This window comes from Galleria mellonella, unplaced genomic scaffold (assembly GCF_026898425.1).
Source record: "Galleria mellonella isolate WM207_F2 unplaced genomic scaffold, CSIRO_AGI_GalMel_v1 utg132, whole genome shotgun sequence".
In the NCBI taxonomy this organism is placed as follows: domain Eukaryota; kingdom Metazoa; phylum Arthropoda; class Insecta; order Lepidoptera; family Pyralidae; genus Galleria; species Galleria mellonella.
The window spans coordinates 1,550,729-1,670,184 of record NW_026441989.1 but is presented as its reverse complement, the minus strand read 5'-3'; the positions used below and the strand labels follow the sequence as shown (position 1 = coordinate 1,670,184).

Here is a 119,456-nt window from a genome sequence, read left to right as displayed (position 1 = left end):
GGGGTCTCCACTCAAGAACTTTTCTTCCTAATTGTCGGTTCTTCGAACTATGTGACCAGCCCATTACTACTTCAGCTTACTTATCCTCCGGGCAATGTCGGTCACTTTGGTTCCTCTGCGGTTATCCTCATTTTGGATTCTATCACGCAAAAAACTCTGAACGTAGCCCTCTCCATAGCTCACTGAACAACTTGAAGCTTTAGCATACGACCAACCGTGTAGGACCGTGCTTCGATTTCGTAGGGCATCACTGGCAACACACACTGGTTAAAGAACTCCGCCTTTACACTTTGAGGTATTTTTACTATGTGAGTGTGTATATTATGGAGGTATTCTGAGGTATGCATAAATATATTATTATATATTTATTATTATTTCTCATCACAAACAATTTAGGACTTAATATCTATAACTTGCAAAACATTTTAACAATATTATTTGTGGGAGCTGGTGCCTGTACTAGGTATTAAACCTGTATTACAAGTCACCAGGACCCTTACCTCGAACAGTACAAATTATACAAATGAAAACTTTCACAAAAAAGGTGATGGTGAGTACATAAAAAATTCAGATACAGCGCGTATACAAAATAAATAGCTTTCGATGTGTATAACATTAAAACAAAAACAAATTATATGCTAGGATACACTTCTATCCAGGATACACTTTTTTAAGTCACTTAAAAAATAGAATTTCTTAATTCTCCTGTATTTCTTATTTTGTATCTATGTAACGCGGTATCTTTACAAATTCTGTTGATATTTTACGCATTTCATAGGCCTTACTCCCATATTTATCTCGTATAAATTGTGTCCAATGTTTTTTTCTTATGTTAAAAAAATTGTTAAGTGATACGTTGTCATTATAGTACTTATAGTACATAGTCAAAATCCAAATTATTAGACCATTTATCGACAATCATTATCTTTCTGCCCTTATTCCAATTATTTAGTGTCGGCGTCATATAATTTTATTCTTATTACACGAGGTTTTCGTTTTAATATCGGACCCATTTCTATCATCAACCCTCTTTGGGAACCTTCCAGCAACAATATTAATCTAAATAAAGTCTCAGAAATTAAAATAAAATTCATACTAAATGGCGTTTAATTATATATTTACACAATTTAAGATTTTATTTGGCAAAAAAATAATTACGCCTAAAATTAACCGCGACCCAGACCGGTGTTAAGTATATGGATTGCAGAAAAAAATATCAAATTCGATTCATGATTTACGAACATATTACACAACATATAAAACAAATACAAATTTTTGAAGTCGCTTAAATAGAGCCTAAAAGTTTCATGATTTCACATATTTTATTATATTTTTTTTTATACAACTTAGAATGGCAAACAAGCTAACGGCCCACCTGATGGAAAGTGGTAACCGTCGCCTATATACATGAGCAGTAGCATGGACATAACAGAGTATACTGTTTCGCCCATGATACCCCCCATGCGTTGCCATTCCTGAGGACTCAGGTGTTATTCCTCTGTACCTTGTAAACTCATGCCATATCCCATCCTTCAAATCCAAACACAGCCATGTAAACACAACTGCTTCACGGTAGAAACACGAATGGGACAGAGGTACCCAAGCAATCGACTTTTGTACAGTCTCCCTCTGGTGATATATTATATTGATTAAAGTTAGAAATTGACTCTCTTAAATAACGATATAAATATAGGTATAAGTAAAAAAATCCATTAATATATTATAATTAAATCTTTTTGGCCTTCTTTTGGCGTACTTCGCCGACGTCTGGAAAGAAAAATTCCATGATTTTATCCTTGAAAAGATAAACGATTGGTTTAGGAACTTCCTCATGAAATGGATGTGATCCACCAACATGGATGGGAGCCCATGAATTTTTTAATAATTGTAAAAACAAATGCATCAATTTTACTTGAGGCATCTTCGAAGCATCCGTAAATTTACCTGAAATACAACAAGTAACGCTGCTTATTATCGATTTGAAGGTCTAAACTACAGAAAAAGGTAAAAATAAATTTAAGAAATCTAGACTACCTGGATCTTATATACGTTTAAAATAATTAAATCTAAATCAAATATTTTATTATTAAAACTAAATTTTATGTAAAATAAAAATTAAAAAAATATTTATGTTATTTATTTTATTAGTGTCATAATTTCAGCATTTTAATATCTACAACTAAGCATTATATAAATTCCCTCACTAGACTGGAATAAAAGAAATTCCAAGTCATCTGCATCCATAAACTTTATGCAATATATTTCATAACAGAGAGAGTTTTCATATATCTGCTTGGGGATTTCTGTTCCATTCGTTTTTGTGCTGAACACATCGTTTCGTTTTAACGTGCAGGATAAGGACGTGAAATTATTCAACTATTTAACTAACTTAACTGAACAAATAATTTTACAAAACAAAATTATTTTTACCGCTTCCACTCTGCCTTTTTACTCGTATTGTTGCATTATCAGTGAAATTCAGTCTATCATTATGTATAAGTTGCCACATATTAACAACAAAGTTCCTTATATAGCTGCTATTAGTATTTATTATCTAAACAAAAAAAAAGAACACGATGAGACAGCATTAATTACCTTAAAAAATTAATGTCGTCGACGCTTTGTAAGAATTCCAAATATTTGCGACGGAAAATAAAAGCAAAACAACTTTAAATATCAAGAGCACGATACATTTATGGCAAACAGTGAGAAATAACAACCTAAAAACTACAAACATTTAAAAATAAAACCGAAATAAAAAACTACGACTATCTATAGAAAAAGTAATCTAAACATATTGTTATCAAGTAAGATAAGATTAAAATCAGTATAAAATTATATTTTATTGTTTTTATATTTATCGTTAAAATCATTTTCAAATAGGTGTACAATATATTCATATTTTGTTTATTTTCTTTATTTTATATATTTTATTTTAGAAAGGTATACGGTTATAAGGTTATATAAATTACGAAATAATCTTAGTAAAAACCAAGAATTTAGGGGCGCTAGATGTATACATATACATTAAGCTCGAAATCCTTGACGACGGACTTGCATTTTTATGAAATTAATATGAATGTTGTACTCAAGGTTTTTGCTTAAGAACATAATATATACTTAAAAAATACTAGCGAAAAAATGTAATGTTCTAATCAATTTATATTCTAACCTATATAAATTTAATAATTCAATATTAAAACTCAATAGTTTCATCAAGCATTTTAAACAAACAAAAGTACAGCACCGTCTAGCGTTAATATAGTTTATCAACGATACATAACCTCTAATCGAACTTAAAACCTCAAAAAGACCTACAATAAAAAAAAAACAAACAGACCTCTAACTTGTTTTTATCCACGTCACTAGTAAAAACCCACCGTGCATTATATATAAAACATAACAAAAAAAAACTATTGGTTGATACATAATACATAATATTCAACTTTAATATAATATGAACAGTAGAAAAAGAATATTGTAATAAAAATGTTCTAAAGAAAGAATAATATTTATATCGCTAGAAATTTATAAACATATCATTGTTTGCGCAAATAATTCTCTATCTAGTATATGTTTTGTTTAGAACATTTTCCAAACATCTATTGTAATTTATGATATTCTATAGCAACAATTTACATTTTTTATTGATTCAAGATAAAGCATGAATAAATGAATGAACTTCTCATCGACAATCGGCAAAACTAGCAACTGCTAATTTCTTCGTTATTTGCTATATATATAAAACGTATATATATATATATATATATATATATATATATATATATATATATATATATATATATTAATATATGATTATTATTAGAATGTTTTGCATATTATTATTTCACTGATAACTATTCGCATTGAATTCATGGTTTTCAATGAATCATTCATTCATTCAGGTATCATCTAAGATAAATAAATAAATTTAACAAAGCTATCATCATATCAGCCGTTAACTGCCTATGCCCAATAGGCCTCACTAATAGGGGCTGCCAGTAGTTGCTATACTTGGCAGACGGATTGGCAACCGCTGTTGGACATTTGGTGATGTTTTAAGAGGGACACTAGTGCCCATCCCTTGATCATTACATTACATAATCGCCTACTACAACACCCACAGGAAAGAAAGAAGTAGCCCATTCTATGCCGCGACCATACGGCAACGCACAATGCTTTTATTTATTGATATAATTAAATAAATTTGCTAAAAATCTCTCTCATTTATCATACCTTGTGTGCTTTGAAACTAAGTTCGAGTACATTTTTTGAAAAAAAAACGTAGCTAAATTTGGTATCAGCTAATGAATACTTATTTTAAAAACTCAAAATGTCTACCGATTATTCCCCAGGTATTGGTGAAATCTCCGAAACTTTTTAAACATTTCATTTTATTAATCAATTGACACGAAGTTCAAGTTTAACAGAAGTCGTAAAACTTAATTATGATATCCATAGTCGCATTCAATAAGTAAGTATGGTATTTATTAATACGAATTATATTTATTTAAAGGTTAAAAAATACCATTGACTTTTATGAGTTAACTGTGGTCACTCACGACGTTGCACCAGATCGCAATTGTTAATTTGAAGCTGACATTTACCACTGCCTACATCCATTCGCCCTCACAAGTCACATCACATGATCCAATTGACATTTCTACCGATCATGATATTTGTAACACTATATGAGATACACATCGTGAAATACAACTTTTAAATACCTTTGATAAAAGAATTAACGAAATAATAATTAGATAGATAGATACTCTTTATTGTTTCCTGCAAAAGATTACAATAGTAAACTTATTATAAATATAGACAATTACAAGAAATAATAACAAAAATAAAACAAAACTAAAATAATTAACAAAAAATAACAACTATTTTTTTTTAATGGATGATAATGGAATAGTCACCCCGCCTACGCTAATGCAATACGCTGAAAGGACACCAGTGAAGGATGATAGGTGAAAATGAAAAGGCAAGTTTGTTAATCCATCGTGATGAATAAATACACCTAGAATTCTACAAGATGGTTTCCAGTAGGACCACGTGGAAGTCGACCTGATAGGGTATATTGCTTTCAATGGGACTGGTACGCATTACTAACAATCACTTCTCTCCCCAAATAACAGCTATTGCTACCTTACTAATCTTTACCTTTTATTAATACTGGCTTGTTAAAATTTTTTTTAAACAGTGACATTTATCAAACCGTCAATAAATATCAAACTGTTTCATAAATATCTGAGTTTATTTAAACTCTCAACAATTATTAAATTAAAAATAAAACTCCTCAATTGTTACTATGAAGAAAATATTTCCAACGTTATTGATATTAAAAACATTTTGTAATGAATAAGAAATGTCAGGTAAGCGTGCGAGGTAACTTGAGTTTTTAATAGGTGCACACACAATTCTTTTTACAAATTAACTCTTTATTGCACAACTTTAAGAATAATTACTACTCCTCTACCCAAAAGTTAGTCTGGAAGAGATAGCTTTAGCGAGAAGATCGCCTTTTGTACTATGTATAGTAGAATAGAGAAGGAAAAACTAAATATAGTATTAGTATACAACGCGATGACATTTTAACAAATCATTGATATAATCCAAGTCATTTAGTATACGAGTACTTGCCTTACGGAATTATATAGATATATATAATATGTCTAAAACACTTAGCATTGCAAATAATTATAATATTAATAAAATATAAAATAATCATTTATTAAATAAAAAATTAACTTTTATAAAAATACTCTCAGCCTGGAGAAATGTGCAATTAGCAATTATTTAAATGTAACCGTCGCCTATATACATGAATATACATACAATATACATGAATATCACTATGTATGCATATATATATGCACTATCATCATAAAATATACAGATACAGATTTATTATTCAAAATTTACAAAATTACAAATTTAGTCCAATATACTATGGACACCCATGGTATATTTTGTAATATTTATGTCTACCGATCAGCTAATTTTACATACATATATTCTATAGACTCCAACAAGAAGTGAATCTCCTTCAATTCGACTACATTTTAGGTGCATATTACTTATACTGTTTATATGTTCATTTCATGCTAATTTTGTTAAGATTATTGATCGATAGTTTTTCGCTTGGACATAAAAAAAGATGAATCAAGTCACGATTTCTTTAAACTTTAAAACGTAGTAAAAATAATATTTCATATGATAAAAATAATATTAATTATATTAAGCTTTTAAAAAAAGTGGTACCTGAGTAAGTACCATTCTTTTAACTTTATCATTAACAAAATAAATGGGAATTAAAAATCAGCAACGCACTCGTATCATCTTTCTGATATCACGGAAAGACTACTGCACTAAATTGGATGCGATTTTGACAATTGTGTATTTCTAACCGGGTAAAAAAAGCAGGCTTTATGTTCAACTATATATTTTTATGTATGGCTACTATTTTTCTTCTTTAATTCCGAAACAATTTTTTTTTATTGTTATTCCAAAAACTCTTAAGATGGTCCCATTGTCACCAAAATACCCCTTAAATTTTATAGGCATGTGTAAAGTTTACAAGTGTTTATTGTTTAGCCTTTTCGTTAGGTTAGGTTAGCCAATTCCCATCAGCTAGACGAACATCTCGTTTGCTACCAATAAAATCTTTAATTTTCAGTTATAAATACATTTTGATTTCATATTTTTCACCCATAATAAAATATACTAAAGATCTATTTATTTAGCGCTTTATAACGCCTATTTTATATAAATTATTAATAGATACTGAACAGGCATAAAGTACAGGAGACAGTCTTATTGCTAAGCAATCTCTTTCATATATTTGGATAGAGGGAACTTATTACTATACGTGTATCAATATATGCTGTGTTTGCCTATAAAAAATTGTTACACTTAGTTCTAAGCTTCATAATTGTATATATATTTACATTATTTGTGGAAACAATTGTTGGTAAACCTAAATAAATAAATAAATAAAATAAATAGAGGGAATGACTGAGAGAAAGAGTAAGCAGCACTGGACACTGAATCAGATGAAGAGTTTATCTTTGTCAGACTAAGAAATTTATCATATCCCGAATTCAAGTCAATTCGAATTCCGTAAATATATTGTGTAACTCAGCGAACGGTTATATCACGACACTTCAAATGTACATTTTACAAAGTCATGGTAACAATTAACGCTGCATATGATAAATTCAAAAAATACAGTGTAAAGTATATAATTGATTGATGTTTTAAAACTAAATCCATATTGAGATTAAGTAGGTATACCATAATTTATACTAGAAGTTTTTCACTTTTTCGTGTTAAAAATTAATTAATCATTCATTGACTACTAATATAATTAAACCAAATAATATGCATGTTAGTCATCATCATGCGACAAACCTTGACTGTATGATGTCTACAAAATATCAAACTGGTTTCCTATTAATTTATTGATAAACTTTTACTTAAACTTGAAGTGTTAATCTGTTCGTAAAATTCATTAATACATAAAGATTATTTCGCTATTTGTTTTATTCGGAAGTGACAACTCTAATCTTTGCATATAAATTGATTTTAATAGTATATCCCACTTTCGCTAGAATAACTTATACTTTTGATTATTATGCATATTTGTAACTAATAAAAATCTTTCTATTTCATTTTAGCAACCGACTCCTCGGCGCAAACACAAGAAATAAGTAAACCGAAAAGAAAATGTAAGTAGAATTTGCTTACAATTAAATACTTATGAAGCTAACAATATTAGATCGGTGCAATCAGTTTCACGAAGCTATCCAATCAATATACTTATATTTATTACTAAAATTTACAAAGCTCCTCCAGAAAGGATTTTATTTATTTACCAACATCATTTTTAAACAAAAAAGTATGAAAACCACAAAGCATAACGTAGCATCACCATTATTTTTAGAATGACCTCTTATTTACAATCTTTTTCACAACTGTCTGTAGTCCTAGTCTCCCAGCGTAGAATTTTTATCAATGAGTATTCGGGAGACGTTTTCCCGACGCGGCGCGGCGCCCGCCCCGCTCGCCGTCGATTTTCCTTTCAGTGCGACGCGGGACTCAGTCGGGTTACGGACGCCGCGGGCGTTGTGTCGCGACTTGATCGCACTCAACAGTACTCACTGTTTACTCCAAATACAGCCATTCAATCAAGAAGGGGCAACACACCGCACTCACACACGTACGTCCAATGTGATCATTTTGTGTGACCATAAACTTCCACTATTTTCAAACAAACATCCATCACACATCTTGTGGTTTATGTCAATGCGAACACGTTGTTATGTTTTGGCCTACATTCTCGAATACTAATTTCCTTATTTCTAATCTTATTTCAAAGTCATATCCACAATATTATTTTCAAAATCACGAACACTGTTTTTTACATAACAGGGTCTTCATTTTACATAGCTCCTATAATTATATTAATGATATTTACTAGTTTATTTGTGTACAAAACATTACATGTTTATGCTTTTTATATGTATATTTTTATATGTATATATGCGACAAATTAGTATATTAATTTATACTCCTAGCAACAAAAAAATAGAAAATAAATCTCTAATGACTGCCAACATTTACAAAAATACGTTTTGTTATGTTTTTAGCTGCTAACTTGTAATGCATTATTCGATTTTGTTCGATCGTCCACTCTTTAGGCGATGTTGTTGTTTTTATCAATATTTGTATTGCTACACTGTTCAATGAATTTTGCCACTCACTGGAGACATACATTCCAATACACATTTGCCGTCCTTTAAAATGAATAACCATATTAACTCATTTTGCCACTTTGTGCATATATCCAGCCTCTGTTTCTGTCTTACAAACAATGAAGTCTGCTTAATAATAGCTTACCATATAACAACAGAATATATTGTTATCAATACTAGTTGACACATTATGTATGTCTGTATTATTTCTTAACTTAAATTACTACTACATAACGTAATTACTTATAATGCCATAAAATTTGGATGTGATGTTTTTCGCAAATAACTAAAATATTCCTCTACAATTACAGTTTTAAAAATAGAAAGGTCTTAAATATATATATATATATATATATATATATATATATATATATATATATATATATATATATATATATATATATATATATATAATTTCTTTTACTTTAAAATAAATATTAAAATTAGCGTTTACTATTAAAAAAAAAGAGCAGATGAAATAAGAGAAAATGTTCAAGTTGTAGATTTATTACGTTAATAATCAATAATATCTCCTACATGATATATTTAAATATATCTACAAGTATGTAAAAGTATTTTTACTAGGTCTTTTAACAACAACAAATAAGTAAACGATTTATGTTTTTATTACGCATATTGATCTCTAATTATACTTCGAAATTAACTACGATTCCCAACTTATACGTATAGTTAGTTTTAGTCGAACTAAATTAAAAAGTAACCAATTTTTATGCGAATAAAAAGCGAAATTAGTAACGAGTCATTCAAGAAATTTACCGAATTTCGATTTATACTACTAATAAATATCAGCAGACTGTCTTATGGTCAAGAAAATTCATATTTACATTTTTAGTAAGTTCTATTGGAACAGTGACTTGCTTCGTAAATGGTATAGATACTGTATTCGATGGATGATAATTGAATGGTAACCTCGCGTGCACCATCATTATACGCTGGCAGACACCAATGAGGAATAATAGGTTTTTTTTTTTTTTACAACACAGGGGGCAAACGAGCATGCGGCTCACCTGATGGTAAGTGACTACCGCCGCCCTTTATCTTAACGCCGGTTAAGATAAAGTCAAATCCGTTAGCCCATCGTGACGAATTCACAAGGAATAAACTACAATGTTTTACATGGGGAAGCAGAGGTCAACCTATAGTAACTAACGGAATATATTGCTAGCAATCCCATCACCTCATATAGGTACTGTTGCACTTTTTACACTCATGATTATACTGTATGATTTGAACATCTTAAATTGTAAATGTGCAGCGTGTCGCATGGCGGACGAAACGACAGCAGACTGTCTGTTCGAACGACTCCGCGTGCACCAGCAGCGCGCACCAGACTCCACGGAGGTGGCGCGTGCCATCACATCACGTATCAACTCGCGTCTCACATCACACGGTCAGTACCACTATACCTTCACTATTTCTAGATGAAAGAGTAACATACGAGGATGGGTCTCACCTGGTGGTAAATGATTACCGTAGCTCATACCTTAGGTTATATAGATAGAGCGTCTCCATAGAAATGCTTCGAGAAAAACGGATCAACTTTTTCATGCAGTTTTGCGTGATAAATAGTTATAAATGATACCTTTATAACTTCTATATTTATTTTGTCTTATAATTTCTGCATCTTTTAATGCGTAAACACTCACTCTATTTATTAAATAACACGTCAAAGTACATTTTATGCGTAAGTATATAGAACACTGTTAAAAAAACGAGTCAGAAAAATTTACAATTAGCTGACAAAAGTTTAATCTGTTTTTAAGATTCGATGCTCTATCTATACAATCTAAGATAGATACTGAAAACACCAGATGGGTCGTATATAAGTTGTCGACCTTTTAAAAAGGTACACATATTACGAGTATAAAGAATACCTTACATGAATCTGTACTTCTACATAATAGCATAATCTGTCCTACCAACGGTATGATATTTGTGCACTATTTTAACGCTTTACTCAGCTGCATTATGATGCGATCGAGGAAGCTACGCACATAATGTGAGGAATACTTACAGAAGATCGCTTACATGTAGCTTGGACTCTATATGTAGTTAAATCTGTCATCTCATTGCTAAGTATCTAATTGAAGACAAAATTCAAATCTTACGCGATCATAAACATGATTTCATTTTGATTGCATCTTTTTTTATCTTTTTTATTAGAACCGAACCAATTTAATCGAATGAAGGACTCTCTATTAGTAGTACTCGTCTCCGGAAAGTTAGAAATTTACAATGACAAAATCTTTTAATAGCCGGATTAGAACTCACGACCTTCTTATTAATTGTCTGAACAAAGTCCGTATTTTAAACCGGCAGTCATATATGAAAAATAAATATAATTACACCTACGGGTTATTATTGAGGAATCAAAGTTCATCACTAATATATACAATGGTATGCCCTACTTCACAAAGTTTCATTTACTTTAGGGGGACAATTACAATGAACCCAATAACAATAGGTGATACCCTACTCTTTCCGCTGGTTCCACACAATAAACTTCCTATGAATGCCTCCACTTGCACGTCTGTTTGTCATATATATTATTTGGTATATCATCATATATGTAGATAGGATAAATTAAAATAATTTTCAATTGAAATAAGATTTTTTTTATATATACACTTTTTATATACCACTGAGGAGACAAATAAGCATACGGCCCATGTAATGGTAAGCAGTTAAACGTATCTTGCGTTTGATATTTATTACATTATATTATGTCATTAATATTTTAGATTTGAACTAAAGATTTGAATGTTTCTAATAAATTTCTGAACCGAACGAAAACTTTAATTCTTATTCTAATTAAATGGCTAAACTTACAATAGCGGTACAACTATTAATAAAATAAATAGAAAAATAAATACACAATCAAACAAAATACAAACAAATACACATAATATAAATATTTTACTGAACTAGGTGTTAACTTGCGGAAATGCATATCACTGGCTAATTTATTTATTTATTTAAATTTGGCTAATTGATTAGAATTATTTTGTTTAATGCTGCTACCATTAGTATGTGTATGACTGCCAACACTGGAAATTTAACCACCACTAAAATGCGAAGTTTTCGCAGTTTAGTTTTCAAATGGTTTACACTAAGCTCCGAGCAGCGATCTAATAAATTGCCTGAAGATGCCTCGTTTAGAGGTAAAACACAAGTTGCGGAGCATGCGTGAACAAAATGGTAGTCAGGAATTGATGACTAATATAGAAGGTTATAGAACTTCTGATAGTAATAGTGGTGATCAATCTTCGAGTGTTGGCAGTCACACACATACTAATGGCAGCGGAATTAAACAAAATAATTGTAGTCAAATGGCCAACATTAATATAAAATAACCTCGTCATATTATTCTTAATGTGAAATATTTACGTGTGAATTCTCATATAAAAAAAATAATCTTTACAATGACTTTAATAATTAAATACAAATTCAATTCACAATAGAACTTCAACATCGTCTAATGAGCGCAATGTCTAGTTGTTTATTTAGACTATCTTAGCAGTTGCTAAACCTAAAGTTAACAAGATTATTATTTACAATGTTCTATTATTCCATTAACTTACGTACAATTCACATCCCATCGCACAATATAGTATAATGGTATTACATATTATAGTAATAATAAAAAATATTTCATATACACAAATTACATTAAGTTAAAAGATTTTTAATTTAATTTCTGTGACAGTTGTTGAAACTTCTGGAAAGTTTAAGTGACTAGCGTATGAGTGAACGTTCAAGTCCCTAGAGAAGTTAAGTTTTCATTACAAACTGTCGAAATAAAAGCGAACGCAATCGTACCGTAAATGTTTGTAGGAACAACTCACTTGGCAATCTGGAGCCTAAACTAAACCGTATTCTATATCTTTGACACCACATCTCTTATAGATACTTATTAACTTGGACAATTACATTATTATTATTGTAATCTTAAATTATTAATAGCATAAATTACTAATATCATAAATATGAGAGTGAATTTGTTTGTTACTTTATAGTTCCTTAACGGCTTAATCTCTCACTATGACATTTAGTTTACACGTACCACATGGGATAGAGAAGAATATAAGCTACTTTTTACTCTTGTCAAAAAACATATCACGGTCACGCAGACGAAGTCGCAGGTAAAAGCTAGTATTGTAAAAATTTTAAAACATGTAGAATTTATAATGAAATACTTGAATATATCTACGGTTGTCTCTAATTGAAAGATATCATCACGTAAATCGGTGAGTGTAGAAAAATCTAAATTTGCGAATAAAGTTACTAGATAGTAGATATACGTACTGAATATTTTTACAATAAAAAATACAATAGCCATAATTAAATTATATTTATACTAAATGCTTATATTTAATCAAAACATGGTCAAAAGTATTCATTAAACCGGTTTATAACTGGCATAGACTATATTAACTACAGGAGCGCCAACTCTGTGGGTGTTCGGGGGCTCCAGCAACTACGAGATGTAAATAGTGCAGAGCACCCATGACGCTAGACATCATAATATAATTATTGTTTGCTTGGGCATCTCTGTCCCATTCGTGTTTCTACCGTGAAGCAATTATATCTGCATGGCTGTATTTCGGTTAAAAGGGTGGGATATAACAGTGAATTCATAGGGTACAGAGGAATAACACCTAAATCCTTAGGAATGGTAACGCATGGGAGATATCATGGGTGAAACAGTATACTCTGTTATGTCCATAGTACTGCTCATGTCTATAGGCGACGGTAACCATTTTCCTTCAGGTGGGCCGTCAGCTTGTTTGCCATTCTAAGTTGCATAAAAAAATAAAAGAAATACAAATAATCCTCATCATGTCATATGTTGTTTAAATCGCACTTGCTTATCCAAGAAGCAGTGAGCCATCAAAAGAGCATAAGCACCCACAAGGTTTTCTTGAAGCCAGCGCCCCTCATTACCTAATATTACTTAGCGTACAATTAAATTCAATCTTGACCTTTTTGAACTCTGTAAAAAAAAAACTCGTGTTTATGTCATGAGATAAAAGCAAAACTACGTGTGTTCTGTCCCTTTGTGGACTAATTTGATTATTTACTCGAGCACGCGTGCTAAAACTGTTTCACACATTCCAGTATTCGTATTAAGCTTTATCTTTTTGTCAGTTATTTTTTAATCATGATTTTGCGCAATGTTAATCTAATTATAATTAACTTTTCATTCTCTATACTTATATCTGTTTTTCCGTCTATTTTATGTCTGTTTGTCCATATTTCATAAACAATTTATGCTATAACACTCACCTACGAATATTTTATTTATTGAAACCTGACATTAAACTCAAGTGCATCTAAATTCGCTGCAGAATTTTAAAAAAATCTATGCAACTTGACCAACTTCGATGTAATCTACTGTAATCTCAACAACGTGCAATATCTCTGTGTGAAATGCTAATTTTAGTATATTGTTATTCTAAATGTAAGTATGTAAAAAGATTTACGTTTGGTATTATTTGGATTAACCGAATTGCATTACTACGCGCTCTGATTCTATAATATTCACTTGCATCAATTGTCACTACAGTTACTACAACAAACAAAAATATACATAAATCTACCTATAGATACATTCTTGTAACGGCAATTGTAGTCTGTTCTTACATATTAAAATATATGTCGATGTTACGTCGATTTTTTTTTAAATCTAGAACACATTCACTCGAAAATTCTAATAATACAGTTTAGATATGTCGCAGAATTGTATTGTAACATTGTTTCCTATAACGTCTCTTTCTTTTGAACAAGGAGATTTTGTTTTACAAAAAAAAAAATTATATCGTGACAAAAGTAACAGCCACTTTAAACTACTGAACCAAACTTTAAAAAAAACTATGGAACCTATCTAAAATTATATTATTGTTTGTAAAAAAAAAGAATTTTCTAAATTCTGTTTCTGTTTATAAATGACGAAGTTCAAAGATAAAAACATAAAAAATACAACCAATTGACAATATTGAAGTCGGTTTAATATATAAAAATATTTATGAAAACATTTACGATGTTGTGATAACAGTTAGAAACAACACGCTTAGTTCTATCTACTTTTAAATTAAGTAAAAAAATTTATTATGTTATACAAAATATCAGGTAAACAAACCTACTCAAATACGTTACTTTTTTAAATACCACATAACATAACATTATGCACATAAAACACCCAGAACAATACAAATGCTCTCATTTATGTATATAAATGTGTTTATTATGCAGAAATCGAACACGCAACCATCAATAGGTAAACCACCAATGTTATCGTTTTCAAAATATATTTTTAGGAAATTTCTAAAAGAATGACTTTCTTGATTCACCCATATTTTTTTTATATATAAAGCAATATCTTTTTTTTATGCAACCTAGAATGGTAAACAAACTGATGGCCCACTTGATGGAAAGTGGTAACCGCCGCCTATAGACATGAGCAGTACCATGGACATAACAGAATATACTGTTTCGCCCATGACACCGCCAAGCGTTGCCAATCTTTACCAATCTTCAATAATTCTTTTTTTATTCATTAGTTGATAATGTACCCGTATTAGTTCCATATTTTATTAAAATAGCATTCAATAATTATTGCCCGCAGCAAAATTTTTATTATCTAAGTTGTTTACCCGAATGATGTTGCCGAAATTCCATTTTTTTTTCCTATTAAAAATTACGAACATAAAATATTAGCAAATTCAATCTATCTGTTTTCAAGTGAAGACACCTTCACGTAAGTGAAGACATCATCATCGACGTATCTTTTCATATCTCCGCCTACAAATAAGAAACAGGAAAATACAAAATATTTAAACATATTTTTCAAAGCTGTAAAACACTAGTTTAGCCAGTTATAAACATAAATACATCCACGTATGTTTTTTTTTTTATACAACTTAGAATGGAAAACAAGCTGACGGTCCACCTGATGGAAAGTGGTAACCGTCGCCTATAAACATGAGCAGACCATGGACAACAGAGTATACTATCTCGCCCATGATACCCCCCATGCGTTGCCATTCATGAGGATTGAGATGTTATTCCTCTGTACCCAGTAAATTCACGCCATATCCCACCCTTCAAACCGAAACACAGCCATGCAAACACAACTGCTCCACGGTGGGACAGAGGTACCCAAGCAATCGACTTTTGTACAAAGTCCCCCTCTGTGTGTGTGTCTATATATACACCTACCATAAAACTAGGAACAATGAACCACCGTTAAAATTTACAGATATAAACCATCATTCTATCGTAACTGAGAACTTGATATAGGTAAAATATTTGAAAAATATTCCATTAGTTTTATATATAGTAATAAATTATGTAAATTGCTGTCAAAATGTTTTATATGTATAGTCTCGAACGTTATTAATTTACTCAATAGAATACCATTATCATTTAAATTTGTCACCCATTATAGTCTACGTAATTAGGTTGTAAGTAACAAAAACGCCTGAGGAAAACAAAACCGCCGGGTGTTAATAGTTCAGTGACCTTTAATTTATTATGATACTGGCTTCGCCTGCGACGCCGTCTGCGCCTCCCGGATAATGTAACTCATGTTCTTCTTCATCCCAAAGAACACATACAGAATTTCATGAAGATTGTTCAACTATTATGTAAATGTATTGAGTAGGGGATTTATAATGAAAATTAAGAGTTTTATACATTAAAACAAAACGGACCAAATCCACTCATCCACTTTCTCGTGACACTTGACACAAACATATCATAACAGATATCAAATCTAAATTTTGTTTCTAATTTTTACAAAAAAAAGAACTTAATATAAAGACATTTCTACTCTTACAATTTTATTAGATAGTACCCACTCTTATCTACATATATATATATATATATATATATATATATATATATATATATATATATATATATATATAAGCTTTTTGTAAATACGAGTTATTATTTTAAAATTTTAAGTATATATTAGAGTAGTAATCTACCCCAGTCGTGGACGAATACAAATTATATATACAAGTGTTCCATATAAATATATATGTTGGCCACAGCAGAATATCAGTGTTTTGCTCTTTTAAGGGCAAAGCAATAAACTGAGCTGTGACCATTTTGTGTTACACACCATTTTGGCACACGCATGAAGGAATGGTAACAAAGGATTAGATTATATATTTTGTTTTGCATTTTTTTTTTGTGCTTTTTTTTATTTTATTTTTTTTATTCTTTTGTCTCTTTTGCTGTGTATTACGTGTATGTTTTTTTTTTTATTGTAATTTATATGCTGTAAGTAATGTAAATAAATTATCTATCTATCTATAAATATATCAAACTACCTTTGTGTCCGCTACTTCGTACTCGTGGATTTTTAGAAATAGGAAAACCAATGAAATAGATCTATATGAATAGATTCTAGATGGTGTAAGACCAGCAGCAAGTGCACCAGTTTCTTTGTTTGACCGTCAAAAACACATGATGCTAGAACAAACAAACAGACAGACAGACAAAATTTTAAAAAATTATCATTTTGCTATCTATTGGTCTTATTAAGACCCCTCATATTATTTTTTCGCAATTATCACCTATGTCATTGTCTAGTGACTGTTTTATTACATTAATGAAATTGTTTATATTCAAAATCATATTTTTTAAAACCCTATTAATGAATACTAACAGGAGTTTTAAGAAATAGGTTATGATAATTAATCCACACTAATATTATAAAGAGGAAAGACTTGTATTTCTGTGTGTATGTATGTTTGTAATGAATAAACTCAAAAACTACTTTACCGATTAAAAAAAGTTCTTTCACCGTTAGAAAGCTATATTCACCCCGAGTAACATAGGTTATATTTGTTGCTAGAAAAGATTAGGGACCCTTACCAAAACTTTAGTAACGTAACTCAAGGTGTAAAAAATGCTATAAAATATCTTTAGTCGCGTGCGCTGCGGAAACTATTAGTGATAGAACAAAAGTATGTTCTACAATATTGAAGAAAATATCAATAACTACAAAAAGCTTCGCGATACTATATGTCCAACTATTATCATTATGTCACAATAATCACTTTTTATAATGTTGTAAAAATATCCACCCATGCGAAGCCGGAACGGGACGCTAGTATACTATATTTTGAACAAAAAATAAAACTTATTTCCATTTTTACAAAACTAAAGAGATCCTCAATTCACCGGCATTCGGTATTTCTTACGTACGGTACGTTACGTTAAACTAAATCTTCTCTAATTATAAACTGATTTTAATGAATCTTTTTGCAAACTTTATCAAAATCATTGATGATAATGTGCGTACATTATCAACTGTGTGTGTTAGTTCCATATTAATTTCACTACAATTGAAGCCATATTTGTAAAAAAAAAGTATGTAGTTCAATCCATAAATTAACTGGACCTAGTACTAAATCTATATTTTTAACCCCATTTAGAGTATGATGATTAATCGTTGCGCTACCCAAATTACCTATTTGTTACTTATGTCGAATATGTAGATATATTTGTAATAAAATCAAATCATACCCACTTTTATGCAACTAAAAATGTCAAACAAGTATATTTACATTGCACGCATAAATTTACATAAATTTCCTATAAACATTAAACACTAAATTAAATATATTGAGTAATGAAACACATTCTTTTTACAAATTTAATATCATCGAAAATTAGATTAAAGCTATCAGATGTTCGACCTTCAGAACGCGTGCGTATACGAGTACATATTCTCGTATATGTAATTAATAGCACCGCTTTATTTTATGTAGATTTTCAAATATCAATAAATTAAAGAAAAGCTAATTTTACTATGCCACTGTTGTTATAAATCACATTAATTATATTTGATGGTACCTACATACATACATTGCTACATGCTTCTGTAGTAGTAGACGTAATATATTGAATTAATAAAATCACAAAAATAGATCTAAAATAAAGTAATAGAAATAATTCATTATTACTTAAATCCATCATTTTTGATGGTTCTGGATTTATTAAAATGCCTATTTCTTTATAATTTTTATTTTGACCATTTATTTTAATTTTGATAAAGATGGTTGTTGTCCGCCATGTTTATTTTATTTTGTATTCAATGTTTATGAAATTAAATAGGTTAAAAAGTTTTGTCTTTCCCGTGCCAAGCCAAGAACTATGTGTATGCCTTAATCCATAGCAATTGGTTGAGTCGTTAAAATAAACGGTAAAGTAACCTATGTAAAGTAAGATATATTATATATATGGGTGAATTCATTACATTAATTCAATATATAATATATACCAAAGGGGAACTTTGTACAAAAGTCGTTTGCTTGAACACTTCTGTCCCATTCATGTTTCTACCGTGAAGCAGTTGTGTTTGCATGGCTGTATTTCGGTTTGAAGGGTGGGATATGGCAGTGAATTTACAGGATACAGAAGTATTCCTCTGTACCTTATGTACCACTATACACCTGAGTCCTCAGGAATGGCAACACATATCATGGGTGAAACAGTATACTCTGTTATGTTTATGGTGCTGCTCATGTCTATAGAGGACGGTTACCACTTTCCATGAGGAGGGCCGTCAGCTTGTTTACCATTCTAAGTTACATAAAAAAATATCTATTGTGACATTCTAAATAATAGTGACATGCATTAATAGATAATACTCAGATTAGATATCTCCAAATTAAATTACTCTATATCTAATACATTTATTATTACAGCTAATGTCAATGTCACAGCGTCAGTTAATAAATCTCCAAGGTATTGCATCTAGAGTTGGCTACAGTAAATCATGATCAAAAACAATAAATAGGGTTTTCTACTGTCCTCCTTAACATCATTTTATATTACCTTTCCTATACAAAGTTTTAAATATTGATATTCAGCGAAACAGTTGAAAACATGAAATAAACTGCTTATTATTAGGCATAAAGCGACTGACTGACGTGATTCGATACATATTTCATAGTCGCCGTTTTAGAAAGCAATATTATCACAGAATTGATCACGGTGCAACTGGCTAGCGTCGTCGACGCATGCATAATTTGCAACTTTATTGATTTCCTGATCTACATTACAAGGTTAGAACGTTTATCGTGATTCTCGAAATTACTGATATGCATATCTCTGTTAGTGCATAATTAATAAAAACAGTTTTTTTTTAATGCAAAATGTTGCAATAATCAATGGATTTTTGCCAAACAGACGGCGCACTTGATGCATAACGGTAATCATTACCTATAGACACGATAATTACAAAATACATTGTGATATTCGTGGTGGTACTATTGTGCTGCCATTCCTATATATAGTAGCTAAGGATATTATGCCTCAGTGCCCTGCAAATTCATTAGCATATACCATTTTTTAAACCAAAACACAGCCATCCAAACACAGCTTTGCGGCAGAAACAGAAGTGGAACAGAAATACTCGAGCAACTACTTTTATACAATACCTCCCTCTGGAAAGAGAGAGTTTGTTAGGAATGGAATTTGGCAGCCCCATTGCTAGCAATATACCCTATTAGGTCGACCTCCACGTGGTTCCCCCTGGAAACCATCGTGAACAATTATTAATGAATTCGTCACAATGGGCTAACTGACCTGCTTTATCCTCACCTATCATCCTTCACTGGTGCCCCGCCAGTGTATACCGATAGCGCGGGTGGGGTTAACATTCCATTAACACCAATTAAAAAAAAACCTAGGGTATATTGCTAATAATGTGACTCATAGTCCGCATTACTAACACTCCCTCCCCTTCCCCCTCCCAGTAAGGTCTTATTGGTGAGACTAATCTTTTCATGACAACAAATTGTTATACAAGTAGATATAATAATAATAATAATTAAGGAAATATGATATCATGGTCATTATTATTATGTTAACGTAGTTATGAATAGTTTTTTTTTTTAATTCAACTTTTGAAATGTATTCCATAATTTGAATACATAAACATAACATACTATACGGACGATCATTAAAACCGCTCTCTGGCACCGCGCCCAACGTTTACTTTTGACGGCATCTCTCACTACATAAGTATACGGTGAACACAGAAAGTGATAATGGACTATTTTCTTTTTTGTAAACTGGTACGAATTCGCTACATTATGTAATTCGTTTTGTTGAGAAACGCCAGTTTTATTTTTTGTTTTGGACTATTTTATCATCAATCTATCGCTTGTTTTACTGGTTGTTATCTGTAAATCAATTAAGATAAACGGTATATGTTTAAATTTATTCAAAATATTTCCTTGTCGTGAACTTAAATATATAGAATTGTGCATGAGTGTATTAGGTACTAGAATAAATAGTAACGCTGTGCTATTACTATGTGGGAATAAAGCTCTATAATTTCATCTTATATACTTTTTACTTACTAGGTTTTTTTTTTTACTGGATGATAATGGAATGGTAATTCCGCCTGCGCTAACGATATACGCTAGCGGCGCACCAGTAAGGGATAATAGATGAGAATGAAAAGGTAGGTCAGTTAGCCAATCGTGATGAATACACTGGGAATTCAGCACGATAGTTTCCAGGGAGGACCATGGGGAAGTCGACCTGGTTGGGTATATTACTAGCAATGGCACCTTTAGTTTTTATTACTAATATATATGTATCTTGTATTCTCTATTTATTGTATTTTGTTTCCGCCAATTCACAATTACTTACAATCGACTTCAAAAAGTAGGATCTTAATTCCGTTGTACTTTGTTTAAATTTGTTACCTCATTACTAAATAAAATAAAGTTCTTTTTTTTATCTGGAAGAAGCAGATAAGTCCCATAGATTTTAATTGAAGATAGTCAATTTTGTTGTCAATAATTACAACAAATTTAAAATGATTGCGACTTAGCAACAGCTTAAGTACTATTTTTATTCATCGAATTAAACGTTTAATTGGCATGCTGTCGTTTCAGCCGCAGTAAAAATAAAATTGCGGATTATGTCTGACGGTATCTGATCTATATCGTTATTTATTGCCCCGTATCTTTCTGCAACTTTTAACAGAATTAAACTTTCGCCAACTTTTTTGCGTGACGAGGCAAACTTAATGCTAGCGTAAGGAATAACCCTCCAGAAGTTGTTTCTAGTTAGTTCAACATAGATACTGTTAACTTCATCAATCTCTATCAGCATACTACAGTAAGTACAGGCTGTTGCAAAATTGATGGTAACATTTTTTTATGCAATTTAGTATAATATAGTTGTTCAATACAATTACGTGATTATACGTAAGTATGTAAAATTGGCATTATATAAACTATGTACAACGTGACAGAAATTTAAATACACAGACAATTTTTTTTAGTTTTAAAACAAATAAAAGGGAACACATTACCTACATACCTATACGGGCCGAATAAATACGAGTACATTTTATTTAAATGAATTTAATTACCTGGGATTTAACTTTTTTAAACAATTTCTAACAATTATTATTATATCTTATATTTGTAAATGATATTAAGTGTATTTATATACGAATATTGTTTTTTATTTTTATTTAATCGCCTAAAATAAAAAAGAATTGAAGTACATACCTTAGTGCGTGTATCATGCGAAGGTGAGCGCCGGACGCTAGATGTTGTATTGATTACTAATTTAGGCGAGCAGTAGGGGTGTTGGTACAATGATCCTTAAACTTTGAAAGCTTCTGCAGTCTACATTGTGCCACGTTTAGACTTATGACTATCTTATTACTTTCTAATAATAAAATACAATACATTTTTATGTACAATTAGCTGCAGTGTAGTGTACAAACAGTAGTACCTTCCAGACTAATTACGAGTACAAAACAGGTAATTTCGATGAAAAAGATGAAAAACTTTTTAGTCGATTACGGGATATTGTATACATTGCGTAAAAACCATCAATGTAAATTGTAATTTGTCGGCTTCTAATTTTTATAGTTGTTGTGGGGTCGTATAAATAAAAAATCGGACTGTCTTTATATTAATTTGTATTTAAAATATATACAGTAGGTACTCGGAGAGACGTGCACTTGCAATACTGTTGTTTCACAGAAGGGCCAATGTTACCATGTGTAAAAAATATTTTATACATTTTATAAATTATTATTTATGTTACCAACATACATAGATGCATATAATACGAGTATATACATAACTTATCATTTTAACGCAAAGCTTCTTGTTTAGTATCTACCTACTTAAAGTACATGAGACATAGTTTCGTTGCCTTTTTTTCTAAATGTAATCCAATATTCTCCCTTTATTTAAATTCTCTAACATATAATACATACGAGCATGTGGGCCACATCCTGAATTAAAACATGGGATATATTAATCAGACATGAGAGATATAATTCAGACAAGTCGCAAGTAACAAATCATAAATTTTATTCTACAACGTCACTAAGTATTTTTAAAACTTATCATCATTTATTAACGATATGTATAAAAAGTAATTTTTCTGAATTTACTTACTTTTTTATCGAAACAATTGTCGGAAACGCCAAACATAGTAAGTTCATAAAATTTCCCCTTATACATATAAACAGACAGCGTGACATTAATGCTACTACCAACTGAAATAAAACAAAACGATAAATCATCGAGGTGTCATTACTGCAGCTATATCGCGTGTCTGGGGAACATGCCACGCGGTTGGTGCAACGGGCCGTCGGCCAAAGCGCCGCCGTGCCCTCCCCAAGTGTTACCATTAATTTATTCTTGTTATTGGAAGTTTATTATTCTATCTATACAGGGTGAAATTGAAATGGTTAGCGTATAGCAAAATATAGAACATATTAGGACAGAAATTTGTTAATAAAAATTATAACTTTCAAGAAAAGAACATATTCCTTTTTAAAAGGCCCCCAGTCTAAGCTACAATGCTGTGGTATTGTGGGTGCTCATAGGCGGCGGCAGTCACTTACCATCAAGTGAGCTGTTCCCCCAGAGAGCGAATGTTGTAAGGTTATAAAAAAATTCGAAAAACGATAAAAAATTTCGAGTCTCCCACACTATAAGTTAATATGGGAGACTCGAAATTTTTCAACATGTGAACTTTTTCGATTCTATACGCTAATATAACACTAATGTGTATTATAGTATCAAGGGATTTCTGTTTCACCCTGTATATACTATATCAACGCCATCAGTACCAGCAGTACCAGGCCACAATTACCGATCTATTGTTACTTCCTGATTTCATTTACATACAAAACGTAGTTTCCACGCACCGCTGTGTATTTTGGTGTCTACAAACAAACCTAGAATTTATTCAATTAATATGGTTTTAGTTTAGTTTTACCAACTTCATTCATGGTTAATTTGGTCGATAACAAAGAATTAGTGCATGTCGTAAACAAGCGGTAATCTATTTTAGATGTGTTTATTATGATACAAAATAAGATTTTCCATGACATTGATCAGTAGCAGGCGTGGTATATGTATTTATTTTTTCTTCATGCATTTTCGACGGTCCCTTTTTTTTCCTCAATCCTTTCCTCCATACCGTAAGTGACGGAAACCACCAACAAATGTATTTCCAAAGAGGGTTGACGTCAGACAGGCGGACGATCGTAAAACTATAAGCCAAATCTTTTTGTAATATGGATAAAAACATATTACGCCGACCCCAAATAATAATTAGGATAAGGGTAGGAAGATGATGATGATTGGTTATTTGTTTTTCTATGTTTTTTACCCGATTACTACAACAGAAATGTTTCGAGTGTATATACATATTATGCACAGATCTTCGAGGCAAATAGCCTTATAGATTTTAATTAATGTCGCTCGATCGTCTTAAACTTTATACTTCAGATCTTTTCCATTAATTGAACGCGCTATACCAGGAAATGATAAAAAATCGATATTTTATTACCAATACATACGTATATTAGTCTCGCTTTTAAGATAAACGATGTAATTGAATCAATGTGAGAATAAATACTTATACTGTATATACCTATTAAGATCATTTTACTAGTTTCGCTACGATTAGTAAATATGTATATATATTCTTTATCGCAATACTATATGTTTTATACAGTAAAAATAACAGAAGTAATGTAAGTGAAGGTGAACTACTGTAGATAACATATTAAAACTAAAAGTTTCTAAAAATGTTTATATCTTTATAATACATATCTGAATATTATTCAAGTCTTGGATTAACATATCGGTTATCTAAAAACGGACAATTAATGAATCAATTGTATCAACGCATTTCAATATTAAATCAATTTTATAGGATTCAGAAACCGCTATATTTTTGACGACGCATTTCTAAAGAGACATCTATAAATTTATTATCTAAGAATAAAACTTTAATGAAGCAGCACATTGGCACATAACTCATGTTTTATTTTAAATGACTAATTAAAACGTAATCAATTCTCTAACTTATAAACACTAAAATAACATGCGGCTATTGTTGAGTGGAAGCCAAGCTCAATATTTACTTGTAGTAGCCATATATACCTAGTGAAGTACCTATTTTTAATTTTATTTACAAAAGTGCACAACTGCATCGAATAAATTAACCTTCAACTACTTAAAATGTACATTTTGCGTCTCGGCAAAATTTTTTTCGAAATTAATCATTTAAATATAAGACAAATAAAAAATATTATGATACAATTTAATTTCGATAAAAGCTATCTATCTACCAATTTTGTATATTAAATATATTTTAAAAAATTACAAACATTTGCTTCGCTTTCTTTCCATTGTGCGAAACCCAAATAAAGGGGGGGGGGGGGGGAAAGGAAGTGTTAGTGATGAAGACTGAGAATCCCATTGCTAGCAATATACCCAACCAGGTCGCCTCCTCGCGGTTCTCTCTGGAAACTATCATGGTTAATTCCTGATGAATTCATCATGATTGGCTAACTGATCTGTTTTCATTCTCATCTATCACCCTTCACTGGTGTTCCGCCAGCGTATCCCGTTAGCGCAGGCGGGGTTACCATACCATTTTCACCCATCAAAAAAACCCCAAATAAAAGTCTATTCCTATACAATGAACATGCCTGAATCTAGATTATTAGATAGTACAATGTTCAAAAAATTCAAAAAATAGTACAATGTTATAATTAATTAAAATTATAACATTGTACTATTTTTTGAATTAATTACATGAAAAAAACCATAATGTAATAAATAATAACTACTATACTATTATAATTCATGATCTAAGGCATCAAGTAACTACAACAGCTGTACTCAAATATGATTTGTATTTGAAAAACAAACACTTCCAAGATATAAAATATAATTTAATTATGTTATCTAAAATTAAAGTATAATTGTTTAAATGACCCATTATTTCCTCTATGATTATTATGCCAATCTTGATTTCGTATTACTTATTTATTTGGCAGCTGGAGACAGGAACATGTTTACAATTTTGTCATTGGCATACATGTGTCTCGGGTGTCATGATGAGTGTTTTGAAATACTCTCGAAGACCACTTGTAGCCATACATCAAGCTGATGAATTGTTATCCTATATATCTTATAACATTGCAAATATATTTATTGACTACCAACTATACAATATATATACTATACAACTATAGCGCAGTGATAGCAACCCGCTTTCGGATTCGTTTCTCAATCGAGTCAATTTAAGAAATCGGCTTTAAAAAAAGGAGAGTACCTACTATTAATTCGATTGTATTTTTTATGTTTATTACCTTAGAACTCCCTCATTTATAAATCTATTTTTTTATACCAAAAGGATAAAGTATCAGATTGCTATGGATTGGATTGGTCAGATAAACATTCAGAATATTATTTTTATACTCTATCTAGTAGTGTGGAGCTAATAATTAGTATGTATAAATATCTACCTATTTAAAACAATGATGCTTCTCCAAATCCCCACAGATTATAATATAAATAACTGAAGTTTTACACTGATTTAGATTAACATGTTTTGAAAATTTGGTATCAGCTGTTTGATGTTGAAACATGTTTTAATTAGTGTTTATTAATGTTATATAATTTGCCATGTTTTGGTAGTTGATATACATTATATTTTTTATTTAGATCTGACATTTTTAACTCGTCTATTTATTTTCATTAGAGTTTGTATTAAACCTTGAAAAACATCTGACGCTGCGGAGTGACCGAAACATGCTTTATAATCTCCCGTCGGTCTGCGCGCCGCCAGCTTGTTGCCATGCTCTCTATATTTTGTTTGTTACCTATATTATTTTCATTATATTCAGTTTTCAGTGTTCCGTCCAGACCTAAATGTATCTATCTGTGTTTATATCCAACCAGTATCTTTTTCTTCAGAATGGTTCTAACTAAAATCTCCACCAAGTAGTTACTAAGGTCTATAATCTTACTTCTTTATACTATATTCAAGTTTTTAACTTAATATAATAAACAACGTATAAATCATTTACTTACTAACCTACCTATTTACATAGTGATATTGCGCATAATATAAACCAATAGTACACTAGGTTTTTTTAGAATATTTTTTGTATAAAACCAAATATTGTGGTAATGATCACTATACTATACTATAGGTAAAAAAAATGCACTTAGTGCATTACTCAGTTAAATGAGGCAATCATGGCGGGTTCTGTTGTTCTTATGATTATGCCTCAATACAAATGACTACATCCAATTTGGTATAGTAGTTTCTGGATAACATCAGAACAAAAATATAGACAGACACAAAATAAAAATAAATTGTTTTGGCTTCTACTGATCTTATTAAGATCCTTCATATATTTTTTTATTAAATATACCCCAGTACAGTCTATTTACAATTTTATTATATTAAGAAAAAATACATTTTTTATATTACATTGTAATTAGCAGGTATTGTACTTAGATTTATTAGATAAATAGAAAAAAAGGATCTTAATGGATAGACAGCAAGGTAATCCTAAAAATGTTCTCTTTGTTGTAAGTACGATATCCTAAAAACCAGAATTAGAACCAAAATAAACACTTGTGCGCTGTATTTACTAGATACTCCTCATTTTAATGGCGAATAAGTCAAATTGGTAACAGTGCTACTGACATGTGTTCGGAGTGCCCTATGGCATATCGCCAACAGCAACTAAATGTATGTACAAAATTTATCTTCACTAATCAATTATGTGACTAGGGGGTCTTCTAATTCCTATTTTTGCGGAACAAATACCGTACTCGTCATTAAATGTTGACACTGTCCTGTGACGTCACTCTAGCGCGTATCCTACTGGCGGAAAGCCAAGATCAACGCGTTCGAGACGGCATGTCATTGCCACTATCTAGTAACCACTAGGCCACTTACTGCACTATACAATATACACACAAACAATAATGTACTTGAAATAATTTATGGCCACTTCCGCGGTATTTGGCGTACTGATAACTTCTGTTATGTGTCTCTACCTGTAATTTCATTCGCATTTATATTGATATTTAATCCACAACCATATTTGTATCTGATTAATAAAATAAAAATTAATTTCTTCTAATATTAAAGAAACAAATTTTTATTTTAATTATTTTTTGTAAAACATACAGCAACTTACCATTGATACCTCAGACTACCCCATTTGGGTTTGCAGTCGTAAACATATTAAAATTTTTTTATACGGAGTTTTTACTGATACAAATTGGATATACCAAGACTACAATGAAAATATATTACAAAAAAATTGTCAATAATATTCTTTATATAAGAGACTGAGCAGCATAATAATGTCCAGCCGAAACTGCTATTTTTTCTACTAGTTTGTATGGATAACAATGAGTTTATATAAGCGAATCTGCGAAAAGGAATTAGTTATATTACAAAATAAATTGTCTTATATATTCGAAATCAGTTTAAAGATTCTTACCGACGACAGAAAAAATGTCAATAATTTAAATTCAGAACGAATTTACTCGTATCAACATCCAGTAGGTATGCATGGTTTTGCGCAATTATACGAGAATGTGAATATATACGAATACATTAATTTCAGTCGATCAGTATAAAGAGTAAAGACCACTAGTCGGCCTCCGTTTGTCGCGCCTACAAAACATCTCGCGGAAGAGTTCAGGCGCGGTCGTTTGTGATCAGTACCGACCACAGAAGAGGGAGGCATGATCAGACAAAGCCCGAAGACACCTAACTACAAGAGCGTTGTGGGCTCAAACAGGGCTTCACGGAAGCCACACATTAATAAAGAGTTATGTCAAAAAAATTCGAGACTCCAGTACTCCACAGTGTCCATTTCAAGTCGTTGCGGATGCAGTCAAAAAGTTGCCCAAAGGCGGCGGTAGATTGAAACCGGCCCTGCCCATAATCAATACACTACTCTCTCAGAAATACTTGTATAGGCCTAACAAATATATTAAATGTCAAATCAATCAATTACACGTGACAAACGATTTAGGTATTATAGATTGGCATCTCTCCATTACAATTGAATGTCGAAAGAATTTAAGATTGATCTGAATATGTTTAGATCGTTAAATGCAGTTTTCAAATGTTTGTATGAAGTCCAAATTCATGGTTGCACAGAATTCGCATACATGTCAGGCCTTCAAAGTAGTATTTCTGGCCTTTAATGACCATCGCATCATGCCAAATACTAACTTTCTTTCCGCTTAATAGTAAAATCATCAATAATAGGTAAAATAGTACAACTTCTTATTCTTATCTTTCTTACTACTATATGAATGACTGGTCTACAGTCTAAGTCAGTGGGTCTATTAAAACTGAAATCTTATAAAGGAATGCCTTATATAACGTGATGAGCACTAAAAAAAAGGTTTTTTGATATTCTGACAGGAACAACAGACAAAAAAATATATTATTGTGTACATATCTATAATTACTCTATAATATCAGAACACTTGGACGGGATTTTATTTACCTACCTAACTTTATATTTTACACTATAAGTTGTTGAACAATTACTAATTATATATTAAACAATATAATTTTTTTTAGATAAACATGTACGACAAAGCACGTTGGATAAATTGTGGAACAAACAATCGGGAGCGATACAAATGCTGCTCTCCATACTTGAAGTAAGACCACAAATTATGCTCGTCCCAATTCATTTGGATATTAAATCACAACTTACGAATGTAAATATTAAACGTTTCAAATAATTTCAGAACACAAGAGACACAGCCACTTCTACCTACATAACATCCATACTGAGAGAAGTTTTGTGTTTAAAGCAAGGAAAGGGGAAAAAAAGCTCAGGTAAGATATGCATTTTACTTATTTAATAAAATCTCTTAAGGGCTTGGAAAACACGATTTATTTATTTATTTGATAAATTATCAATAGAAGTACCGTCATCAAACAAGAAGAAAGAAAATAAAAAGGCAGGCAAAGAAAACAAAGCGCCTCTCGTTAAAAAGGGTATGTGTCAAGTGTGGCGCTTATTTCCTTGGCTGGATTCTCAGATTAACTGGCCACTAAACTACATAAATCTTGTCACTTTTTGATAAGTTGCTTTGCATGTTTATTCCTATAATATTTTGTAAAGTATGTTGGTATATAGTTATTCTGTCAGTATTGGTTGGAATATATATACGAGTTTATCGCACTGTAATATTCGAGATGCCTGGAATACTCACAGCTGCTGTACTAAATAACCTTTTTGCTTATGTGACAGACCAGCCCACTGACATTTAAGACACGCTCACTTAAACATTGCTTGACATTGGATATGTTGACTATTCGACCTTGTAATCTGTAATATTAGAATGACAATATACATGAATATTATTCAATTGTCTTTTCACCGCACTGTTATCTTCGATCAAATTAACATACGCATTTAGACAATGACCGTAATATAGGCACTGACTTCGTGGGCGTTTCGTGCGCTTTGTTTTATAAATTGCCGCCCAAATCTGGCTTCTTTAATCTAATATTATCTCCTTGACCTCGAATATATTTATCAAATTAGGCTAGTCAGACAAATAAGTCGATATCAATAATTTCAGTAAACAACCTCGCGAGACAACAGTGCGCGCAACACTTCATATCCTTAAACGGGTCGCAATCAGTGCTCCGCACTTTGATTGCCACACACGGGAAACGCGATGGCAACGTTGGCACTGAACTGATGCTGCAGGACCTCGTCTGGATCCTCGCCTCACTGGCGCCTAGAGGTATATATCCTAACACTTACTTATCACTCCAATTAATAACCGAATCTAGCAAGAGTGCGCCCAAGATTTCATATCGATAAAAGGAACACGAGTAATTATAAGGAAAAATTATTGATACAGTGCACGACAAACGAGATCGACGCTCGGGAACGGAATTAATATTACAAGATTTTGTTTGGATTTTGGCATCACTCAGTTCTCGAGATTACGACTATTAATCATTACAACTTAATAACAATTTATTATATAAGTACAGATATTTGTTCACAATTTAAACGCTTGAACATGAGTGTTTAATAATTTTCTCTTAATCTAATTTCAGATCCCAAGTTCGCAATGAAAGTTAAAATGCTTGGATGCGTAAGGACAATACATCTAATATTGAAAGGTCACTTTACAGACAATAAATTAATTTTCCCCCTATTAGTAATAATGAAACAGTTAGCCAAAAATGGTAAGCCAGTGTTTTGTTTTATTGCTATACTGATAGATAGTAATAAAAAAGTATTAAATCAAAATATTGAAAATGTTGTAGTTGTCACAACTTCCATTTTGATCCGAGATGGAGTGATCGCCACATATGAACGGGTGCTGGTGAGCCTAGGGTTCATTCCAACAGCCAGACTCCGCTTGTGTTTGGACGCTATAGACTACTTCAGCAAAAATAGTTAAGTGGAAACAATATACTTATTTATCGAGTTGATTCGATACATTTCGATGTTCAATGTTTATTCATGTAATGTAATGTTTGTTCATTAATGTAATTAATGATCTATTTCAGCGAATACAATAAAATTTTGACAATGTTCACTATAGATTGAAGTAGGTATCACAAAATAATATCTGCCAAAGTTTTACACAACATCACAATATTGTTAAGAGGTCAATTCACATACAAACGATTTTGCATAATACTAAATTATCATTTAAAAAACTTGCAAATAACGCACAAAAAGTTAATCATGCAATACTTGAAAATTTGAAATTTAGTGTTAAAAAAGTATTTGAAAATATTAAAAGTTAAACAAAAAATTTGGTATCGATTTCATAATACCACAATATTTGTGATTAATTTAAGCCCAGCTAACTTACCTGTCAACTTTTAGTTCACTACAGAATAATTAATTATAAAATGATAATTCGGTATGCAATATGTAAAACCGTATGTTTCTTTGATAGATATCGCTAGTACTGACAAGTGCCCTGTTAAGCGTAGTGGAACATCACATTCCAAGTTATTGTTTCTAATTTATATGTTTGCATGTGGACCGGGCTCTGTGTATGTCACACAATCACACGTACGTAACTCACACAGAAGTGTGCTGCATGCAGATCGTGAAGACAGGCCTAAGTAGCGTGCTCCTCCGAGTGTTCGACCGGTGGGACCGCTACGAGGGCCGCATGAGACTCAAGATATGCGCTCACATATTGCAGACCCTTCAGCACTTATGCAATATAAGTATGTATTTTTCAATGGCTTCACTCCTAAAAATGATGATATAAAAAAATACAACTGCAGTCCCGTTTAGAGAGAATGAGAGAGAAAAAAAGCCAGAAATAGAAAGGCCACTTTGTTACCATAACAGTAAACAAAATTCTAAATCATATTATAATAATATTATAAAAGGTCAACATTTGCCAAGTAAACCATCTGAGTGTTAACCGGAGAGTTGATTAGAAATGTAAATTGATACACTAAGTTTGGATGTCAGCCAGATTCGCAGACAATTATGAGTATAAATATTAGACTAGTAGACCTGTAGATCACGTTATTGTAATACATATAAAAATATCGAAGTTATGCCAATGTTTAATTTTCTGTTATGTCTCTAAATCATTTTAAATTGTAAATAATCACGTTATTATTTTTAATGCTGAAAGCATATATTAGTATGGTTTAATTAAATTCTTATAGGAAGCAAATCTTTATTAATAAATATTTATTCAATTAATGCAATTGTAGAGCTTTAACAACATATATGACAATATATTCTTATTGCTAATTACAATTTTTCAGAGGCTGGACGTCGAGCGTTGTGCACAAAGAAACATGTGCAGACACTGCATCGATTTTGTTCACAATGTCCAGACGAGCCAGAATTTGACGGACTGTTAGCTCGCGTATGCTCAGTAATCACGTTGTGTCTTAAACATCAAGCCTTACCTGTTCCTGCCTCTAGTCCAGCTTCTTTCAATCTTAGTCCAATTTTAAAAGGTAACGTATGGTTAAATTATTTTATTTTGTAACGTATTACTTCAAAAAGATTAGTTAATAATTACTAAGGATATCTACCATTCTATTTTTCTCACTTCCCTAAACTTCTTTAATTAATGATGTATATATTTAGATATTTTATTCTAATTTGAATAAGTTATAAAATTTCAAGATAATGTAACAATTTGAAGATAATCATCTTAATTATATAGTAACTGTATTACAAGGCTTTAATCATGTAAATTAAAGTAATAAGTAAGTATTCCATATGGAGGTAGTCCATTCGGCTATATAACCATAATTGGGAACAAACCATCTTGACATTAAATTTGTTGTGTTGTTTGTATAATTATAAAAAAATAATGTATCAAATTACAGGAACAAACACGTCGTGGCCTTGTCATGAAGATGAAGAAGACGCTGCAAATTCTGATTCGAAAACTTTTAACTCGGATCTCGACGATGATGAACCTGACACTGACGTAGAGGCTGATGAATTTCCAGACATAGATTTTGATGAAGAAGTTAAGACAGATGCAAACGATGAAGACAAAGTTCACACTAAAAGCGGTGATAGTTTACAGAATGCACTGTGGATCAATCCTAATGAGAGAGATTTAGAAGACTTAAAAAAGTATATAAAATACTGTTAACAATAAAACTAATCTAATATAGTGTTATTGCTGACTTCCAGCGTCTTACTTATATACTATATTAATGTACCACGGGAATACTCAAACTTAACAAATTGTAATATACAAATACATTATCTACTGCTGGCGAGCTAACTGATTACCGCAGTCACCAGTTACTTAGATAACTTATTACCCTTAGATCATATAGATAGAGCATCGAGTGTCAAAAACGGGTCAACTTTTGTCAGCTAATTAGTTGACTCGTTTGTTCTACATATATACTTGCTCACAAAATGTATCTTGAAGTATCTATATTCAATAATTTTCTAAATAAATTTTTACCCATTTAAAAGATGCAAAAATTATAAAACAAAATAAATATAGAAGTTATAAAGGAAACACTGACTATTTATCACGCAAAATTGTATGAAAAAGTTGACCCGCTTTTCTCGAAGCATTTGTATGGAGACACTCTATCTATATAATCTTAGTTATTACCATATAAAATACATAATTGTTCTCATTGATTTTTTAATATATTAACTACACTTTACTATATTATTTCACGATTAATTTTGTTACAGATATTTTATATATTTTAAAGAATTTGGATCGTACAATAAACAAATAAGACTTGTTAAAAGTCGTTCCAATTCTAGAGGATCAATATTAGAAGATTTTTTGACATCGCAAGCGGGAAGTAATAAAAACGTGCCTTCACTAAATCTTTCATTAACCGCTGTATTAGGCAACACCGATTACGATAGTATTATGGGATCATCACAAGCGACTTCTTTTCTCCAAGGTTTTCATAGAATTCATGAAAGCGCTTGTAAGTTGACATAACATTGCCATATTAAAAATTATGTTTACCATAACCATATAAGTAATGTTTTTTATTTATTACAGCTACCACATCATATTCATCTCTAAAGATTCACAAAGATATTTCCAAATATAGTTCGTTTGCAGTAGTATATAGTACAATATCATCAAGAGTTAGAAGTGTAATACCCTTTGTAAAAGTAGCATATCCGGATATGATGGGCGGTCAAAGTTACAATCAACCTGAACCTCTTAACAAAATGGAACGTTCAGCTTGCAGGTAATATAGTCATAGTAATGTTTTACGTTTCGTTACTAAAGCATTATATAGCCACACCTATCTACTTCATTGTAAATGATTAATTATCTTTAATGAACAGCCTATCTATGGATGTGTGCCATACATAGCCCGCCGTGTGGTCCCGGCATAAAATAGGCTATCCCTTCCTCACCCGTGAGTGTTATAAGAGGCGACTATGAGAAGGCGAGGGATGGGCTGCAGCGTCCCTATTAAAACATCTCCAAAGCCTAACTGCGGTTGCTAATCCGCCTACCAAGCGTAGTAACTACTGGCAAAACTCCCTATGAGAGAGGTTTATGCTCATCAGTAGACAGTTAAAGACTAAAATGATGATGTCTATGGATACTTGTAACTTATGTATTAGTTCTATATAAATTTTTTCTATTTAATAACTGATATTTCTGCGAAGCGTCATTTTCAATTTTTATATATCCCCCCAGAGACATCAACTTTTGAACATGATAGAATGATTTCAATATACCTTAAAAATATTATTTTTAACTATTGTTAGATACTTGTTAAGGTTTTTTTATAAATTTTCAGAATTAAACTACTTTCCTGTGTTGATCGTGCTATCAATCCTGAAGCTTATATGAATGAAGTAGTTTATGATCTAGATCAACTTTGTAGCAGTAATGTAATCAATACTAATGCGGACACTACGTCCCAAAAAAGGTAAAATATTATGTTATCGTAAAGTCAAATCTGTTACGAGATTGTCAAATAAAACCGAGTTCAAGTTGCTTTTGTCATGTAACTTATATCCAGTACAATGGAAATCTAAATAGCTCTTTAAATACCTTATGTATAGTTATGTTCTTATGTATATAGACAAAAGTCTATATTTTTACCATGTATTTTAACAAAAACAATAATATTAAATTTTATAATCAAACTAAATCTATTCACATATTTCTGTGCTTCGCTACATGTTATAAAAATCGTACACATTAAATGATGATTGACTCATTCTTTCAAACCTACGTATACTATTACATAGCTACAGATATATATAAAGAACCAGATGGTAAATATGGTAAAGAAATAACTGCAACTATATAATAAAATAGTACGAAACCTAAAACGAATGGGAGGTCGGAGACTTCTGTAGTACGTAGCATCTTGTATTTTATAAATAACACTGTCTAAAGAGACAGTATTTAATTTCACTGTGATGAATTAAGCTCATTTGCCTATTAAAATTATTAACTTCAATTTCAGTTCAGACAGTTTGTTTTTAACCAATAATGATGAACAAGAAATTACAAAAGTCAACTGTTTTTCATCGCGACTTAGCTTCGAATCCAGATTTGAATCTGGTAATCTGAGAAAAGCTATTCAGGTAATTGTATATCATGGTAGTATAATTGCAACAAAAATATATTAATAAATCTCAACACCATATTTATTATCTAATATAGCTTTATTGTTACCTTAGATTCTAACTTTCTGCCATCTATCGAGTCTCTCTTTCTCTCTCCAACACCAACTTTGTGCATCGGATATTATAAAATATACATAATATAAATAATTATTAATACCTCTATTGTAATGAAGCTATATGTAGCATTTCAATTAATTATCCAAGTATAGCTTTTAAGTAAATCCGTAATATAAACTAGAGCGAATAATTTCAGATAGGTCCAAGAGAGTATGAACTGATTCTCATGCCGGATGTCAACTCTAATAAAAGACATCAGTGGTTCTACTTCGAGGTACGGAACATGCAGAGTGGTCGGCCCTACACCTTCAATATTGTCAACTGTGAAAAGTCCGACAGCCAATTTAATTTTGGCATGAAGCCAGTCATGTATTCCGTGAAGGAAGCTGTAATGGGCAAACCAGGTAAATTCGAAACTGTCACAAAAGATCACATAATCTCACAAAAGATGACCTACAAAATAATTAGACAGTCTATAAACATCTACTATGAAGAGATTTTTATAGGTATCAAGGAAAAGAGTTCCACGCAGGTTAGGCTATAAATCATAGTTCGCTATATTTTTAATTGTAGGCGCTAACTGGAGTTATTATTTAAATCTAGATCCTTTTAAAAATATAACTACAAACTTAAGTTTATCAAAACTTCATTGTATTGATAATATATTTTACTAATAGCTCACTTGCCATTTTAAGTGTACAAAAATGGTTTCAGGATGGGTAAGAGCCGGTTCGGATATTTGCTACTACCGAAACAGCTACCATTATGCGAACCAGAAAAATCACAACAAATGTTACCTAACCGTTACCTTTAATATTGAGTTCCCGCACAGCAATGACGTGTGCTATCTCGCCTACCACTACCCATTCACTTACTCTATGATGATGGTAAGTTGAACTTGATATAATTTTTTAAAATTAGATTTTAATTATTATTTTTTGTTATCCACTACTGAGCATAAGACTTAGCTACAAGAAATGGACTTGAGCGACCTACATTCTGCACCCATTAACTCCTTGCAACAAATTTTAAGTCGTCGTTTCATCTTGTGGCGAATCACATTGTACTGAGTTTGTCTTTTAAAACCTATTTAATGTAATTATTTTTATTTATAATTACTAATTATTTTTGTTGAAAATTAGTATCTGAACTACATATAAACTTTACTCAACAAATAGCATGAAATGATTTATAAATAAACAGACTTACAAAAGATTACTGTAATCCCATTTATATTAGATGAGCTAATTATTTATAATTAATTATTGCAGACCCGAATTTGGCAGTGGAGCTTACAAATGCCTTCTGGAGCGTACCTTCGCGCGGAGCCACTTTGCTACTCACTGAACAACAACGAAGTTCTATTACTCACTATAACAGCTGAAGATACATCAACAAATCCTATTGTGGTTTGTATTCCTTTTATTCTCTACTACCCTGTATAGAACTTAATATATAACTCCTTGTTTCCTAGTATGGCTTTATCTAAGATTTATATTATTTTACCAGATTTATATTTATATTACCAGATATATATTCTTGTATAAAAAAAATTTAAAATAGACCGTTACATCTCATTCACATATATATTGTACATAAGGTTTGTATGTACAAAATTTCATGGCTTTAAATTAACAGATTTACGCTGTGTGTTGTGAATCAGCTAGTGTTACTAAGGAACTTTTATCTCGTATAGTTACAACAATACGATTTCTAACAGGACAGAGAGATAATATTCTTGACGGCTCGCGTTCACCCGGGCGAGAGCAACGCGTCCTGGGTAATGGACGGCACCCTGGAGTATCTGCTAGGCGCCTCAACGGCCGCCGCAGCGCTGCGAGCCAAGTACGTCTTCAAGATTGTACCGATGCTCAACGTCGAAGGAGTCATCAATGGTTGGTAAGTAATTTAGTATCCATTTCAGACTAGTAACAATGAAGTGTATAACTGTATACGCGGAGTGTGTTTAATCAAATATTTGACACAAATTCTATTTTTTTTTTTTATTATTTGAAAGCTATTATCATATATTTGGTTATATGAAACCTCAATTTTATATTTATACACTTGTGAATAATCAAAAATTTACTAGGAGATTTAGTGTTATACGAACATTACAAAAATAAATAGTAAATAAACAATTTGTGCCGTTATAGTTGATACGAAATGAAAGACATTTTTCTTAAAAAGTTTAAACTTTATTAACTTCGCTACATCACTATTCTTTAAATTCTTGAGTTTCAACTTAATATACTTAACTAGGTACGTCACGTTTATAAACACTATCTTATACCACTATACGAATGATATGTCCTGAAATATTAATATCCGCATAATTTTCTTAAATTAAATTAATACATTTTACGGTTTAATAAAAACACCAGAGATCTGACACGCTTACTTAATTGCCTTATCGACGTTTAGGTACCTATATATTTCGTGGAATACTCGTTTTGTGATATTCAATACTTCCGAAGACGGAGGCGAGTCGCGTCGGGCGAGTCACCAGCACCTTCATTTGTCATTGCCCTAGAAACCTTCGAAATCACCATAATTGATCATAAATTACTCGATGCAACTCATGATTTTAGAAATCTCAAGAGAATAATAAATCAATTAACCAAGACATAAAATGCACCCATTACACGCTAGCTCCAATCGTTAAAGCACCTTAAGACTCGCTTTGTATGCTTCTAGATAATAATAATTCTAGATAATGAAAATAATACTTTTGGTAGATTCAGTTCTAATTATTATGAAATGTATACCCTAATGAGAGCGCTAAGTCGGACGCTAGTAGGCGGGGGGTGCCAGCATGCCGCTGGCGTGGACGGAGTGCTCTGTGGCGTCCGGCTCGGCGGTCGACGGGATATCATCGGCGGGCGCGTCGTGAACCTCTTGGCCCAAATACGCTGCCGGGTCGTCACCAACCATGCCCTCGTCCTCCGCGTAGGGTCCCTGAGTTGGCTCTTCTTTTTCTTCCTGCTCATGGTCATGCGCATGGGCATCGGCTGCTCGTGAATAATGGGAGTCGATTTGCGGTGGGGATTTGAGCAACGCACTTGTCTTGAGATGCGGGGACTGAAGGCCGTCAAGAGAGGAAGGCCGCAGCTTGCCGATGAGGTCGTTCAGGGTGAAGTGGGTTGGCAAGTGCTCGGAGCGCGGTGGCGGCGGAGACGATGATGTGAGCGGGTGCGCGGTAGTCGTGGTCGTCAGCGAAAGAGGCTTCCTGCTGACCAAAATAGGAGGGTCATCGACGAACTTTTATAATCAATCCAATATCGAGCTCAATTAACAAAAATAAAATTCTTTCAGAATAGTAGTTTTGTTAACATGACATTAGACGAGCACGACACTATGGACGTAGATGACACTCCAACATAACAAAACTGGTGCTTCGTACAATAATTATATTTTAATGAGTGATTAAACATAAACTAAGACCGGAAACAAACTAATACGGTTAGTGAAAAACAGATACTTATTTTGGAATCATAGTAAATGATATGAAACAAAATCGAAACAAGAGATACCAAGCAAAGCCCCCTTCACCCACCCACCAAATAATTTTTGTAAATTTTGAATCATTAAGTTCTTAAAAGGAGTAGTGTGAAATTCCGAACGTTTTCTTGCTGGGTGTAGGGCTCTTGTTTGGTGGTTGGGTTAGCGCAGAGGCCTTATCCCGCAGGTCCGCGCGCTTATACATTTAAGAACCAAGGCACACACTTGGACTAGATGTTAGCACAGTCTATATCTATCTACATGATAGTATGTCAATCTAAGTACTAAAATTAAGATATGGTAGATTACATTAGAACGATGTGCCCAAGAGCCTGTGTATGAAGGGAGAGCGCGCGGCTAGTCGGGGAGCGGGCCTCCGGAGACGGCTGGCATCTCACCTGGCATATTACCCCTGCGCCGAGGATACGGGTATAGAGCCATAATTGTAGTAGTAGCAACGGGTCTGCTCGCAGATGAAGTCCTTGATCTCGCCGCAGTGCTGTGGCTCCCAGTGGAAAGTGGGCGCTTTGAGGGCGACGCATCCGTTTGTCATCACGTGCTCCGTTCTGGAATACCGACTAGTTTTTATGCAACACATATCTTTATACGTGATTAATAATTAAGATCCACATATGTGTTTAATTACTTACATATAATGTGGATGCTTTATTTACCTCAGTAATTTTTAATGAAAAAATTTGAAAAGAAGATCTCATTATTATTCTAATATAAATTAAAAGAAGTTCGGACTAAATAACTAGTTGACTATTTATTGATCGAATATTGAAATCAACTAGCAACATGAAATCTAGTGTAAGTTTCATAAATGATATAAGCAAGTAATAAGAAAGTATTTTACATATAAAAATTAAGTTTTTTGTAAGAGATTTTTTTATGCGAAATGTGATAATTTCTAATTATTTTTTGCAATTGAAAAGATATGACAACCCTCCCAAGGTATATAAACATAAACTAGAAAACGAAAATATTTTATGAATCTTGAATAGAACAAGTGACCGCGAGGTTTATACGAAAAATTAAAAAAAAAATAACCTTAGGGAAAATTGTTCAATTTGATAAACACTAATGCTGGTTACGAGTATATAAATTAATATATTATTCATAATTAAATGACACATACCCATGCCTAGCAGTGCGTTGAGGGGCCGTGCTGCCCTGCGGTACATCCAAGGGGTCGATACTGTCGTCGGAGCGCTGACTGGGCATATCCATAGTCAACCTTCTCATGTAGTTGAAGGTCGCGTTGAAGGGCAATCCCGTACTCATCCACAGATACATGTCTGTGCCGAGGTTATTGCCTGACGTCCAGAAGTCGTATTTGTTATACCCTGAAAATAATATATTATATATCGTCAAATAGTGCTTATAGTGTATTTTTTATAAATGGATATTAGATGCGGATTGTCATTTTTCTAATGAATATAATAGTGATTGCATAACAGTAATAATTTTTCTTGTCTCTCTGTTTGCATGTTAACGCATTCTGTTAAAACGTCGGTAATATTTTTTTTAAATTAATGATAATACTGATTATTTCAGTTACTTTAATTCATAGTATACTTTGTGTTCTTAAACCCTACATGAAATTTCATCATAATCGAAAAAGTGAATCATCACCTGTGGGAATTTTTGAAAATTAAACTTAATGTAGCTTTGATGTTAGGCTGATTCAAACTCTTTTGAATAGTGCACGTTTTTTAATCGGGGCATAGTCAGTATAGGTAGGTACTGCTAATTTACGGCCTTAAAATATATTCAGATTATTATTTAAATGAAATAAAAACTAAGTATTTAACAATCAAAACTCCTCTCACCTGCATTAGTTAGATATGTCGTTATTGAATCTGCTTTTTCTTTTGTCTCAAATGATGCTAATTGTAGGCCTAATGATCTGAAATAATAGATAAAAGCAATTTAAACTTCAGAAAAATGACTTTTTTTAACATAATATTTATAGATAACAAAGAGAAATTAAATGAAGTCGCTGCTTCATTTCATTTCTTTGTTTTAAAATTTACATAAAACAGAAGCAAGAACTTACATAAGGATAGTGAGACTATATGATTGATAAAATAATAAATCAATTAACGAAATGTAAATCTTTTAATTATTTTTTTAATTTAATTATTATTTATAGTTGGACATTTCGTGTGCAACTATTAATCATTTACTAGTATATATAAAAAATATATAATGTAGGACAGCTCTACGCTTACTTTATATCTACGTAGCTACAAAGTATATAAGTACATATGTCTGTAATATCCAATAAAAATAAAATACGAAGTCTATTCAAGGGCAGGATATGTCTCTGTACAAGTGAGGACTACAATATCCGTGGGCGAAATGCGAACATTAGATACTGTACGTTATTTATGCGACTTGAGTGAACCATTTCGCCTTTATAACATTACAATATTCACCTCCTATAGTTTGGTGTCGCTGACAGTAAAATTGAAAATACTTGCATTACTTATACGCGATATGAAACGTCTCGATCCTTTGACAGTAGGCAGTTACAGACCTGTCCTACCGGATCTTTATACGTGATTTAACTACCCGGCTAATCGTATTCAGCTATTAGCTACCATAGATACTCGTACCATACAGCAGAGCCAGTTCATCGGGAGGCAATTTTATTCGCTAAAGATAGGCCACGTTGCAGCCAGACTGCATTCCTCATGCGGGTTCAGAAAACTCTTGGGAGATTAAAAACCTCTACGTTAATCGCGTAGCTATTATATTTTGTAATAACAATAACAATTTAAAGTTATTACAGGTATTTCCTTAATAATAATGGCGCCATTAACTTTTATGAATAAAGACTTTAACTTGATGATTTTTAAACAAATAAATATTTTAATAACTTAAATACACTTGACTTTAACGAGAATATATTCTTAATAAAGTGTGATTATCTAGTTAATATCTTTATTTACCAAAAGTCATACACATAATAATTATACTGTCACTGCAAAGGTGAAGATTTGCGTAAATGTGATCCAGAGGTTAATTTTTGTTCAGGCCAATTATAAAAACTACATTTTTATAATTACATATATTCTGATTTATGTCCTTAATTGTTAATGGTTTGGTATTTCGTTACACAATGTAATTTAGTAATCAACCAATGAGTAATTGTGTAAAACTTAAGTATATATATATATATATATATATATATATATATATATATATATATATATATATATTAAAAATAAAAAAGCCTGTACATTCGACAAGAAACCTTAAATTGACAATTAATATTATTCTATTTATCAGTCCGTCTGTTTTCTATCGAATTACGTAAGAATTAATATTTAGATTATATTAGAACGGATAATTACTACTTTTTACATTAGTGCGTTTTACACATAGGTTAAGAAGAGTACCTTTACCTTATAAGTTGGTACCTAGGTTAAGTAAGTCCTGAGATACAACTTGACATATCTATTTTATGTGGCATCACACTGTTCTAATTTATTGACTATGTAAAATTATTGTAAAATCGTGAGAAATGATGTATAGTTGTAGAATAGAAACACAATATCAGCTTTATGCTTTTTTATTGAACATTTTCTAAAAAACTAAGTTTAACACCCTATTTAAATTCCAGAGACGATGTTAGTAATAAAAACCACTATGGCTTGTTATACAGAAAAGGTGTAATTAGCTTATGCAGGTACTTATAAAAAATAAAGAATCCTCTCGAGAGAAACTAATAAGACGTTGGTTTAGTTTAGTAGAATAGAAAAATAAAAGTAGCTATGGTTTTTTTTTTATATTAGTTGCAGTAGTTATTAGATTTGATATTATAATTTTTTTTTTTTACTAAATTCTTGTCTATTAATTTGCATCTCATTTATAAATAGTGATAATCAAATGAATACTTTAGTAAGATCTTGATGGTACTTTACTCTTAAGCGATTCATCGCTTTATCTGATTCACATTACGTATTTTTACACAGATGAAATCTCTTTAAAACTCTTTTAAGTTCCATGTAAGTGTGTTGGTACAGTCGATTCATTTCCTTTAAAATCCCCATCAGAATGCGAAACACGTGACGGGTTCGTCTGTTGCGATGAATTAAAACATCATAAATTACAGGCCGCGTGAATACATCATGAAATTCTGCAAAACATTCGCTTAAAGCCCATTAAGGCATCACGGGCATACTTTTAACGCCATAAGTGCTACAGCTCAATACTTTTTGTTAATGTCATCAGCATTCGCGAGTCACTGTTTTATAAGACTGCCATATAAAATTCAAGTTATCACAAAATACATTAACGTCTGATGGTATCTGCTGCTTCCGGTGATTTATTTTTAATCACAAACTGAATCATTAAAAACATTTTTTGCGATCGGAATCTGTCGTCACATCGATACCGTTAGGTTTTTTCGTGATCATCATTAACGCTGCGACACGAACGAAAACAGTAACCACCTTAATATAGTGACCAAGTAACGGAAATGCAGTGTATTGTATGCGATGAATAATCGTTTTTGACAGTGAGTTAATTTTATTGGTTAACTAGCTGTGGCAGCGCGATTTTATCCGTATAATAACTAATTGACTTTAGCATAATTCATAAAAAGATAATGATTATAGCTTGAACTATCTAGAATTTTTTTCGTAAACATTTACAAAATCCTCTATAATATAAATTACGCGAATTATACAATGGATTGCCAAAATATTGGTGCAATCCCCGTCAAAACTATGACAATTAAAATCAGGTTTGTAGGTACTATTCACCTATAGCCTATTTACCATGTTAGGATTAAAATCTCGATTTTAAAATTTGGTTGAAATCAGTTCAGCCATTTTCTCGTTGTCACGTTCTTAAGAAACAATTATTTTGGTATCAAAAAGACAATAAAAATAACTGATTTGAATTCCAATGCTTATTTATGCTCTCCCAAGCTAATCATAATCTTTATTATTAGCTTAGGAGAGCATGTTATTTACTAATTTATTACATAATTATATATAGCGAGTATTAAAATGACTATATAGATGAAATATTCATATTTAACAATTCTCATATCTTGTCATTATTATAATTTTTTGTCGGATATCAAAAATATCGCATTACGTATCAACACACTCATTACGTCCCATCTCGCCACGCCTGTCATATGAAATGACAAATTCGCCTTTTCTTTCACAGATTTCCTTATGATATGTCCTTAATTAGCAGAAGAGGGAGTGTATAATTCAATTCAAGTTTGTTTATTAATATTTTCTACCTACAGCCTGAATTTTACACGCACTGTTTTGTGAATAGCCCAATAAAAAAGAACAAAGCACAAGCAATAGCAAAAGTTTTGCGTTTGCGGACTAATTTTAATAAAAACTAAAACTGCTTCATTAAATTTTTGAAGCAATATTTTATTGAAAAATATTCATTTTACTTTACAGAATCTGATCTTTATAAATAACACTATCGACTCTACAGCTCTACCGTTTGATTTTCGGCTAAGAAAATTACTTTTTAAACATTTATATTTTCCGCTTTATCTTATGATTTCAAAGTCGACCATTGAGAAATTCAGCTACCTAATTTTCTAGCATCACAAATTTTAGGATATACTGATATACGTATTGAAATTAAATTAAGTCATAAACATTCTAATAAACATAGCCAAATTGTCTTAAAAAGGCATATGATTAAGTTATTTATTATTTAATTTACAATAGTATAATTAGGTAAAAATAATTACTTAATATTTTTAAAATATTTATAACTAATAGATCTAGAACTCGATAATAAAAACATAACGTTAAATTCGCATCGTCAACAATTTCAACAGTAAATACTAAATAGGTCGTGACAGCGACGCTACGAAGAAGGACATCGTGACCGAGCAATGAGGCGACTGACCTTTCGTAGCAATTTGAACGTGCACGTGGTTCAATCTAGATTAAACATACTTATTTTTCTTTATATAACTAAAGAAATTAATTAAAAATAAATATATGTTTCTTTTTCTAATTTCCATCTACAAATTTAAATAAACAATATATGAAATAACTCAATATATACCTGAGAAAAGGAATGTTTAATATCAACAACCAAGTCCAATATACGTCGTAGTAATTAAACCTAGTATGGGAATGCAATGGATGGCAATTTCAATACAGCCATAACTCGAGGGCTTCATTGGATTATTCCATGGTCGTAAATAGTTTTCCTTCTTACTTATACAAATCTATATCGGCTAAGTGCTTTGTAATAATATTTAACAGCCATATTGGCTCGCGGAAATAGTTGACCGTTCCATATTGTTCTAGAAATTTCCCAGAACCCTTAACGGTAATGCAAATGTCCCTTGGTATGGTGTTTACTTCCTGGTGGCTAGTTGCAGGGCGTCGGACCTAAGCGAGCTTGTTAACACCGACCCAAGTTTAGTTATGCCAGGATTTGAACAGGACCACGACACGACACGGAAGATAAGAATATTGCGAATCACGACGCTGAGAAAATGCAGAGAAATATATCTTGCGAGAGCTAACAGTCGTGTGCAGTGACTAAGGGCCGTGCTAAAGAAAAAGTTGTCATACCTGCAATATTGATAAGCTAGGAAATAGTTGAGCTCTGGACTGTAGGGATTCATTCTTGAGATGAAATATTGCACTCCGTCCAACTGGATGGTCGTTATTCTTTGAGCTGTAACAAAGAGAAATTTATTAAATAAGGATTCATCATCATATTATAAATTTTACTATTATTTCTATAAACTTGTTGTTAAATAAAAAAAAAGTTATTATTTTAATTATTCTACAGGTAAACAAAGTAGAAGTAATTTCATTAACTTGAGCATTATTCAAAGCAGAATTGCAGGAAAGTCTTATTTCTATTAAACTTTCACATAGAGGAAATTATATGACTAGAGTAACGTTTAAGCCCGATGGCGTACAGTATCTGTCAGGAACGTCCATTTAAGAAGACATATTGCTCAGACGGCCACATTCTTGCTTTTTCTCGTCGTCTCTTGCATAATCAATCAAACGGGCTTCATTTTCATCCCAAGCGTTTTATCGTTTTAAGACGTTTCAGAAATATCAATATACGAGTATATATATGATAAATTGATCACTATCATCTGTTATTTAAATTCTTCTAAATTATCCTAAAACATTATCACCACCACAACAGTTGGACAATTTAAGATACTCAAACCACATACATCAACTTCTATTATATCTCGTTCATAAATTATAATCAAATCGTCTACGCGATCATTGGTGTGATTTAAACATAGAGAACAACTAGCTGACTGTCTGACTGTTTTCTTTTATCGGGATAACTACTATCCTGTTCTGTCTTGTTACAGTTTACTACTGTAATTTTTTGGAGGAAACAGTAGTGAATATCTATTTATCTCTTAAGCAATAGCTAAAGAAGTATTCTTCTTTAGCTATTGCTTAAGTAAGAACTTAACGTGAACAAACATCGTGACTTATCAGGCATATTAGTCGGGTATACGAGGTTTGTCCGGAAAGTACGTTACAATTATTCAGGTAAATCAATTTTATCCCCTTCAAAGTACTCCCCCTGTGACATAATGCACTTGTGCCAACGCCGTTTCCACTGTGAGAAGGCTCCTTGAAAGTCCTCTGGTTGTAGGTTTCTCAGCTGCCCCGTCGTTTTTTTTATCTCATTTATGTCCCCCAAATGCCGCCCCCGAAGTACCAATTTTGTTTTTGGGACAAACAAGACTTCACACGGGGCCAAATCCGGCGAATACGGTCAGTAATGGAATGGACAACAAGAGAGGTATTGTCGTGGTGAAGAATCCATCTCGCGCCAATTCTGGACGAACTCGTGCCACACGAGCTTTGAGGCGTCTGAGCAATCGACGTAGAATTTTCCATCAAAGGGACGAATTCTTGATGGACAATCCCCCGAACATCGAACTCTTTCTCGGCCCTCTCTGAATCTTTTTAGCCACTTGTGGACGGTTGGTTCCTTCACAGCATCATCCCCATAAACTGTTCTGAGATCGGCAAAAATTTCACGTGACATTCTTGCCGATCAGAGATATTACGACGCGCTGCTCTTCAACGGATATATTTCGTTAAGATAGCCAGTTCGCACCGCACGGCGGTCAGACCAGAACTGAAGCATTGTTAGGGACATAAGGAAGGGGTCCTGCGCTTAAAAAACACTTTTATACGAACTTTCCGGACAGACCTCGTATATTATGATAGGTAAGGGCAAAAAATAAATAAGTCAAAGTAGATATAAATATATCTACATCTAAGCTTGTGTAAGAATTCATTTTTTCATGCAAATATAAAATTGAAAATTATTACGTCACTCAGAATTTATTTTCACACAAAGTTTCTTTTAGTGTTCAAGATCAGGTATTATTAAAATTATAATAAAAACCACTATTTTTTTCGTACTTGCAACATTAGAAGACCATAGACGTTGTTCCTTTACCTGTTAGACATCAAATATTCAAAATTTCGTTAACGGATAGCCCTGGCACTACGCGTACATTATATATTTAATTTATTATGAAAATTGAAACACGAATAATTCATTTCACTTCGTCAAGATCTTCCCAGCTTCAAGCGTAACCCAATGGTTACGCTTACTTAAGTACTTTCTCAATAGAAAGTACTTAAACTTCTAGATGGAAAAATATAAACTGAAATTGACAATAACTGATTAAAATATATTCACATTAAATGAAAATGCTCGGATAAATTTTGCAAATCTGTTAATGCGGTTTTAAACATGCAACTTCGCATGTCTTAAAACCGCAGCTTTATTTTTTTAATCGAGATGATATTTTAAAAGTGCGGCATATTACAATAAGATATGTATTACATACAAGTGTTTGCGGTTAGACCTCCGCTCTTGCTTACATGCCTAATTAAATTCAGTATCTACCTCGTTGCGGTTTACCACAAATATTATTACTGACTTATTTGACGAAGAAACGAACATAATTCAATAATAAATGGGTATAATTTTTTTTCTGCACGTATCAACATTTTTTTCATCTTCATTATTATATATTATATTTAATTTGTTCATCAAACGGTCTAGCATAGTGAATAGCTTAATTATGTAAATACAAAAATGTGCGAAATGACAAATGTACATAGATGATAATTTTCTTATCTTATTTATAATATCTTGAAACTTAAGTTTTTTATACATAAGCCGCGGTGCCTATGTATTAAGTAGTGATAAAAAATGATTATGGTATAATCAAGTCATATGTTCTACATACATACATATATATCTGTCACGCCTGTCTCCCATTAGGGTAGGCAGAAACAATGGAACGCCAAATGCTTCGATTCAAACAAACCTCTTTCGCTTCTTCCACATTCATCAATCTTTTCATACATGCTCGCCGGTTACGGGTACTTTTAATTTGGCCCTTCTTCAGCACGTCGCCTATTTGGTCAACATACATCCGTCTAGGGCGGCCCCTACCGACATCTCCATTCATTCTTGCTCCATAAATCTCTTTGGTAATTCTTCTTTCATCCATCCTCTCCAAATGTCCAAACCTACGCAACATTCCTTTTTCGATTTTTGTCACTACATCGTCTTTCAGTCCACACTTCTCTCTAATCACACTGTTTCTTACTCTATCTTTTAATGTAATATTATATATCATATGTTCTGTAATCTTCTATATTCCGTACTGCTATATCTATCTGCTCTCTCCATAATATGCCATAGCCTTACAACTTCTCTTATTTCAGCTTAAGGTCAAACTTTACAGTAATATAAAAATAGGTGTTTTTAAATACGAGTAGATCAAATGTTTGAATAAAAGATATTAACATAGGCGCCTGTCACGTCTATTCCGTTGCAATAAATGTAAATAACCGCTTATTAAAAATAAATGAATTATCAGCTAACAATTCTCAAAGGAAATGAAGATTAACATCCTGTCTTTGGACTCAGGTAGACTTTATAACCACGACGGAGGCGATTAATAAACGTATCTAATTAAATGCATCCTGAGTCGCGGCGGACGCCGGTAGAAATGATTCGCAGAGTAAATGTACAGTGCTGATCTAATTTGCATACTAGTTGTGAACTCATTAATTAGAATTGATAAACGCCACATCAGCAGTACAGCTGTGACTGATTTATTTCCAATTATCCGAACATCTGTAGATAAACCAATGGAATATGTAACTAAATCGCTCTTAGTATCTTCAGTACCGACATCTAATGATAACTGCTAACATTCTTGCTATTTGTGAAAACTTATTACTGGCCCTCGACTACCTACTGTACCGAATATTTCCTCAAACTAGCCATAAATCTTCATATTATTATAAAATAAAATAAACATAGAATAATATTTACTAGCTGATCTGGCAGTGGTCAAAATTCAATCATAATATATATTGTAATAAATGAATTTAGTATGGTTATGTTTGGCATTTAGTAAGACTACCATCTTTTCAACCATTATCCGTCCACTGCTGGATATAAACGTCCCCCATAGTAAGACTATAGACAAATAATATTAAAGACAAACAATATTAATCTATTCTCAATTTGAAACAATAAACAAAAAAGTATATATACGTGTGTGTGTCAAAAATACACGGTAGTGTGTGTAATTTGATTTAATATATTTTTTCTACATAATTTTAAAACAAATATTAGCATTCTGCATGCCTTCTCTATATAAACTACAAATGTGCCAAATTTTATACTCCTCCGTTCGCACAATTTTCAGAGTACAAAACATTTACTTCACGTATTAATATATAGTATATACAGCCTTAGTTCTCTAATAGAACTAAATATAATATCAATAGTACTATATTAATGTTCATTGTAAGTCCTATCGTCATTTGAAATTCATGTAGTATTACGAAGAAGATGAAGCCGAGTTCTGCAACAACTTTTACTATACTATTAAGGAACCAGACCGATTGGAATTCATGCATAATGTATTCTCTTGCATGCACAATGTCGCGCATTATTCCCATAGCTTGCTTTTAACTTTTTTTTTTCATTGTTCCAATTACCATATCCCTAAAATAAATTTTGTCACTGATACTAATACTATCTTTCTCTACTATTTATTGAGTAAAAGTTATTAAATATTATAAATGTAATTATTAAAATTATTTCTTGTGAAACGCTATTAGGAAAGCTTATTATTTTCGGCAACGGACAATAAAAATCAAAAGCTAATCTTCGAAACTGGAAGTCATGTATTAGACGAATTGAAAGTGAACGAATCGAGACATTTATTTGGGGCAATATAAGTCCTAATATTATAAATGTGAAAATTTGTAAGGAGAATGATTGGATGTTGATAACTCTTTTAACAAAAACTACAAAACAGATTTAAATGAAATTTGTTACTTGGATAAGTTATATTCTAACTTAGCACATAGAATACTTTATATATTAATTCACGCGGGTGGAGCCGTAGGATACTGCTAGTCTTTAATAAGTATATAAGTATGGCTGAAGATTATGTTAGTATGTTTACCTAAATTCAAAATAGATACGATATTGATATTCAAGATATGATGACAATTTGAAATGAACTTTTTATTTTCCTTGTATACGAGTATCAACTAAATAGCTCATAAAGCAACGGTTGATTCTCACGACGGCTATAAACGAACTATTGAAGTCCTTCCAATGGAAATATTACATTACGAAGCAATATATTGGCATGAAAGGTGATCGTTAGTCGTTTAGAAAGTGCGGGATGACAGCGAGGCGAGTGTACGCGGGAACAATGAGCGTCGGGGAGGCGGGTCACGTCGCGTGACTCATGTGCGCGCGCCGAATGCTGATGCCGAGCATCCCGCGCCGACGGTATCGACACTCCCGACCCGCGACCAGCCTACCTACAATTACAATCTGTCTGAAATTTCGAGGCCGAACGAAACACACACATGGTGTTAAAGTCACAAAAGAAGTACGTACTGTCAAAATATTAAAATTTTCATCGTAATAGGTTTTATTTAATTTATAATATGAATAGTCAGTAACTCTACTTTTCCATATCGGATTTCTGTATAAACGCGTTTTAGCATACGATTTTGATTTAAACTTGGACATATTCATGATAGTTTCCCAAATACCACGGCCTCTAATAAATATATCACTTTTAAAGAAACGTGATGCCATTTCCCTGCATACATCTTATCATACATAGGTGTATACTTATTGTGGAGATTTCATAGATGTGACATTCAAGTCAATGTCTGGCATAAGAAATCATTCCGCGTGTGTTAATAAATTAATCGTTCTTCTACAACTAATAATAAACTTTGTAATAGAAACAAATACGTAAATTTGTTGCTTAACCGCTGTTGGTCTTGTCTGTATTTTACCCCAATATAAAATAAATATAATATCGCAACTGCCATTGGAATTTTATTAATAATTATATCATACTACAATAAGTGTGTACAGAATTTATACTAAAATATGTTATATGCTCATAAATAAAGCAATTTTTAAAATTGTCTACCATGTTATCGTTTTATAAGTACATATTATATTTTATTGTAAAAACATTAACCAGAATTACATTCTACATTATTCGAGAATGCTCAACCAGTTTCGAAGTCATCTCTAAGATCGCAAAAGAACAAAATGAAGTGACATCATAAAAAAGTGGCAGGAAAAGAATTTGTTTTATTAAACATTAAGACATTGAATTTGAAATGTAAGATAAAATCATGATAAAACTAATAACTTGACTTTCAAGATATCTATAGTCGTTAAAGTGATTAATAAATCAAAATATAATACTTATGTACTTCGGCACTGCGTGGCTAAGTAATAGTGAAGTAATGGTATATTCATCCGGGCGCTGATCCACCGGACGCACCACAATAACGGGCCGCTGTCCAAAATCGTCCGCGAATGTCAAGCACGAACCTCATACTCCTATACTTGGTCGGACCCAATTGCAATGTGCCTTTGCTGTTCAGCTTTTGAACACAATGCATTACTATTAATTATTAAACAAATTTGATTGCATTTTAAATTTCGAAAGTGCAATGACTAATATCTTTTCTAACCTAGTGCTAAAGGATTGTAGATTGATTATATAATTAGCATGTTTATATAGTTTTAAAAATGACAGATTAAGAAGCAGTGTATGTATTAGAAAGTATAAAATCTTGAAATAATATTTAAAATTTATTAATACAAGAGTTTATACTTTAATACCACGTAAAATTATAATGTGATTAGCGAATAAAATTTCGAGATTAAAATAGTATAATAAAATACTTACATCTCCCCGTCAGCAATAAGTCGTTATCATATTAATCCCCCCCCCCCCCGCCCTCCAAATACAGATGTAAAATTTTAAAAATTAAATAAGAAGATAAAGTATTAAACAATCAATAAATAATACTAACTTCAAAACTATATTTCAAAGAACGGCGCTTGTCATAAATTAAATAATAACAACACAGGTAATTTATTATATGTCTAAGTATTAATGCAACATACGTCGTCAAGTTCGGATACATCAGTCAATCAATTGACGATTGTCGGAAGTTATTCAATATTGCCAGCCACATCTTCCCTGCATACAGAGTACGCCTCCAAGTTTATTACAAATGTCTATTGCAACACGCATATTGAATATTATTCATTTATTTACTACGTAATCTAATTTCCATAAAACACGTAATAGAAATAAATTAAAGAATGGACAATAGAAATAATAAAATAATATTTTAAAAGAATGTGACCGAACCTAAAACATAAATATTTAATAATGGGACCGTTTGCCACTTATACTGTCCTCTAGATTTTGTAAGTTGTCAGAAAGATATATTATCATGTGGTAGCACGCATTGGTATGCACCTTCAGCTATAATAGATCTAAAGGTGTAAATTCCTTATATTGTGGCCCCACGGTGGGCGCCAACTTTATCTATGGCTAATCATAATCAGAAAGATATGTTAGAAGCTTTAGTACGTTCACAAAATAATTGTTTTTAGTTGCATTATTATTATATTCCCAATTTCCATTCTAAAGAGTATAGGTAATATTATTTTGATAACGAAATATGTGTGGAATTAATTTTGATATTTTAATGTACATACTAGTACATAAATCCCGACTGACATTTGTTACGTGGTATCGCCTATTATTTATTGCTCTCCCCTTTCAATAACGTTCATTAGCAATTAAAATTAGCGCAATTACCAGCATTACTATGGTACAGATAAGGGCCTATGGTAATAGAGATATTCGATGAAAAACAAGTTAATGCAACCACCTTGTAATTATCACGTAGTTACAAAGTGTAATTATCCCCAGATCAGTACTAAAAACACCTACAATACAGGTTTCCTATATTAAAATAAATACTTACACTGAAATTAATTTGCAGTTCTTTTTATAACAATTACAAACGCTCCAGTGATTTCATCAGTTGAGTAAATATTTCATAATAAACAGATACGAATACATTTGTAAAAAATATCCTAACGACTGTAATTTCATAATAGGGTAGTACTGGGTAAAATTACCTTATATTAGCTTTACATTACTTTAAATTATGAGATTGTTATAATGCAATAAAAAATTTGCGATTATTATTGTTATTAGACAATTTTTATTAAATATTTTTATCTTATATTCGTAATAATTTATTTCATTTAAAGTACCTCTTATATAAATAGTGGTGTACTGAACATTCATTATACTTACTACCTGCTATTTACTAATAGTAATAAAGATTTCAATATATAATAAAATTATATCCATTAATCATATAAAATGCTATCCTCAGAAAGAATTATGGCGCATTAAATATTTAACAACGTTCCTAACAGAAAAGGACAAAATTCTACGAACCTACATTCTGACAACTTCATAGTATCATATTACGCTGAGATCTACTACTTTATATTTTAAAATTTATGAGCAAGTGAATTATGCCCATCTCCAGTCAACCAGTTTTGTAATAAACACATTTGTAGCCACTTGCGCAAACCATTATGCACATGTAATTTATAAAGATGATTTAATACGAAGTGCTTACTATTAAAAATTAGATATTACAAATTGCTGGTATCGTATATACATCACAATCTAGCGCCACCTTCACCAACTTCACTAGAACGCACAAGTGCATATCTGCACTTGTGCGCGCGCGCAATCCTATGCATTACATAACGCAAACCAGTCGGTTGAATAGCGCACCCGCCCGCCCCTGGCCGAGCACGTTTCTCACGTGAACTATACACGGTCGACAAGTCGACATGTTCACAACCACTTTACCCTTTAGTTTTTTTCCCCGACAGTATCGACCTGAGACTTGCAGTCCCGGCTCACATCGATAAAACATCCAAACATTATTTACGTGCCTGTAATTTAATAGTCCAGAAGTCGTTGAACTATTTGTCGGCGATCGGCCCATATCAAAGGGCTCCGGTCGTATTTTAACTTGATCTAATGACACGCAGGAATCCAAAGCCGCAGGATGATCATCAAATTATTCTATGTTAATGTGGCGTAAAAAATGTGCAATTTGTATTTCTGTCGAAACTTGTTGATTACTATGTTCGTGGGAACAACGATCGAATTGTTCGCGGTCGGATAGCTATGGAAAAGCAAAAAAGGGTTCGAAAGATAATGGCGAACGAACGAAGCGCATAAGACGTGGCCCAAGGACGGCGCGCGCGCACTCTGCCCCCCTTCGCCCTGTCCGCCACGGAATGCACCTACCGGACTATTTTTAGTAATCAAACCCGATGCCGACCCGATCTTGATCCTGTTTGGTCAACGAAACAAACAAATGTTCGCAAAATGATAGTTTATAATATTCTTACGAATGAGAACATCCACAAAGATACAAAGAATTACCGACTTACTATCAGTCTATAATTCTATTTTTAGTAAATAAACTAGCTTATCCGATACGATCTTACATCTAGATTCAAAATCAATTTTTCTTTTTTAAAAACTTTTTAGACTATTATGAACATTAAAAAAAATTGTTGTAGTCGTTCTCAAGTTGTGCTCTTACTTACTACATTTGATTTTACATTAGTAGTTTAAATAAATAATGAATCCATATCTAATATCCTCCTAGTATTATTATCAAGAAAATCATATTATATCTACTAATTTATAGAAATTAATACGATTAAAATTCCTTTTTATCTAGTACGCTCGCTGCAACGTCACTATCTTATTAGAAAAAATTACATCATAAATTTTCAAACCTATTATTAGAAGATTTGAATAAGTGCAACCACCCAGATGGAGTGTTTAAGCTTATATCTGTGAACGGTACGTAGTTTAATACGTTGATGTATCTTAATCTTATTAATGCACGTTTAAAAAAGGAATTATTAATTTAGTAGTGAACTTTAAAAAAAAATAACCACACTATGGATTTGTCAAAACTTAGATAAGTACTATAATAGCTATATTATAGATAAACAAGTTATTATAATTCATTACTCTAAGTTTAATATTAACTCAACCAACTGTGGCTTTAACGAAGCAATATAATATGTGATTTAAGAGAACACAACACACCTAAAAACTGTAGTATCAAATTTCAAATACATTCCTTGTGTTATTCCTTACATTTTAGAATTGACCTGCTATAATAGGGAACTTCGAAGAAATATGTAGTTAATAATAATATACAAACGGTTTTTTGGAATTTGTTTTTACTGCATATTTGAAGTTATGTCAAGCTTAAATAAATATTGTATATTTTATTTAGCCCAGACAGTGGGTGTAGCTTTGAGAACTTAAATGCAAGATGTCGTGTCTGAAAAAAGTTTATGCTCGACATTATAATTAAATCGCTTCTTGACAAGTGTCTAGTAATAACCTACAGAATCTCATTCATTCTTATACTAGTAAATTTTCCAATAACCAATTATAGTATTTAATTATATTCTCCATACAGTATAAGTAAATTCAAATACATATTTACGTGTAGTACAATTTTCATAGTTATCGCAATGGGTAAAACGTAGCATGTATTTTTTTATTCTAATAAAAATAAAAACCAAAATAATACAATTTACAAATTTATAATTACGCATACAGCTAAGTTTATAAACACAAAGTCGTGTGTAGCAAACGTAGTTACTGTAATCTAACATAGGTTAATGTTGTGACAACATACCGGAACAATGAGTTTTTGTGTCACCGCCTTCTGTCATCAACAAAAGTTTTCTCTACGTCCCACGCCTTAGAAGAAAAACGAGAACAGATCAGTTAGTAAATTATAATCTATCTTTATCATAGGTTCTCAACGTAGGTGATCACCCTCTTGTGGGCGTTCGAGACTTTTAGGGGGCAGTAGAATACCCAGAGATTATTAGAGGACGAGAGATGAAATCTTACATAATTGAAATGGCACAATGGGGGTGTGAGTAAATATGTACATATAGTGTAAATTCAGATGGTAAGTAGAATTCAAATGAGGGACTATGAAAAAACTATACACTCCATATTTCATTTCCATGTACAATCTTTTTCAAGTTGCCAATTCAGACATGTCAATTAAAAACAAACTATACGTTCATGCATTTAACAATTTTTATCGGAACGATACGAGTATGTCCGAATCTTTAATAAGGCCAAATTTATATTGCTAATCTAGTAATTTAAATCTGTCAACCGTTCCATGTCTCTATTATTGTCAGATGTTAAAATAAAAAAAAAACTATTTATGCAACTAATATCATAAAATTAATCTCATTTTAATTATATTGTAAATATTTGTAAGTACTTGTATTTACCCCGTTTTGTATCTGAACACGTTTTCTCAATCAGATAATTATCTTGCATCTTTTTCTTATCTCTCATCACTTTTATTATTTCACTCCTTATCTTAATATTTCTTAGAAATTCAATGTTATTTATACGTTTTTTAAAACTTTACTTTTTTCGAAGCTCAATTCTAAAAAAAATGTCTTAAATACTGCTCCATATAAGGGACCTCTATATATACAAACATAAAAAAGTAACCTACCATAAAAAAATAATTTATAGTATTAGTGGTTTTTATAATGTATACCACTAATGGCTATATGACTAAGTATGGAATAGTTAAAATTATGAAGCTGTTAAAAATCATAACGTTGCTGTTATTGACATGTACTCAAATTATTGAAATGAGCATGTTATCGTTACTCTCAATAAGAAATAATATTTTTTTTTTCTTATTAAAAATATATACTTTATGAACTTATTCAATTTTCGCAATGCAATAAAAAAACAATTTTATTGTCTGTTTGTACAATAATTATGTTTTATAGACTTAATATCGAGACGATCTGTCTGGAAATATAAGCAAATATTAATTGTAAACTTTATTAAACTGTGTTATATGTGCATCCTGATAATGATTCGATACAATCTCATTTAATTAACTGCTAAGGACGAGATTAGCATAAGATCTTTGCGAATACTGATACCCTGTACCTTAGGATTTAGTATACTTATATATAACCTGTATTTTTAAGAGGTATTTCTATAATAATGCTGTAAATATAATTTATATTTTTTGTTTGAAAATTATATTTTCTATACAACCAATGTTTATGAAATTTTCCATATAGGTACCTAATACATATTTGATATAGAAGACAAAGCTACTTTTTGCCTATATATGTATTAAGCAGTAGGTTACAACGAGTTCTCCTTAAATACCCATACAACAATAATAAAAAACAACGTTTTCGCGCAATTGTTTTGATTTAAATTAAAATATGAAATTATTTTTAATAGCCAATGCAACTGAATTGAAGTTTATTTTGCATATATGAGATATAAAAAAGAAATCTCTAACTAAATTCCCAGAATTTCACCGTTATTATTGTAATTCACATAATTTTGACGGAAGCCTATCTAGGTATCTCGCTTATGACTCTGATATGACTAGCGGTAACTGTAAAACTTGAACGCTACGAAGTATGTTGCTCACGAATAGGTAATTATAGTATCCTATGGGAGCTACCATGGCGCGGAGGCTACCCGAAGAGCGATGAACCGCGCACCTGTTGCTCCCCACACCCCTCACTTTTTTTATAGCGACCGACTTCCGTTCTATAGTTTTTGCAGAGCTGTCGATAACCTGTCCGATAACCACGGACACGGCTCATTAACACAATCATGGCTGTGATGTTGATTGGTATAAATCGTTTTCTCACAGACTCGAAGCGAAGATGTTCGAAGTAATCCGCGCCAACCCAATAAATACAACCTCCGCCGGTGTCATTGACATTGCAAATAAAATATTTAACAAGAACGAAGGTGATCATGCAACAACGATAACCATGTATTAATAGCTATTTTTTATTACATTTTATACGTATAATGATGGCCTTTTCATCTTTACAAGTGAGAACACTTATATGTATTTACACATAACAATAACATAAAAATTGTCGTCGAATAAAAATTTCTACTTTATTTTTTTATTTAATTAAAATGTAAAACTTTAATTACGAGTATATATGTATATATAATAACGATTATTCTTATTTAAAATATCAATAATATAAATACATTATGCACATACTCTCTTTCCACGCTTTTTATTTAGTTAACTTAATAATTTTTAAAAATCGAATTTAGAATTTTAAATAAGTATTAAAAATAATTATAGATACTTAATATGTAAAATTTCGTTTTGAACCTACAAGACACAGTATATTGTATATCTGAGTACCTTTGTCATTCGAGTTGCACTTGAGTCAACAAAACTGCACCTAAAGTGACCTCCCGTGTTTCGCTTTATGCTGCAGCTTTCTTTCGTATCACGAGCTTTGTTGATATTACGTATTACTTGTAAGGAATTATAGAAACTTTATAGCGTAAAACTTTCATTGCGTGTAGCTTAACGATCGTGTTACAACCATTATTGTACTTTGTAGTTAACATCTTTGTAAAAGACAAATATAATTTCAAGCTCTAAACAATCTACCCGTTTATATATATACTAACTGTATCCCACGAGTTTGCCCGCGTTTATCAATAAATATATAAAATAACCTACCCGTAGACCAAATATCATTTAATTCCATTATGTAAAAAATAAGCAAAGAGTAACAAACTATTTTATCATCTATCCTTACTAATTTTCCCGTTCATAATATAATATATATTATACATATAAATTACTGATCATGGATTTTTATTATATTTTAATATTATATTATGCTACTACATATCGTAGTTCTTCTCCTTTTTTTGTTTGTATTGTCTTCTATTAAAAAAATATTGAACTACTCAAACTAAATCTTGTCACCTGGAATTATACATCTATACTAATAAAATTTGTTTGTCCTGACTGAATATCAATGCATAGCCAAAACTACTAAATCTAGTAAACTAAAATTTGGAACACAGATTTATTTTATAATGTAGCCATCATCTATAAAAGATTTTTTGAAAATTTCAATTAAAAGAGGAAAAACGATACTACGCATGCAAAGCCGGGGGCAACAACTAGTTCAATATATATCCACGTTCAAAAATGTTGTTTAAGTTATTTAAAAGGGCCTATGGCCAACCATTGTACTCTAATGAAAGCTGAACAATGAAGGTCGAAGACCCGTAGGTCGCAACAGCCACCTTACTGCTACCAAGTTATTTGCGGTTGACATAATCCTTCCCGGTAAGCAATAAGAGCTATTACTAAAACCAAACTCATCAGATACCGTACAATGTTATTTCATAATTGCTGCACAGAATTGTCTCTGTCTATTTTTCTTTTTACTTCTCCTATTATAAACCGCTTGGATGAGCTTTACAAAATATTTTGTACTACAGAGTGCCTTCTTCTTTTTCAGTCGACTCAAAATTATTTCTTATAAAAATATTTCTTTTTTTTTTTGTTTGTTACGTCATAACTTCGTCAGTTGTAAACCGATTTGGAAAACTCTTTTTTATCTAAAATAATATGCTTACTGATTGGTCTCATAGAAATTTTATGAAAATCGTATCAGTTGTTTAGTTTTAAAATTGAAATAACTGGTTTGGCCACAGTTGAAGTCGGTTTTTTGTAGTACACAATTTAATTATACCCGATTGCCAAAAAAAGGGAGTTATATATTTCAGGTGCAAATAAGTATGTATGTATCACCGCTACAGCGGTGTTACAACTACAAGTTACAACTTAAATGGCTATTTTTTTTTATAAATTGGGAGTTATTCGATTCTTTTTGATTATAAAATGCTGTTGGCAATTGCGATATAAAATAAGTATAAAGGTCATAAAATGTAAATGTAAAAACTTATTTTGCAGTCGGTCTCTTGACTTTCTCACGACTAATTATACTTGTTCAATTAAATTTTTAATGTTTACGTTTCTTATTGACTATGTTTTATAATATATGGAGTATCTATAAATATACGTATAAATATACCTAAATTAACGTACAGTCGTACTATAAATATTTCATGTATTCTATTTAGTTTCTTCTATAATATCATTATCTCATAATATCTTTTCTAAATTGTTATTCTTCTATATAGAAAAATTTCAATTGAGAAATAATAAGTCGGTACTTACATTTCTAAGTTTCATACAGTTTATGAAACTTATAAATTAAAAAGATCAAATTATTATTACTATATAGAATTAAAGAAAAAATAATAACAATAAGGCATCACTTCTCATTAAAATTTACTGTATTTATTACTTTTATAAAAGGTGCAATAAATTGTAAATAAATAAACCTAACGGTAGAGATTATATAAAAATGTTCTAAGATATTAAATAAACCCCGGTAAATTTAAACCACCTGTATTATTGAATCTGTGAACCACTATGAAATTGTAAAGTTGATCCTATATTCTAGTGGATGAAAGATGACATAAAGGTCACTAATAAGTGTAAGATAATTTGATATAAAAATTATTATTAATTTTTACCTTTTTTTGTACTCAATTATATTGTAATTTATTGAAATAAAACATAATATCAAAGCCGCCAGGCCAGCGTGTCAGTAGTAAGCCGATGTAGTCTACTAATGGGGATAATAGTACCCACCAGAGACTATTAATAAAAATTATTAAATCAACAACGCACTACAACTTCAATAAATATGACAGTTTAAATATTACGTCATTCCTATGCTACATCTAATTAGACGTAGCACTAATTATATGCATGTATACAATTTTTGAGAAAAGTAGAACAAATAAAAAATTTTAAATGTTATTTATTTCATGTAGATACACTTCATTATTCTCTTAAACGTTTTAGAATGACATATTTAGCAATTTATTGATGCTCTCTATGATAGAGACTTATGATAAGTTGGGATTAAATGGATTTGAATAGTAATGGTGTCGCTTACCTGCCGAGGGCCCAAGGGCAGCTGCGAACAGCAAGAGACAAGTGGCCAGAACGATCTGCATATTGCTGGCTTTAGCTGCTTTTTGTGGACAAGTGCCTATTATGTCCACACACAGGACTGCGCTCACGCAACACGGGACACACGGGCACACTGAGCGCGCGCTGCCCGGGACCCCTCCTTATAACACCGACGCGTCCCGCTCGCACCACCGCAGAAGCTAAACATGGGCCACAGTTGTAACCACACCATTTAACGATATATACATTGCTGTCTCTAAACCATAGCACTATCAACGGCAACCAGCTAGCCAGCAATGAAGCAACAGCATTTTGGAAGATCGCTAGTGGCCGTGGTGTGGTGGCGTTAGGCGCGGACGTCCGGCGGCGGGCGGACACTCGGCGCCCGCGCTCCTCGACACGGGAGTTTATCTCGGCAAATCGTACCGCACAATAGTTCGCGCTCAATTTGTTCTTGTTGTGGTCGGCGCGAATACTTCGCTTGTCCAAAGGATTGTCGTAGTTTTTTCTCTTGGCTCTCGATGCGTTGCGGCCCGCTTGTAGAGCGATGTGTCTTTTGTTATCTTCCATTCAGACATAAATATAAAACAACAACAGATCTCCAATTATTGGATGCTTGCTAATTGAATCTTACAACTTAAGCCACATTAACGGAAAATGCATTTATAAAAATAGATTTAAATAAATATATTGTGAAATTACTATATCTACCTAACACGTATATTATAGATTTGTTCAAACAGATTACAGTCCACCTAATGATTAATGGGGACCTTCCATAGACATCAGAGTATCTTAGTAATTGACATAACACCTAGTAATTTGACATTATCTGTATTATTATATAATTATAATAATATAATTCTTGAATACACTATAAGGTCGCTTTCGAATTCATGAAGATTATTGATCTTTATATGTATACTGACACCATGTTAGTTACTTATTGAAATAAGGGTATCTGACGTTTTACTGAAGATTAAAAAGCCGCCGCTAGCTCCACTACACCATTTGAACATACTACTTTTGAAGCTACGTTAATTGGTGGGACGGTGTATGTGCGGCCACGACTTTGACATGACTACTTTATACTTGCTTATCCCATTACATCCACATATATATCTCTAAACCTTCGCTATAAAAGACATTTAGACATTTTAATACCCCTCATTGAACTCTCAATACAAAATACTGCTCTTATACTGCAACATACAAAAGTAAAAACACTTTTAAAATATAAGGGCTCGCACGTATTTTTATAATCTTCTTGATCTCACACAAGTGATGCCTATCAGCATTGTCTTAACATCAGATGAGTTACGTTCGACGGCGATACAAGTCGATAAAAAGAAATTCACGATTTTATTTCCATAAAAAATCGACGCAAGTAATACTTGATAGCTGCAAAAGGAACAAAAGTATTATAGTTTTGAACGATACAAAGATTTTTTCAACCAAAGATGTAACGATACTTGTGGGAGCATTTAATTGAACGGGTCCATGACTGGTGTTTTGAATACAAACCTTAATAGGCCCTTACATGCCGACAATATTCGATAAAAAGATAGTGGGACCTAATAAGATTTAGTTTTTAATATATAAAGACATAGTTTTAATATTAACATACCAAAAACATCTAGTGTTAGTTTGAAAAATATCAGTACAGATTTAATCAGATAATGATGAATACATCATAATCGTGGTATGGTAATATTGTGATGTCAAATAAATAATCCAAATTTAAAAAGATCCCATGCCAATATGAACAATACCAAAAAGGCTTTGTTAATACCTAAATCTCATTAGGTACGTGCATATAATAAGCGTTTATATAAAATTGCTTATATAAATGGATATGTATCTCAACATTTCATCAATATTTATTAATATTTTTATGACCTATAACTTTCGATTATATTTTTATAACTCTTTGAAGTGAAGAAATCTAACTTGCTAAATATAAAGGAAGTAGATATATAGCTACCTAATCTACAGAATTTTAAATTCTTTCAAGTCAAATGTTTACTCGAAAACGTAATTAACATCAAAAACAGAAGAAGCATTGTGTGTGGATTGGCCGAGTTTAGAAGACTCACTCTATCGTGCCGAGACACGTGAAACAATGCCGCCCTCGGTGGTCGTCGCGTTCTCTGATTACCACGATTACGATAAAAATGCTCCCCGCTATCGTTTTAATACCGCTTTAAAAATAACCGCGTAATAGGCGAGCGCAATAGCCACTAAAAATGAAATAAAAATATAAAAATATTCTGTGGACTGTCTACTAGCTTGATGTCTCTGAATAACATTCGCAATATTGCCCAGTCATTATGCAGAGCACACGCAGAGGACTTTGGCATCTCCATAGAAAATACCATTAAACTCTTCATTACTTGCACCATTTACATATAAAAAGTATTTCTTTCTTTTAGTCACTGCTGTTAAATTAATAGTCAGTGAGTAATCCATCCGAAGCAGGCATGTCATAAAATTTTAGCCTGTTAATTCTTTGAATTTTATTTGTTTTTATTTAGTTTCTTCTGTCAGAGCAAGTGTCAGAGTAAGAATATGGCTGTCTACAACTTAATCTGAAATAATAAGGTTGATATGTAATAGTATGTTATTGTCGATTACATCTTATAAAATGCGCTGAACATTTAAGTTTGTACTTTCTTTCATTTATTTTTTACAAACGTAAATATAAATTCTCTTTATTTTTATAGCTTTACTTAATTGCAATCTATTGAAATTTATTAGTGGTCAACAAATATCTAAGATGACTAAACTGCACTTAACTACATTCTATTTTATCTTGCCACATACCTATACCACAAAAACGGCTACTTCTCAACTTCTGTATCACTAAAGCTACTTTTAAACTTCCTCTTCAAAATTCATTCTTGAACTTATCCATTCTTGTCACACCACACATCCATTCTCTACATTCGCATCTCATTTGTATAATCTTTTTTTCGATACTTTTATGAGACAGTATTCATCACCAAACAATTAGCTTTATTTTTAAATAGATCAAGGAAGTATAATAAAAATAAGTACCGGCAAGAATACGAAGTTCATCATTGCTAGATTTTGGTCTAAAGAATAAACAATCCAAAGGTTTACAATTAGGGGAATAATGTTATAAATATACTTCTCAAAAGTGGTAACGCATGAAGAGAACCGTGTATGTAATCAACATATAGGTAATCTCTTACATTTATATATATAATTAGATGCTACAAGTAGATCTATGGAACTGTCAGATAAGATTCCATTCCAAGTAGATTATTATCGTCGCCTTCCAAGTCTATTTCTATTTCAATAAACACTACAAGTTCGAAGGTTTGTAACAAAAAATTCCGAAACAGGCCAATATTTATATTTCTGAGAATGTGTTTAGAAAGACTGACATAAATTGAGAAATTAGTTTTCATTTATAAATAAGTACTAAAATGTACCTATCATATTAATATAATAAATGCGAAAGTTTGGATGATGGATGTATAGATGGTTTTTTGTTACTCCTTCACGCAAAATTACTGAATGGATTTGAATGAAATATGGTACACGGGTAGTTTATATCCTTAGCTTAGCAAATAGAATACTTTACATACTAATTCACGCGGGCGAAGCTGCGAAACACAAATAGTAATAAATATTTTGTTAATCTCTAACTAGTATGCAAACTACCTAACGCACAATTCTCATCTAAGTAAGTATTTGCTAACATTACAGCGAACAACTTAGCCATCTGATTTACTCAATAGAACAATCACAAATCAGCGATTCATGATTCTCCGCCGTACTGGAGAGGTATTCCCATTATACTCATCGTTTTAATTGACAACACTCGATTGTCAAATAGTATGACAATGGCTGAGATGCGCTTTATATTCTATCTTTAAGTTCAATCCACTTCGGAAAACAACAACAAAAGAAACACGAAGTTGATTGTGAGAATAGGCCTTCACTCTCTGGCATCACGATTTCCGAGCGATCCAAGTTATCGCTTTAGCATTATAACGGACTATATCCGGCAATTCTCATTAATAAATTTCAAAATATTTCTTGGAAATATTATCATTATAAAATTACTTTTATCGATAATCTTAAAACTGATGAGTTAATTACTTGTTAGATGCACAAGATGAGAAACAAAAATTACAAAAAAAAAATATTATTTGTGTACTTTAAAAAAAACATTAATCGACAAATGTCATAATATTAAAATTTTTCATATACCTATACATATAAACCATCCCATAAACTAATAACGCAAATCTTTATGTTTCCTCTATCTTACTTATCCATGAGTTGAATGAACCCAAACGCAATTAACTATACCTTTATTTTCTAAATATACTTTTATTGATGTTCAAAGATTCTGAATAGCATAAAATTGGCATAACAAATTCTTATAAGATATTGTGTTCGAAGAATTAAATGCCTATCAAGTAAGCGCTGTTTTAAAATCAGTTTCGGCAGAATTAACTTTATCTGTTTGACTTTATAAGATCAAAGCTATTTTCCACGCCTTTAAATTATTTTAGAAATACTCCATGCCTTCTTGTGGATCGTCGCATAACGTTTGCAACAGCGCGGCTGAGACCGGTCCAAAGGAGAATTTCGGCGGATGTTTTTTCGGCTCTCGACCGCTATTAAAGACGGCATAACCCATTTGCACGCTCGGCGGTTCCATATTCTGCCTGATCTTTGACGTGTCTCATAATGCAAAGTATATAACTGTAAATGCAGATAGTAGTAGGTATTTTTTTTTTATTACAACTAACCATTCTATATAAATTTTTCTTGTAACAGTTTATTAGGTAGGTATACTAACTTACTGTATCTGGCAGCTTTGCCCGAAGATGCAAATATTCCAATGTGTTGATCTATGTTTCATCTATTTGCCAAATTTCATTTAACATTCTTATTTGCCATTCTAAGTACTTATCATAAAACATACCACAAACATCTTACTGTTTATTATTCTTTAAACCCTAGTTATCTGCTCTCTATAGTCAATAAAACTAAATTAAACAAGAACGTAGTACAGTACTGATGGCTGAAGAACGTTGATTTGCGTAAATAAAGCAAGAGCTTTGAATCTCTCTGAAGGTAATTTAAGAAAGAACTTTTTAATAGATAAAATTATCTATACTAAGTATTCAAAATTGTTCTCCGAGATGGCTGTTATCTAGTTTTTCACAACACCTATTTTGAACAACATCCTATTTTGAAATCGGACAATTGATGTTATTTTGTTGTACACATTAGGTATAAACTGCTAATAACACGCCTCATTTACATAAAGCGATGCAATATGCTTGATAAACACGCATAGTATCTGAAGTGAAAAAAAAATATTAGATATATTAAATTAGTCGATGTAACACAGGAGGCGACTATTAACGTGGTACAGCGCAGACACGCGATGTTATTGATTCGCTTCGCGCTGTCATGGCATAGGTGGTTAAGTATTTAAGCAATTACTCACTAGAGATTGGAGCTGCAACGTTGACTCGAGGGTAGATAGGTTCCCGTTATAATTGGGCTCGTACACGAGGTTCGCTCAGGTGAGGTGTCAGAACGGTGGTGTCGGCCGTGGATCCATTGCCACGGTGGTCCCCTATAATTTACCCCGAGACACGACGGTCCGCAATCACTCCGACAATCCCTCATCACGTATATATTCAGAGAAATCGCAGTAGTTACAGTTCTTACGTAAACCACCATTGTAAATAAGCAGCGGGGTGTTATTGATTGTAATCAATTTACAATATATTTATAATTTTAATAAAAATGTTGAAATGACCATTACAAACCTGAGGTACTATGAGTAATATGCTGCAAATTCACTTCCGTGTTATTCTTAGGAGAACGACCTCTGCAGTGAGTACTCTGAACAACAACTGTGAGGCGTTATTACGGTGTGTCTCTTTAAAATTAATGTAATATTAAGTTCAGTGTCGCCGTTTGCAATAAAGAAAACAAGTCGTTTTAAAGCATGTACTTTATCGATAGCATGTACTTTATCGATATGTAAACATACCTTTACAGTTTTCAATATGTAATTACAAACTTTATAGCTTTATAAATTTATTATAAAAAAAATTAAGACAATTTCATGTTGCATTTGTGTTGAAGTGTTGAAACGATTATAATTATCAACTGGAAGTGTGATTTCCTTCCCATAGGTTCAAGGTTATGAACGTGATTTTGAAATATCGTAAATTCCATCTGAATGGCTGATCTGCGGCGCCGATCACCGCTTTCTCACGACCAACCACCGATTCGTGCTGCTCTATTTCATTCTTTATTTCCATCATGTTAAGAACGACGTCATCCCCTAGCATACAAATTTTATAGAAAAAAATTTTCTTTATGTGTTTTATATAAGTGTTTTGTTTGAACTAGTGTTTAGCAACCAGTTGTGCGGTTCTTTGTTATCTCTATTGATTCTGACAATATTTACACTGACTCGTGCAATGTTTATTTAAAGTGTCCATTGAAGTTAGAGATAGGCTGTGTTTCATTGAATATTTAAACTGCAGCTTTTGGTTATAATTTCTACCTATTTCAATTTTAAAGCCCATATGTTACTAATCTTCAATTACAACATGATCTTAACACATTCGTTGGAAACACATTTTTCTGTCACATTTCTATTTCAACCATACATAATTTAAAAATAAAACAGAAAAAAGTCTGAGAAATCAGAAACGGAACTTTCTCAGCCGAGTGTACATCGGAACGGCGTAGCTAAAGCTCAATTGCACAATTAGTTGCATTTATTGTGTTTCCGGAATCTCTCAAGATTGCGTTGCTATTAAGAAAGCCCAATTCTTTTATCTGCATCCTAAATATCCTACATCCACAAAGAAAAACTGAAATAAATACCAGATATCTATAGTAATATAATAAAGAGCATAGATTTTTGTTTGTTTGTAATAGATAAACTCGAAAACTACTCAACCGATTTTAAAAATTCTTTCACCTACAGAAAGCTACATTAACGGCGAGTAACATAATATATATATATATATATATATATATATATATATATATATATATATTTTTTTTTTTTTTGAAAATTTTATCTCTCCGTGTGAAACCGGGCCGGATTGCTAGGTATCTTAGATTATATAGATAGAGCATCTAGTCTCGAAAACGAGTCCATTTTTGTCAGCTAATGTCAAATTAGCTGACCCGTTTTATTTTAATGTTCTATATACTTACGCACATAATATCTCTTGACGTATCTGTATTTCATTATTTAATAAATAAAATGAACTTTTACGCATTAAAAAAAATACATAAATTATAAAATTAAATAAATATAGAAGTTATAAAGGAAACACTCATTTATCATGCAAAATTCTATGAAAAGGTGACCCGCTTTTCTCCAAACCTACATACATACATACATATCTGTCACGCCTGTCTCCCATTAGGGTAGGCAGAAACAATGGAACGCCAAATGCTTCGATTCAAACAAACCTCTTTCGCTTCTTCCACATTCATCAATCTTGTCATACACGCTCGTCGGTTACGGGTACTTTTAATTTGGCCCTTCTTCAGCACGTCGTCCAAGCCTTTGTATGGAAAAACTCTATCTAAATAATCTAAGTTAGTTATATATAAAATTAAAACAGTTTCACCTTGAGCTAAGATCCAGGTATATAATTAAAATTTAACCCAGAACCTTCTGGGAAGCAATCGAGCCATGACACCCGACGGAAACGCCCTCTAATCTATTCGTGAACTGGCAAAATTGTTTTTAATTGAATTTATTATAAACTTATTGATATAGAAGTACAGGTGATGATTTGTTTGTATTCGCTAGGGTCATGTTATCGCAAATTGGAGCCTATTATGCTCAAAACAGCCACATAACCTGGGACTAGTGGGGGGAAGAGATTGTTAGTAATGGGGTCTAACAGCCCCATTGGTATATTGCTAGCAATATACCCTCTCAAATCGACTTCCACACGGTTCCCCCTGGAAACCATAGTGGATAATTCTTGTGGAATTCGTCACGATGAGCTATTGGGCCTGCTATCATCCTCACCTTATCAGCTATCACTGGTGCCCCGCCACCGTATACCGATAGCGCAGACGGGGTTACCATTTCATTATCATCCATAAAAAAAACCTGAGACTAGTATAGTATTATATTATTTGTGCCTGAGATATCCATAAGAGATGGTAATTTTCTACAGAATTAATCCTAGTTATGAATACACATGATTGAAATGCGGTAAAGACCTTATACATTTGCACATTATTCAACGAATAACATTAGCGTTATATTTTAGACAATTTTTGATATCAGATAGAATAATCGGTATTTATTATTACCGATAAAAAATATTTACACTAACATATTTTGTTCATATTCCAACAATACAATGTACAATAACTTATTAGATTTAAATATGCCATGAATAAAACAATATTAGAATTGTTTGGTAGTGCGTATATTTGGTCATAAAATAAAGTCATAAATTTCACAAGCAATTAATAACAATTAGTGAGATCTTGTTACGACATACCAGACTATTTTATGAAGAAACGACTCATAAACTCTCAGTACCTGCCTATCTAATAAATCAAAAAGACATAAGTACTGTGCTGAAAAAGATCCATGAAAGAAACATTGTATTTTGAAAAAGCAAACGCTTGACCTCGAACATCCTATTCAGATGTCCTTATTATTGTACAGTCGTTTGAGTATTAAAGTTGAGCCGCCACTTTGAAAGGACGAACGAGATTATTTTCACAAAACATAAGCCGCTATAAATAAAATGAGGCGGGCAGAGTCGGCTAATGAATTACGATGCGATCGGCCATCGAGTGTAAGATTCTAGAGGAGACACGCGGCGCTTATGCGATGCATGCGCCCGGTCCTAGCCGCACCGAACCTACTCGTCGTCGCAGTGAGGCGAGCTGCAAGCGACCGCTACGGGCATTGTACGTAACTCGCCTGCGTGCGCTGCAGAACCTAAGCTGACAGTCGCCTTCACGACGCTAACAAAGAACGCCAAGCTCGTGCGAATAGTTCACGCTCCACCTCTTGCATCATTGTAATAGGCGGGTGGCTCGAAGTCAACGACATCCGCCGCCGAGTCATCGTCGTCATTGAACTTGAACCTACCTTCCGAGGAGGCATTCACGCCGTGCCGCAATAGTATGCCGCAATGCACGTTTCAGTTGATACACAATATAAATGTAGCTCGATAAGTAAATATGAAGAGCCAAGCATCGAACCAAGGACGACTGGTCTACCAATCATATAAATAATGCCGCCGGACCCATACTCGCTGCTCGAACGCTACCTGCTCATTTTCTCACATTCTAGAATAAATACTTTATTTGTATTCCTAAAGTTTTTGAATAAACTCTTTAAGTCGAGTTATAGGTACCAAAGTGCTATCTGTATACAGTATTAACTACCGTTCGATCAATTTCGAGGCGTAACCGTCATGGTTTGACACAACTTTTATTTTTATGAACTAAGTGACTCACGAAGGTCGTCGCTCACGCCTAACGAACGATCACCAGCAGATACCTACTTAAATCAGTAAGCAAAGCGGTGCGGAAGTCCGACGAACTTTAGCTTCACTATTTTAGTTTATCGCCAGTACATCGTTGTCGCAAACTCAAAACTACCACACAACCGTATTCATGTAATGAATTTATGAAAAAATGCTATAATCTATTAATACCTTTGGAATTCATATTTTTAAAATTATAATTTAAATCTAGTTAAAATTATCGTTGAAATTATGTAGTAGGAGATGACGAACATTATTCAATCTATTAATATTTTAACGAGCTATGTAGATACTAGCGATCTGCCTATCACTTGAAGTGTTGTAAGAGCTTCCTGTATATTTCCATTCAATATTATAATATGACCAACCCTAATAAGAGAGACACTTACAAAGTTACATTGCATTTTAATCGCAGATTTCTGTTAACTATATAATTTTGACCAAGAACCAGCCAATATCAAATGGTTTAAAAAATACTAATAAAGTTTTATAAAAATTATAATTCTGCACCAGTATGAATCTAACAGGGCTGGTATTTTACAATTTACTGCTCTCGCAGAGCATGACGTGTGATTAAAATTTGGATAAGACGAAACCCGGTTGAAGTGCACTTTCAAGAAAGTATTACAAGGTAGACAGTAGTTGCATTCCTGTCGTGTGGACAGAGGTAGCTACTAAGACGAGGGGCGTGTCATTGAACCGTCTGTAGCAAATTGTAACGCTTCCACCAACATCCCGTATATAAATCAATTAGCTTAACCTGCTACAGTATAAGTATATACCTAATATAGATACATATACATAACAAATATGAGTTACACAGGATATCATACATCCACTTAGTAAATGTCTATATCCAAGTAAATATTTTCGGAGCACTTAAACTGATTATCACAATATATTAACAATAAATAAGTTGCAAGAGAACCTCATTGACCATTCTCTTGTACAATTGCCATTCCGGGCGCATGATTCAGCAATACTATAAATAAAAGCTAGGCACGTGTGTTAATTCCAAAGGACGCTATTTAATAAAGACAGCCACGTCATGTTATTGTCGCGGTGGCACCGGATAAGCGCGACGACCGGCCGATTGTCTCGCGACTATCGTAAATAACTCGCGCTGTGTCCGGTGTCAGACACGAATACAGAGTACTGGCGACATCCAGTAAAACTTGCTGTCAGCATCCAAATTATAAGTCCTATGGCCCACGTTTAAGCTCCAGATATCATTTATAGTTTAAAAATGCATCAATACAAATAACAATCGCTTGGCAGTTATTTTAAACTGTCGAGGACACGTGGTTGGATGTGCTCTCCTAGTCCGGTCACAGGAAGCAGCCCCCGCGTGCTGAATACGTATGAGTACGGCATGTGCCATGCAGTCATGATCCATAGATGACTATTCAGCTAAACCATCATTGATATTACTAACGTGCATGTAACTTCTACTGTCATTTAAAAATTGCCCTGAAACATTTTTCATATTGATATACAATTACATACTAGTATGAAGCCAAGGTTGGAATTGCCTTTCGGCTATGAATACCAGCAGAGGTAAAAACAATGGACATGTGTTATAAATAGGTGGAATAAATATAATAGCAAAGTTTCTTTAATCTATTTTACTGGTTGAACGTTATGCGAGGGGTGCATAGAGGGCGGGTACAGATCGAGCGCAACTCAGCCGAGGTCCGATAGTATCGGTACGCGGCGCAAGCTAAAAATAGATGGCAAGGCGGACCCTTGAACCAGCCGCGGTCGTCACTGCAGGCTTCAAAGGGCTACTACTATTCAAATATTTTTAAAGTGCATATATCAACTTAAACAACATAATTAAAGAACAAATTTATAAATTAAAGTAAATATATTAAATAGTTTAACTACATAATGATAAAACGATTAGGATAAGGTTATACATAATAATTATGAGCATTATTTAACAAAAATCGAAATGATGAGCGATGGCTAAGCGTCATTAGAATTATGAGTTAAACATAACTGCTTCTACAAAAAGAAGTTATGCAGCAGCCCTGCGTATTTGCTCTGATACCGCAACAAACCACCATAAAACACGGCGGACGCAGTTTCTCGCTTGTTCGCTTTCGTTCGCGCACATGCGAAGAACGCTTATTTTTTCTCCTGATTAGAGTAAAAGATGTGCAACCGGTCTGTAAGCGAAGGCCGCGGCCAGGGACGGGCGTATCCCTCGACTACTTCGCCACAGTAGGGGACGCCGACCGACTCCACACCCGCTAATGATGTCTCCGCTGAACCACTCCTAATTGGACGACTGACCACTCCAGGAAAAAATGTGCACCAGGACTTCATGGAATTGCGAATAGGCTGAGCAACACGCAATTTGAATCGTACAAATTATGAAATTCCTCTAAAGTTATTTGCCACATTAAAAAGCCGCCAACGTAAAAAAATAAGCCCTTATCTTCGTAATAATTTGTCGATACACCAACTCGGTTTCTGTTATCAAGATCTGTGAGGTGTGAATTTAAAATGAATCAGTTCTCGGGAAGTCGTTTGTCCAGTATTTCGTTTTTTTTTTCATAATGTTTATTTCAGACGAAAAATATCTGGAATCTTTTCCGGGTTCCTGTGGCTATCAGTACGGTAGCTAATAAAACGTCTTGCATCACGAATAGGCACCTAGAACAGTTACCCGCTCTGAACGATTTCTTTGTCCGTTGCGTATCTTACTGAATGCCATTATGTCAGTACCACGTCCACAATAAGAATTGCCCTTTAATAACGGGAGAGTTCTACTGAATCATCGTTGATTGCAGGCGCTCTTACGTTTACCTAGCTGTAAATAATAACACTATGGTGCTGCACTAAGAGACATTATTCTTTCATATGTAATCAAACTTGCTACAGTGACTCTATTATTAATGTTTGTTAAGGTCGAACTCATAATTTTTACGTTCATTTAAACATTAGACATATACAATACGTAAAACCAAATTGAATAGTACTTATTTAAAATGTCTTGTATCTTATAAACACATAAAAATAAATCGAAGAAATACAAAGAGCTCAACAGAGCCACGTTCAAAAGATCTTCCTTTTATTACGACTATCAATCAAACAAACATAAAGTCGTAATGAATACAAATTTAAATGAAATGAAAATTGGTGATGTGCCGGCAGGGCCACCACATCACAAGCGCCATTTGTTCGAGAAGCGAGACCCCGAGCGTGGAGGCGCGTGCTCTGTCTGCGTCTCACGCGCACGCATCGAGTCGTCAAATTCCTACGTGGCCAGCCATTCATTTCATTTAATAGCTTGTCATATTAAATTGTCCCTGCAAAGCTTTCTGTCCAACCGAGTGCCTTATAAGCACATGAATCGATTAATATTATTATATACACCAATATAGCTGTCAACGTGATCATACCGCGCATCTAATGAAACAACCGTTACTTTGCATTGTATTAAGTTGTAAATAAGCTCGATTCGATGTGGTCTTTGCCATTTACGTTTATGATATTCTAGTATTAGGTGAGCTTATACGCGCACCGTGAACGTGTCATTCCGATGAACACGTCCAGGCTGCTTAGTTGCACAGCTTTAGAAATTTCCTGGCAATCTCGTCCTATAAAATGCCATTTCTTGTTTCAGCCATCGATGCGGCTTGACTAATGAAGATTTAAATCGACGTTGGTGTAAACCCAGTCCCGTTTTGCATCCGTCTATTTATCACACCAAGGTAAAAAGAAACCAAGAAAATTTTAATGAAATATGTAATATAATTGCTAACTATATATACTAACACTAACACATTTGCATGTGCAAATTGTATGTTATAGGGCCTTATAGAATATCTAGTTCGTGTTTGGAAAAAACCACCATTGGTATATTGCGATTATCATGGGCATTCGCGTAAGAAGAATGTATTTTTCTACGGATGCGCGGGCGCAGAAAGTTGGTGCAGCAACGACCGATTAGTGCAAGATGATCCGGTTAAGTACCTCGTAAGTAAAATGCATATAACTGTAGAGGATTGCGTAATAAAAAAGTTGAAATCTAAAATGTTCTAGCGAGATCATGATGCCACTGAATGTGCTTATTTAGTATAAAAATTTGTTCAAAAAACGACATCATTATCTTGATTGAAACTTTTAAATAAGTATGATCTCTGTTACTTTCATATATAGGTACATATCACATCCAGATTTTTTTTTCTTATAGATGTTGCCAGCGTTAATGCACCGCATATCTCCAGCGTTTGCACTTGGTTCATGCTCATTTAGAGTAGAGAGAGAGAGGGAGAGCACCGCCCGAGTCACCGTATGGCGACACCTTGGCGTCACGAGATCTTACACGATGGAGGCCTCTTTCTGCGGATTTGATCGAGGGCCTTTCAAGGTGACAGAAAATAATTTGAACTCATGTTAAAGCTCGTTAAACTGTGAGTCTAAATGCACGGAACCAAGCACATTTCTCACACACAGTCTAACGCGATGATCGATAGCAACATCTTCTATCGAGATTAACTTATTAGGTACTACACTTATATTCCAATTAGAAATGACGGCTTAACTAAAGATTAATGATATGATACCGATAGTATGATACCGATATGTAGGCTAATACATCTAGCGGTGTCGCGGCCATACAAGTTGTTCGATTCATCCGATAAGGCCGCATCCAATCTGCAATCTAGTGGAAAGTCTTCTCTCCACTTGTACCTTTTTTTCTAAAACAACCTCACTGATTCTAACGTTACTAACTAACATTCCTTGAAGCAATGTCGCCGACCGACTATTGCTTATGAACCCGTCCCGTGAGGCTTGCGATTGTTTTCATTAAAAATCGGAATTGCGAAAACAAATTATTTGCCTTAATGATTTAAGTGGACACTTTTTATACGATTTTACGTAACATTATGAGCAAAATTATATTATTTTATATATAGAATAAAAATTTATTTTTTCTTTATAATTTTACAAAACTGTACCTGTATATAAAAATAAGTGTATAGTACTTTTCCCCAAGAAATGTTTAACTGCGTCACGATAAGGTGTAGCAAAGTAAAACACTGCCTTTTGACCACTGTTGTTGTACGCAGGGATTTCACCTGAACACCCAACACCTTCAAAGCGTTGGCAGTGACTTCTGCGAAGCACTAAATGGTCTGAACGATATAGTCACTAATGTTGATATACAACTCACCAAAGATCTCAATGGGTAAGTTTTAAATTCTCATTCGAAAACTAGACAAAATAATATCAGATAAAAGACTAAATATATTCGAGACCGTGGATTATTATACTTTAAAACTGGAACTGCCAGAGTGCCCTTAAGCCAAATTTGTGTGTTCTACAGATTGTGTTCTGAGGAATTATTCGAATGATGCCCAACTTTTTATCATCGTACCGTTCGCCATCGACAAGGAATCCATCCTCACACGCTAGAACCTAAATGGTCGCGTACAGTACGTTTTTAGAGTTATCTCCCATCTCCTGTGGACTGACGAAGTATTCCCTGCATACTATAGTATGGGGTTCTTCAAAAACAGTGTATTAAGGTTTCTTCAGGGTCGGCAACGCGCACGTGACTCACCTAGTGTTGCAGACATCCATAGGCTACATTGACCATTAGACGGGCTGTACGCTTGTTATTTTCATGGTATAAAAATAAAGTAAATAAGATCTTCCTTCTTAAGAAATCCTCTATTCAAATTTTATTATGTGATACTACTGGATTTAGGTATCAAAATACCATACAACTAGCGCTATCTTATAACTTAAATGTGTAGAAATCACGAGATTTCAGGGTCTGCAATATGCACGTAATATGTATCGATGTAACCCACGGAGCAAATTAATAACAACTTATACAAAGAAAGTAAAAAAATCACATCTTTACATTTATTATAAGTAATTATTAAATATTTTTGGTTGACAGAAATATCATTGACATTAATTTGACCAGTGCTGGGATTAGCAGGCAAGTTTTTATTTAAAAAAAAACCATAGGATATGGTAAATTAACACAGTCGTTTACCACAACTTGATAATCTAACTTCACATTTTTACATGCATGCGAAATAAAATATTTTATGTTCACACATAAAACAAAAAGGACCCATTTTGACCGGGTTAGCCCTAGAATCAACAAGTCTAAAAATTCATCATCGACCGACATCAATGACAGGAATATAATTTAGAACTGACAAGCATCGGAGATCTCACAGTCCTGGTTTTTGTAGTCACTAATTAACTTATGTTTTTAGCATAGTTTTGCCTATTGAAACAGAAAAAAAATTAAACAGTTCATTTTAACGATTCTTACTAAACAATTATATTAACATTTATATTTTATAACACTTACCATAAATATATACATATTATTATTTAATTGGTAACTATTTCATAAGCGATTGCGCGAGATTGTTGCTATGTTACAGAATCAGAAGTCATAAACTAAAAAAGCTAATAGTATTCCAAGTTACTAACAGTGATGTCTTATATTCCATTACATACATGAAAATTGTCAAAATTAGTCAAAAGTTAGTTAATTCGGCAACAGGGTAGCATAATGATTGCATCAAGTCATATCACGTAGTATGTTTAATTGAACAATATTTGCAGGGCTTTCCGTTGCAATCTACGATTAGTCATTCGATCAAAAAATTTGATGCGAATTTCCATAGTACACTTATCATAACGTATATATTTTTATATTATGTAAATTTTACTTGCAGTGAAGTAGCAGTGGATAGCGAAGCGGGTTCCGGTTCAGATAGTGTTTTGAAAACAGATTCCGATGAAGACTTCGATTAGATTCTAAAGTATACTGACCCTTAGGCTAAGCGCTCGCTACAATAATATCGTTTGTACATATATATCCACATTTCAGTAACTGAAATATATGTTCCTGATTTAACTCATAGTTCTTGATCGTTTGTCCAAGTTATAAATACTCTTACCTGATAGGACATGCTTAATTTTTAGAAGTATTTTTTTTATTTACTTATAAATTTACATAACATTCAGTGGATTTTAAGTTACATGTAGTTTAAACCCGTGAACCAAATTTGTTTGTGTGATGTACTCGTGTAAAGTATATATAATTAGATATATATATGGTTAAATTTTAAGTCGTTTGTGATCTCACTAATGAATAAATTACGTAATTGATACTGCGTTTTATTGTAACTTAATCTAAATAGGTCTCTTTTTTATTGTTTTACTATGTTGCCCATGCAATAGCAATTTTCCCAAAACCTGTATGTAACCTTGCTTGCTTCATTTGCTTGGGCACCTCTGCCCCATTTGTCTTTCTACCGTGAAGCAGTTGCGTTTGCATGGCTGTGTTTCGGTTTAAAGGGTGGGATATAGCAGTAAATTTACAGGGTACAGAGGAATAACACCTGAGTCCTCAGGAATAACAACACATGGGCGGTATCATGGGCGAAACAGTATACTCCGTTATATCCATAGTACTGCTCATGTCTATAAGCAACGGTTGCCACTTTCCATCAGGTGAGCCATCAACTTGTTTGCCATTTTAAGTTACATAAAAAAACCTACATTTAAAATAAAGGGCTTGGCTCATTAAAAAAGGCCCATATGTACTTACTCTGAAACAAATCACGGACAATTGAGGCCTATAAAATCAAAGACGGCTAAATCCATCTGTCAAATGTTCAAGAAAATACAAACACTTATATTTTGTCAAGAATATAGAACGATATTCTATATTTGAAACCAGATTGAAGAAAATTAGAATATGAGTAATAATTTGAATTTGAATTAATAGAACTCCCTCTATATTTGAGTACAGAGTGAAAATGAAATCGACTTTATGGCATTTAGCTGCCATTGATTTTATAGATGGCGGTGAACCTTAAATCTAATTTAGGTGTTAATAATTTAATACAAATACGTAATATAGGAAAATTTATATATTATCATCTCAAAACTCAATAGTATATTGTCATTATCAACAATGAATCACATTTTACTTAATGTAAGGTTATCATAAATAAAAAATTTGCACTGTCCGCACCAAATAAAGATAATACAAGCCAAGTGACAACAAGGACTAACAAATTGTATTATTACAAAAAAAAAACTAACACATTGAACTTGTTTCTTATATAAATAATAATAAATATCTACTAAATGTGATGCAAACACGTTTATTCTTATAGTTAATATAATTATTACAAATATTCACAACTCCTGGTTGCGCCTGAGTTCGTGAGATTACATATTGTTTATCAGAAAACAAGACTCCACAAAATCGTATAAAACATTAATAAAAAAAAAATTTGTTCTTTTTGTGAAAATTTAAATCTACTATGCGACAATTATAAATTTTCAACTTAGTATTGAGCAAATAAAGTAAATAGTGAATCTTATAATTGTGTTATAATAACAAAACGTATAGGTACTCTGTTGTTCTTACTTGCTATATTTAATAAACAATCTTGGCTTATCTATTTTTAGGTATTAATTGTATAAAAAGATATCACCAAAATCATTGACTAAATATACCATGTTTATCTATTATAATATCGTGTTAAACTTGTCTATATAACAGTATATTAATGTGTAATCTACGAAATGTTACGCTGGTAATAAAGGCAAAATATTATTGAAATAAGGCCCATGTTACAGGTTAACTTTGAAAATATTCGACTCTTTGGGTGAAGATTCTGTGACGCTATTATCTAAAATTAATATTTTAATTTGATAGTTCTGCAAAATTACTATTTTATGGACCATCATTAACTTTAATTATAATATTTATGATTTAAATACACATATTAAAAACTTAGTTCATATTGGTCTTTAGAATAAAGATTTCGCTATGATAATGTGTGGTTTAGAGAATGACGCCAAAAAATCGACTCCAGTACCGGTAGAGCAGTAGTAAACATTTTTAATGCCACTAATAATTCTAGAACATACATTTAGGATATTTAATATTTCCTCTTTCCATAACTGGGCACTATTTTCTGCTAAAAATAAAAGGACATTTTGCGACGTAGTATACCTACTGTAGTCATTTAAGATTAAAATCAATTTGATCTCGAGACCATTTTTGCAACAGACTATTCTTGTCTTCTAATGTCCATTACGACAATGTCGTAGCGTTTGTGTACTTTTTTAATTTTTATAATCAGTTACTTAAATTTGAGCAAAACTTAATTGAACCTGTTTAAATCCCTAAGTTTCAGTGTAGATCAAGATTTTAATTTTATGAACCCCTATCTAGTTTATAGTAAACTAAAAAAGAGTAAGTAAATGAATGAATGAGAAGTTAACAGCGCACACAAGGTAGGTATTGAGTGATTAGTGTTACTAAGTAATGTTGTGCAATATGAAACTTAATTGTCATATTAATTATTCGTTGGTAGCTGGTCCTTCGAGCCAGGATTAACAACAAAACATGTCCACTGCCCACAACATACTGTAATTATATTGCTCGCAAAATGCCAACTAAAAATATTACATATTAATACTTCGTGCATTATATGTAAACCAAGATATACATACGCTTATAGCGTGCAACCTCTCTTAGACAAACACACACTGTAATTAATGTGGTTCCTTTGAATTGGATACATTGTTTATAAAATGGTGCTCATATGCTACAGAAAAAGCGTTATGTAACATACTAACATATAGAATTTACGATTACAATATTACTGCAAAGTGCACTTTAACGAATAAATTGTGACGAAAAAATTTATAAATCGATTTAGAAATGGAACAATAATTTTTCTAACATATTTTATAAATCTGATAATGAAATTCTATAGATACAATTAGCTACAAAAGTATGTAAAGAATTTATAACTTCCATGTTTGACACAATCCGCAATTAAAAAATATTATAAAATGTTGTTTAATGCTCTAACATGTAGAACATATTTTTGTACTCAATTTGACAAAACAAACAGTATGGTCTTGGCATATACAAACATGGTTACTGACGAATTCCGTGGGCTTATTCCAACATACTTCTAAATGCAGATATCTACACTAATAGCACTTATAAAACTGAAATGCTATGAATTATTTCGGTGGCTCTATACAGAGGATAAGTTGGGCAACAGAACCTTTTATTCTTCACTGAATATAAATGGATACTGTAAAACGGCCAGACATATTGCGTCGATATTCCAAATTTTAAAATACAAATCAATCCAGCTATGCGATCTTATTATATATCTTATTCAAATGCAATACTTAGTACACCATAGTTGGCTATAACGCTTCGATTTAGCTCTTCTTGTGTTGTATTGGTACAACACAAGAAGAGCTAAATCGAAGCGTTCACCGAACCGGTAATTATTTATGGTCTTACTGTATTGTTATGTGCATCTTTCGACCAAAAACTATTACTTTCAAAAAATTTATAAATTAAATATTTTAATTTTTCATTGTTGGAAAGTTTTTTTTTTTTCAAAGAATGTCAAGGTATGTTTTAGATCAGCTGCATTTTTATACTTTAACTAATTTTTGTTCGATATTTCGTAAACGTGGATTTCAGAAGTAGGTAAATAATGATGAAATAAATAGGCTACTTCTAGATCAATCAAGATAAATATATCAAGAAAAATCATACACCAGATTTTAAGTTAGACCTTCAGGAATACAACTGTGAAAACCTTATTCAATTTGGTGCAGTAGTTTTTACACGATACCGGAACAAGCATACAGATAGATAAACAGAATTTTATCAATTGTACCAATACAACACAAGAAGAGCTAAATCGAAGCGTTCACCGAACCGGTAATTATTTATGGTCTTACTGTATTGTTATGTGCATCTTTCGACCAAAAACTATTACTTTCAAAAAATTTATAAATTAAATATTTTAATTTTTCATTGTTGGAAAGTTTTTTTTTTTCAAAGAATGTCAAGGTATGTTTTAGATCAGCTGCATTTTTATACTTTAACTAATTTTTGTTCGATATTTCGTAAACGTGGATTTCAGAAGTAGGTAAATAATGATGAAATAAATAGGCTACTTCTAGATCAATCAAGATAAATATATCAAGAAAAATCATACACCAGATTTTAAGTTAGACCTTCAGGAATACAACTGTGAAAACCTTATTCAATTTGGTGCAGTAGTTTTTACACGATACCGGAACAAGCATACAGATAGATAAACAGAATTTTAAAAATTATCATTTTGGTATATCTTGGTCCTATTCGGACCTCTCACATAATTTTTTCTTAAAATATATATTAGTAAAATTAAAAATACTTGCGGCCAAATATCATTAACACTTACGGATACTAAACGAGACAATACAATTTCAATTGTTATTAACCGTCGATTGCCGTTTGAATAATAATGGAAGTATCGGCCACGCGGTGAGGCCTCGGTAAGGCCGGCATTACACAGCCGGAACGTCGACTCGAATCAATACTGAATCGCACACGACGAGAAGATAAATTGACGGAATCGCGAACGCGGGGATCACTCAGTGAGTATCTCCGTGCGGTCCTTCGCGTAGTAGACGAGTAGCCGCGAGCACGTCTCGCGTCAGGGGCGCTGTCATTGCGCGGCGGCCGGGGCGGGGGCGGGGGAGGGGGCGGCGGCGGCGGGGCTGGCCGGGCCGGCGGCCGCGGCGGGCGCGGGCGGTCGCGGCCGCGGCGGCTGCCGGCGCTGCCGCGCGAGGAACGAGTGTCCGGCCGACAGCAACGCGAAGCGTGCCTCCACAGCGTCGCGGTGACAACGCGCGCCGAGCTGGTACCAGGCGGACGCTAGCAGGCGTTGTTCGCTGCCGCCGCGGCCGCTCTCTGAACTACCGCTGCCGCTCCATCTAGAAGATAAATTTAACAAATCAATTAACATATCATTGTAATCTTTAAAACCAGTCATTACAAAGTATGGGGCTGTGCCTAATTTTTTTTTCGGCCTATTAAAATTAAAACAAAGCGTTATCGAGCAATTTATTAATCCAAAATACAACCTGTTTGAATTTATTTAAAGCCCGAAATAATTCAGCACTTTAAAAAATAAACTACTCACTCGTGTCGATTATTATTTGCTGGAGTGATGTCGGCTCGAGATGCGTTGGCGCTGTTACTGCCAGCACCGCGCGAGTAACCTAGTGTGATGTCCGATAACGATTGTTGGCCTGTAACACAATGCAGAAAAAATATTTTATAAAAAAAAAAAGAAACACTAAACCTATTATTTATTTTAATCATCGTGAATAAAATACATTCTTATAACCATTCTAAGAAAATATTTCTAGTATCCTTTACTGTATTTATTTGTCTAATACAAATAAATACAGTAAAGGATACAATGTTTGCCAATGTTTTTACACTAATTAAAACAAAATATGTACCAGTGGTCCTTGGGTCGAGGCTCTTAATGACTTCCTTGGCCTTTTCGACACATTTCTTGTACCTATCCTCATTGGCAAGGAGCTCGGCTTCTCGTGCAGTCAACGTTTCCTGCAATTTGCTGACGCGGCGCCGTTCCTCCGCCAGTGCCGTCTGAAGCTCTTCCACTTGTAAAGCTGCATTGTCAATTTAAACGGTAAGATTATGTTCAGATGACACACAATAATACGACTGACACAATTTTGCTACTACTACTCCACTATATCAATGTCGCCAAGTATAGACACCGTCAAAACCTTATTTGAGAGGCGCAGGCGGGATTACCATTCCATTTTCACCCATAAAAAAAACTTATTTGAGAACACGACATCAATTTTACATACAAATGTGTTTACTGTGCAGGATTCTAGTCTGTGGTACTTGTTTTTCGATTTGTAACTGTATATGTATGGCTGTTATCAATTTTAACGTGGAAAATAGCAGTAAATTTACATTGTTGTGACATAGTCCTTAGAAACAACAATGCGAAAATATGTGTATCACAGTCCGTATCGACAGATAGTCAGAATGTCTTATTATCAAATTTGTGTGAAGAGCATAACGCAAGATATATGCCCCAATACAGGTATGTTGAAGGGCAGACAGTAACGCCATCTAGGGTATCCAGTTAATTTTATATGTTTTTGGGGTATTTTGTATAACTTAAACGTAGAGGTGCCGTTTAGTCTTAAGAATAGCGTGGTAGGGATAGTTGGCGTTATAAATCAATATATGGACATACATTTCCTCTGGCTGTCCTCGATAGCGGAGGCGAGACGAGGGTGTGGTGCCTCAAGCGTGGCTTCAAGCTGCATGATGCGCTGGTTGGCTTCGCGGTTGACGGCGCGCTGCTTCTCCAGTCGCGCTGCGTAATCTTCCAGAAGCGCCTGAAAATAACATTGAACGAAACAAACTTTTTTATTATGTGATAAGCTCTATCATATGTAAATGTGACTGTAGAAAAACGAACAGCGAAATTGATCATGTAATGAATGAAAAATAATAATAGGCCTTTAATGCTGTATTAATTTTACATATTACGTTCTGAATACTAAATGGAGACTTTATACACAGTTATTTGTATTGATATCACTTTCTCTTGTAATCAGAAGAGGGAAATATTACAGTAAAATTGCTGAGTATGGAGACAAGTTAATCTTTAGTTTAGTGTATCCTGTGACGTCCATAATGCTGCTTATATCTATAGAGTTAGTAAAATTATAGAAAACCACAATAACCTGCACAGAAGCCTGATCAGCCTGAGCTCCCTGGTTCTGTCTGAGCAGCTTGTTCTCATGCTCCAACCGTATAAGTCGCTCCTTTAGGTCATTCGGTATTAATTCCCTTGAAACGTTATCTTCACTCGCCCCTATAATACATATACACAACAATTTAATATTTTTCTCAAAATAATATATTTTAAATGACAATAAAATATTAACTTCAATGTAACAGCTGTGACGTAAACGCGAGTCTGAGTCTATTAGTAATGGAGATTTAGCAACCCTATTACTAGCAATATATTCTCTCAGGTCGACCTCCTCACGGTTTCCCCTGGAAAACATGGTGATCCACTCATTGGTAAATTTGTCATGATGAGCTAACTAACCTGCTTCATTTTCACTTATCATCTCTCACTGATGCCCAGCCAGGGTATACCGTTGTGTACTATTAGCGAGTTTACCGTTACATAATATATTTCTTTTTTAATGTATGATAATGGAATGGCAATCCCACCTGCGTTAACGATATACGCTGGCGGGGCACCAGTATGCATTATTAACAATCCCTCCCTCCCAGGCAAGTCAGTTAGCCCATCGTGGTGAATACACTAGGAATTCAGCACGATGGCTTCTAGGTGGTCCCCCCACGTGGAGGTCGACCTGACAGGGTGCATTGCAAACAATGGAACTGGTAGTCTACACTAACAATCCCTTCCTCTCCATTATCATCCATTTATAATAAAGTCCTCCTCCTGTTGCAAGGAAGCCAGTAGCAAGTGGCGGTTACCAGGCGTGATGGCGGCGCAGCGCAGCTCGTCGACGGTGTCACGCAGTGCGTCGCGTTCGTGCAACAGCGCGTCGCGCTCGCGCTGCGCCGACGCCACGCGGCTGCTCAGCTTCTTATTCTCTATCTCAAGTTTATCCGCCTTCGTTATTTCCGCGTCCAATTTCTCGTTCAAATCGGTTACCTAAAACGTTATAAATGTTACAATTTATTAAGAGGAGTCTTCAATCTTTAGTTCTTAGCTTAGATTACATAGATAGAGCATCGAGCCTCAACGTTTTTGAGGTCAACTTTTTGTCAGCTAATTATCAAATTAGTCGACACGTTTTTTTTTAACAGTGTTCTATATAATTACGCGTAAAATGTATCTTGACGTATTATTAAATAAATGAGTGTTTGCGCATTATGAAGGCGCAAAAATTATAAAACAAAAAAATATAGAAGTTATAAAGGAATCACTCCTAACTAATTATTACGCAAAATTGGCAACCGTAATTATACTTTGGTGATGTTTTAAAATGGACGCTGCTGTCCATCCTTTGATCATTAAGGTCGATCAGTCGCTTCTTATGACACCTACGGAAAGTAAGAAGTGCCCTATGCTGGGACCACACGGCAACGACGAGACATTTATTATTGATAATTATAAAATAATATTTTTATGATAATTTCAAATTAAAAAATAATGGATAAATTATCTTTAATTGTTTCCTCCAAAATATTACAGTAATCAGTTAGTAAAGCACAGTGAGACAGAAAAAGTAGTTATTGCCCTACTTTGCCCTTTTTTAATTAATTAGGGGTAAAGTAAACCCCCAACAATGGGTAATAACCCATTACAGGGAACTATCAATGCTTAAACTCTATTACACCAATCAAATCTTTCTGACATTAAAGCCCACTGAAACACATACTGTAGTATCAAGTATTTACATGCATGCAATTATACAACCAATTGTAAACTGCCCAATATTGTATACCTGGGGGAAAGGGATTGTTAGTGATGGCGACTGAGAATCCCATTGCTAGCAATATACCCAACCAGGTCGACCTCCTCGCGGTTCCCCCTGGAAACTATCATGATTAATTCCTGATGAATTCATCATGATGGGCTAACTGGCCTGTTTTCATTCTCATCGATCACCCTTCACTGGTGCTCCGCCAGCGTATCCCGTTAGCGCAGGCGGGGTTACCATGCCATTTACACCCATCAAAAAAAAAAATTGTATACCTGTATAGTTTACCTGTTTCTTATAAATGTCGAGTTGTGCCCGCAGCGTGTTGGCGCGGACGGCCGCCTGCTCCTGCTCTATCGCTCGCTGCACGTGCTCTGTGTTCGCGCGCTCTAGAAGTTTTACCTGTACATTATGACATAACATAACGAACTCCTTATTGCGCAGAAAACAGAATTATGTATAGATTTTGTTTATATTATTATTTCAGCCGTTATCTGTCCACTGCTGGACATAAGCATTCCCCATAAAGGGAGTTTTTAGTTGCCACGCTTGGCAGGCGAGTTGGCAACCCCAATTAGGCAGAGGCGAAGGGATTATTAGTAATGCGGACTATCAGTTCCATTGCTAGCAATATACCATATCTGGTCGACCTTCAAGTAGTCCCCCCTAGAAACTATCGTGCTAAATTCTAGGTGTATTCATCACGATGGGCTAACTGACCTGCCCTTTCATCCTCACTTATCGCCCCTCACTGGTGCCCCGCCAGCGTATACCGTTAGCGCAGGCGGGGTTGCCGTTCCATTATCATCCATTGAAAAAAAACCGTATTATACATTAGGCTTTTAGAGATGTTTTAATAGGGACGCTGCTGCCCATCCCTCGTTCTCCTTTAGTCGCCTCTTACAACACCCGCTGGAAAGGAAGGGGTGGTCCATTCTATACCAGGGCACAGACGGTAATATATAAAATATTTTTCCTAAATTTGTAAAGGACAATCTTATCACTTAAAACAATTTATAACAAACAAGCTGAATATAATAAAGAGAAAAAGTAGCCATCTTAGATATTGTATTGTTACAGAGTTGGCATGTTTAAAATATCTTTTAAGGAATGTTTTAAACTCTGAGAAGATTGCAAATAAGCAAGATATAAAAAAAAGTTACAATATAATTTAATATAATTTAAAAAGTAGGAACTGTTATTTAGAATAGTGGTTATAAATAAACTGTATTTATTCTTTTTTTCCTATAATTTATTAACTAATCTATGCATTATCGGATATTTTCCCTCCTCAAGATATTCCTCACTGATGAAACTTATTAAAAAAGAACTGCAACACACCTGTCTTCGGAGGTCTACATGCTCCTCCATTCGCTTTTTGTAAGAGGCAACGGTCGCCTCGAGCGCTGCCGCCTTCGCAGCCGTCTCCCGCAGCGCGTCCACTTCATCTTTTAATACTACGTTTTCTGACGCCGCGATCTTTAACAAATGAAAGTGCATTTAATATAATTCGTAATCACATTTAGAATAAGTCTACTGTTATTTTTATCTAGAGAAGATCCTCAAAAAATACATACAAAATATTGCAAAACTTATCATCACACAATGTATGAAATTTTAATTTTTATAATGTGATTATATGTATTTATGTTTGTTAATCAATTACATCTGTTTAACAGTGATAAATTTAAAGGAAATCTAATACCCAAAAAAAAAATTAAAGTCCTGGATTATATATTGACCATATGAAATCATAAGTTCTATATTTTACAGAAACTTAGTCATACATAAATTAATAATCAATGCAAACATTACTCTTAGATTAGATTTAAAAGTAAACAGACAAATAAAAAATATCATTAAAAAAATCTTCATTCTACTTTATTGAAACAATGATGATGAGAAAATGTCCATGATACTATTCATGTATTTGTGACGATTACCACTTTCCACTAAATGGACAGTCAGCTTATTTAGCATTCTAAATATAATAAAAGTATATTATGTATTTTTTTATGTGACCAACCTGTAACTCCTCATTCCTCAACTTGACCAGAGCGAGATCCCGCTCGAGTGCATCTGCCCGCGCTCTTTGGTCGTCTCTTTGTAGTTCTACCTTATCTAATTCGTCCTTGAGTGCATCTAGTTGCGCTCGCATGTTACTATAGCGCAATGTACCCGCGTGCGCCGGGCCTAACGATCCCCCCGCGTCGTCTAACTCCGCCTCCGCTTCCGCATCCGCGCCCGCGCCCTCTGCCGCCCGTGTCGCTGTCAACCGCGCGACTTCGCTCAGCAGTGTCATCTTCTCTTCTTGTAATATTTTCACCTGGTAACAATCGGTGGATTACACTTATTCATATGTGTTTTCAAAATTACTATTTACAGGTGCTATATTTCAATAAAGTTATTTCTATTTTATTAAATTTATTTAAGTGTATTTAATAGAATATAAACACATGGAAAAAAAATAAAATGTGTTTATAGTTTTCACCGATGAGAAATTGGCGAGGACTAAGAAAAGGAGTAACTGATTGACGGCAGTCGGACTGATTAAACTACATCCATGATTGCTACCTATAGAAATATTAACTTTAACTCTTAGATCTACTAAAACAGGGGTGGCCAACCGGTCGATCGCGATCGACTGTCGATCGTCCAGTCGATCGTGGCAAAGCAAAAAATATAATATTTTATTAATCTAGCAGAAGATGCTCAGACGCAATGCTCACATTAATATAAATAAGTAGTAACTGAGAATAATTTTCAATTATATATTGTGCTTTTTAATAAAATAAAAAATACTTCAATACTACATAACTGTGTACTGAACTATACTGTTTCATTTGAGATTTCAAGAAGTATGTAATTGGTAGATCGCATTGTGTTTCAGTAGTAAACAGTAGACCTTAGGTTTAGTCAAGTTGGTCAACCCTGTACTAAGACAATATATATTACGTATCTCTTCATTAACTAAACACAAATAGTTTGTAGAATGCATACCAAACAGATTATAGATTCGCATATATGAAGTTGCGGCAAAGAGCATAAATTCATAAAATAAATTAATAAACAAACATATCGTTTATACAAACTGGCGACTCAATACAATCAACGTGTTACCATCATTTACCATTATAGACATTACAGACTATACTTTGTTTCTAGGACATAATTAAAGATTGTGTCCCACAAAGAAAACCGACTTCAATTTTGAGAAAACCAGTTATTCAGATCTAAAATCTACTAAACCGATTTTGATGAAATTTCTAAGGGATCAATCTGTATGTAAGGAAATCCTTTCAAATAAAAAAGCATCTTCCAAATCGGTTTAGGATTGAGTATCTCCTTCTTTTTAAAGTCGATTGAAAAGTACTATCTCTTATATAGTAAACTGCACTCTCAGTCTTATTGGATAGTCCGAGAAGAAAGTTAATTCGTCTCCGCAAGTTATCAGGTGGATAATATTTATTCGGGAAATTTTATAAAATAAAACCACGTATTAATCCTGTTCCTTCCTTACGGAGCCATATTTAATTATACTTTTTTACTGAAGTTTTAAGTTTTTTTTTTTTTTTACAATAGTAATGTAAAGGAATAAAATCTATGTTTCGGATCGAAACATTTATCATAATATTGTTTTATAAACATCTACAATACAAAACACAAAAACACAATATAAATGGCGCACAGAATAGAAACAAAGCAGTTCTAATCGTATAAACACTAGTGCAAATAAAACATAACTTACGAAAGTGGCTACCGTTACGGCTGCTTAGAGATATAACAAAAAATAACGCTCGTATTAACTATATTAAACTATTATTCAAGTTATCAATCACGTTAGTACCGTTTTTTTTTTTCAAGGTAGCCGATTTGCATTACGAAAACTATTGCACAAGAACGCAATGTACGCATGTTAAAAATATTATTATTATAAAACATAAAGATAACATACACTTCATGGAATATTACGAATAACTTTTTGATTCCTACTAATATTATAAATGTGAAAGTGAGTTTGTTTGTTACCCCTTAGCTTTAATTTAATTAAATATACACGTATATAAATACGTATGAGATTGAGGTCACTTTTTATCCCATTTTTGTAAAGATATCCCAGTCATGCGGACAAAATCGCTAGTAAAAACTAGTGATATATAATTTCGCCTCACTGGTTTATTGGTAAGATTACGACTTGAGATTCGAGAGATTTAAAAAAAATAGTCGGCCATTTTTTATCGTTTTAACACTCTATTAATAATTCCATGAATATTCACACATGTACAAGTACATACGTGATTATTATTGATGTACTTGTATTTTTAAATACTATCATCTAATAAAAATATAAAAGCGGTTATAAGAAAGAAAAAAAAGCGACTAGATAGTCAAGGATTTATTTATTTTAATATAAACTAGCTAACCCCACAGACTTTGTTCTGAAAAAATTATGTAGTTTGTATGAGAAAAAGACAAATATACTCTTTACCTTTTTGCGGGCAATTTTTCCTATTTTTCTTTTCGCAAAAACTAAGTCGGACTTGTACGATATTTGAAAAAAAAAAATACCAAATGGTTCCCATCATTCTCGTGATTTGCGCTTAGAAACACATTTAGCGACTCATTTTAATTTATATACAAGTATATATAGATAATAAATGTAATCGGAAAATAAACTACTGATATCTGACATATCAGTCCAAAACACTAGCCTTAGACTTTTGCATCAAGTTCCCATAAAGAGGACACAAAGAAACATTGAAAACTTATTTTCATATCAATCCAAAACCTTTGGAACAAACTGGAAAAATGTTCGGTTTCCTAAAATCTATCTATAAGTTAATGTATAAATTGATCTAAAAATAAACGCTACAAAAATAAATAAAACTTCAACTTTCAAAAATATATACATATATACAAAACACAGTAGCAAACGGAAACTATCTACATTAAATTACGCCAAACACATGTTTTACAACATTACCTTTGTATCAAGTTCATGGCATCTTTGCGCGAGGACTTCTTTCATATCAGCATCAGTCTGGTCCCCCGTCGCGTCCAAGGGCAGACTGCCACGATTCACACCCAATGTCAATGTCTCCAATTCCTTTAAAGCAATCAAACATTAGTGCCACTTAACTTTCACCTCACGATGCAATATATAATAAACTTGTCACCAGCACTACACAAAATTCAAACTTTAACTGACACAGTACACAACAATATTGTCATTATTCGTGATGGAAGGACATTAAAACAACCGTATCTAAAACATTTGGTTTCTTTAAAACAGCAAGTGACTAGCATGTAACTTTGAAAGTGATGTTGAGTAAGAATGAATGGCTAACACATTTTTGCAACGATGTATATTATATTGTAATGGCGCGCCCATATATGTAACTCAACTATTCTGAATGCATGAAAACGCTGTCGACTTGTATAAATTATATGTTACATAACTAATTAGTGACGGATGGGCGACAGGCTAATTTTCATTTAAAACGATGCATACATGCATCACGCTCGTGCCAAGCTCTGGAATCATCTTAGATATTAATCTCGAATTTATTAAACAACCAGTCCATTAAAACAAGATAACTACTTTTAATTAATTGTTAGTTCGCGAATACAGAACATAAAATGAATGTACCTATTACAGGTTCATAAAACAAGGAATAATATCCACATACTCGTACCAGTTTGGGAACAAGGAATAATATTTCCACCTGCGATTACAATAAGAGAACGTAGTAGGAGTGAAAGGAAAAAAGATCGTTTCTTCTTAAGTAAGAATAAAGGGCTTTTACACTAAATTTCGTCCGCTCATTTCCTAAGGACAATGTACAGAAGATAAGAATACACCACAGCCTACTGATTTACTATCCTAACATAAAAAACCAAAAGGTCGTAAGTTCGAATCTGTCTCACCAAAATTTTTGACACGATTGATCTTTGCCAACAATTGAATTTAAAGTGTGACTCGATCGAAAACATTAAAAATTAATTAAATATGTTGATTGATTTAACAATATCTAGTGGTAAACTTTCAACATCACATGTTGAAAGTTTACAATATCCTGTATGAACTAGGAATAAACTTCTAAATACTAATAAATCTTGTTTTTATAACAATTAATTTACGAGTATAATACCTTATATTTCCAAAATAGTTTTCACTTTCTAAAGCAAGACAAAAGCATTCAGCAATAATATACAGAATCCACGATGTGTATCACTGACCTGTATAGCTTGCATAATAGACCGTTGACATGACACCTCCATTTCCATTATACGTGTAATATACTCCTCTTTCTTATTGCAGTTAACAGCACAACCTGTTCAAACATAATTTACACCACATGTGGTGAATAACAATGACATACAATTATAACAAATACGTATTAATCGTTACGCTGAATTAAATGCAATCTTTAGCAGAGACTTTGTGCAAACAAAATTAATAAATTATTTATACTATTTTGTACACACTAGTAATTAAAAAAAGTATAAAAAGTATTAGTAAAGAAATATGATAGTGGAAGGCAAATGTACAAAGACGAGGTTAAGAAGAGTTCTAGCAAAACCGACGTAGAAAACGGCATCAATGTAAGCAGGTAGAATGGTGAACAATACTGTTACAATTTATAAAAACAAAAAGAACTAGACAAACTTAAGTTTATACATAATAAATTATATCATATTTTTTGTATATATACACACACACACACACACACACACACACATATATATATATATATATATATATATATATATATATATATATATATATATATATATATATATACCATATATAAATAAATATGTTCATAAGGATAGAAGATTTATCGTTATTATTTAACAACATATATTATTTGCATATACACTGGATACAGATTTTTCCTGGTTTATGTAAGTGTATGGTGTGTATGTACTGGTTTATATAAGTGGTTTATGTGTGTAGAGTCTGGTTTAGTCTGATAAGGGACAATGATTACCTATTCAAATAGATACTTTATATGCAATATTTAAACAAAAACAATTGTTAATATTTATTTATAAAAAAATCTTATTTACTTATTTTATATGAACAAATTTGTTTTACTATTGAAAAGTCCCACGATTGATCACGATCTCATCTGATGGAAAGTGATGAAGTAAACCACATGGTTTAAGATGCGGCACGCTCGCGAGCGGATAATTATAGATATGTATTTAGCATTTGACTACATTATATACACATATAACAATCATTACAGTTGTTTCACGATGGGATCAAGTATTGAGACTTTTTTCTGGTTTTCATAATCCTAGATCACTACCCAATACACTAAATTGCTTCTTAGATTAAAGGTTTTTTACAAATAGACAGTGTATTTATTTATCCTGAACAATCAATCTAACTTAATCCTTCCCTCCGCCCTGTTAAGTTCGGTAATCTCACCTATTAGTCCACTGTTAGGTTTTGAGTAAGATATCTTGTTATCTCTTATCTTTTCTACCTAGTGAGATAGGAGAGAAAGGGGGTAGCGTTCCATTGAATTACAATAGCATAGCACATTTCTTATAATTAGAAAAAAAAAACTAAACATGTAACAGTATAAAAATGCCATAATCAAGTATAAATGATTATCTCTGATCTTAATGTTTAGATTCCAAGACAAAATAAGATAACAAAAATAATATAATAATATATAGATGAACAAAATTAGGACATAATGGTCATGCCCTGAATCTTGTTCATCTATATACACATAGTTAAAAAACTACATTGCAGATAATTATATCGTTATATATTTCATGGAAACAACATTTGAACAGAATTTAATAAAATAATGCACAGTACAAAAATAATGCAATTTTTTTTTAATATATTAACACAAATATACAGCAGTTATAAAGATATAAGTACATTAAAGTGTAAAAGAATTATGAATACAATATACATACATACTTTGTAGCAAAACATAAATACCAGTAAGAAATAAAGATAAAAACAATACAGAGACATCAGTTTCAATGAACCACTCAAAAATTATCTAAACCAATATTATAAAATGAAAAGATTTGATTTTTTGTAGCCGATTTCAAAACTAATTTATTTTTACAGCTACATTGGCAAGGAATAACATGGACCGCTTATTTTTTTTTACAATTTACTAATAATATCTTTCTATCAATCTACATATGCAAAACTGGAATGGATTACTAGTACAACAAATATCCATTTGAGAGTATACTATGTAAGTCATTTAACAATATTTTATAATTATAGTTTTTACAAGAGTTGTTAACTCGTCTAGTATATACACTCTAAAATAAACCATCAAGTAATTTATCAATTTTTATTTCATTCAATATCTCATCAACTACATATGGATACATTTCGCCATTACTGAAGATTTTAATTTCATCATCATCATCGCCTTTCTATCATCCACTATATTAAACAGAGGTCTCAAACATGACAAAGATTTGTGAACAGTTGACTTTGTAATTCATCTGTAACATTTCTACAGTCATCACTCCATCTTGTATTCTTATGCATATATTATATGCATATGCGTATGTATGCATATATTTATACATGATATATACATATGCATATGTATATATCTTGAATAAATAAATTTTGTAGGCCAGATTCTTGTGAAAAATGTGAACAATATTTAAATATTATATACCATACTTTATACCACTTTTCAAACAAAATAAAGCTATTTATATTTTGTATTTTTTTGTATTTTGTAAATGATTTTCCCTCACTAATTATTAGTAATTTGAGTTATATAGTCAGCCAATCATGACTGCAACTTTAATATCTTGGACTATATTGGTCACTTTAATATGTTTGGTTATCCTCATTTGAGTACTTTAAATTGCATACAATTTAAGGACTAATACAAATATATGAGTTATATACTTACTTAAAACAAGTTGTAATAGTCTGCCCAAATCTGACTGATCTGAGGTTTCTGCTATATTTACCACATCTGGTCTTGGAAATTCATGAAGACTTAAATTTAAAATATCTTGGTGATAATCTGAAATACAAATCTGATTAGTAATAGTATCATTAACTTCTTTTGCAATAATTACTAAACACATAGATATATTCAGTTATATTTTTAATAGATGCTGTATGTAGGATACCTACAAAATTTTATTACTATCTACATCTAGTATCTATAATCTATTACAATGAATCTTAGGCATTCAGTATTAGATTTTAAGGATTGTATGACAAAGTTATATATCAACATATATTATGAGCTGCCACCATCATTATATTACTATTAACTTAGATTATATAGAGTATAAAATGTTAAAAAATAGGTCATCAATTAGTTAACTGACTAAATTTTGACACATATTTTTGTAATAAAACACTTTCTCAGTATTGAAATTAATTATATTAAAAATTCCTAGACCATCTTCATTTTTTATATTTGAATTGGGAACTGTTTCTTCAGATATTATATAAATGTCTATATATAAATTTGTATATATTAATTGTTTTTGCTTAAATAATTTTCATGTATTAATTAAAATGGTGGCCATTTTAATACTTGGATATAAGTCAAAGTAATCAATAAAGATAATTATGATGATGATGATGATCATTATGCACTATTTATCTTGTTGTTTCAAATATATCCTTAAAGATTTTGTATTGTTTTTATTTTTCAACATGACCTTAAAATATAATTTCAACCATATAATAATTCTTTCCAGTGTACTTATACTATTCTGCTTTTTCAGTACATTATTTGTGGCATACCAACTACTCCTTCTAATATTTTCTTCAGGTTGCTAACTTTCAATCTCCAGTTGTGCCCTACATCTGTCTTAATTTTAGAGTTCCAAGCAGAAGTGAAATATTCAGGAGCTATCTGTGTGAGTGCTTCTGCTATCGCAACCCCATCTGATAATTCTGAAATACAAAATTGATATTTTTTAAGTATTAACCTATTATTTATGCGCTCTTTTTAATCGGATCCATAATTTGCAACTAAATATTTCATGAAAAACATAGTTCACTGTCAATATTTAATAGTTTTTTTTATTAAATTAAACATTTAGCATAGAATCAGCAAAGTTCGAAATTATGCATACCAGTTTACAAATTACAGTTGTAAAGATTGAGAATCACTACAATTATAGAGATCAATTGTAATAACAAGGCCAATAATTTATTGCAATAGTGTTGAAGAAATAGACACAGAAGCGAGTCTATATAGTAATAATAGTTTGCTACGCCATAACCGTTCCATATTGAGTAACACAATAGCGAAATAAATTAAATGATGTCTCAATCAAATAAGAACAAGAATAAAATTGTGTGACGAAATTATCTACACTAATGATCGACGTCTGATGAAGTTAAGATAATGAAACTTTGTTGGGATATAAAACTCACAAAGAATTAATAGCAAATAATACAATTAAAGAAATTACCTGCTGAATTTCCATGTTTAGCAATAAGATTTAGGGTTCGCAGCCACTTGATAAGATTGTCACACAAAACAACACCATTCCCTTCCATTCTGAGAGAGTTTTCTGGTTCAGTATATGACCTTAATTAGAATGAACAGTTTAATGACTATTATTTATCAATATTCATTTTAAATAAGACGGAAATAAACAAAATCACAAGAAAGGAGAAAAACTTTTTATGTTCTGTAGAGTGTGACGTCTGCTGGTACATTTACAAAGAGCATTTGACATATGTCAAATATTAACCGCAACAGTCTTTATAAATGTTCATACATAGAAGCAGAAAGAGAACTAGTTATGTTTATATTATCTATGGAATAGTTAGCTTACTTATTCTTTATATTTTAAAGGTGGATTAAAAACAATTTTGTGTATTAATAAGGACTCTCACTAAATACAACACTGCAAACTAAATAAGCACAAGACCCAACAAAACTTTATATCTTGAAGAGATAAAAAACATTTCTACTAAATTTCCAGTCAACTTTAAAAAAACACAGTAGATCAAACAAGTCCAAGTATTATAGAATTTTCTCTCTGAAAAAGCCCAATAAACTCAATGAAATTAAGGATAGAATTATATAATAAAATATCAATGACATGCATAATTTATTATAATATTAATACAAGAACACTATAAATTAATTTCAAAACTAAGTACAGAAATAAGTATGAAATATTTATTTTTGTGGTTCTAAATTGCAGTCACTGAATAAATTATTGATGATGGCCTATAATTTGCAGAGCAGTGCTATTCTTAATATTTGTTATAAACAGATAGATCGCACAGTTATAAATGGAAAATAGGTAGATAGGTAAGTAGCCTGTTTCAATATAATTTAATGAAAATGTAAACAAACAGTAAAATTAATAAATCAACCACAAATGAGACTTAGACCGTAGATTGTTTAATTTATTAAGATTTTAGCAAAAATACGTCAACCTCAACCAGTGTTATCAAAACAGTGTGTTGGTATTTAATTCATATAAAAAATAATAGGTTGTTCCTTTTTGTTACTAATTTAATTCCCTTATACTCTTTATTCAGAAATTCTATCAATTTCAACATAACTAACATTTTCATTAAGTCGTATTAAAACGGATTATAGCTATTAGCATAATTTATATTTATTTTACTTCACTGCAGTAGCAAACATGCATACGGCCCACCTGATGATAAACGATTACTGTGACCTATGAACGCCTGCAATACAAAAGCAACACGCGCGCGTTGCCGTCCCCGAAGAAACCTCTTTACCCCAGGGGGAAAGGGATTGTTAGTAATGGAATCTAAGATTCCCATTGTTAGCAATATACCCAACCAGGTCGACCTCCTCGTGGTTCCCCCGGAAACTATCATGGTTAATTCCTGATGAATTCAACATGATGGGATAACTGACCTGTTTTCATTCTCATCGATCGCCCTTCACTGGTGCTCTGCCGCCGCTTAACGCTATACTACTTTATATTATTAATTTCTAACTTTATATTATTAGTTCTGTAAATTATTGACAGTATTGATAAGTAAATATATTTTCGGAAAGCACAGAGTGGAACCATCTCATTTTCGTATCATAATCATACCAGCCATTAACTATCCCCTGCTGAGTATAAGTTACCCCTTTGGGGGGAGGGGGGAGTTGGCAATATTTGCCACGCTTTTTGTTAGGCTTTGGTGACATTTTGAGAAGGATGCTACTGCCCATTAGTTTCCTTAATCGCCTTTTATGATACCCGCAGGACACGATTTTTTTCAGTTTTACATGCAGCAAAATATGTGCTTATACAATCCAACAAATCAATACTTATTAATATATAATAGTAAAAAAACTTTGATTATACTTTAAACTGTATTTATTTTATTAAATTTAAAAGGTAAGTCACAGCCCATATATTTATCTTCATTTACAGCTTGCAATATGACTCGATTCCACAAATGATCTTTAGAGAGAACATGAGGATCACAGAATAGAAGAACAGCTATTTGAGCTCTAGTCAGTGAGACATTAACTCGTTTTGGGTTTTTTATAAAGCCTAAAGTATGTTTTATATCCTCTGATATATATGAAGCAGATGATCGAACAGTTGAAATAAGTATGATAGGTCTTTCTTGCCCTTGAAATTCTTCAACTGTACCAATTTTTGGTTGCTGCACTCCCATTGCTTCAAATAGATGTCGTAAATGTTTTATCTGAAATATTTCAAAAATTAAGTTATAGATAAAATCATGCAAATGAACATGACAGTCACAAGAAATTAAAACTGATTTTGAAAGTTAAAATAACCAATTGTAAAAAAATGACCCATTGCCCGTTTTGAAAAACAGATAGGTATTTTTCGTAATATCATCATCATTACAGCATTTTACTGTCTCCCTCTTGGGGGTGTTCAGCCATTAGTTACCATGCTTGGCAGGCAGGTTAACAACCGCAGTAAGGGTTTGAAGATGTTTTCAAAGGGACGCACATATTGACTATTTCTGACCGCCATATTTAAATACTCATAGTATTATATTACAATATGCAATCTTTCACAATTGAACCAAATAAAATCTTAAATAAAATCCATCATACCCAGTAGGTTATATATATATATATATATATATATTTTTTTTTTTTTTAATGGATGATAATGGAATGGTAACCTCACCCGCTTTATCGGTATACACCGGCGGGGCACCAGTGAAGAATGATAGGTGAGCATGAAGTAGGTCAGTTAGCCCATCGTGACGAATTCAACAATAATTGTTCACGATGGTTTCCAGGGGAACCACGTGGAGGTCGACCTAATAAGGTATATTGCTAGCAATGGGGCTGTCAAACTCCATTGCTAACAATCCTTTTCCCCCTAGTAGGTTATATATTATATCATGCATAAATTTACTTGAAAAACATTACCATATTTTCAAATTAATATGAATTACCTGTGCTATATAAGGAGTTATTATTCCAATTTCATCTGGAACAACTTTATTTTTATACAATTTGCAGGTTATCAAGGCCACCATTGAAGCTTCATGTGGATTATACCAGGAAGGGCTGTCTGCCGCCCTAAGGTTCTCTCCCCTAATGCCATATACATAAATGCCACCAGATTTGTCATTTGATGTATCAAATATTTCAGAAGTGACATTTAAAATTTTGGTAATCCACTGCTGATTTCGCTCTATTCTTGGAACTAGGGACGCATCATAAAACATTTCACTTGGTAAAGTCAACACTTCTTTTAATGACCTATAATTGTCATTTAACTTTGTAACTAGTCTATAATCAAATCCATTTTCATATGCATCATAATCTTTTTGGTATGGGAATGTTTCAAGTATCCTTGACAAATAAGATTCATCCATATTAAATTCCTGGCAATATTTGGACAATATTACTGGTCCTAGTTGCATTGGATCACCAGCTAATATAATCTGTCCACTGTCTTTGTCAATGAATGTCATAGGTATCATTATTTCTGGTTCTGTTGCTTGACCAGCTTCATCAATTATTATGTGAGTAAAGTGACCTTTAGGCAACCCCATTTGAGCTAATGTTCCAAGACAACAACATGTACCAATTGTTACTCTATGTCGTCCAATATAAGATGTTGAACAATTGATATTTACACCATCTTTGACAATATGTTTGGACTTTGCAGTATTTTCTCTGGCTATGTCTAGAGTCGCACAATAAGGTTTGATTGAATCAGGAATGTTATCTGAGTCCAGCAAATAATTGGCAATTAGACGTATAATAGAATTTGGTAAGACATTTTTGTATTCCACAAGTCGTTCTGTGATTAAATTTGCGGCACTATTTGATGGAGTTGCAACTAAAATTCTACTATCTGGTAAAAGAGTTAATATTTGCAAAATAGTTTCTATGACAGTTATAGTTTTGCCTGTACCTGGAGGTCCATATATGCAATAAGGTAATGGTCGACACTCACCAAGTAAAATATTTGTCACAGCTGCTTTTTGTCTAACATTTAAATTTTCATTAAACCAATTCATGGTTTTAATTTTATCCAGTGGCAACTGATGTGAATGAGGCAAAACACGACTTGGAAACAAGATATCTGGTCCTAAATTAGATATGGCCAGATTAATAGCTTGATGGGACCTTCTAAATACTGATCTATTTAAATGAAATTCAACTGACACATCACTGCCAGAGTAAGTTTCATGGAATTGTTGGTGGAATTTCATTAGAATCATATCATTTTTTACTAAATGAATATAGCCCTCAAACTGTGGAGCACTATCATTCCAAATATCCTTTACAATAACTCTATCTCCTTTCACAAGAGATGGTCTTCTCTCAGCTAACCCTTTTATTTCAAGGCTAAGATATTCCTGACTCTGTATTAAGAATGCTTTTGGCATATCATAAGCTCTCATATTGATATTTGCTTGTACCTCCTCCATGTATAACAAAGTATGCCATTTGTCAATATAGTTATTAATATTTAGTTCTTGGGACAAACAAGGAAAAAAGTCTGACTCGATCCTATTTAGGATTGTTTTGTAATCTGAACTGTATATGGTTTGGTCTGAATCACCTAATACTGCACACCATACCTTGTCTGGAATAGGAAAATTTCCGACTCTCACAGGAACAAAAGCAGGAGGCTTCACTGGCCTCACACCAGGTATAAATGATTCATTACTTTTCTTTCTCATTTCTTTCATTATAGCTAATCTATCATTCCCTGGTTTGAAATTTGTATATGAGATACCATTTAAAGTAGATGAAACATTATTATCAACAATGTTAATTTCTATAAATCTTTTCACTTGGAATCCTCTAAATAACATAACAAGGCATTCATTTGTTTTCCCCAAAAACTTTGGATTGCAAATGACTGTTAGTTTAAATGTTTGTCCTGGGTAAACATTCTCTGGCCTACTCAAGTAAGGCTTAATATTGACCTGAGAATCTCGTTTTTTAGAAAGAATTATCCATTTATTAAAAGTATATGTTTCATTACTATTATTTGTTATATTTAAAATGATTGAGGCTGTCTCATGAAAGCTAACTTTGTCAAATTGCAGAGGATAAGTAATATCAAGATTTTTTTCTTTTTCCAAGTTCAAATTCACATCATTATCAGTTTTCAATACAACAGGATCATTTACGTTATTGTCAAGAATGGCCATTTTAATGGCCCTCCAGCTACAAAGCCCTTGATTACTTTCAATTGCTTCCACCATGACCTAAAATCAAAGTATAAAGTATGTACAAAGTACTTGATTATTATAACCCACAAAAACAGCAGCAGCTTATCATTAGTTATTATGTACCTTGTATCCAACCTTTGGCTCCTCTCCATTTTGTAAACAATGTCTGTTGAAATAAATCTGTCTGTCACATGTTCCAGAATCATCAGACCACTGGGTGATAGTTGCACTTTTTACTTTAGTCCTCAATGGCCTGAATGATATAACTTCTAATACCTGAAATATAAGATTCATTTTCAATTAGCTGATTTTCTTATCATGATTAAAATTATGCATTGTATCTGAAGTTGGAACAAATAATATATACACTTTTGCAAAATTAATAGATATTAATGAGACGTTATTGTTATCGTCTCATTCCTACCCCAATATATTTTAATAAAATTTTGTAAATAATTTATAATGAAAAAGTTGGAAAATATAAACTTAAAAATATGTTGAGAGAATGTTCTACGGTTGAAGATTAAAATGGAGCATTCTATTTTTAATAGTTTCCGACCGAACTTTCGGTTTCGGTTTCGGCTAGTTTCGATCAGAAATTCTACTTCCAGTCTTAGTTTCGATTTCGGGCAAAAATTGGCCGAATCTTTCAGCCGAGCCGAAACTATGTGTTTGTGTTGTGTGTGTGTCTAACTGAAAGTTTTTTAACTTTCAAGAGTAAGTCATAATTTTAACATCTTTTTACATATAAATATATATGACATATTTGTTACATACTTTAATTAGTGTTTATTATTACCCTTTAACTATCTGTGTAAATAATAGTGTAAAATATACACTAGATTTCAGTATAGAAGAGAAATTTTAAATATGTTTCACCAAGGGCGAAAGTTCAGTTTCGATTTCGGCTGTAAAACCTGTTTCGGTCGGACACTAATTTTTAAATCAATTACGTAATTTAAATATCTTTTATTTAAAATAACCACTAAAATAATAAAATATATAGGCATTTGGAAACCCATTTGCGGCTCCAAAGACGTATTTCGTGCTCAAATACAAAAAAAAAGACATATTTATTACAAGGTTAATTTTACTTTCATCAATTTCCAATAAAGATACTATGGCGTCATATCTATATTTATGCGTATAGTACAGTAAGGAAATTGTTTGTTTACTAAGAAGTTTAATAATTGTTAATTTAGCACTGCACATACTAGGTTAATGTGTCGCCTCACCATTTTTATCTTAAATTCCTTTATTTGTATTTAGTATATAACATCATTTTTACCTGTTAATATTGCTAATTTCAGGACAGTCAAAAATCAGTTACAAGCCAGTTGCTATATTGTTTCTATCAACCTCGTCATCTTAATTCAACCCATAACAGACACTATTTATAAATTAATATATAAATATTAATTTATAAATAGTGTCTGTTATATATATAAATAAATTGTTTTTTTTTTGTTATTGACAACCCCACACTAATTACCAATTTTAATAGCTGACTAAAACTACAACTGAATTTCAATTCCATTTGTATATTTTTAAATTTTTGTTTAGTTAAATCTGATTACATATTTAGGTATGTCTCCAATAGCTTGATTAGTTTAAAGACTATTCTTAACATTTTAAATGGTTGAAAAAAGACAAACATGGACTCAAATTATATCAAAGAAACATTCTTACCTGTGCCACAGATATATCAGAGGGTTTATCTTCATCCCATTGCACTGTACATTTCATTTCCAACCAATCTCCTTTTATAGGAATCATAGTCCCTTCTACATTGTCCAAACTAAATTTCAAATCATTATCCTTGATATATACAAAACGATCTTGCCTATAGTCCACTTCCCCTACCAAAATGTGTTCTATAACTTTAAAACTGTTTTCTTCAACTTCATTATCATCAGTCCAAGATACACCCATGTTCTCCAGAATTCTTACAACAACTATAGCATCATTAGAATCTTTATAACACAAGTAAAGGATTTTGTCATTAACATTCAAGTTCAAAGTGCAATTTACTAGTTCGTAGTAAAGCATTCCATCAATAAGCACATAGTTATTTTCACCTATGTATGTAATGATCCCTGCAAAATATAATTTGTCTGAATTTAATGTTCTTATATAAATATCAGTAGCATTAGGAAATTCAAACTAATATTACATCTAAGCTAATATTATAAAAGAAAGAATTGGTTCTTTTTATTGCCACTCAAAAAATCATAAATTTTAAAACACCTACAGAAAGATACATTTTTAGTGAGTAACATGGGCTCTATTTTATATTCCCTTCACAGTTTTGCACCAATAGATCTATGCAAAACTAGGGTAGGTTGCTAGTATTAAATATAATAATTTTAGTACATAAAATAATTATAACTGAAATAAATACAAACTAAATAAAACTTTATCTAGATATTTCGATCCATGTCCTTTGGATAATGTTACCCAGAAAAAAATTGTTTAAAAGAGAAATTGTAACATATATTTTTAAGTTTTAAGACAAATGGTCATGAAATAAATTCAAATTTAACTACTGAAACATTATTTGATACATTTGATAAAATATAAAGCCAAAAAATGTCAATAAATTTTACTATTTATTTTCAGTTTATCACAATAATAAGTTATAAAATCTTCTCGACTTGAAATAAGTAATCTGAAATTGGAGCTAGTTATGCAGAAAAAATTCCTTATGGCTTTTTCTGCAAATTTCGCTCCAATTATAGCCATGACAATATATTTTTTATTCCCATACCTGTTCTTTGAAAACAAACAGCATTTCGGGGTATCTCTTGTTCAGTTACCTTAATTTCACTTCGACTATTTTCATATTGTATTTCTAAATTCAAAAGTTCTTCAGCTAAAAAATCTTCTTTTTTAGTATCATCTTCCTCAGAATTATTATTGAAGAAAAATTTGAAAAATGATAACAAATATGAAATCATATTGAATTTTATTGTACAAATCCCTTATCAAATTCAAATTGCCATTCTGTTGATTTTAAGTAGTCAAGCTCTTTCCTTAATGATTGAATTCTCTTTTGATGAATTTCTTTCTGTGCAATCTTCATAGACTGTTCAATGCTATGTCCTAACTCCACATGATTAAGAGATTGGTCAAAGTTTTGAATTCTACTTTGATTTGTACCCTGCAATTATGGAAAAAAGTAAAATTAAAAATTGTCAAATATTGTTATAAAGATTGACAGAACAGCATTACTAATAGTATTATTGAAATTATATAGTGCAGCAGTGGATTGACATTAATAAATAAGTCACCAACATGGCATTTTTATGTAACTGAAAATTATTTTGCAAGTGTATTACCAAAGACTACTTACTATAGTTTGTCTGTTCAAAAAACTTTTATATGAAAAAACAAAAGTCAATAATATTGATCAATTAAAATTCTAACGCCTGGAAGAAATTCCTCCAGACATAAGTAGTAAATTACGAACTACATAAGTTAGAAATTCAGTAATTGATACAATAATTAGCGAAAATGAACTGTAAGGAACAAATTGTGAATAATTTAAAGAAATATAGTTTATGTTCATACCTGTGGTGTTTCTGGCTCAGATGCAGACTGCGAGATACTGCTCGAAGTAGACATTACCTCTTAAGATTGTTATTGTTTATATTGAAAAAATATGCTTCGCAATATTTAGCAAATAATCAACGTAAAAAGTGTAATTTCATTTCAATTGTTTTCTGTAATAACTGTTTTATAACATTCAATTGAGGTTAAAACACATAAGTATTAAGATAAAAATGCTGAAAGAAAAATGCAAATATTATATGCATTTTATATAGAACACAAACTAATTGAAAGTAAACAGATAATACATATGTATGGTGTTGTTATACCCTATGCTGAAATTTATCTAGAATATAAAAAAAAAAGCAAACAACGACTTCAGTAATCCATACGTATACTAATTATTTAACTGATCACTGAGCAATTTATTCAAATTATACAATAAAATACACAATAAAAATAAAAATATTTACTTTATTTTTATTTTTATTGTGTTTCAATATTAATTATATAATTTTCATTTCATTTCTTTTTTGAAGTTCCATTGATAGATATTAAAGTGAAACTCTTTCTTTGACTTACTTAATGTTCCATTTTTTTTTTTAAACTTATGTTAGGTTTTTAGTACAACGTCTATATACATATATAATGGGAAATTAACAGGTTCATTAATTTCCCATTATATATGTAAAGGACATCACATATTTGTTCTTATATTATTTAAGATATATCCCACTTATCACTATCACCTTAATGGTATATCTGAAAAAAATTTGGAACAGCATTAAGATAAATTGGAGCTAGTTATAAATAAAACTGGCAGGCGGCGATAAGTACAAACAGAGTTATAAGCATTTTTCTGTCTATTTTTGCACATTGTTTATTTATTAATCTATGCGGTTTCATAAATTTATTCATAAAGCGGTTTATTGCCCACAGAAATCTGTTGTCATACTACATTCGTCGCAAGGTTGTCACATTTACTTTTAACAGATTTCAAAAGAAGATTATTCTAATTTGACTATTTAATATCACATTTTTATATTAATATCATTTACGAAAAATTTGAGCGAATGTAACTTTTGAACTAAAATTTAAATCCGATTTAATGCAACTCGACTCAACGGAATTATTAAGCATTGAGCATTTGACATATTGGTTTGCGAATATTCACTGATTTTCCTAATTCGCGGCTTTTATGTAGCCCCACTCTTTCCTCCCTCATATAAATATCGACCAGCGGATAGCGACGCGCGACGTCAATATTGCGGTGAAATCCGTACAGTGCGCATTATAATTACAAACATTGTTAATGCAGATTATCAGCAATCTATTGCTAGCAATATACCCTGTCAGGTCGACCTCCATGTGCCCCCCCTGGAAACTGGAATTTCAGATGTATTCATCACGATGGGCTAACTAACTTGCTTTTTCATTAAACACCTATCATCCCTCATTGATGCCCCGGTAAAGATACTGTTAGCGCAGACGGGGTTACAATTCCATTATCATTCATTAAAAAAAGCATGTACTTAATTTTTATAATATATGCTCACCCATTATTAGTTTTAATAACGTTATTGTGAAATAATAATTCCTAAAGTCTAAAATGAGATTTTTTCATATACTAATTTTTGACCCAAATATATTTTATTGGCAACTCTACCAATTTCTTATTTTGACGTTTGAGATTACTAACGGAATCTGTGGGTTTTTGGTTTGACTACTACTTTACGAAAAATATTAAAATATGCTTTTCTCTTTGTTACATTCTATTTTATATAATTTTTTAACCTACGATTATTACCTTCTTTAGACATAGTCTCTCTACTCTGTGATTACCTTGTGGATATTGTTTATCAATAAGCTACGAATGTTATCTGCTTATTCTAGATCCAGTTTATAAATTAAATATTGAATACTTGAATTCTAAGTCAATTTGTTTCTGGTTTCCTGTTTCTTCGTCTATGTGGTATGCAGGGAGTAACATAATTTTATATAAAATTATACAATACGTTTTAACGTAGGAAGTCGAAGATGTCATCAAATAAGTATATTTATAAAGCTACCAGAAGTAATGACGACGACGCAGAAACTTTAGTATCACCATGCTTTCACGTAGGTCCTGAAGTCCAGCTGAAGGAGGTTCCAACAACAGGCGAAGAATATTTATTAAAAGTTATAAAAGAACGCCAGAATTATTCTACTATCACTAAATGTAATAAAGATTATTCAAAATTTTCTAAAAATCAATCTTGTTTTATTGAAGAGGTATGTTTATGATTTCAATCCATAAATACACACTAAACAATTTTTTTTTTTGTATTCAGAATGTATTAATATGTTACAGACGAAACCTGCAAAAGCACCTGACAAATTAAAACCAACCATAGAATGGCAAAACATTCAAGTGGCAGACTTTTCTGATGTTCGAATGTACCTATCTCGTATACAAACAAAGAAAACTTTATGGCCTAGTGATTTAAAAAAAATAAGTGTTGAACATGATAGTTTAAATGGGTGGAAACAGTTTTTTAATACAAATGAACCCACATTAACATGTGTCCTTGGACTAAAACATACTCTACTCGATCGTGGACTGGAAATTCTGACAGAAATATTAGAAGAAGTAAAACCTGGTTTCACTGTAGATTATAAAACTGGTAATTTTGTTTTTTTTTTATATTTAGTAAAACTTTGTAATCATGAAATATAATTCTGAAATCAACTTCCACATGGTCTATCCTAGAAATTATCATGGTTAATTCATAGTGGATTTGGTTTGTATTTAATATCTATGAAACATATTTCAGTTGCTTTTTTTAAAATAAAATTCAAGCCATGTTACTTGCTAATAAGATTTCATCAACTCAAGATTTTTTAAATTATTTCACCTACAACTGAACTGTACTGTAGAAAACTACATTTCTACAGGTGAAATAAGTTCTCAAAAATATTAAAGAATGAAATTATTTATTTCATAGGAAAAATAATTTCTCTTTATAACTAAACCTATAGTTTAGGTAAATTAGGGTCTGCAAGAACTTAAATTGATAACATTGAACAAAAAAAATTATTAAGGTAAACTTAAAAGGGTGTAATGTTTTGAAAAAGAAAATTTAATAGCTTTTATCTAGAATTTGTTTTATTCATTACTTAATTATCATATGAGGTAATGCAAAATTTCTCAATTTTATAAATCTCCTTTTGGACAACTTTTAGACATATTCTAAACCAAGGAAAACTCAAATGTCAATATCATTTATAAGCAATTTCAAAACTTGTTTTAGGTCAATGGATATATGCATTTTTAGCTTGTACAAGACAACCTCTACTCTCTGATACTATAAGTATATTGAGAAATTTAGCCAGAAAATGTGCAGAAATAAGGTAATGAACTCACACTCACTGAAACAAACTCTTGAAACAGCATTATATTTTTTATTATTTATCAAAATCTTATTTAGCCTAAATAAATAATTTAGGATTTTGTCAGTCCACAAGAAGACTGCTGTCAGTCTTAAACTTGATATTTTCATCAAGTTTGAAGTAATTTTTTTTTTAATGAAAATAATCATGTTTTAATTCAGAATTGTTGAATACATTTGAAGATGTAAAGGCCTACTCTCTCTACTCAACTCTACAAAAAAAATGTAGTAGTAGAAAAGTTTTTTTTTTAAATCTAAGTTAAGAGGAAGCTTAAATATCTTTAGAAATTATTTTGCTCTTTATGGACAATACAAAGAAATGGCATACTTAATAAATAAAACAATGTTTGGTTTTTTAGATCATGTATCAACCCCGAGGAAGAAGATGCTCCATTCGCTGTAACACCATTAAATATATTCATTTGTTTGGTAGCAAGATACTTTAGGCAATATGACTTGGCAGATTGATATGTAAACTATTTATATTTAAACAAATTGATTTATATTTAATAAACAGTTTACATTTCTAAAACACATACATTTATTCCTTCTTAAAGATATGTATTATGACATTTTATTAATGAATTTGTAAATCTGAATTAAAATCTGTAAAGACACATAACATGCTACTATGGAAATTTCAAGTATTTTCTTTATGTTCTGCATTATGTGAGAAAAAGTCCTATATAAAATTTTATGCTTCTGTCTAGACCCATAGGTTCGAGCTAAGTAGGGGAGAGATTGAGAATGAATTTTATTAAGTAGACTATAATAAGGATTCTTTAGTTAAATTTTAGAATGATATGATTATGTATGTCAAATATTTTTGTAATAATAATAAAACTTTGATTATATTTCCATGTTTTATTTTTATTCAATTTTAATAAAGTAAGTATATAAACACATCAATATTATACAAAATTAACACTTACTTACATTTTATTTGAAATTCGAAAGTTAAGCAATGGTTTATAATAGATGATTTTGTTTACAATACAGAAATATTTTTAAATAATGAAAATATCATTCTAATTGTTATTAGTTCTAACATACATAGTTAAAATAAAACAAAGGGGATATATGTATAGTTTGTATGGTTTATTTATATAACAAATATTTTAAGCGTGGTTTTGTAACAACATCTGTATAAACTTTTACATTTTAAGTGTATATTAGCAGAAAGGATTTAAATTGAAACATTTTATATAGGTAGATTAGATCCTGTGAACAATTGGAAATGACGTTTCACATAAAATATTATATGTTGTACTAATTATGGAAACTCTTGATCATCAACATCATAATGTACTCCATATTGTCCTCGAAGGGTATCCTCTAGTTTAGCCAGTACCAGACTTTCATTGTGTGACATTCTTGGCGATTCTATAAGACCTGTGTAAACAAAAAACAAAAATTTCAGTTTGAGAAGTATTTGTGAAAGTTAAAAATTTCTTTGTTGTTAGGATAACTACTGAATTGCAGTTCCTTCTATAGATCATCTTGTCTCTTAGATACATAACACTGTAGACGCTTATTCTAATTAGATATTACAATTTATTTGCTTCATATTATCTATATATATGTCTATAAGCGACGGATACCACTTTTCATCAAATGGCCAGTTAGCTTGTTTGCCATTCTAAGTTGCATAAAGAAAAAAAAAATATTTTATACAAGTGTTAATCAACTCCGGTGAACGTGATATAGAATCAAAATTATGTTCTTTTATGACAAAGAAATAAAAAAATTGATCAAGAACGCGTCTTGCGAATAAAGTCCTGTAGCCAATATACTATAGTATATAAATATCAATTATTATAATATATAAAAATGTATTACTTTACGAAGTAACGAAATTTAACACCCACCTTCCTTGATACATCTTGCAGTTTCAATGGCCTCATAAACCAATCCTTGGCTGTTGTCAAAATTATACGGAATAGACGACTTCGTCAAAGGGAAATTGGTTATTTTTCCATCAACTCGGATTAAATTGGTAGGAAAATGGAAAGGTTCTTCCAACTGTAAAAGGAATGCATATTTAATTATGTAGTGAATCAATTAGCTTTTGTCAACCGACTTTATTTCGAGTAGATTTTAGAAGTAGGAAAACCAATAGACCATTTCTAGAAGCCGTGTCAAGATAAAATATTCACCAAATTTTAAGTTCAACTTTCAAAAACTGTCAGAATAACATTCAATTTCGTGCAGTAGCTTTTACGTAGTGCGGGAATAAACTTTTTCTTACAATTTTTAAAAAAATATTAAAATCACTGTTTTAGATTTTATTGCTATTAATTTTACTATATAATAATAAGTGTCACACTATCATATAAATTGCTTGATCCTCAAACTAGGATACCTTGTTTTAAGAGGACTCAAACAACAAACCTCTAAAGAGGCACAACCTACATCACCCAGACCTAAGCCAATTCTCAAAAATTCATTTTCTAAATTGACCCAACCAGAAATTGAACCAGGGATCTTATTTAAGAAAAGCAACGTAGGTATATGTATATAAATTGTATGTTTACGTTGCAATAATAATATAACATACCGTTGCACGACCCTTTGTACCATAGACAGTGGCTTTGTTCCATAACTTCCTCGTCGAATCAATATTGAGCACAGCGCGTCTGCCTCCCGTGTATTCAAGGATAACAGTACTGACTAGATCCACTCCTGATTCGTTTAACTTCTGTGCTACGCCCGTCACTTTTATTGGTTCATCTTTGAATATGTATTGAGCGAACTGCAGAACATAAATTCCAATATCCAACAAAGCACTGCCTCCAAGCTCCTTTTGTCTATAATGTTTTACACACGTATAAAATTTTAAAAAGATTCATATATTGAACTAGTACTACCTAATCAAATAAATAGGGGGGAAAGGGATTGTTAGTAATGGATACTGAGAATCTCATTGCCAGCAATATACAATAATAATACAATACAATAACAATATATTCCAGGTCGACCTCCTCGCGGTTCTCCCTGGAAACTATCATGGTTAATTCCTGATGAATTCATCATGATGGGCTAACTGACCTGTTTTCATTCTCATCTATCACCCTTCACTGGTGCTCCGCCACCGTATCCCGTTAGAGCAGGCGGGGTTACCATGCCATTTTCACCCATCAAAAAATTGCCTTAAAATTGTATGCATGCACATTTAATTTATTGTTTAAATAAGGATACAAATTATTTTTATCAGATGGGTAGTCAACTTACATACTTCCTATAACCAATACTTCTTAAAAAAACATTGCTGAACCAAATAGCAAGACTCATCTGAAATGTTAAGCGGCTGCACCGATTTTGATGAAATTTGTAATGGGGTTACTCTGAGAAAGTAGCGTACACTATTTTAAAATCTAATATAAATGGCAAAATGGTGTGATTAAGTTGGATAAAAGTTAATTTTTTTTAATGAATGAAACCTTTATTCTTACAAGGTACTTATGCCTACTTTAAAATATACGACTTACTGCAGCCTATCAGTATTAATTGGAACTCCAAAATTAACTTCGACATATTCTACGTTCCCCAATTTGCCAGCCTTTATATCTTCTTCCAATGCTATATATGCAGGGGAGAACCGAGACCAAACTGCTTCCATTAGGAAAAGTTTCTTCGCTCGGGCAAGCTTGATCAAACTTTGCGCTTGTTTCAAGTTAAGGCATAGTGGTTTTTCACATAAAACATGTTTGCCGCTCTCGAGGAAAAGTTTAGTAAGTGCATAGTGGGACGGATTGAGGGCACCGATGTAGACAACATCTGAAAAAAATTAACATTTACCTATCAAATGACCCGCGCGTACACTAGGTATATTTATAGGGTGGTGACGACCTGAGATAGCTTATCACCTTATAAAAAATATGTTATTTATTTCATATACTTAAATAATAATTTTATTTGTTTCTGTTTTATATCTAGTTACTTTATCTATATTCTTATCCTTACTAATATTTTAAATGTGAAAGTATGCTTGTCTCTAACCACAGCGTCTTATTCGTTCAGCCAATAGTCGTGAAATATGATATACGCGTAGTACTAACGACAAAGAAGAAATAGGCTATTTTTTATGCAACTTAGAATGGCCAACAAGCTGACCGCCCACCTGATGGAAAGTGGTAACCGTCGCCTATAAACATGAGCAGTAAGTACTAAGGACATAACAGAGTATACTGTTTCGCCCATGATACCTCCCATGCGTTGTCATTCCTAAGGATTCAGGTGTTATTCCTCTGTACCCTGTAAATCCACTGCCATATCCCACCATTCAAACCGAAACACAGCCATACAAACGCAACTGCTTCACGGTAGAAACATTAATGGGACAGAGGTATATCAATCAATATGACAATGCCATAGCCACGGTCACGCAGATAAAAAATACATAAAAATGCATGTATTCACTCTATTGTATAAAAAGATAATAGGATCGCGGGAGCAAGGATAATAATCCTTTACTCGTTCCAAATGGGCAAAACCGTATAAGTTATAATAAATGTGCAAAATGATAGTACATTACCGATATCATTACTGGCAGCTAAAGCCTCATAGCTATCGAATACTTTTGGAATGTTGTGCAGTTTGGCGAACTCGGCGGCTCGCGCCTTATCGCGGGCTGCGATTGCAGACACCACTTGGTCCACTTTATTGGGGAAACTATTAAAAGCATTCACGAAGTCATGGCTGATTTTTCCAGCTGTCACTATACCCCAGCGGAGAGTCATCTGGTGACACAAGTGTTATTATTTATAAATATTATTAGAAATAAATTAATAATAAAATCTAATAGATTTGACAGGTCGTCCTAGGTTAAGAGTAATTTGCATATTTATTTCAAAATTTGGAGGGATATTTAGAAATTCTCATTTTCGAAAGGTGCAGAGAAGGTTGAAAACTACTGGACTACAATGATAAAAAAAGTATTACAGAAAAGTGGTCAAAACGATATGATATCTAAATCGCATTTTTAAGTGCAGTCAACTAAATTCTCGATAATTCTATTGATGCTGTCTTTAGAGAATGTCGCAATAAACAAATTTTTATAATTTTTATTTTTATAGCTCAAGATCTTTTAATCAGTGGAAAAATAATTATTGTAGTTTCTACTTACTAGGTATGTTTATAACACGAGCGTTATTCAAAAAACCACAATACACACTACCGGCACCGGCTTTTGCTAACTCTTTAAAATAAATAGATAGCAGTTATCAGTGTTATCAATAACGAGGTCAGATTTAGGTAGTATTGGCATAAGAAACATCTAGTATTTATCCATAATTGTGTACCTTACGTTTACGTAATAACTACATAGATAGGTATACTATTATTTAGCCATAGTATTTATTTATTACAATATAACCATATTATATTGTAGTCTTCTCTGATTAAGGACTACAATATATGGCAATAATACTCACATATGGCCTTATTATTTTTACTAGGAGGAGACTTTACAAAAGTCGTTTACTTGGGTATCTCTGTCCCGTTCGTATTTCTACCGTGAAGCAGTTGTTTGCATGACTATGTTTCGGTTTAAAGGGTGGGATATGGCAGTGAATTTACAGGGTACAGAGGAATAACACCTTAGTCCTCAGAAATGGTAACGGATGGGGGATGTCATGGACGAAACAGTATACTCTGTTATGTCCACGGTACTGCTGATGTCTATAGGCATACGCTATTACCACTCCATCAGGTGGGCCGTCAGCTTGTATGCTATTCTAAGTTGCATAAAAGAAAATTAATAATAAAACTATGTTTAAAAGTAATGTATTCTCTGAGTGAAGCAGAACATCAACCCGGCCGGCAGTTGCTTAAAAATTTTATTAGTTTTAAAATCGACTCTTTCAATTATCCTATTTGTATAGGCGTAGTATAACGTATTCACGTGCTTTTCGTTAGCCAAACATTTTTTTATATCTTCATTTTCCGTTTTAACAGTCTACCTTGAAAACTGACGTGGTTTATTTATGGCGATTTCGACACAATGGGTTAACTGACATTATTTCATTTTCGCTAAACATCTCTCACTGGCACCCGCCAGCGTAAACCAACTAGTCTATTTTTATATACTACCTACAATCTACATATAAATTATTATAATTTTGTCAAACATTAGATGGTTAAATAATTTAGATGTAGTTGAAATAGGCACATTTTATTTCATAAAAAAGTAAATCCAATCTTACGATTAATCTAAAGAACGACGAGATGTTTCGTAGACACATTTTTTAAGGAGCATAATTATTGAGCAGTAAAAGTTTACGCTTGTTTATACTATATTGAGATGGTAAACGAGTATACGACCCGCCTAATGATATAAGTGATTACCGTAACAGGTGGATGCCTGCAATACCAGATACCATAGTTGAAAGAAACTGTCTGTCATGGAGTGCATGTTGCCAACTCCGATGAAACTTATGAACTTACATCTATATTCATGAATAGATTTTGAACATTATATTGTGCAAAACTGAAAATTATTGATAATTATTGCTTAAGTATGTATATAAAAGTTCCCAAGAGTATTTAATTTTTAAGTACGAGTATTATATAATGGATTGATTGGTCTGCTATTGATAAATTAGATAACGTTGCCATTTATTGATCATATCAGAGTAATGAAGAAGATAATAGACGTGCGTATTGTCTTAAAGATAAGAAATATATTCTTTTATCAATAAAATAGAGACCTTTTAAAAAAAAAAAAATTAAAATTTTTGCAGCAAATATAGCTGAAGAAGGTATCGTACCCTAAATCGATTTGTCAGAAAGGTTTTATCATCTACTTTGCCTACTCACAGAAAGAATTAAAGGGGACTCAGTAATATACAGAGATGTTCTAATTTATATAGTTTATTATTTTGTCTATAGGCGACGGTTACCAATTTCAATCAGGTAGGCCGTCTTGTTTGCCATTTTAAGTAGCATAAAAAAATTTGGGCTCAGCTAATATAGATTGTACAAAACTAATATTTATATAGGTAAAAATAACGCATGAATTCTTCTTTTTCCACTAAGTTTATACGACACTCTAACAGTATACATATGTTGCACATAGTTATGGTGTATAATATTAGGATATTATTGGTTGTAATTTTTTTTATTTTATAGTGCTTTATCACAGAAATGAATAACACGCCCGTCTGTTGGCTGACTTTGTACAAAAGTCGATTGCTTGGGTACCTCTGTCCCATTCGTGTTTCTACCATGAAGCAGTTGTGTTTGCATGGCTGTGTTTCAGTTTGAAGGGTGGGATATGGCAGTAAATTTACTGGATACAGAGGAATAACACCCGAGTCCTCAGGAATGGCAACGCATGGGGGGTATCCTGGGTGAAACAGTATACTCTGTTATGTCCATGGTACTGCTCATATCTATAGGCGACGGTTACCACTTTCCATCAAGTGGGCTGTTAGCTTGTTTGCCATTCTAAGTTGTATAAAAAAAAAACTAGCTTGCTATTTCAATTGCATGGTTCATGACTGCATAAATGACTTATGTATGGTATATTCAGAAATCGAACCAAGGAAGTCGATCTTTTTTTAAAGGGCGACAGTTATTATTAACAAAATGTGCTTTGCCACGTGTCAGCAATAATTATACGGCAATAGTTATAAAACCAATTAAGTACATCGCTATATTTGCGATGAACTTAATTATTCGTGTTAAAGCTCAAATATTTAAATACCGCTACTACTTATGCATACCTACTAATGTGTATGAATATTGATATAGAAATAGATAAATTATAGTACCTTCTAGTGATGAACTACAACAAAGCAGACAGATTAAATATCTCCATGAAATATTAGGTGTGCACGTGTATGGAAATGCTTTTAGTTTTACTGGATGATAATGAAATTGTAACCCCGCCTGCGCTATCGGGTCGCTAATAAGGAATAATAGATGACGATGAAAACAGGTCAGTCCGTCTACAAGTTAGTCCATCATGACAAAATCCATTTATATATATCCATAGATTTAACCACGATGGTTTCCAGGGAGAACCGCGTGAAGGTCGTCCTCATAGAGTGTATTTCTAACAACGAGGCAGTTAGAGCCCATTACTAATAATCCCCATTCCCCCTATGATTTTGGTTTTAGATATACCAACATCTTTTCATTACTTATACGTGCGAATATATCATAGGCTACAGTGATCGTTTATCAGACAGCCTGTATGCTTGTTTGCTAACTTTGTAATGTAAAAAATAGATATAGTCACAGATAATATAATACTATACTAGTAATATAGTAAACATTTAAATTATTGCAAGTTCTATTGTAATAAGTAGGTGTACGCGACGCACTCAATTTATTTTTATTACATGTTACTTAAATTTTAAAAAACTCACTAATGAGTATCTAATAAAATTTTATAAATAAAAATATATATCCCTTTTTGAAGTTCGTTGAAAATATTGTTTTGTTTACGGAATGAAGGTTTATTATTAGTTTGAGAACGTTTATGAAGATTTCGTTGATTTTGTTTACAGTTGGTATCATACATACCTAGGTAACAATAAAAGTTAACTTTTTCGAAATAAACTAGAGATCGTAGACATAAATAACCTTAAATAAGTAAACTATATCTATCAGAGTATATAACCAAGAAAAAAGAGACAGCACTTCAAACAAGCCACCTTAACTGACTTGGTCAGGAATATCTAACCAATCTACACAAAATCCTCTTTTTTACACGTAATATTGTCCAGCCTGATGTTCAAAATGGAAATGAATAGGGCTATAATGATATTATAGTTAGATAGTTTTCCGATATTAATAAAATGTATAAATATTTCTCACTGAATCATGTGATAAAATATATAAATTTTGTCAAATTGCACATTTGATTAACCTTTTTTTAGCGAAATAAAACAAAGGATAGTATTCTTAAATATATTTATTATTTCATACAATATTTTCTTGAGATCTCAATTATTGACACAAGTTTTCAACACTTCCGGTAAACTTTAGTAATTTAATAATTTCTAGAATCACTACCTCGTAATGAAGTCAACCTTAATTGTATATAGTCATAATTCCCACGTCAAAATAAAAAGAAGTATAAAATACGAAGCTAAAACTGTTCCACGAATAGTTTAGATGACAGCCATTTGCATGTCATTTGACAGAATTTTTGTTAGTTAAATTGACACTATTGTGATTTCATCATTTAACATACCATTGGCATGATGTTATCTGACCAAATCCATACATTTAAAGTTAGTATGGAAGTTACGCAAGGTCTATCTATGTAAGATTTATATTAGATAGGGAAGTGCCTGCGGATATGAATCGATTATTTTAGTCAAACTATTCTACATCTATGTTTTAAAAAATAATATTAATTTTTTCTGACAACTTATAACTGTAACCGTACCCACTTAGGAGAACAAGGAAAGCACAGAAAATGGGAACTATGATAATAATTAAAATTAAATTCAGGATACAGAACATAAAATATTTCTTTGTAATTTTACTAAGCTATATATAAGTACGTATATAAATTCTACGCTCTTAAACGCTCATTACTGGTCATATCCCGATGCAGACATTTATATGTCTATTATTCGTATTAGCGATTGCATACCTATGCATGTAATGAATCGTTATTCAAAGTCTCACGACAGTAGGTATTCGTAACATTTGATAAACCTAATTCATCGTTTAACCTTTGACAAGAGATAATACAATACTATACTAG

At 32.3% G+C, this 119,456-nt stretch overlaps 6 protein-coding genes across 19 annotated transcripts; 2 read left to right on the top strand and 4 right to left on the bottom strand.

Annotated features, from left to right (window-relative positions):
* Positions 1-5,281: 5,281 nt before the first annotated feature.
* Positions 5,282-78,907, top strand: LOC113518222 (cytosolic carboxypeptidase 1-like). 7 transcript variants are annotated; one of them, XM_031913096.2, is made up of 26 exons: positions 5,282-5,378; positions 7,683-7,733; positions 10,036-10,170; positions 29,718-29,800; positions 29,891-29,981; positions 30,069-30,143; positions 30,734-30,901; positions 31,224-31,355; positions 31,437-31,568; positions 32,217-32,360; positions 32,919-33,116; positions 33,495-33,750; positions 34,336-34,583; positions 34,661-34,856; positions 35,421-35,552; positions 36,099-36,219; positions 36,515-36,722; positions 37,033-37,205; positions 37,590-37,727; positions 38,039-38,217; positions 75,384-75,471; positions 75,572-75,736; positions 75,954-76,130; positions 76,834-76,952; positions 77,673-77,714; positions 78,472-78,907. In XM_031913096.2, exons 1-26 carry the CDS (start codon positions 5,372-5,374, stop codon positions 78,548-78,550), a joined length of 3,537 nt encoding a protein of 1,178 aa, XP_031768956.2. In that variant the 5' UTR covers positions 5,282-5,371; the 3' UTR covers positions 78,551-78,907. The 7 variants fall into 7 exon arrangements, 6 of the variants coding, with proteins under 6 accessions (XP_031768956.2, XP_031768958.2, XP_026758829.3 ...); XM_031913098.2 differs by lacking the exon at positions 77,673-77,714 and having other exon boundaries at positions 5,283-5,378; XM_026903028.3 differs by lacking the exons at positions 5,282-5,378; positions 7,683-7,733 and adding an exon at positions 8,005-8,224.
* On the bottom strand, positions 38,495-62,343 carry LOC113518224 (uncharacterized). 4 transcript variants are annotated; one of them, XM_031913099.2, is made up of 6 exons: positions 62,176-62,343; positions 46,407-46,512; positions 41,655-41,731; positions 40,961-41,168; positions 40,230-40,397; positions 38,495-39,547 (listed from the first exon to the last, which is right to left on the bottom strand). In XM_031913099.2, the coding sequence occupies exons 1-6, from the start codon at positions 62,234-62,236 to the stop codon at positions 39,112-39,114; spliced, it is 1,056 nt and encodes a 351-aa protein (XP_031768959.1). In that variant the 5' UTR covers positions 62,237-62,343; the 3' UTR covers positions 38,495-39,111. The 4 variants fall into 4 exon arrangements, with proteins under 4 accessions (XP_031768959.1, XP_026758833.1, XP_026758834.1 ...); XM_026903032.3 differs by having other exon boundaries at positions 40,230-40,385; XM_026903033.3 differs by having other exon boundaries at positions 39,410-39,547; positions 40,218-40,397.
* A 752-nt stretch (positions 78,908-79,659) lies between the features above and the next one.
* Positions 79,660-97,794, bottom strand: LOC113518536 (protein hook). The gene is made up of 14 exons (XM_026903513.3): positions 97,550-97,794; positions 96,873-97,025; positions 96,019-96,135; positions 93,335-93,429; positions 92,079-92,201; positions 89,121-89,420; positions 88,436-88,573; positions 87,383-87,496; positions 86,142-86,322; positions 85,370-85,500; positions 84,874-85,018; positions 84,095-84,268; positions 83,770-83,878; positions 79,660-83,560 (listed from the first exon to the last, which is right to left on the bottom strand). The coding sequence occupies exons 1-14, from the start codon at positions 97,635-97,637 to the stop codon at positions 83,293-83,295; spliced, it is 2,136 nt and encodes a 711-aa protein (XP_026759314.1). The 5' UTR covers positions 97,638-97,794; the 3' UTR covers positions 79,660-83,292.
* Positions 97,795-99,419: 1,625 nt separating this feature from the next.
* Positions 99,420-106,695, bottom strand: LOC113518535 (probable RNA helicase armi). Of its 3 annotated transcripts, none has more exons than XM_031912971.2 (7): positions 106,613-106,677; positions 106,326-106,540; positions 105,523-105,915; positions 104,445-104,851; positions 102,879-103,031; positions 100,512-102,791; positions 99,420-99,779 (listed from the first exon to the last, which is right to left on the bottom strand). In XM_031912971.2, the coding sequence occupies exons 3-7, from the start codon at positions 105,710-105,712 to the stop codon at positions 99,432-99,434; spliced, it is 3,378 nt and encodes a 1,125-aa protein (XP_031768831.2). In that variant the 5' UTR covers positions 105,713-105,915; positions 106,326-106,540; positions 106,613-106,677; the 3' UTR covers positions 99,420-99,431. The 3 variants fall into 3 exon arrangements, with proteins under 3 accessions (XP_031768831.2, XP_031768832.2, XP_026759313.2); XM_031912972.2 differs by having other exon boundaries at positions 106,634-106,652; XM_026903512.3 differs by having other exon boundaries at positions 106,326-106,695.
* A 1,203-nt stretch (positions 106,696-107,898) lies between these two features.
* LOC113518085 (gem-associated protein 2-like) lies at positions 107,899-110,590 on the top strand. Of its 2 annotated transcripts, XM_052901446.1 has the most exons (5): positions 107,899-108,010; positions 108,427-108,575; positions 108,655-108,967; positions 109,595-109,694; positions 110,092-110,590. In XM_052901446.1, the coding sequence occupies exons 1-5, from the start codon at positions 107,914-107,916 to the stop codon at positions 110,198-110,200; spliced, it is 768 nt and encodes a 255-aa protein (XP_052757406.1). In that variant the 5' UTR covers positions 107,899-107,913; the 3' UTR covers positions 110,201-110,590. The 2 variants fall into 2 exon arrangements, with proteins under 2 accessions (XP_052757406.1, XP_026758646.1); XM_026902845.3 differs by lacking the exon at positions 107,899-108,010 and having other exon boundaries at positions 108,017-108,575.
* A 219-nt stretch (positions 110,591-110,809) lies between these two features.
* LOC113518095 (trans-1,2-dihydrobenzene-1,2-diol dehydrogenase-like) lies at positions 110,810-118,398 on the bottom strand. Of its 2 annotated transcripts, none has more exons than XM_026902862.3 (6): positions 118,262-118,398; positions 114,267-114,471; positions 113,221-113,509; positions 112,290-112,539; positions 111,601-111,754; positions 110,810-111,124 (listed from the first exon to the last, which is right to left on the bottom strand). In XM_026902862.3, exons 2-6 carry the CDS (start codon positions 114,469-114,471, stop codon positions 111,006-111,008), a joined length of 1,017 nt encoding a protein of 338 aa, XP_026758663.2. In that variant the 5' UTR covers positions 118,262-118,398; the 3' UTR covers positions 110,810-111,005. The 2 variants fall into 2 exon arrangements, with proteins under 2 accessions (XP_026758663.2, XP_026758662.2); XM_026902861.3 differs by lacking the exon at positions 118,262-118,398 and adding an exon at positions 114,858-115,005.
* Between the last annotated feature and the right edge of the window lie 1,058 nt (positions 118,399-119,456).

What these genes read in the sequence shown, in the direction of transcription:
- LOC113518222 (XM_026903028.3), top strand. Translation starts at nt 8,020, where the DNA reads ATGAGTATTCGGGAGACGTTTTCCCGACGCGGCGCGGCGCCCGCCCCG. An exon ending in AAAGGGGAAAAAAAGCTCAG is followed by an intron (nt 29,982 to 30,068) that starts GTAAGATATGCA and finishes AATTATCAATAG; the next exon opens with AAGTACCGTCATCAAACAAG. An exon ending in AGCTGTAATGGGCAAACCAG is followed by an intron (nt 36,723 to 37,032) that starts GTAAATTCGAAA and finishes AAATGGTTTCAG; the next exon opens with GATGGGTAAGAGCCGGTTCG.
- LOC113518095 (XM_026902862.3), bottom strand. Translation starts at nt 114,471, where the DNA reads ATGACTCTCCGCTGGGGTATAGTGACAGCTGGAAAAATCAGCCATGAC. An exon ending in AGCTGCCAGTAATGATATCG is followed by an intron (nt 113,510 to 114,266) that starts GTAATGTACTAT and finishes AATTTTTTTCAG; the next exon opens with ATGTTGTCTACATCGGTGCC. An exon ending in ATTAATACTGATAGGCTGCA is followed by an intron (nt 112,540 to 113,220) that starts GTAAGTCGTATA and finishes AAAACATTATAG; the next exon opens with ACAAAAGGAGCTTGGAGGCA.
- LOC113518224 (XM_031913099.2), bottom strand. Translation starts at nt 62,236, where the DNA reads ATGCAGATCGTTCTGGCCACTTGTCTCTTGCTGTTCGCAGCTGCCCTT. An exon ending in GACATATCTAACTAATGCAG is followed by an intron (nt 41,169 to 41,654) that starts GTGAGAGGAGTT and finishes TATTATTTTCAG; the next exon opens with GGTATAACAAATACGACTTC. An exon ending in CAACGCACTGCTAGGCATGG is followed by an intron (nt 40,398 to 40,960) that starts GTATGTGTCATT and finishes CATAAAAACTAG; the next exon opens with TCGGTATTCCAGAACGGAGC.
- LOC113518536 (XM_026903513.3), bottom strand. Translation starts at nt 97,637, where the DNA reads ATGGAAGGGAATGGTGTTGTTTTGTGTGACAATCTTATCAAGTGGCTG. An exon ending in CCTCGACCCAAGGACCACTG is followed by an intron (nt 83,879 to 84,094) that starts GTACATATTTTG and finishes ATTGTGTTACAG; the next exon opens with GCCAACAATCGTTATCGGAC. An exon ending in GCAAATAATAATCGACACGA is followed by an intron (nt 83,561 to 83,769) that starts GTGAGTAGTTTA and finishes TTTATCTTCTAG; the next exon opens with ATGGAGCGGCAGCGGTAGTT.
- LOC113518085 (XM_052901446.1), top strand. Translation starts at nt 107,914, where the DNA reads ATGAGATTTTTTCATATACTAATTTTTGACCCAAATATATTTTATTGG. An exon ending in AATCTTGTTTTATTGAAGAG is followed by an intron (nt 108,576 to 108,654) that starts GTATGTTTATGA and finishes AATATGTTACAG; the next exon opens with ACGAAACCTGCAAAAGCACC. An exon ending in CACTGTAGATTATAAAACTG is followed by an intron (nt 108,968 to 109,594) that starts GTAATTTTGTTT and finishes AACTTGTTTTAG; the next exon opens with GTCAATGGATATATGCATTT.
- LOC113518535 (XM_026903512.3), bottom strand. Translation starts at nt 105,712, where the DNA reads ATGATTTCATATTTGTTATCATTTTTCAAATTTTTCTTCAATAATAAT. An exon ending in CTGATATATCTGTGGCACAG is followed by an intron (nt 103,032 to 104,444) that starts GTAAGAATGTTT and finishes CTTATATTTCAG; the next exon opens with GTATTAGAAGTTATATCATT. An exon ending in AGCCAAAGGTTGGATACAAG is followed by an intron (nt 102,792 to 102,878) that starts GTACATAATAAC and finishes CTTTGATTTTAG; the next exon opens with GTCATGGTGGAAGCAATTGA.